The sequence below is a fragment of the Dermacentor andersoni genome, chromosome 6, assembly GCF_023375885.2.
Source record: "Dermacentor andersoni chromosome 6, qqDerAnde1_hic_scaffold, whole genome shotgun sequence".
Classification (NCBI taxonomy): domain Eukaryota; kingdom Metazoa; phylum Arthropoda; class Arachnida; order Ixodida; family Ixodidae; genus Dermacentor; species Dermacentor andersoni.
Genome location: NC_092819.1, coordinates 137920636 through 138045191, shown reverse-complemented (window position 1 = coordinate 138045191; position 124556 = coordinate 137920636). Strand labels below are relative to the sequence as shown.

Here is a 124556-nt window from a genome sequence, read left to right as displayed (position 1 = left end):
ATCGGTACTTCGCCAGAACACGTCCGACGCTGAGAAGGAGGCGTATTTTCCACCGTAAAAGCACTAACGGAAACATGCCATCAGGCGCTCGGGGAGACGGCACACGCAAAGGGACGAGCCATCTCTCATTCCAAGCTCTAACCCGGCGTAGATTACCTCCAAAATAAAGCGCGCCACCGTCGTACTCCTCAGGCGCACGGACAGCCAAGTGCAGTCGCTACAAACTAGGAGAAAAAGCGAGCTGAACTATATTACGTTGTGTTGAATACCTCTGAATACCTGAATACCTGAACTGAGTACCTCGTGCATCGAATACCTAGATGCACGAGATATTCAGTTGGCAAAATTTATCAGGAACTAATGCGAGGCGAGGAGGCAGTGAGGGAAGTTTCAAACAAGCCATGCGGATTGGAAAACGACGCAAAAAGTTATACAAGGAACGGGAAAATGGCATACATAACAGCGCGTTGTGGACTGACACAGCTATTTCGTTACAATTGTAGTCCTCGTGCTCAGAAATTTTTATATATTGTGTGAATTGTACATATAGTATGTCTTATTGTGTCAAATGACCTTTCGTCATGAAAATATTTTTTTATTGTATCCATGTGCATTAAAACTTGCCGAAGGCGTTACATGGTTGTTTTTTCATTGATGTGTATTGGTGCAACAAAACAACGGCATCTCCGTCACGGCTTTAACTGCATCCGCTTGTCGGATCGGTCATTCAAGAGACGCCAGTCTATTGGTGGTGCGAGGGGGCTCAGGCTGTGACCGTAAAGATTAAATTAACCTCCAGATTAAATTCGTTTAACCATAGGGGAACAATAGGGTAATCGTAGAAACATCCAGCGAGACGTCCTTCACGCGTAGTAGAGTTTCTGTGTCATCACGGCTAAAGTTCACAGAGGGAAACTACTTTTACATTACCTTGCCTATCACTACCCCGAGTCGCATTCAGATATGTCACACTGCAGCAAAAGTTATTCCGCGAGATTCGTTGAGCTTAGATTTAGTTTAATATAGTTTAGAAGACTGTCGAAGACATCATGTGAAACAAATTGTGGTACGACCGACCTTCATTGCTTGTTTCAGCCAACGTGCTGATAACAAGCTCTAAGGAAATTCACAGTACATCCTCGATATGTGGCCTCCGGCAAAACTAATCTATATAAGCATTATGACAGCCATTTCAAAGAATGGCAGTGTCGAACTCACCGCCACCTACCTGGAATGCTTGTTCTCGTCTCGTCCCTTGAGAAATCTCTCTCCTTTCCAGAGCTGTTGATGGTCGCTGACGTGTTGCCCGACCTTTTTGATGGTCTTGGTGCACATCCTTGGAGAGGGAAGAGAAAGCCCATGAATCGTGTTTGACGCTTTCCGAACTCCTTGACAATCAACTATACTTATTACGTAGCAAACTGATCTTCACTAAACAGAAAAGCAGAAATATAGCACATTTTCTTGTGGATGCAGTTTCGGTATAGCTGCAGGTTGACGATACATTAGCTTGCCTGAACATATCACGTTGAATATTCCTTGCAGTGTCCACACTGAGCACTGCAATGGAAAGACCACGTACTGATCTTCCTTTCTTTTTTTTTCGGTCTGATGTGTCAAAAGATTCACAATTCCCACATCTGAATACCTCTAACACGATATTGTGACGTCAAATGCAGCATTTCATTTACCCGTAGGCCCCTTTTATACAAAAAGAAGGATTTTTCGACGCGTCAGCTCTACACTAACCTAAACCAGTCATTGAATTTGCGTTGCTTTAGGGACATCAAACAATGTTCACTTGTTCGTAAGTGCGAACAAGGCAAGTGAGAACACGGCAGCATGGCGACGAAAAATGTCTACCATTCCCTCGCGGTACAACGCACAATGCAATAAATAGCAAATTATTTTGTCTGTGAACATGTTGGACTTTTTAAATGCTGATACAAAAATACGTAATAAAACACTTTCCTATGACTTACTTGCACAGGTAATGAACTGGGTGGAACGATATATAAATGAAAGAAGGCACGGACGGGTCGACCACGTGACTTTATCACCACCCATGAGGTAACGTCCCAGTTACGATAACCCAGGAGTCAGTCTTGACGAGCCAATTAAGTTAGTGGCGTGCCGAGGGTTTAATTTCATGTCAGGATACATCAGCTCACTCACATCAGGGCGTCGCCACAGCTCACGGTCATCCCGAACACTGACAAACTCGCGCCTTGCTGCATGGCAACGTTGTATTGCAATACTCAGTGACAGCAGAGCTCACTCATGTACCGCAACATCGAGGAAATCTACGCACCAGTCAGTTGCTAGGTGCTCACGACAAACGTACCTTTCTCGGCTGGCTCCTGACCCCCTTGGGACCTGGAGTCTTCGGTACCCAACTGTAGGCTTTGGGCAGCGTCGCTATTCGCTTGGAGTAGGCGCCCACTTTCCACAATGGGGCTCTCTCGAAGCCTGCAGGTCAACAGTAAATGATGCACTTTCACGAAATTCCTGGAAACCAAGATGAAAAAAATTGTTTGCACCGCGTTCAATTCAAGCGTGAAGCACCCGCCCCGGTATCCCATTTGCTATGGCGTGTCGCTTCTTGGCTCTGGGTGGAGGCTAGAGTCTCGGCCGCAACGATCGCATTTCGATGAGAGCAAAATGCACAAAAAAAAGCGCTCGTGTGTCGTACGTTCGATGCACGCTAAAAAATTCCAGGTGTTTCACATATTCTCAAGCCCCCCACTCCCACCCCCTCTCCACTACGGCCTGCCTCATAATCTTATCGTGATTTTGGCATATAAAACCTCAGAATTTACCTGAGCTTTAATCCTGAAGCAAGTTTTTTGAACATCTTTGTTAGAATTCCGGACACTTCCAGACACCGCCATCCTCCGTAACAACCGCCTTCTCTGTGATGCACAGAGCGGTGTCCTTGCCTTCTACACTATGGCGCCTCTGATCTTCCGTAATCCATGTAAAGACACTATACCACTTTCTACGGAGTCTGCCCTGCAAGCAAAATCAAGCGCACATTCCAAGTACCCAATCTGCGCTCCATCGCTTTAGCTACGGCGTCCACCTGCCATCTGCGGATTTCCGCCGGGCTTTGAGATGAAAACACTGGGGTTTCCTTTTCTCCTCATTTTGCCTTTCTTTCTCGAGGTTGAGACCTGTGGATTGGATGGCGACCTAACGACGGGAACATGGCTGCATGGCGACGACAAATGGGCGGACAGAGACGAAAAGAAACCAATTTCGAGCTTTTATGCTTCCGTCAGCCATCGAAGTAAAATAAAATGGATTGTTTCTAAATGATGCCGAGCATTGGACAGGGTGCTTGGCGGCATCGACAGTACAGCCACCACAGGCACCGGCTGAACCTATGGCTCAGGCCAAATCTAAGTTATACGGGCGGAGTGCATATATATTTGTACAGACAGTATATCCCTGTTTTGCGAGCGGTACTTGCCTTGGTGCTTACTTAAAAAACACTACTTTCATCCGAGTCCGTAGCACCTAAGGTGCACTTATCTTACTAGGTGAACTAATTTTACTTGTCAACACTAAGGCGTTGAAACACCTTAAACCATGCGCCTATTTAGAGAAAAGTTCAATACCTCCTGCCCTTCCACAAATTTCGTACCCGAGAGAGCACTACTATGCATATACAGGTATATTAGTCGCAGTCTCTTGTTTTGATGTGACCAACAGTATCAGACAACCAATGTCGCACAACAAAGGTCACCGCATCATCAGGCGGTTCGGTGCAGACATACGAGCGACCATGAAGTTTGTCAATGTACACTGCACAACTTGGAATCGAGCATGGTATAACATTCAACTAGCCGAAATTGTGCAATGTACATTCACAAACATCATGGTCACTCGTACATCTGCGCCGAACAGCCTCATGATGCGGCGACATTTGTTGTCCGACACAAGTATCTGAATATCTATAGCGAGTTAGGCCCAGAACAGCATTCATTTGGGCTAGATGGTGCTGTTTGAATAAGGAAAAAACAGCGCCAACTCTCGTGATCATCTTAATTGGCGCTGTTCCTTCATAATTCGAGTTAGGTCGCGGGAGCGTTTTGTCCTGTTGACGGTCGCTGAATATTTCAAACAAAAATGACTTTGTATGAGCTTGGTTGGTCAAGACCACATCTGTTTACGAGGCAAGACAAATTTTGGCCAACTGTGGCTATTGGACCTGCACATTAAATCAAAGCGTTTGACCGTTTTGAATTTCGCCCGCCATCCCAAAATGTGGGCACCGCGGACGGCACCGAATTCGCGACATCGACGTCAACAGCGTAATGCCAAGGCCACTGGGAACCGCGGCAGGCGATGTGCGTTGAAGCACGAATAGACGGGGCAGATGTTTTTATATAAAGTTTTGAAGGAAGCAGGGCGGCTACCATGAAACCAGCACTGCTACTTTCAGTGCGTTGAATTCACGACAGACCATGTGCTAATGTAATCTGGAACAGCAATTCATGGTGCACCCCCCCCCCCCCCAACCATTCGAGAACCGCACAGGATGCTTACGCCACCCTCCCATAATGCAAAGAAAAAAAATTCGCATTACTGTGCCAGATATCTGCACACAAACTGTCAGAAGCTGACATTATCCGCTTTAATTGTGCTGCTGACCGGTGCCAATAAACACGGGCTGTGCAAATGCAAATAGAGACCAGGACAAGACGCGACGGCTTTCTACAGCGCATACCTGCACATATGTTCATTGCTTAACGGCGCAGTCACTCAGCAAATTGTGAAGCATAACAAATTCGTCTAACGAGAATCATTGGCCGTCACGAACACCACGCTCGCTATACGCTACACCCGGCGATTCCAAGCAACGGAAGCAGGTCAGTAAGAATGTCAATGTCAAACTCACTGTTACTTGACAGCCTTTGTCGCTGGCAATAGACGCCGTCTGTAGCGACCTCCCGAGGAGTTGGTGTACCCTCGCTGTTCACTCAGATCTTGCCCTATGACTTCAACGGCCTTCATTCAATAAAATAAAACGCGACGTGTAAGAAAGGGTCGAGATAAAAAGAAAATTATTAACAATGCGACAGCTGTTCACTGAGCAAAGCAATTGTAAATAACGAATGGGTATGAATTTACGGCAGTAAGTTCAGTAAGACAGCAGCTTCTCGACACATTAGTTAAGGACACAAAACTGAGCAAGCCCGCGTTCTGTTCTTTTTAAGAAACCGTCATCGTCAATGCTCCGTACTACCGGAAGCAAAGAGGAATGCAATGGCTCATAGCCCCGTAAGGTTCATGGCTACTTTGCGTCGGTAAGTTGCGATGACGCTACTGCTGTGGTCGTTGCCAGTCATTTCAATGTGGATGTGTCAGGAAAGAAAGAAGGATGGCTTACGTCGCAGACATATCGCTTGCGATGCCACACCGATCCGGCCCAAATGACCACCCAGTGGAGTACGTACATCGAGCTGTCATTTGGTATCGTTGCGTGGAGGCTGTTTACCTCACTTACATGCACGATGCTTGGGCCCGGACCGGTTCACGTGTGCTTGACTCGTTGCTTATCGTGGCCAAAACATTCTTGGTGCGGTATGTTTGTCTGGTCAGTGCCTTTATTAAGTGTGTGATCCAGAATTTTTTCACTGCAGTTCCCAGTGTAAGCAAGAACTTTTTTTACCGAACCACTCCTTCCTATTGTATGCAACTGAGAAAAGCGGCTGAAGAACGGAAGAAGACTGCAATATAAACAGCTCTCATAGCATTATTTTTCCAATTGGCATAAGCTACGTCAGCCTTGCTTGGGTTCTTCGAGAATCTTGGCGTTTTTTCCGGTGAAAAAGTTGCGATCCACGAGTTTATTACGTCTTTAGAACTGAGGTTAAACAGTTCCTCAGTTTAACCTCATTATTACGTCTGTATTTGCGGCATGCTTCAAATTTAAATTAATATTAAAGCTCTTGCGCTCCGCTATAGACGACGTAGTTGAACATTTTAACAGGGATAGGTAAACTAGAATCCAGAGCCGTACTGTCGAAACCGAAATCAAAGCAGAGCTAAACCAGACGTCCCAAATCATGGAAGCCAAAATTGGCGGTCTGACCAGCCGCTCGGGACGCTGGCGGCAGTGGAGTATCCAGGCCGCAGTGCTCTATGGGAGGGTCCTCTCTTTACCAATATGCGTCTCTATGCTACAAGCACTTGCCAAAGCGAAGCGATCTACCTATATGTTCTTTGGAATCTCGCATACAACATACAGAACAGCATACGTTTCAATAAACAAAAAGCTCAAAAATAAAGCATCCGAAGCACATAATTCATGACAAGGCGCTCCTGATAGCAGTGCTAAGCACGTAGCGCTCCCAGCAAACGTATCCCGGTAAAGATTACTGTCGCGCAAGCTGCCACGGTGACGGCAGCTTGACTATAGCAAACAAAGGAGGCAGTGACGTAACTAGGCATTCGCACATAAAAGAACCCGCCTAGAAGCTGCTTTGTTTTGTGACAGTGCTATGCGAAGGCACGTGTAGGAAGGACTCCTGAAGAGCAGCATGCATACGGGACATGGCGAATTTCTCTCTTCTCTCTGATCCACTTCTTTTAGGTCTACGAAGCAGCGGCGCAAGCGAATTCGCAGGCCGTTGAAACTTCTTACGCTAATAATTAGGTAAAGTGCAGGTGAATGTCGTGACGTGAATAATTTCAAGCTACGTCGCAATGGGTACTCAGTTTTAGTTGTTTACAGCTTCGCTGTCCAACCACCTTCACAAAGTGTATTTTACTGTTGGTGTCCCCGCCTCCTGTAGCGCTGGTGCATTCGCCAGATATTAGCGTCGCCGCATTTACGACGCCATGCGCGTGTTTGTTCGAAACGTGCACAACAAATGTTAGAGGTTGCTTAGGGGCCCTCAAAACACTGCTTACGTGTGTGTGACGCGAGACGATGACCGCGACGACTTAGTATGACGGCGATGGCATGGCGACAAATTTTTTTTCCTGGCTGATTATCTTTACAGCCTGCTTTGTTACCACTTGAGCGGTGCAGTCTAACACAGCACTTTAACGCGCTACATCAGCCTCGAGAAAAGAACGGTAGAAACTGACATATTCTTGCTTTGATAAGCAACTGAAGAACGGCGGCTAAATTGACCCTCATTCGCGCATTTAATTCCTCAAATAGCGTTATGCGATGAGCTCTAGACGTCTGCACGAAAGGCTAGGTCATGTCGGCACACGTATGCGTGCGATCGTGGCCTAATGAACTAAAGACAAAGCGAATCGTGGCCTAGTTGGCCGACGTAGTTCGACTTATTTATTGCATTACGATGTGGACGCTCTCTTTTTATTGAAGACGTCCAGAACAATGAAAGAAACTCGGCTATGACGATGTGCCTCGGAATGGCCAAAGAATGCTTCGCAGGAAAATTAAACCTGCGGCGGCAAGACAAGCGACCGAAGAGAACTGGAGGTACTGGCGACGAGCCAACGAGATCAGACGCGGCCGAGCCATCGATCAAGGCAGCCAACCAGGCACCACTGAGCAGCAACGTGACCGGCACCCGAGATTCGGCCGTGAGTGCGATGACTGCGGGGCGCGTATGGGGTACCTGGCACAACGGTCAGGTACTCCCGATCCACGACCTGGCATACGAGCCTTGCTGAATCAGCGCAGACCAAACTCAATGTGAACACAGTATCGACCAGCGCTATGCGGTTATCGTAGAGTAAGCTTGACCGAGACTTTTCATTCGCCATCCATTTGACAGATACACTTTTAAAGCAATAGACACTTTTTCTCTTCTGCGTACGTTCCCGGTTTTGTAAGTCGCTAGCTCTTTATGGAAGAGGAGTCAACTTGGGCCATAGGTATTGGGCTGCGTGTTGTCTTCGCAAACAGACAACATGGGCCACTGTGTATGTGGCCGATAGACCAGATACCCCGGCCATCCCCCCGTAATGGATGTGCCTAGGTCACATATTAGCTTATGTGACCTAGGCTTAAATATTGCTGCATTATCTTCGTCGTCGCGAAATCCTCCACGGACGCTCTCAAGGAACTACAACATTCTAGATGTTCACGTCGACGGCGTCACCTCTTGGTTTCCTACCACGACATCTTCGACCTCAGCAATCGCCTATTGGGCCAATAACTATATGATTATTGGTGATGCCAGTCCTATTCATCGCCGATCATATCGAGTTTCTGCTTCAGAGCGTAAAGTTATTAAAGATGAACTGAACAAAATGCTTGCCAAAGGTATTGCTAAACCTTCGTGAAGCCCTTGGGCCTCGCACGTGGTGCTTGTTAAAAAGAAAGATGGCACATGGCGTTTCTGCGTAGATTATCGTCATCTAAAACGCATTACCAAGAAAGAGGTCTACCCCATCCCTAGCATGGGCGACGCCCTCGATTGTCACCACGGTGCAAACTACCTTTCATGAATAGACCTGCGGTCTGCTTATTGGCAGATTTCTGTGGATGAAAAAGACCAAGAGAAGACCGCGTTCGTCACGTTGGCCTGTCAGAAAAACTCCTGCCTCGGTACACAGGCCCATATCGAGTGCTGCGGCCCATGACTCTAGTTACCTACGCAATCGCCCCAGTCAGTACCAATGCCTCACCTGCCCCAATTCCACTGACGTTGTGCATGTCGCACGCCTCAAGCCATATTACTCTCCTGTTATCACCAATATATAGACGCCCCAGGATGGTGCCTCTGCCGCTGTGGGTAATTATGCATGCATATTACGTGTTTCTTGTGGCCCATGCACGCGGACGCCCCGACGAAGACGATGAACGCTCTCTGGCTCTCGAGCTGTCGGCTAAACTGGCCAGTGCTGCAGTTAGCCCTTGTAAATATACCTTGTAAATAGTCTGCAGTCTCGATCCTTCGTTCGCGTAAGGTGATAGTGCCCCAATCGCAACAGACACTTCCACAGATAGCCACTGCAACGAAATTACAGCCAGAATACTATGGATTATGGATAGTTGCGGCGGCTACGGTGATTCAACTAGAGTGATCTGATTGAAACAAGACAGTGTGTCGTGGTGTCATTTTGCATTGCTCTCGGCAGAGAAATCGGCCCTTCGTACGTCTGATGACGTGCCCGTAATATCTCCCGATTCACGGATAGTATGGGGGCATGCAGCAGGTCACACAATAAAGCTATCGCCGCTGACATTGACGATAATTTCCGATGGCTTCTGCCACATTCTTTTTTTTTTCTTACATTTAAACTAACACAACACACAAGCGTGTTTGACATGACGCTAGAATTTGGAAATTTTTCCTCCATTAGTTTATTTGGTAGCTCTGAAAAGCCACTCTGCACCACATAACGCCGCGAGCGCCTTCTCAAATTTGGTATCATGGTGGCGCTTTATTGCCAATACCGAAATTTGCTCCACTGTCCAGCCCCGGTGCATACTTTTCGGAAACGAAACACTGTTCACTATAATATCCTCCTGCTTAAGATATGTTGCTTCAGCGCAGTCATTATTACGAAGTGCTAAAGAAAACGTTGATCGAAATAGAAAATATTACTTAGAGTAGGTGAGGGGGGCCTTTCCCAGCGGTGTTCTCACTCGGTTGATGCCATATACGGATGACCAGGCGATCAATTTCTATCGCATTGTAGTGCGTTAGAATTCTCAGGGCACCTCACGCACTTTACGGAGGCTACGTACGTACGTACATACTTACGTACTTACGTATGTAGGTATGTATGTACGCATGTTTGTATACATGCATGTATGTATGCCTGCATGTATGCACGTATGCGTGCATGTATGTATGCCTGCACGTATGCACGCATGCCTGCATGTATGCATGCATGTATGTATACCTGCATGTATACATGCATGTATGCACGCATGTATGCATGCACGTATGCACGCATGCATGTGTGTATGCATGCACGCACGTATGCATGCACGTACGTATGCATGCGCGTACGTATGTATGCACGTATGCACGTATGTATGCACGTATGCACGTACGTATGCACGTACGTATGTATGTATGTATGTATGTATGTATGTATGTATGTATGTATGCATGTATGCATGTATGCATGTATGCATGTATGTATGTATGTATGTATGTATAACCGTTTTCCCGACTACATGGGTCACTGGGTAGACCTCGGTCGAATGGGTATATAAACAGAGTATCGTAATGTCGTGACTGTGCCTCTGCCTATCCACACACTCAGGGCAAGCACCTTGCCATGCCTTTCTGTGGTGCGTCATGGGCGTCTCCCCTCTTTCGGACTATATGTTTAATATATGTACGTCTATCCAGCGTCGAATACGAATCGAATACGAACAATGCAGGCGTCGCGCATTCTGACGCCAACCATTTTCTTTTTCGAAAGCGTATAAATATATTTTTTATATGACTTACTGCCGCGGCAAGTAAACTGAAGCGTTGAGTTTTATGTCTTGATACCATTAGCTAATTCACCCGACGACGTCACCAGAGCTCGAGGAGCCCGAAGTTTGCCAAACTAGGGCCTTCCTTCATAGCACCAGCAGAGCTTCATTGAGCCCGCACAGGCCGGGTTCAATGCGAATTGTGTTTAGAAAAACACTACGCAGTTACTTTCGAGCAAGGTTAATTACAACAAATATTGCTCAGTCACGTTTCACGCTTCAATGAGAACTGGAGCTGCCGGCGTGTGATATGCCCACAAATGCGAGGACCACCACAGTGAAACTTCTACCGGTTAGGATGTTATGTGTTAGCACTTTGCAGGCCCGTCACGTCACGGTGAGCTGAGCATAACACCGTCATATTGCAAAAACGTACAAGTCAAACTTACGTCTCCTGGAGGACTTGTGTCCTGTCCCGTTCGGTATTTATACTTTGGCGGATCCTCGGTGCAACTCCAGAACGGGAGCTGTTCGCATCCGTCTTGGCCCGGCCGGGCTCTTATCTTAGTTCTCTTATCACGTTGTCGTCATTGTCGCTGTTCTGCAGTCCTGGCAACTGTTAGCGTTGTACCGAAAGAAGTGATCAGAGTTGTTGGTATAAGTAATGACGCTGGAGCGAGTGCTTGGACTAGTAGATTTGTATTCGCCAGAGCAAGTCAAAAGAAGTCAAGACAAGTCCTCTTGTCGAAACGTTGCTACCAACGACTTTACTTATTCGACCAAAGGTCGACTGATTATTCATCTTCCTGTGAATTTTTCACATTCTGCTGGCAAAAATGTGTCCGTAAAACAAACCAATTTACGTTATCATTTAGTATGAGCCTATTCGTTCCTATACCCCGTGCCACAGCCTTCTATATACAAATTAAGACAGTGATTATCTGCAATGCACCACGAAACACAGCCTAACGTTGCGCTCTTTGGTCCATTCCACATACAAGATAGATTGGGGGCGCGAAGGCACTGGAATCAGGCCATAGGTTTGAGTCTGAATTGACTCGAGCAAATCTGTGCAGAGCGTGATGTGACCTCTATATAATCAATCAAGATGAACAAGAGCACGACGCACGCCTTCCCTGATCATGCCTTAGTAGATAAATCATGTTCAGTTGTTAATCAAATAATTATTTTAGTAAATCTTAAGGATGCTCATCCACGCTTTGTCGCATCCATCAGGTTTTATCTGTTTCCAAGAGTGATTTCTAAAAAGCCCAAAGAAGGAGGGCCAGTTAAGGCAACCAGCTGTAACGTTAGAGGACTGAGGGCCAAAATATACACGTGCAAATTTGTAAAGCCGGTTGAGCTACCTTTACGTATATTAGTGGGCATGTATATGCTCGCTTTTAAAGTGTCTGTTCTTGGTGAGCCTCTATGCAAGGAGAAGTCGAAATGAGAATAAGGGAGTGCCTTTAGTACTGAAAGCTTGGAGCTATATCTTGATCGTTATCTATGGGAAGTGGAGTCATATTGAATGATTAGTTGCTGAGCGCGAAATGCATCAGTATGATTTTTGCACAGGGGAGCGCCGAAGCGCTGCACAAAAGGGAGGCGTGGACAGCAAGGACGCCCTATCCTGCGTCCTTTCAACCCACGTCTCCCTTTTCCGCACCGCTTAATTCTGCGCTCCTATTTGCAAAAAGCATGTCAAACCGACTAGCCCAACAGCTTACTATTCTAAAGCATAAGTACACTTGCTTTGCGTTATGCACGGAGCAAATTTTTTATCTCTCGTTCATAAAAAAAATATATTTGACACAATTTCTTAGTGACAGTCTGAGAAAACTAAGCTCATTCAGAAATCATCGTCTGTAGATATCAGTGCTGCCTGGTCAACAAGCTTCTCGACAGATATCAATACCCGCAGAACTACCCGATCGCTGTCCCCGTGGCATTTTTCGTGATTGCAACGATCAGACAGTGGGCGTGCGCGAACTGATCTCGTACAAACACACAGCATCGGTTCCGAAATAATCTTAAATTACAGCGAACATTCCTTTAACATTGTAGTCTCTATGCTCCAGCTAAGTGCCGAAAATGCGAATAAAATTCTATAGAATAGTTGAGATCATAATGCACTTTCAAAGAGGTGATCGGGCATTTTGCAATGCTGAAAACGGCCGTAACGTCTTCGGGCAACGAAATCTTAAATTTGATTGTCCCATTACTACATCGAACCACTTTTAAATAAGTGCTGCTGTAAGAAAAGCAACTCGAAAGGCACATTTTAATTAGCTATATCACCTTGCCCATTTCCTTTCGAACATTTCCACATGCATTCTCTTAAAGAACCTGTAGTTTCGCAAATTTTAAAACGACATTTAAAGAATCCCGTCGCACCCAGTGAGTCAGGCAGTGCAAACACTACACTACCAAATCTGACAATGTCAAAGCCATGGCTACCTACCACGTGACCGTCCCCTCGGTTCTACGGCATGGGGGCTACTTTCACCATTGTTCGGCGGCTTCCACAACGCAATGGCTGCTCGCTCGCGTGTTGCCCGAGGTTTCCGACCACCTTCGTCCCAACGATGCGAGAGGATGCGAAAGTAGAAAGGAAAGAACAGTGAAATGTACTTGACGGGTCTTGCAGAGTCATTTAATAAACAGGTTTATTATGTCAATGTTCAACCAGTTCCATGCAATAATTACCAGAGGGAACTGTGGCTCCAGTGTCTACGGGAACTGCAAGCGGGTAGGTTCAGCCAGTCTAGGACTGATGGTATGGTACGGGACTGATACGTGGGTTTGCGTAAATGTCGTCCTTCTGGATTCAAATGGCCTCGTGACATTTTCAACAAGGCACTGCATTACAAATACCGAACTAGTTGTATTAAAACTGCGGGACTGCAGTATTTGAACACAGAACCTCTAGCACATATGCGGGATATTGAAACCCTCATGCCACGCACGCATGCATCGATAAACGACGTAGAACACTTCTGAACTTCGCGCGGGCAAGCCAGCGCTTTGAAACATTGGCCACGTCGACGGGCTGAACCACTGCAAGTACTAGCATAATATGCGTGTTCGCAGACAGAGTGTTCTGTATTTAGAAATACATATGTTGCTTCGAAATTGAGGACAATAACGTGACTTCATGCGCAAAAAAACAAAGCCTCGAGAACATCTGAATCCACAAGCACGAAGATCCGTTCAAATCCATGTACTACCCATCCCAATGGTGGCTGAAGGATCGCCAGCGACAGAGTTCCCTCTAGAAATTATTCTAAGAAACACAATGGTTCAGCTAAACGGCAATTTCCTAACAAGCAAACTGTTTCAACGCTGAAATAAGCTATAACATCCGCATTCAATATTCCCTGGAAAACACGCCGTACATTCCGTGTTTCTTTTATTATTTCTTACACCTATACAAATAGATGAGAACCAAAGATGTTACAATTCCCACGCACTATAGAATGCTTCCGCTTAAGTGCACCACAATATTTTCCTGTTAGTGATTAAAATTAACTTAAAAGTAAATAATATGTATGGGAGGCCACAACACGGCTGAAAGTCAGGGGAACCAACTTTAGGCAAATATATGTATGTGCTGCATGCGAGATAGGGGAGGGGAGATTGTTTCACATAGCAGTGAAAGGCCTGATGACCGCAGCTTAACTGTGTAGTGCATGGTTGATGCCTGAAAATTGTCCAGCAGTGTGGGCAAGGCGAAGAAGATACCTACCACGTGACCGTCCCCTCGGTTCTACGGCATGGGCGCCACTTTCACCATTGTTCGGCGGCTTCCACAACGCAACGGCTGCTCGCTCGCGTGTTGCCCGAGGTTTCCGACCACCTTCGTCCCAACGATACGAGAGGATGCGAAAGTAGAGAGGGAAAAACAGTGAAATGCACTTGACGGGTCTTGTAGAGTCATTCGTAATAAACAGGTTTATTATGTCATGGTTTATTAAACAGGTTTATCATGAAGACAGAAATTGCCCTCCGGCCCCTGAGCATTGTGATGGCGCGCTTCTTTCTCTTCTATTCTCGACAAATAGCAAGAAAAAACAGTGCACGGAGCTGATACCTGTGCTTGCATAAGCTGCTTTGCGAACGCTCTTCGAGATCAGTACCAACGCATAAAGCGACGAATTTCGCTGTGCCTACAATGTTGCCGGAGCAAATCCTGCTACCTCACGTATACTAGGCACGCCGTTAAACCTGACCAATCAGTTCGCCAGACTACAGTGTGCCTTATCTGCATGCCCACTGTTTTCAAAGAGCTCAAAGAGTTCAAAGAGCACTGCGTGTCGGTCGTTCCTTCATGCGTCCGTGTCCCTATTGCCTGCTACCCTTCATTGCAATTCAATATGGCTGGCCAATGGTACCACTATGGCCACCCTAGTAAACCCAATAACCCGCCACAGCCGCATGGACAACTATTTTCTGCTACCGCTGACGTCAGGCGAAGCCAACATCTGCAGCAAAGTGTCGTTAATTTCAAAGGCAACCCCGCACAACTTACGGCTCCCAGCAGTCGCCTCCTCCTGCTCCCGGTCGCGTCGCTTGTTTTCGGTGACCCAGTGTCACTTAAGACGCGGCACCGCTGCTCGCTTCTGTCTTGCCAGTCTTTCCCCGACTCTGCCTGAAGATCAAAACAGAGCAAAAAAGAAGTGACGAATTACGCGGGCATGTGGGTAATTGTAACAAAGAAACGTAGTTTTCTTCCAACGCGCGGCAGACTCCATTCCAAGAAAGTCAGGATGGCTTATTGCGTGTATCAGTAATGCCTCGTAATTACAGTGCAATTTATTAATAATGTCATCTAAGTTAAGAAATGACCGTTTTTTTTTTCTTGCTTTCATAACATGCTGACTTCAGCAATGTCTTCGTACGTAGCCACACTCAGTTTATTGAACTGAAATGTAGTAATAAAAAATGGAATGGTCAGTTTACCCAAACCCACTCTAACGTCTTAAGTAGTCAAATGTCTAGCGTATAACCGGTCTGCAGGAAATCAGTGATACTGAAATACGCGTGAAACAAAGTACTAGCAGAATATCTAAACGACATCTCAAAGCGTTTATGAGCTGCTTTGTTACATGTTATTACTGGGAATGTTCGAGAACCTTTCGTGGACCTACAGGATCGCTCTGAAACGAAACTGGTTATGTATTTTTCGTATTAGCTTGAAGACATTCACATGCTGATTGGCTATTACGAGGCATTGCAGCGCGCAATGTGCAAAGTGCTGTCAGTCAACTCCATAAACCCTAGCAGAGTGCCGGTGTCGGCCAGTTGGCGATTCATGATTTTGGGAAGCTACCGCGAGCAAAAGACGACACTTGAAGAAAGGGAAAGGCTTCATGTTGCCCCTTTCTTCAAGTCTCGTGCTTTGCTTGCGGTAACTTCCCAAAATGCATGAACCGCGATGGCTGACACTGACCGTAACGATGAAATTTCCCTATACAATGAATTCGATTAGCTTAAACATGCTCCCATTTTATACCAATTTATTGAAGTGAAAACTTTCACTGTCGGACGCTATTGCTCGTCGTTTGCGGAGGTTTAAAACGGCAAACTACTTTTACAGTTACTTTATTACTAACCCGAGTCATCCAGGTATGTCACATTGCAGCAAAAGTTATTCCGCGACATTCGTTTAGTTTAGTCTGGTTGTCTAGCTACATCGCGGCGCGCTGTTCGTCTGTTTCCTGGGCGACTCGTTTCCTCTTCATCTCGTTCCGATGTCGATTCTAGGCCTCCTGCTGCTTATCAGAATTGTAGCCGTCCATACTGCCGCCTCAAGTGTGGTTGCGGCGCACGCGAGCAATGTGACGAGGAACACGGTGTGACGTCATGTGCCTTCTCGGAGCACGGCCACGGCGAAATCGCAAGTTCGCGGCCAGTAAAGCTTTCTCTTTAAAACAAATTAGCCCGTACAGACGCCTTGTGAGCAAGATGTCCCTAAACTGCATGGAACGCTCTCTATATGTCGGGCCCGACAATGCAAAGTTCTAGAGGAAGGACACCAACGATGACAAGGGCTAACTAATTGCTAGCAATTTTTTACCTGACAATGGTGTAAGTCTTGGGCGTCATTCTGTGTAGAACAGGTACTCGCTGCTCGCTCCAGTGTTGCCCGATCGTCTCAACGGCCTTTGAACTAAAGAGTGAAACCTAAAAACAAGAAACCGTCAAGATCACAACTTTCAAATTCTTGAAGACTGTCGAACACATGTGAAACAACTTGTAGAAGGATCGACTTGCACTGATTGTTTAAGCCAACGTGTTAAGATCTGGAGTTGAAGCTCTAACATGTTATCCGGAGAACCACCGAACAACTTGCATATGTTGCGCCTAGCGAAACTAGTGCAAGTTCCACCTAGCGAAACTACTCTATTAAAGCATTGCATGACAGCCATTTCCAAAAGTGGCTCTGCCGAGCTCACTGCATGTCACCTACCTAGAATGCTTGTTCTCGCCTCCGGCAATGAGAAATCCCTCTTGCTTCTACAGTCATTGCTGATCGCTCCCGTGTTGCCTGATCGTTTTGATGGCCTTGGTGCACATGCTTGGAGAGGGAAGAGAAAAACCATGAAACTTGCTTGACGCTTTCGAAACTCCTTGACAATCTGCTATATTTATTACGTAGCAAACTGATATCCACTAAACAATGAGGAGCAACTAGAGGAACCTTATTTTTGGGGATGTCCGTTGGGTAAAGCTGCATGCTCACGATACATTAGTTTGCTTAAACATAGCCCTTCGTAGAATGTCCAGATTGAACATTTTATGCAGCCGACAACGTTCTCGTATTTTTTTCTTCTTCGATTTATACAGATTTCAATGGATCTTCGATCCAACTTCTCAGTGCTTCTCACAGGGTCATGTGACGTCAAATTCAGCATTCCGATAACCCATCGACCGTTTTCACGGGAAATAAATAGTGTGAAGCAAATTTTTTTTTCCTTCTGAGCGATTCTCCCACTATCCAGCGCTCAAAACGGTGCTGCTTTCGCAAGGTACTTCAAACGAAATCATCAAATGCTCATCGGTGGCTGTCTCACTGTCGCGTGAGAGGCAAACAAATCGCTCGCTAACACGCGTCTGCCGAGGTACCGACTAGCATTGTAGGAAATCAAAGGCTTCCGCGTTTCACTGGCTTGAATTGTAAATTCCGATATGGTGAGTGACGATCAAAAACACATGCCCAACACACGAAGCTGCAAAGCCCGTAACTTAAGGCATGCGCAGTGCTTTATCACGGGCATGCGGTGCATCTACTTAAAGCGGCGCGTTCCATTCATCGTCGTGATGATGATAAACGAACAGGAGTGCTGCATGCAGGAGGAGGCGTGACGGCTTTTTGTATCGAATCTCCTCCTCACCTCTCGACGACACAGATGCCTAGATAATCGTGGACCAAAAGTGGAAGTAGCTTAGCTCGGCTATGCCAGGATATACTATACGTAGTGAAAGCTGGCATGGCTACCCTTGGTTAATCTTGATTGCAAGTCCAGGTTAGTCTGGTTGTCTAGCTACGTTGCGACGTTTAGCCAGTCGTTCGGCGCGCTGTTCGCCTGTTTCCTGGGCGACTCGTTTCCTCTTCATCTCGTTCCGATGTCGATTCTAGGCCTCCTGCTGCTCATCAGAATTGTAGCTGTCCATACTGCCGCCTCGACTGTGGTTGCGGCGCACGCGAGCTCGCCTTTTCAATCTTCCGACATGTTATCAGGCATGCGACGCAGCTGGCGAAGCGAGCGGAGGCGAACGCAACGACGAGGAACGCAATGTGACGAGGAACACGGTGTGACGTCATGTGCCTTCTCGGAGCACGGCCACGGCGAAATCACAAGTTCGCGGCCAGTAAAGCTTTCACTTTAAAACAAATTGGTCCGTACAGACGCCTTGTGAGCAAGATGTCCCTAAACTGGGTGGAACGCTCTCCATATGTCGGGTCCGACAATGCAAAGTTCTAGAGGAAAGACACCAACGATGACAAGGGCTAGCTCATTGCTAGCAATTTTTTACCTGACAATGGCGTAAGTCTTGGGCGCCGTGCTGAGTAGAACAGGTACTCGCTGCTCGCTTCAGTATTGCCCGATCGTCTCAACGGCCTCTGAACTAAAGAGTGAAACCAGAAAACAAGAAACCGTCAAGGTCACAATATTTACAACCAACGCTGCGAGAGTTCACTGAACGCAACAATGGGAAATAGAAAAAAAAATGGATATGACTACTACGCCAGCAGGCACGACTACAGGTTCCCGACGCGTTAGTTTGTTCGTGAAAACTTAGGCGTCCAGACGCGGACACAAGAAACGGGAGGCGAACAACACAGGACTCTATGCGGTCCATCTCCTTCGTCTTGCGTTTGTCTGCACGTCAAACTTCAAACTTCGAAGCTTTCAAGCCTAAATGTTTGCAGAGAAGCTGTTTATGGTTAATCTTCCGTGAAATTTTCATGTGCGCGAGCAAATATCGGTTCTCAAAAGTGCAGCGAAATCGCTTCATTCTATGCAAATCACTTCATTCTACCTGCATATGCATCCTCAGTAAATTAGTTATCAGTATGCACCATATTCAGGATTACTCGCCTCTCAGGTGGCTAATAAATCGTCCTCAAACATTTACCGCTATGAAACCGGCGTCGGCCATGCCTACACTCCCAACGCCCTATGTTTGCCGTCGTTCTTTGCTCGCACTCACCTCGTTTCCTTCCAATCACCCGCGGAGGCGGCACCATGCGTGTATATGTAAAGAAAAACAACTACAAGCTGCCGTTCTCCATTTTGAATGTTTCTTCTTTTGTTGTCATGGCGAGCCCGCCTATCGTGCGCACTCCCAAGGAGCCGCGTGCTTACGAAGAGCGACGACAACAAAGACGAGAACGTGATCGGCGGCGGTGTGCGTGTGTGCGTGTGTGCATGTGTGCGTGTGTGTGTGCGTGTTGTTTGGGATGACCGCCGTCACCGCTCAACAGAAATAAAATTTGCTCATACCTTTCATCCAAATTCTGTGTCACATCTATGTCGAGTGCCAAACAGCTTCCTTGGTAGGCCACCTTCGCAGCAGTGCAATGTGCGTGCTTTTCTTTTTCGATAGCAATTATATGGACCCTCCATGCATATTTCAGCCATCGCCGTCGGCGTCGCCGTGAGGTTCCGCATGAGTGAAAGCGTGTGAGGGTGAGCCGGCGAACGCGGTTGATTCTCGCGTGTGCGAGCGAGGAACGCGGCCCGGAGGCGTGCCTTCAGTAGCACCCGAGGCAGGGCGGTGAGGCGAGCGAGGTGGCGCGTTCTGCTCCGGCGGCTGCTACGGTGCCTCGATGTCCTCCTCGCCCGCCACTCTGTACAGAGTGAAGGCAACCGCGGCGTCTACTACGGCGTTGGCCACGCGAATCGCGGACGCCGCAGTAGACGCTTTGGCGCACGCGGTAGGCACGTGTTGCCGGCGCTCGTGTGTCTTGAAAGCGATCTGCGACGTGGCGAAGGTATGCGCCCACGGGAGCCTCATCTTCAAAGCCATTTTCGATATTTGCAGTGTGCGTAGTGCCCGTAGCTTCGTATGCGCCGTGCTTACTCCAGAATTTTGACAGCGATTTTCCGCGCTCATCGAGCGAGATATGCTCATGTTTACCTGTGCGTGCGTGACACTGTGCTGGTTAATTCAGTTAAAACACGTTGACGGGCAAGTTGATTTGAATCCATGTTAGAATGTGCAAACGCGACTGAGAACCAGGACGTAGAAAGAAGCAGACGTACAGACAGGCGGTCTCTATGTGACAGTTTTTTCTAAGTCCTCGTCGAGTCATGCTTATGCATTCTAACATTGTTAATTTAGTTAGAAGTTGATACGGCTGATAAAACTACCATCCGTACTTCGTTCAGCTATCTACTAATTTACTATCGCAATCGGTGCTTGGCCTCTCGGGCGGAAATGCGAATTTTTTTTCTAAGATCATCTTATACAAACTAACCCGCCTTTCTGTATGCACATACAGATAGATTTTCACTAGCGGCAAAAACGCACGTGGCATGCCGCGGGTAGCAGGAAGCGTGCGGCAAAAAAGAGGCAAGCGGCAACTTTTTCCCGACGAGAAGCGAATGGGTCTTGGAGATATCTCTCGCGCCAGGCCGCTTGCCGCCGGCTGTATTGCGGCTGATCTCAGCTACAATACAGCCGGCGACAAGTGGCCTGCCGCGAGAAGTATCTGCAACAACCGCAATACAGCCCATAGCTAACTACTTGCTTGCCGCAGCAGCAGAGACGCCCACAAGCGTGGCCGTGCCAATGCTGGTGCGTTCTGCCGCCTGCGGCATGTTGCGAACGATTTTATCGCGACAGCGTTAAGGAGCTCATGTCGCAGAAAAGCCGGTGTCGTTGGCGTCGGTGGCCTTGGCCGTGGGCAAAAATCCCGGAAGGCAATTAATAAATAAAAACAACTTGCAAGATGGGCCGGGTGGGAATCGAACCATGGTCTCCGGAGCGCAAGACGGAGACGCTACGACTCAGCCACGAGTTCGATGGTCCAAAGCGGGACAAAAGCGCCTCGAGTGAATGTGGTGTTGCCTTAGAAACGAGCCGTAGAAAGTTATACTGCGGTGTATATCGGTAATTACGAGCATGTAAATTACAGAAGTCGCAGTTAAACGAGTAGCGAAGTACGTTTCCGCTACATTTCTTCTGCGCTTGGCGCAGACGCAGAGCCATCTTGCGGCAAACAAAGAAGACCTCCTCCTCGCAATGTACGGCGCTGCCCCGACACGTGGCGCGTCAACTCGCCCGCTTCTCCCCTTCGTCTCGTTTGAGCGCATTGGAGCCGTGCGGGGACCGGTGCGAGGATGCCCCCAATACCCTTGCGTTCAACAAGTTTTCTCTCTCTCCCCTTCCAACTTCCAGCGTGCGTCACTCGAACCCTCGCGTTTAGGCGACGCGGCTCCTCTTTCCGCTCACAGCGCGATTCCTAGGTGCAGTGTCCGATGCGGGACGCCTCTGACGTGATCGCTGCGCCGTAGCGCGTCTGGTAGGAAAACGTCCCCTGCGATGTGTGTCGTGCTGCTGGCGAGGAGTCATGCGTCTGCGTGGTGCTCCCTAGTGATATAGAGGTCGATCCCATCGAGGCGTCAGCATGCCGTCCTCCTATTTTTTGCCGCTAGTGTATACCTTAACACTCGCTGTGGAACCGTTCTGTGCTGTTGAATGCGATATACACTTTTTTTAAACTTCGCTCAGTTTGCTGCAGGCCTCTCACGGTGCTCCCAATCTTTGAAGCCAGTTTTCCATTGAACATTCTCGATAAGGAAACACTATGACAGCCATTTCCAAAAATGGCAGCGTCGAGCTCACTGCCACCCACCTGAAAAGCTGGTTCTCGTTTCCTGCCATGACACATCTCTCCGGCTTCCAGAGACTTTGCTGATCGCTTCCGTGTTGCCCGGCTTTTATGACGGCCTTGGTGCACATGCTTCGATAGGGATGAGAAAAAGCACTAAACCTATTTGGCGCTTTCGAAACTCCTTGAATAACGAAGTGATAGATATTCACTATACATTAAGGGATAAGTAGAGTAATTCTTTTCCTGGGGGCTGTTGGTAAAGTAAAGCCGCATGTTCACGATACATGAGTTTGCTTGAACATTGCCCGTCGTACAATGTCCACACTGAACACTGCATACAACAAACCACGTGATCTTTTTTTTTCTTCAGGCTACACAGATTTCAAAGAATTCTCAATCCAAAATCGCAGTGCTTCTTACGCGGTCATGTGACGTCCACTACAGCATTCCTCTCATCAATGGGCCCTTTCCGAGCGAAAATACTGTGAAGTAGCATTTTCTTTTGCCCTTCTGCGCGATTTTACAAGTATCGACTAATTCTCCAGCCCTCAAACCTGGGCTGCCTTTGTAAGGTGCTTCAAACCAGATCATTGAACGTCTGTGGCTGCCGAGCTCTTTTGTCCTGACAAATCGCGCCTATAGCCGACGAGCACTGTGGGAAACCAGAGGCTTGCGATGTTTGACTGGCTAGATTCGTAAATTCTGACATGGGAGTGACGAGCAAGAACACGTGAGCAGGACACGAAGCTGCGAAACGGTACTTTAACTGCGCCTGCGCGGTCGTTTATCGCGGGCCTGGTTAGACGGCGCAGCATTTACCTAAAGCAACGCGTTCCACTGATCGTCGTGATAATAAAGAACAAGGGCGTTATAACGTAAAGCTATTCCAAACTTTGCTATTCCAATTCTGCAATCAGCCCTCCGCGATTAATCAATAATCAAAACTTTTGGCGCCCCTGCCACTTCGCCTGTCACGCGACATCACGAAAACCGCGATAGCTTTCCATCAGATATGACGTCTACATACTGATTATGCATGATTGAATCAAACGAAATAAAAATAGTTATTTCTCGTTGGACACCTTTTCGCCATTAGCCCACGGCTATTCAAATGTTTTCAGGCTGTACCCACTTAACCTGCCTGTCACGCGACGTCACAAAACCACCAAAACTCACCGCGTCAAAGTGACGTGTACGCGTTAAAGATGCATTAATATGCCGAACAAAACAATTCTTTTTTTCTGAATAGCCGCAGGCTGCCCCGTTCCGAAAGATATAAAAGATGGCTGCCGCCGATCGTTCAGGCACTGGCTACTCGCACAGGTGAGAAACTGGTTTATTTGCGCATAATAAAACATTTTGCTAAAACGATTTCGAGCACTTTCGGCACGTTTACGACCTCGCTCTGCCAACTCCATGCTGAGGATCCGTTTCAGCGGAGTTTTTAACCTTCCGTTGCACGGCGCCGCGATTTTCGACCAGCCACAGCAAGCTAATTAAGGGAAAGCGGACCGGTCGTAGACGCCGGCACCACCCTCTTCATCTGGTTATCTATATTCAGTGCGCTGGCTCGGCTCTAACGATACCCTCTTCACTTGAGCGTGCTCATCGCCTCCTGGCAGCCAATTACAAACGAAAAACGGCTCTATTTGGGCAATGTTATTCGTTTTCAAAGCAAAGTGACCTCCTATAAACTAAGAGGGCGTTTGACTGGACTGTTGAGCCAACGCTGCGGGTCACCGCCCGATGCTTGCGTCGGCGGCTACGCAAATTTCAAGTCAAGAGATTGGAATAAAACACATTGGAATAGTCTTGCGTTATACGGCCGCAAGGAGTGTTGCACGCAGCGACAAGGAAGACACGACGTCTTTTCGTACCGAATCTCATCCGTTTCTCCTATCGACGGCGCACGTGCCCAGAGAATCATGCAACAAAACAAATTAGACCGAATAGCCGCTTTGTCACCAAGATGTCACTAGACTGCGACACTACCAAGTCTACAAGACGCACGCCTCCAAGCATGACAATGGCAAACTTACTGCAAACTTTTCTTTACCTGGCATTGGCGTCAGCCTGGTGCGCCGTTCTGCGCTGATTTTCTGCGTTGAAGTTTTGTGCTGCTCGCTCCGGTATTGCCCGATCGTCTCAACGACCTTTGAACCAAGGAGTGAAACGCCAGAAAGCAAAAGACGGTCAAGGTCACAATATTTACAACTAACGCGACGACTTCTTATTGAATGCAACTGTTGTAAAGAAAAAAAATGGATTGGACTACTACGCCAGTAGGTACGACTACACGCTGCCGCCGCATAGGTTTGTTAGAGGAAAGGAACGCGTCCACACACGGACACAAGAAGAGGGAGACTGACAACACAGGGCGCTTATGTTGTCCCGTCGCCTTTGCCAGCTCAACCAGCTCAACCAACCAGCTCAACTTTCCCTCTGCACATAAAGATACGTTCACACCAGCGGCCACAACGCACGAGTCATGCAGCAGGTGGTAGAAAGCGTGCGGCGAAAGAGGCAAGCGGCAAATTGTTCCTGGCGAGAAGCGAATGGGTTTTACAGATATCTTTCGCGCCAGGCCGCTTGCCGCTGGTCGGGGAGACCAATGAGGAGCGGCCGATTCATTCGCGTGGGAAAATGCTGCAAGGAAATGGACCTATCCCAGCATCGCTGCTCCCAGCCGCAGTCAATACAGCCGATAGCGAACCACTTGCTTGCCGCAGCGGCAGAGACGCCCACAAGTGTGGCCATCCCATTGACGGTGTGCTCCCCTAGCCTGCGGCATGTTACGCGCGATTTTGCCGCTAGTATGGACCTTAAGGCTCGCTGTGCACCCAACCTTTGAGGCCAGTTCTCCCCTAGCTTAAACAAGAATATTCGCTTCAATTCCCCAGATTTCTTTATAAAATGCTGTTCAGTTTGCGAGTATAGCTTTCGAAAAGTGGTGTTATGAATATATGCCGCAATTTTCGTGTTTAATTGATTTCTACGCTCGACATTAAATTATAAATAAAAATTTTACCCTATTAACTCAAGCTGGAATGAAGTCGAGTAGGCTTCCAAATTTTGGTATCCTTGTAGAAATTCCACAAAGCTATTGGTGCGTCAGATCCCCTTGCGTTTGGGCCGGCCTTTATTAATTATACAAGGTAATAATTTTCGAAATATTTCAGATTTTTTTTTTCAAAAGCGGCTGTGGCAGATTCTTTTCTAGCACGAGAAATCAAAACAGATATTCAACTAATCATAAGAATTCACTTAATTACCTTACGGCTCGTATTGGAATATGACCAGCCGTGGTAAGCTTAGTGGCAGTGGTGTTGGGCTGCTAAGCACGAGGTCGCGAGATCGAATCCCGGCCACGGCGGCCGCATTTCAATGAGGGCGAAATTCGAAAACACACGTGTACTTAGATTTCGGTGCACGTTAAAGAACCCCAAGTGGTTCAAATTTCTGAGTCCCCCACTACGGCCTGCATCATAATCAGATCGTGGTTCTGGCACATAAAACCGCATAATTTTCTTTAAATATTGCAATATACGGATCGTATCCGGTGAGCTTGCAAGATGTATCAACTTGAAATGAATTTCAAGGTTGCCACCAGTTTGGGGAAGTTATATCCCAATACGTGGAACGGAATACATGAGTGTCCCAGTTACGTTCATGCTTCAGTGCATTAAAGAGCGTTTTGTAAGTGGAACAACAGTGCATATGACGCAAGTTTGATGGCTCATATCTCCAAACAGGTACCATAATGGAAATCTCAATTCTCGAAATATTGAAATTCTTAAAGTGTAATATGTGTCGGTGAGTATTTCAAAAGATAATTCATTTTTGTTAATTAGTTGAATATGTGTCTCCATTTATCGTTCAAGTGATGTCCGCCTCTTTTAGTACTATAGCTCCAGGACTAGAATTATGCTATCTGCAACGGGCGATTTCTCAAAAGAAATTCTACAGAAATTAAAAAACGATCACCCTGTATGTTGACCATCACCACTTGTTGAAATTCTCGCTTTCCAGGCCCTCGGGCGCTATTCAAGATGGCCCCAGTTTCTCGTTCGTCTTGAGTTTGTTCGACGGGCAGTCAGTGAACAAAGAAAGCACGAAAAACGCGAAAGCAGCGAACAACAAAGTGTCGACATAAAACCGCGTATGTGAACGTGAGCGCCCCCTGCACACGCCACTTCGTTTCAAACACAGACGACTGGGCAGTGTGACGCGGCAGCACTGTTCATTTTTATCAACTCAATATCACAATAGCGATATGCCGTCACTTTCTATCTTCACCCTGTGCGCGTCACAAGCGTGTGTCCTCTTTACTATCTGTCTATATCCACCATTCCCTCGCGGTGATAAACAAAAATTATCTTTAAGCACATCTTCCGCATTTCGAGATCCTGAGAAATTACCACACGTGAGCATTAGAACTACCTCAGAAGCGTTAAAAGCGAAGCTCTTCCTTGAGAACGTTGCCAGGTTTCCGTGACCGTGGGTGCTGCGTGGCAGTTCCCTAGCCGAATGTGCCAACCAATCACAGCGGAGGACGCGCGCAGAATCGCTACTGAGTACTTTGCACCCCCCCCGGCTGGCACTCACCTCCACACGCGAAGTAATGAGCTCCGGAGGGAAGCTCATTACAAGCGAGATCAGGACGCCAAAGAAGCATGTGCTTGCTGCGGTAAAGCTAAGGAAACGATGAAGCATGTTTATTGGAATGTGAACATATCTGTCATGCGTGGTCGATTTAGGCACCTCTGGCCTCTTTGAATCCCTTGGGTTCAGCGAGAGCAGGAGAAGTAAACATGACCGCAATAGAAATTTGTATGAGGCGATTGGATGATTGGTGGAAGAAAAGTAGGTTCGCAATAGCAGCTCAGAAACTTTGGTTATGGAATTCATGACAATCTTTTTTCCTTTTTTTTTCTTAACATAGCTAGGACATTAGGTAATACGATAACAAAAACTGACGCAACCTACCACCCCGTTTCAAAGGGGACGCTCATAGCTTTCATCCATCCAACCCACGGTGGCTACAATTTGGTGGCGGACGGACGTTTTTCCAGGGCTCCCTGGCACCGACGAGAGAGAGAATAAACATTAATGAAAACTGGTCCCTCAGTTTTCCTTCGGGGTGAGAACGGGGGAGAACGGGATCAACCCCTGTCCCATACCATCCTCCTTCGATGATGATGACAGTGGTGGTGCTTCAGGTGACGGCTCGAAGTAATTAGACTCGGGCGGCATCACCGGCTTGCCAGACGGCCCAAAGCGAGGAAGTGTATGTGTGCGCGCCTGCGTGTTTGTGCGTGTGTGCGTGTACTTGTGCATTAGGCGAAATAAGAGCAGGACCTTCGTGGCACAACCCATGGCCACGTTTGAAAGGGGACGCTCGTAGCATCTATCAATCCATCCGATGCGTCGGTGGATGCGGCGGCCATGCGGGGGATAGAAAAAAGAAAGACCGGAAAGCTTGCCTTCGCACATCCGTGGAAATTGAGGCGGCATTGCATTAGCCTCTCCGCAATGTCTATGCGGGCATTCAATAAACACAAACTCATGTCTAGACATTTTCTGCATTCACACAAAGCTTCGCTATATATAGATTTCAACACCTTGCATCTGCTCCATTTTTCTAACATAACTTGCACACATAATGCACTGGGTAGAACGATAAAGAAAGGATAGAAGGCGCCAACGGTTTGACCACGTGACTGCTCTTTAGCCACCCATAAGGTAACGTCCAAGTTATGATCCCCCAAGAGTGAATTAGCCAATGGAATTGGAGGCCTGCCGAGGGTTTCATTTCATGTCTGGATACCAACAGCTCATTCATATATGACGGCGTCGCCAGAGATCACGGTGATCCCGAACCACGACAAACTCGGGCCTCCTTGCATGGCACCCCTGTTATGCAATAGGCTGTGACAGCAGTGCTCACTAATGAAGCCGCAACGTCGAGGAAATCTACGCGCCTAGTCAGTTCCTAGGCGCTCACGACAAAGGTACCATTCTCAGCAGGCTCGTCATCTCCATTGGGCCATGGAGTCTTCGGTACCCGACTGTAGGCTTTGGGCAGCGTCGCTGTTCGCTTAGGCTAGCGGGTGGAAGTAGCCGTCCGGCGACGAGAATAACGACCGGCCAACGGGCGCTGGAAGCCCGGCACTCTGAAAAAGTAAATAGTGCACATTTACGACACCCACTGAAACCAACCTAAACAAAAAATTTGTTTACAGAACGCTCAATTCAAGCACGAAGCACCAGCCTTGGTACCCTAATGGCTATGGCGTTGCGACGCTGGCCTCGAGGTGGCGGTTTAAATCTCGGCCGCATTTCGATGGGAGCAAAATGCAAACAAATAAACGCTCGTGTAATGTGCATTCCATGCATGTTAAAGAACATCACGTGGTTATCATAACCCGAAGCCACACCCTTAACGGCATGCCTCAGAATCTGATCGTGGTTTTCGCATGCGAAACCCAAGCATTTCAGTTTTTCTACGCTGAAACACGAAGCAACTTTCTGAACCGCTTCGTTAGAATTCCAGACACCATCACCCATTTAGTTATATAGTGACTGATAAGTACTAGTCGACCATAAACGAAGCCACAAAATTTTTTGAAATGGTGCAGCAATAGCAAATATACAGACGTTTGATGAACGAGTGCGCGGCAACCGCTGTTTCTCGCTCTCCTTCGGTGTGCTTCAAGTTCGCGCCCCCTCCCCCCTTTCCACATACGTTCGTCAACTTTACGCAGCTCAGCGAAAGCTACGGGCTGCGTCTGCACAGCAGGAGAAAGTCTGCTCCATGGACTGCTCGTAATGCCTCTCCGTGTGGAGCTAGCTGAATAGAAGCTTCATAAAAGGTTCACTGGCGCACCAATGGGCGAGCCACCTTTCATTCTCGGAACACAGTCGGCACCAGCCACGTTGGCTTTGTGGTTTTGGCGCCATGGTATTGGCGCTCTCCTTCCTCGACGACCGATGAATCGACAAATTTTACCCTCGGTGATGTCACGCCTAGCTCTCTGCTCACATCGCGACGTGCGGAGGTCAAGGGAGAAACACGGGATTGCTTTTTCAATCGACGGCGTTCCGATGTTTGGAGTTTGCGCATGCGCCAGACATTTGGGTTGTGCTGTTCGCGCGTTTGTTTGAAATGCCTAAAGAAATGTCGCAGTTGGTCCCGAAAGGCAATGTAGCGATTGCAACAGCAACCTATTGTGCTGTTATACAAATCAAAGATAGCAGTTTCATCGGCCTCATAAATTTATAAGCATTCGCTTGCCGACTAAATTAAGAAGCATGGTAACCCGTGCGCACGAACAAACGAACGCATCTCACTCGATGACCACGGAAACTCACTGTCAAAACGCTGTAGTGAGGAAGCACAGCAGTTGCAGCAAGCGAATTGATTGTCGTGTTACCTTTCGCTTCAACGCGAACTAAGCGGCGACAACATAGCGCACACGAAGCTCTCAGCAATCGTCGGACTTTTTCCCCCATCGCTGATCGCTTTTCAGATAGCTTTTAAGATCGCTTTCAACGCACAGCACCCACTACGTCGTGTCTCGTAATCTGATCGTCATTTTGCCATGTAAAGCCGTAGAAACCTGGGGCGCGATCGGAGATCTTTGTTCGATACGCGTTCAGTTCGGTTGCTGCAACGTCACAAAGTGGCAGTATGCAACATTTCTGAGAACGGGGCGGAGAGAGCCGCCAATCGGCAAGCGGTGAACTCCCCGGAAGTTTACTTCCCTCGGTTGTCGTCTGCTTGCAGACAACACCGCAACATCGATACCGCAACGTCGAGGAAATCTACGCGCCAGTCAGTTAGTTCCTAGGCGCTCACGACAAACGTACTATTCTCAGCAGGCTCGTCATCTCCATTGGGCTATGGAGTCTTCGGTACCCGACTGTAGGCTTTGGGCGGCGTCGCTGTTCGCTTAGGCTAGCGGGTGGAAGTAGCCGTCCGGCGACGAGAAGAACGACCGGCCAACGGGCGCTGGAAGCCTGGCACTCTGAAAAAGTAAATAGTGCACATTTACGACACCCACTGAAACCAACCTGAACAAAAATTTTACGTACGTGTGGCTACTCCAATTCATAGCTATTAGTTTTTCTGCGTCCTTCCTAGGTGGGGTCGCGCGCAGCGAGAAGTAAAAAGAAAAAAGAAGCGACGGGAACAGTGGCGCACTTTTCAAGAGGCAGCAACAACATTCCAGTGGCTCGCTGGCACCAATGATGGGGCCCATTTCACTGTACAACCAACACACTGTTTCGAGAAACGAAAGCGACGCCGGAATTCGCTTTCGTCCATTTCTTCAAACACGCTTTGCACCGCCACCCGCTCTCTCCTTCCTCCTCCTTGAGCAACGCCAGCGCAACAACCTACGTTCCCAACGCAAGCGCCATTTTTCTCGAATTAAACTATGGATTGGATCCGAACGTGCTATTCAGCTGCCGAACCTGCCATTTTTATCCAATCCAATCCATCAGACGCGCCACGCGAAGCCGGTCTCGTAACGAGCGATGATCACTTCAAACTTCCCAACTCCCGTCGCGTTCGGCGCCTAGCAGACGACGTGCTCGGTGGCAAGATGATTGACAGGAGCGTGTCGTCATTTTGACGTCACCAAAAACGTGGCCGCGCCCCGCGGCTGGCGACGTCGGCGCGGAGTAGGCCAATCGCGCGCACCGGTAACCGAACGAACGCGCCGAACAATGATCTTCGATCGCACCCCTGAAGCGACTTTCTTGATCCCTTTTGTTCGGATTCGAGGCACTTACAGATCCTCTCGGGGACAACCGCCTTCTTTGTGACCCACAGAGCGATGCCGTTGCCTTCTACACTATGTCGCATCTTATCTTGCATAACGCACGTAAAGACAGTATGGCATCGTCTGCAGAACCTGCCTAGCAAGCACATGGTAAGTACCGAACCCGCTCTACAACCCTTTAGGGACCGCATCCGACTGCCGTCTGCGTATAGCCGCCAGCCTTTGTGATGGGTTCTTCCAGCTTTCTTTATCTCCCTCTTCAATCCTTTCTTTCTTGAGGGTGAAACCTGTGGATGGGATGGCGGCCTGACGGCGTGAATTTGTAAATTTGTCGTTCATTAGTTGGTTGATATGAAAAGTCATTCTGCGCCAGAGAATGTCGCGAGCCCCTTTTCGAGCTTAGGTGTGATGAACTCTTTTGCCAACGAACAATCTTTTTTGCACGGTTCTGAACCATGAAGACAGTCAGTTTTTGGTACACTCATGTTTAGTGTGATCTGTCGCAAGATGGAGACTGCATAATGCATGATAATAATCATGGTGCTGTCACACAAATAACAAACTCCAATATAACAATAATAAAATAATAAGGAATCTATCTAGGCGTAAATAAAGATGTAGCGGAACCCTGCCGAAATCAGTTTCAAGTAGACAAGAGAAAATGAATTCTCCATTGAAAGGTGGTATTGCTGAAACTAAAGCTAGAAAGGGTCGAACCAATGAAAGGCCACAAGGTGCGTGCTAACAATAGCCAGGCGGCGGCTCTCAAGTCTTGAACCAAATAAAACGGTCTATACCTCTCGTGCTCTAAAGGCAAACAGTGGCAGACATGCATACCGTATGTATGTATGTATGTATGTATGTATGTATGTATGTATGTGCGTATGTATGCGTGTATGCATGTGCGTATGTATGTATGCATGTATGTATGCATGCATGAATTAAAAAAAATTAAGTTATGGGGTTTTACGTGCCAAAACTACTTTCTGATTATGAGGCACGCCGTAGTGGGGGACTCCGGAAATTTCGACCACCTGGGGTTCTTTAACGTGCACCTAAATCTAAGTACACGGGTGTTTTCGCATTTCGCCCCCATCGAAATGCGGCCGCCGTGGCCGGGATTCGATCCCGCGACCTCGTGCTCAGCAGCCTAACACCATAGCCACTGAGCAACCACGGCGGGTGTAGGCATGCATGCATGCATGTATGTATGTATGTATGTATGTATGTATGTATGTATGTATGTATTCATGTGCGTATGTATGCATATATGCATGTGCGTATGTAGAACTATTTCCCGCAGCCCACGCCTCCATCGCCAAGAGAGCGTTTGCTGCCCTTCTCGACATTTTTTTGTCGAAACACAACTGAGAGCGCGGCTATAAGCCCCGCATTGCTTCTTCTTTTTCAACCCTCTTGTCTTTTTTTTTTTCCGCTCTCTTTCATTCTCTCTCTAATCTTTTTCTCCCCACTTTCCTACCCTGTGCAGTGCTGTTGAGGTGTCCTCCTTTGAGAGACAGTTACGGCACTGCACTTCTCTCTTCCCTTCACCTAACAATCACTACACATGTGCGTATGTATGCATGCATGCATGAACGTATGTATGCAAGTATGTATGCATGCTTGCATGTAGCTTGCATGTAGCTTGCATGTAGCATGCATGTAGTATGCATGTAGCATACATGTATGTATGTATGTATGTATGTATGTATGTATGTATGTATGTATGTATGTATGTATGTATGTATGTATGCATGTATGTATGTATGTATTCTTGTTTCTGTCGAACAATCATCTCTCCTACCTGGGTCAGTGGGTAGACGGCGGTCGAATGGTTAGCGCACAGGGCTGCTGTGCTGAGGCAACAGTGTTCGAAATAAACCATCGGATCAACTTGGGTCACGAGTATGTGGCGATGTGTACATACAATTATTCACGTCCCTCGCTGCTGAAAAAAGTGACAGTCCTCAGATTGGATTGTTTCTTAGTACACGACAACCTGTCGCTATTGGAGGGTAAACCTAATTAATCGACCAATGTGCCAATCATTGCACTACATGTATTGCCATTAGCGTCATTTTTGGAGAGTTCCAAGAAGGCATACTAAATTGGGTGGCACATTACGCCGTTCTGTGGCATGAAAAACTTAAGAGCTGGGTGACGAAGTCACACTGTCATGTAAATTACTTCAGGAAAGTGTCACCGTGACTGGATGCAATTCCCTTTTTGCAAATGAGTGTTCGTCGTTTGCGCGCGTTAAAAAACAGCAAGCCCCGTGGGTTTCGGAAGCAAGAATACATATTGTGTTGAGGGGAGCTTGAAAATGCTGTATGTGATTTTTCAAGCTGTCATACATCGAGTCAAAACACGCTTACAATGATTTGACGTTCAACTAAGTTGGGCTGTTTGGATGCAAAACACACAGTACTGTGATTGCACGACGAATGCCCCGACTAGCAACAGAATGCCTTGTTTTGCACTCGGCATAATTCCTTCTCTCGTTGCCGAACACTCGCTTTACGTCATCGCTTTGTGTTACATGCGTCTTAATTGCGATAGAAATTATATGGAACCTCCAGGCGTATTTTTCCCGTCGTGGTCGGCGTCATGTCCCGCATAAAGTCCAGGGACGATAACACCGACGCCACGAGCCGTATGTGTATACGTGCAAGCGAAGGTGTGCGAAGGTGAGCCGAGGACGGTGGCTCAAAATTGCGCTCAAAAGGGAGGAAAGCGGCGAGGAAGCACGCCGTCTTCCGTCGCGCACAAGGCGCCGGGGGGAGGGGAGGGAGAGGGGGCTTCTACTTTGACGGCGGCTGCGCATGGCACGGCCGCCCGGGCCCAATCTTGAATGCGATATGCGGTGAGTACAGAGTCTAGGTGCACCGAGGGCTAATAGCTTCGCGTGCGCTCGGTTCTCGCCCCTTGGTTCGCGTTGAAGCGAAAGGTAGCACGAAGGTCACTTCACTCGGCGCTGCTGCCGCGTTTTACTCCAGTGTAGTGTGCGCAGTTATGGAGTAGGATGTGTTCGTGGTTGCTTGTGCGCGCGTGGCACCATGCTTGTAAATTTATTACGCGAATGTTTCCAAGTTCATGCGGCTGATAAAGCTACTATCCTTACTCCTTATAGCTGTCCATTAATTTGCTATCACAATCGATACTCCGTTATTCGGCAGAAACAACGACTTTTTAGGCTTTAGTTCATGCGCAGCAGGATCACTGGATCCTCCATGTGTTGTGCCACTATGCGTCATGCCATCAACGACAGCAAGGATTTAATTCCGTACATGTTCCTTTGTTATCACTTTCACCTCAACAATATTTTCTCGAGGGCGAATTAAACCTTTCATTTGTCACTCGGCGCTTGTGTCATCCTCTTGCTGGTTCGCGCCTTTGGAACTGTTTCAGTACGGACTCCGCAGCGTGATAGCGGCATGAAATGCGAAAATTCGCAGCCGGACGGTGCAAGTATACATTCACCACCTTCACGTGAAGGCTTGCAGCGAACTTGCCCGCGGACTGTCAGAAGTAATATCGCTGTGGTGCAAGCTGGTTATAGCAGGACAAGAAAGTAGGCACTCTTTCGGGTAAGCTTCCTTGCATGGCATGGGCATGGCATGGGCATGGCATGGTTTCCGGAATCTATTTCGTCCCACAATGCATATAAGCACGATGTAGTACTTCTCCAGTACTTATGGCTTCTTAAAAATTAACCGCCTGTACAATTTTTCGCAGTAGTAGCTCACGCAAACAAATATGTTCAAGGACAGCATCTGCGTTTGTCCTATACTGCAAAACACTGGCTAGCTCTTGCCTGTAACTCCAAAGAACTTGCCAATCAAACTGATGACCATAGTGGGCAAGCAAAGATATTTTCTTCAGTCGAATTTTGTTTCACCGAATGTTATAATGGTGCATTCCTGCTCCTGCGTGTTTCTTAGCTGATGTTTCAAGAATATCACCAAAGCTCCCTAGAACATGTTAACTGTTGTAAATGTAAAACGCTTGAAAGCAAGATGTAAAACCCTTGAAAGCAAGTTATTTTGAACAATGCTATAAAATCTACAACCCTATCAGCCCTTCGAAGTATCATACTCAAGGTGTCCTGAAATATCCCGGGAATGTTCTTTGCAGGACCTCCCGCGGAAGCTAAGAGCATAAGCAGCTAGACTTCACTAGGGCAATTCTTGCACCGTTAGAAGACATTACAATGTCCTGAAATTTACATAGTAAGGATCACATCAGATGTTATGGTATTTCAGCAGTAATCTGGCGTAAACGTGTCGTATAAGCGGCATTATTCTCACGACAGTATTATCTCATCTCTGTCTGGAAGAGTCTTGACAAACAAATATGGCTTTTTGAGACGTTCACGGATTCACCTTTCAGTATCCCGATGTGCGTTTACATTATGCTATTTAAAGCAATACTTAGACAGGCTGTAACTCGACCTATGCTCATACAAGTAACTCATCACTGTGTGCAAGTCCCTTCGCACGCATTATTTCGCGGCGCTTTGTACTGCCGGTGTTCGCTTTCACTTTGCCCTGACCCCGCCGATCAGCCGTCGCTGGGTTCTCCCACAAATCGCGAAATGCGAATAACATTTCTAGTCATTATTTGTCATACAAGACGCAGTTTCTCGTGGAATATGTAGACAAGAAATGGTGCTTTCTATCTGCCAAGCATGCTTCTCTATGCGAGCGATCTCCATTACCACCTTAGAATCAGTTCATTTGCTATCATGCATTCGTTCGAACTGTAAGCGTCGTAATGAAAAGAAGAAACGTCCAATCTGCGGTTAACTCGGAGATGTGCCAACTCGCTTCTGAATCGGTCGTATAGGCGCCTATGACATCAGCATTAAGTGCACTCCGCCGCGAATTTCAAAAGTTGGAAATACTAACGCTACAAAAGAAGGCTCAGCGCATGGCTGAAAGTCTTGAATGGGGAAAATCTCTGGACATGATCACTTTACATTTGTGCATAGGGTGACCATTCATAGTGGACGCCATATTATGGACAGAAGTTACGCGTTATCTCAATTCGCTAATCTCGAGCAGCACAGTATAATATATATATATATATATATATATATCGAAGTAGTTAATTAGTTTATTAGGGATGTAGCTTGAGCAAACTACCGGATTTTCACGAAACAAAACGCTTTGAGGCTGCGCACCGTAAAATCCTGACTCAAAATTGCATGCATTACACAAATCACGTCATTTTTTTAGTCTTTCCACGTTTCACGATAGCCACATTCTCCCAAATAGAAATGAACCCGCTGCACCCTGCGGCCACAGTCTATCAGGCACCCCAATATATTCCTTCCACTAATATATTTCTAGGTGAAATGCTTTCGTGTCGTACCACTGCGTTTTATATTTGCTGCATTCAAAATTATATCCTTTCGCTGCCTAACTAAGACCAGTGTTGCTATTATGCGCGTCACCCAAATGTTTTAGACATAACCCATATACTTGCCATGCAGTTTTAGAAGTGTTCATGGTTCGTTTTATTGGAAGTCAGTAACTGAGAGTATTAATACTAATGTCATTCTATTTAAACGTCGAAATGATTTTAGCCGAAGTAGAATCGATGCTCCATGACATGAAGTTTCTGATAATTTTTTTTTTCCAACAAGCCCGCCACTCTTTTGGCAATAACAAAATATTTTGGGTAATATAACTCTTTGCCCATTTCTTTTTCTTGATTTCAACTAAGATGTCATTTACCCGCGTTTGGGTGAGGGAACAAACGCGGGTAAATGACATCTTAGTTGAAATCAAGAAAAAGAAATGGGCATGGGCCGGACATGTAATGAGGAGGGAAGATAACCGATGGTCATTAACGGTTACGGACTGGATTCCAAGGGAAGGGAAGCGTAGTAGGGGGCGGCAGAAAGTTAGGTGGGCGGATGACATTAAGACGTTTGCAGGGACAACATGGCCACAATTAGTACATGACCGGGGTAGTTGGAGAAGTATGGGAGAGGCCTTTGCCCTGCAGTGGGCGTAACTAGGCCGATGATGATGAACTCTTTTTACAGTTCTGCTTCAGGTTTATCTAATGATTACCGATGTAGTGCATAAAAATTATCTTCCTAGCTGAGCTATAGGTTTTGAAATAGCGGCGGAAAATATAGCAAAATTTATATTTTTAGATAACTGCATGGAAATTTAGAAACAGCTTCATTACACGCTTACAAATGCAGAAAACTTCACACAAAAAAAATCTTCACACAAAACAAGCAAGGCAGCGAACGCACTTCAGAAAACGCAAATTCTAACAAAAAACTGAAAATATAGGCTCTTTTTTCGAAATGTTTGCTTCCGCTCTTTACTTAAGTAATTTAGACAATGCTTGAACACATTATGTACTCTGATGGAATATTTTGTTCCTAACATATTGCAAAACATTCCTGGCAAGAATCACAGGAAATTGCATATACTGTCGAGACAGTTGAATGGAAGTAAAAACACAGCTTGCTTGAACGCTTACACTTGCAGAAAATGATGCCGCAATCCGCGATAAAAATAAGCTTCAAGAGCATTAACGTGTGAGCCCACAACATTGGTACGAGCCAGAAGCATGTAGCTTGTGCAAGTGCATCATCTGTGCATATTTCCCACGCTTGATATTCGCGGCGTACCCGGACATTAGCGCCAAATTCCCCTCTGGTGCTGTGAGCAGAAAACTACGCAACCTAATGAATTGTAATTAAGTGTTGCGCCACATGGACGGACATTGACACGAGCAGGAAAGAAAGAAACGGCGCTCTTCCTATGTCCTAGCTCTGTGCCCTCCGTTGTTTTCGCGCTGAATAAGCATGCGGTACTCCTCATCGCAACATGGATGAGCGACAAGCTTACAACGCCATCCGAGTCTACACAACAGCAGGCCATAGCCACCTGTAACGTTTAGTTTTTGGCAGCATGTGACGCCAGGGAAAGCGCAGCACCGCCTCATAAGTCTCGTTAATGTCAATGATGGACACGAACGACTTACGGCCCTCGGCGGGTTGCACCTTTCTGCTCCCGGTCGTGTCGCCAGTCTTCGGCATCCTGATGTCGCGTCCTACGGCATCGCTGCTTGCTTCTGTCTTGCCTCGGCCTTGCCTGAAGATAAGATTGAGCGAGGCCTCTAATATTCATTTTATTTATCTATGCGGTATAATAGTGCACGCAATAGTCCAAGCAGAAGGCGACGCAAAAAATGCATGTTAACAAATCACGAAGTATTAACGCAAGTGCGTTAAGGGCTCCGTGTTGCTGAATATCCGGCGTCGGTGTCCCGCGTCCAGCGTCAACCATCTTTACGCAAAAATTCATTCCGGAGAAGGCACACTCTATCCGGCACTAAAGTTGCCCGTGTTTCACTGAAGTAGCTCATACCTTGTCTTCCGTTCTTTACAAAGTTGTTCCTCGGAATTTTGAGAATGGTGGCCCACAAACAAATATCATGAAACAAAACATCGACAGTGCATGCCGTTTATGTTGTCAGACTGAAATATCACGAGCGCGAAAGAATAGCAGAAGATCGGTCCACGCAAGAGGCCGCGTTTATACCAGAAAGCTCGCCTTCGAGAATAGATTTCGCCGTCAGCGTTTCCCGGTAAACATTATAGTTACGTAAGCTGCAGTTGTCTGGAAGCACGAGATGCAATCGGCGACATCTGAATTCTATCGCGCTCCACTCTTAAAGGAGAAGCTTAAGCGTCCTCCAAATTTTTACGTACGAAGGGTGAAGTTGATGGTAATCGATTACACTCTGCAATCGTACGTTGAAATAATGAATATTTATATTAGTTCTTGCGAATGCAGGCTTTACGGGATGACTCCGTGACGTCAGGCTTTACCAGTGTGTTTCTCCAAGTAGTCGTGAGATTTTATTCCCAGTTTACCAAATTAGAGAGAAGCTAAGAAATTCAAACCAGCTGTTTTTCTCCTTCGAGCAAGTGGTTCAAGTTGGGCCAATTGTAACGTCGCCGAAGCTGAGTCAAGACGTTTGAAACGTCTGTAAACGTAGCGTGCATGGGCGCATGCGCGTGCGCGTTAGGCGAGAGTTTTTCCGCGTTTGCTCGAGTCCCAAAAGGGGTTTGCTTGGACCCAAAATGGTCCCAAAACAGCAGTGTCATATTCCAGAGAGGGTCAGACAAAAGTTTTGCATGTCATCAATCTTAGGGAGAGGGAATACTCGCCTAACTTACGTTTCGAAAGCCCCAGTGTCTTTTTTCTGGCTGTAGAGGATATGTTATTCAAACGAATAGGCCAGTTAGGACCAAAGGCTAATGTCAGTCCTAAATATTTACATCCTGAACCTCTTCAAGGGGCTTGTTTTTTAAATGGTAGGCAAAGGGAACCTTGCTGCGCTTATTAGTGATGCACGCCTGCGCAGTTTGTTTTGAAGGTTAATTACCTTTCCCATTTAGCACACCATTCTGCCAATTTATTTAATGTGTCATTTAAGGTGATCTCGACAGAGAAAGAATTGATGTGGGTAAATACGATGCATTCATCTGCGAATAACCTTGAAGATACAGACGACTCCGCCCCGTCCACGGTGTCAATATAAATATTAAACAAAAGTGGTCCCAAAAGAGGTCGCTGCGGAACGCCTGTGCGTACATTTAAAAACCGCGAACAGGATCCGTAAACGAAAAGGTATTGATTACGGTTCGATTCCCAGTTAATAATATTCGAGGGCAAAACAATTTCTTTCATTTTTAATCTCAACTTGGAATGCACAACCCTATCAAATGCCTTCCAGAAATCTAGCAGTATGACAAATCTGACATATAACATAACAAAATTTTCAAATAATGTTACAATGACGAATGACATTTGTCCCTTTAAAAGTCGCATATCACGATGGCCATTTCATGGCGCAGCGCTGTAGACTCCAGTGAGAGAGAACAAGGGTTGTAAGGTGGTACTTTGTGTGTATTCCGGTCAGACCGCGTAATCACGGACTATTAAGCGTCAATTAATTTTACAGACAGACACGTTTCCGCATATTTAAACGAATGCTTGTTAATTCATCTTCATTTGTGATTATTAGTGCAGGTCCTGTAATTGAAATCGCTGCTTAACATTGTTCTAGTCAAATGAGGAAGTATCGGACGCGTTTTTATTTATTCCTATGTACGTGCAATAAATATTTCTATTTGCTTATGTTTATCGGTGTAAAATGTGATAAGTGGAATACCTCTAGGATAATTGCAATTCTCTTGACCATGCGCATTATAAATTGTGAAGCACGAAGCACCAGCTGCACATTGTCACTATAGAATTGCTAAGTATAAGCTCATCCCGAGCAGCAGGTGCTGCTTGAGAAATAAAAGATTGCAGTGTGTTACTAACATTGTGTCAAACCATGTATTGTGCGCATTTCTGTCAATGTGTGCGTGCGTGTGCTTCTGCATTAGGCGAAAGAAGAAGAGGACCTTCGTGGCGCAACCCACGGCCCCGTTTGAAAGGGGACGCACATAGCATCTATCAATCCATCCGATGCGGCAACGGCGGCGGCGGCCGTGCGGGGGATAGAAATAAAAAAGACCAGAAAGCTCGCCTTCGCACATCCGTGGAACCGGAGGCGGCACTGCATTAGCCTCTCCACAATGCCTGAATGTCTCTGTGCGGGCATTGTCGAAAAAGAAAACATGAGCTTGTGTTTCGACATAAAATGTCGAAACACAAACTCGTGTTTCGACATTTTATGCATTCACACAAAGCTTATATAACTTGCTTGCACACGTAGTGCATGGGTGAAACGATAAACAAATGATAGAACGCACCGACGGTTCGACCACGTGACTTTTTTATGGCCACCCATGACGTAACGTCCAAGTTACGATAACCCAAGAGTGAATCTATATTACTCAATGAAATTGTAGGCTTGCCGAGAGTTCAGTTTCGTGTCTGGATACAGCAGCTCGTGTGAGAAAGTCGCCACAGCTGACGGTGATCCCGAACTTTGACAAACTGGGGCTTGCTGCATAGCACCCCTGTTATGCAATACGCAGTGACAGCAGCGCTCGCTCATGTACCGCAACATCGAGGAAATCTACGCGCCAGTCCCTAGGTGATCACGACAAACTTACCATTCCCAACGAGCTGTTAACTCCCTTGGGCCCTGGGGTCTTCGGTATTCTACTGTAGGCTTTGGGCGGCGTCGCTGTTCGCTTAGGGCTAGGCGCCCACTTTCCACGACGAGGTTCTCTGGAAGCCTACCACTCTAAAACAGTAAAAAGAGCGCTTAAGAAACTGACGGAAACCAACCTGAACAAAAAATTGTTTGTAGAACGTTCAATTCAAGCATAAAGCACCCGCCATGGTACCCTGGTGGCTATGGCGTTGCGACGCTGGGCCCGGGATCGCGGTTTAAATCTCGGCAGCATTTACATGGAAGCAAAATGCAAAAAAAAGACGCTCCTCTATAGTGCATTCGATGCATGTTAATGAATATTACGTGTTCATCATAATCCGCAGCGCACCACTACGGTGTGCCTCATTATCGTTTCGTGGTTCTGGCACATCTGTTTTTCTAAGCTAAAACGCGAAGCAACTATCCGAAGCACTTTGTCATAATTCCAGACATTTCCGGACACCACCATGCTCTCAGGAACAACATTAAAGCCTGCCAAATCCTTCTGAGCTCGAAATCTAGATAAGTAGCGGCTGATATGTACTACCCTATCATCAACATAAAGCCGCAAGAACTTTTTGGAAATGTGCAGCAATAGCAAAGGTACAGCCATTTGATGAATAAGTGCGCAACGACCGCTCTTTCTCGCTCTCCTTCGCTAACCTTCCAACTCGCGCTCGCTCCCCCTTTCCAACATACTCACCAACTCTACCCATGCTCAGCGACAGCTACGGGCCGCGTCAGCACACCAGGAGACCGCTCCTAACGGCCCTCCTCGTGCAGCTGGCTGGATGGAAGTTTCATAAAAGATTCAGTGGCGCAACAATGGGCGAGCCACCTTCCATTCTCGGAACACACAGCCGGCTCAAGCCATGTAGGCTCTATGGTACTGGCGCTGTCCTTTCCTGACGACCGACCAATCGACAATTTTTACTAGTGATGTCATCTCGAGCTTCCTCTTGACATCGCGAAGCGCGGAGGTGACACCGTAAAGATCAGGGGAGAAGCACGGCATTAATTTTTTTCAATCGATGGCGTTCCGGCATTTCGTGCTGGCGCATTCGCCAGACATTGGGGTCTCGCTGTTCCCTACGCGATGCGCGTAATTGTTAGAAATGTGTTAAAAAAGAAAAGTTGCAGTTACTCTCGAAAGGCAATGCATCGATTGCGATAGCAAATTATTCTGCTGCTATACAAAGCAAGCGTAGCAGTTTCATCGGCCGTATAGATTTGTGAACATTCGCTTGCCGACTAAATTAAGGAACATGGTGTCATTCGCGCACAAGCAAACATGAATGCATCTCACTCGATGACAGTGGACACTCGCTCTCGAAACGCTGGAGTGAGGAAGCACAGCAGCAGCAGCGAGCGAATCGATTTTCATGCGGCCTTTCGCTTCAACGCGAGCTAAGCGGCTAGAACACAGCGCTCAAGTAGCTATCAGCACTCGTTGCACTCTTTCCAGCATCGCAGATCGCTTTCCAGATCGCTTTTAAAATAGCTTTCAACCTGATGCACCCACTACGGCGTGCCTCATAATCTGATCATTGTTTTGCCACGTCAGATCCTAGAATTCATTTCGGTTGAAAATTGAAGCAACCTTTTTATCCTCTGTACGGACTCCAGGTACTTCCAGACACCACCATCCTCTTAGGAACAAATGTCTTTTTTAAACGAGAAGAATGAAGGTTAACCGAGTGACCCCATTTTTATTAGTCATATCATAAGAAGCCTACAAACACTGCCACCAAGGACAACATAGGGGAAATTGCTTCTGCTTTATAAATGAAATAAAGAAACGATCGTCTCTAATCTTCTGTAATCTATGTAAAGACGATATACCACTATCTGTAAAGCCTGCCTAGCAAGCAAAATCAAACGCACATGTACCCAACCTGTTCTCGAACCTTTTAGCTACCGCGTTCGGCTGCCTTCTGCATATTGCCGCCAGCCTTTGTGTTAACAGACATTAGGGTTGGTCAAAGTCCTTCTCCCTATTTTTTTCCTTCCTTTCTTGAGGGTGAGACATGTGGATCGGATGGAGGCCTGACGACGGCAAATTAGAAATTTTTCATTGATTAATTTATTTGTGGTAGTTCTGAAGTCCCTCTGCGCCAGATAATGCCGCGAGCACCTTTACGAGCTCAGTGTTGTATTAATTGGTCTTACGAATTCTTTTTGCCAATGAACTAAAATAAAGAACTAAAATAAAGTTAGGTAGTGTCAGTTAACAATAGAGCCTGGCTGCGGCTCAAAGGTCTCGAACCACATAAAATGGTCTAAACCTCTGTCGAGCTCCCAAGCCAAGCAGTGGCAGACATGCATATCGGATATCTGCAATACGAGCATAGTTAATGCCTGAGTAGTTTACACAGCGCTGAGTTAAAACGCGCTAAGGACGACATAAGCCAACACCCTCTACAAGAAACAAGTGGATTCTGCAACGTCTCCGGAATCATTGCGTCAGTAAATTCCAAAAGATGTAGGACCACAGTGCGCATGCGCATGCCACGACGGCAGTGGCGTTTCTTACCGGTATTCTCACTCGATTGACGCCCTATGTAGATGATCAGGCGATCTATTGCTATTGCATTTTAATGCGCTAGCATTCTTAGGGTACTTCACGCATTTTACGGGGTATGTATGGATCTATCTATCTATCTATCTATCTATCTATCTATCTATCTATCTATCTATCTATCTATCTATCTATCTATCTATCTATCTATCTATCTATGTGTATGCACGCATGCATGCATGCATAAATGTATGTATGTATGTATGTATGTATGTATGTATGTAAATTAAAAATAAATAAATTATGGGGTTTTACGTGCCAAAACCACTTTCTGATTATGAGGCACGCCGTAGTGGAGGACTCCGAAAATTTCGACCACCTGGGGTTCTTTAACGTGCACCTAAATCTAAGTACACGGGTGTTTTCGCATTTCGCCCCTATCGAAATGCGGCCGCCGTGGCCGAGATTTGATCCCGCAACCTCGTGCTCAGCAGCGTAACACACCATAGCCACTGAGCAACCACGGCGGGTTATGTATGTATGTATGTATGTATGTATGTATTTATGTATGTATGTATGTATGTATGTATGTATGTATGTATGTATGTATGTATGTATGTATGTATGTGCCTACGTAAGTACGTTAGTACGTATGTATGTACGCACGCCTGTTTGTTTGTTTGTTTGTTTGTTTGTTTGTATCTATGTAAATACCTCGAAAGGAATCTAAGGAAATACTCGCGCAGCCCAAGCCCAACCGTAAAGTAGGTAAGGCTTGTTTGTGCTGCGATTAAGAAGGCAGTTGAATCTACTGTTGGTTGCTCTGCGAGCCATAACAAACGCTCTGCGTAGTTTATCGAATCACTCTCCCTTCCGGAAAAGCTTACACTGGGCAGACGGGCTACTGCATCAATGAGCGCCTGCGCCAGCATAAGAATGCCTCAAAAGGAAGGCCGACCTATCATTCAGCGCATTGCGGATCACGTAGGTGCAAACCTTTTTTCGCAAGAACTGTCATAATCATCAAACACAAAGACATAAGGGCTCATGAACTTGCTGAATCCTTACATATAGGAAGGATGCGCGATCGTTCTGTATCTGAGGCATCTGAAACGCACTTGCTGAGTAACTATTTCCACGTGTTTTATCCTTTCCGGCGCAAGCAAGTAGGTGGTTTATTCGTGTTTTTTCAAGCGTTTTGTTCAATAAATTCCAGTTGTCAGCGATTGTCCTGTGTCCTACCTCTGCGTCTTCCGTTGTTTTCGTGCTGAGTAGTAAGTATGCGTTACACATCATCGCAGTATGGATGACCGAAAAGGTTGCAACGTCTTTCTATTCTACACAACAGCCGGCCATACCCAGCTCTCACACTTAGCTTTTTGCTAACATGTGACATCAGGCGAAGTGCAGCACCGGCTGCGAAGTCTCGTTAATGTCAAAGGTGGCCACGAACGACTTACGGCCGTCGGCGGGCTGCATCTTCCTGCTCCCCGCCGTTCTGCTCCCAGTCTTCGGTAACCTGATGTCGCGTCCTACGGCATCGCTGCTTGCTTCTGTCTTGCCTCGGCCTTGCCTGAAGGTAAAATTGAGCAAGGCCTCTAATATTCACTTTATTTATCTATGTGGTACAATAGTCCAAGCAGGAAACGGTGCAAAAGAAAAAAAGAAAACATGCATATTAACCCATCTCAAAGTATTAAGGCGATAGCGTTGGGGCGTCTACGACACGTTTTTACGTTGACCATCTCTTCAGGAAAATTCATTCCGAACCAAGAGTATCACTAAAATTGCTCATACGTTCTTTCCAACGTTGTTCCTCGGAATTTTTAGAATGGCAGCCAGACTGGGCTGTCGTGAAACAGATGTCCTGAAACAAAACACCGACAGCGCATGCTCTATATGTCAATATCAAAGGCGCGAAACAATACCGGAAGATCGGCCCACGCGAAAGACCGCGTTTAAACCAGAAATCTCGCCTTCGTGCATAGATTTCGCCGCCAGCGCTTCCCGGCAAACTATACGGTTACATAAGCTGCATTTGCCTGGAAACGCGAGATGCAGTCAGGGATCTTTGAGTGCTATTGCGTTCCAGTCATAAAGCGAAGCTCAAGCGTCCTCCAAATTTTTACGGAGCAAGGGTGAAGCTGATGGTAATGAATTACACTGTAAAACTAGCCCGCCTGTAATTTCAAGATTACAGACGGGATAGTTCTTGCGTTACAGAAGTCAGTTCTTGTGAATACAGGCTTGACGGGATGACTGTGACGTGAGGCTCGACCAGTGAGCAGTAAGGTTTTATTCCCAGTTTATTAAAATAAAGAGACGCTAAGGGATTCAAACGTACTGTTTTCTCCATTAAGCAACTGGAGGAAGTTCGGTCAATTATGACGTTGCCGAAGGCGAATCAAGACGTTTGATATGTTTGCAATCGTAACGGACGCATAATATATGATCTTTAATTTTTTTATGTTTTTCAGCGTTCGCCTGAATAAAAGGGTCCCAAACAACATTGCCGTATTCCAGACAGGGTCTGATAAAAGTTTTGTGTATCATCAGTCTTAGGGAGGGGGACGATTTGCCCAACTTGTGTTTCAAAAGCCCCAGTGTTTTTTTTTTTTCCGGGCTGTAGACCATATGTTATTGATATGGGTTGATCAGATAAGACCAGAAGCTAATAGACAGTTTGAAAATAACGTTTGCAACCAAACGTAAACGCATTACGTACGTAAAGAAACAGCGTTGTCATCATTGCGCATGCTCCGAACGTTATTGGGTTTCTGTTGTTTATGTGCGCCGCCATAACGTACGTTATTCGGCAAGTTTAACGCTCGTAATGTTTACGTAAGCTAAGAAATAGCGTTATCGAACATGGCAGCACCCACGGCTCCCGCTTCAGCGTCAATTCTCATGGCTACGCTCTCGCTGTCTTTGACCGCCAGTAACTATTGAAACTCACCTGAAACGTTACTTATGGGTGCACAGCGTGGTCAATTTCTGAGATCGTTCGGCGATTCCGGCGTCCGTATGCCTAAACGAGACGCGTCCGCATAGCAACAACAGGCTGGTTGGTAATGGATTGCCTTGACTTGGATACGTTCGGCACGAGGCACCAGACGGCGGCATGTATTTAGCGCCTTCCTTTCTCTTGCGTTTTCGCACGTTAAACTAAATGTCTTGGAGGGACGCGCACCGTAACGGCCCGGAAAGTTGCTTGTGTTTAACGTACATAAGGCAAAAAATGCTATTTTAGAACTGTCTAATGTCAGTCCTAAACATTTGAGTTCCTGAACCTCTTCAAGGGGCTTGTTTTCTTACATAGTAGGCAAAGGGAAGTTTGTTGTGTTTATTAGTGATGCACGTGTGCGTAGTTTTCTGAAGGCCAATTACCGTTTCCCATTCAGCACACCATTCTGCCAATTTATTTAAAAGTCGTTCATGGTGATTCAGTCAGAGACAATAGACGTGCGTAAATACGATGCAGTCATCTGCGACTAGCTTTAAAGATACAGACGACTCCAGGCCCCGTCCACAATGTCATTAATATAAATATTAAACAGGAGCGGCCCCAAAACAGACCTCTGCTGAAGGCCTGAGCCTACATCTAAAAACCGCGTCAGGATCCGTCAACGCAAACGTACTGATTAGGGTTGGATAGATATGCCTTAACCCAGTTGAAAATATGCGAGGGCAAACTAATCTTTCATTTTTAATATTAACTTTGAATGCACAACCCTATCAAGTGCCTTGGAGGTTCAGTAGCACGAAGAAAAAGTTTTACAATTACGAATGTTATTTATCCCTTTAAAAGACACGTATCACGGTGGCCTCTTGATAAACGTAACAAGGTTGCTTAATTTCGGGGCGCTGCAGACTAGTGCAATAGAATAAGGGTTGTAAGGTGGTCTTTTGTGCATATTTTGGTCAGTCCACGTAATTACGGACTATAAAGTATCAATTGTACAGGCATACAAGTTTCCGCATCTCCATAACAGGAACATGATCACCTGTTCTAGGCACACGCACAAGTTTATTGACTGCCAGGCCTTACGAGAAAAAAAGCTATCCTTTCGCAAATGTTAAAGAAACCCGGTCGATCGGACATCCTCGTATAAAGCAGATTAGTGACTTCAGCAATGTCGTCGTGTGTAGAGCTATACACAACAGTTTGGACTGAAATTGAGTAACATGAAAATATATCCCTAAATTTACCCGAAGCATAACAACCGCTGTATTTGGGTGTGCGTGTGCGTGTGTGTGCGTGGGCGTGTGTACGCGCGCGCGCGCTACCATTGCACAGAACAGGTTAGATCAAGTCGCGTATACACACAGTGTAAACTATGCACACCATGAGTGAAGCGCTTAACAGCCAGTGAATGCGTACAACAAAGCATGTACCAAGAACACGGGTAAAACACATGTCTTAAGCTACACGTGTGTACAGAAAACGCATGCGTAAAATATTCGCACGATAAATTTATAATCTATGAGCCATTTGATCTTGATTAAAAAATACTCGTGCATTTCAGTAACCTGCATATTCATCCGAAAGCAAAAGTGATTATTACTTTGCCTCGTATACTGAGTTCACCGAATGGCAAACTGCTTGCGCAAGGTCCGTTGTAATGCCACTCGGGGGTAGTTTTTCAAATTCACTTTGTTAAAGTGAACATTTAATGTAGGACGCACTGTACACTTCTTGATGTCTTCTATTTGAATTCCTATTCGTTCGATTCCCACTAACTCGAAGTAGACTTCCTGTGACCATTTAGTAAACGGTTCCGATTTCCAAAGACCCTTAATATCACATTTCATTGTTGAGTTATTTTCCATGAACATCTTCAGTCGATGAACGGCAGAAACGCGAGCACCAACAACCGTCTTCTTCCACGTCTTTTGCAGGCTTCCGTATCTTTTACTACAATCACCTCCCCCTCTCCCCCTCCCCCCCCCCCCCCCTCCCGGCGAAGAAGGAGCCCACATGGCGACCTAAGGAAACAGCGATGCTGAGGGGTCGTAGCGCGGTTTCAGCCGTTCGACCGCGAGACGTAGTGTCCTAATTATCAAAGTGTCAGTGAGGCACTTGTAGGCAGGGCCAAGGTACATCTAACTGCGGTATTTTCAGCGACGTACTAATTGTGTATTAAATTCTTCCGACTGATAAACAAACCACGCCAAATATGAAAAATACCACGTGACTGCGCTCCCACCTGCATCATAATACAAAGCCCTTGAACAGGCTCCCTCTGAGTTGGGACGAAATAAAGGAAACAAGTGACACGTCACGCAAAGTACGTCAGTGCAAAGGTATAAAGGTACATTTTGTTTCGTTCCAGTTGCCATGTCTTTCTCTAATGTGCAGAAAGAAAACATGAGCCTTGCTTTGGGAGTTTCAAATGGCAACAACAGGGAGGATGTAAATATATGTCAGTCATGGAAGTGTGGTGGCAGACCTAACGTGTCGACTATAATCAGAAATTATGAAAACGTGAGACAAACCGGCAGCTTCCAGAAACAGCGGAGGAGGACTATGTTTGAGCCCTAGTCCGCGTACGGATGTTCTAGCATTTATGGCCTCAAACCCTCATGCTATACCGTGCGGGACGTGATCGCCGAGGTACCAGTTTGCAAGTGATTGCACATTCTTGCCTTTGCTTCGAGTTGACAAATTCGACTTCGCCCTGCTATCTGCTAGCCTTAGCTCAGATGGTAGAGCGGCTGCCCCGTATAGGCGGTAGTCTCGGGTTCAAGTCCCGGATCAGGACGAATTCTTCAACTACGAGGCTTTTATTTCGAGGAACCCATATGGGTTTCCTTCGTAGCAGCTGCTAGGAATGGGTGGATGTCTGATTTTCCCTTTAATTATTACTTCTCTCCACCTTGCGGGTTTCCGCAGAACTATTACGTCGAACTATTACGTCAAGTTTGGAGTTTTCTAAATGACTCGGCTTTTCACCCGTACCACCTTAACCTGAGCCAATGCTCGAAAGATAGGAACCTGCAGATTCGTCTAGATTTCTCGAATTGGGTCCCCACAGAAGCCGACGAGTCACCGGACTTTCTCAGCAACATCATTTGCACAGGTGAAGCCAATTATTGCAAAAACGTCCATGTTATTTTACATAATGCACACTACTGGAGCGACTCCAATCAACACTGGGTAAAGCGCGCCGGGCACCACCGGTACCAGTGGTCGCTAAATGTGTGGTTCGAAATTTACGCGGCATCATTTACGCCGGTTACATCGTCTTCGATCACACGCTGACTGGATAGCGTTACGTGGACGAAATCCTTGATTGAGTGGCGGATGAGTTTCTCAGCGAAGTCCCGCTGTCCCGTCTTGCACTTTTGAGGCATCAGCAAGATGGAGCACCAGCCACAGCAGCAGGCGAGCAGGAGGAGGAGGAGGAGGAGGAGGAGGAACTTTATTATTGCAGAAACCGTTGCGCGGTTTATTCCTGGGTGGTTCCCTCTGACAGGGCTCCACTGGCGATCGCGGCTCGCCGGGCCTGGTCGAGGGTCGCCAGTTGGCTTCCCAGGTCCAGTTCGGAGAGTCTCGCCTCCCAAGACCACGTAGTGAGTGTGTGTGTTGTGACTCGTGGCGAAATTGCGTCGCCCGGACGGTCGATGCATTCGTGTGTTATGTGCGCGAGTGTCGCTATGTGGTTGCTACACCAGGGACATGTTCGGGGCGTATAACTGTCTGGGAAGATTGCGTGTAGACGAGACAAGTGGGTATGTGTTAGTTTGCAGGCGGCGCCAGTCCCTTGCCTGGAGCTTATTGAGAGCTTTGTGTGGCGGAGCGTATTGCGTTCTTCCGAGCCGTTGGTCCTGTAGTATTTGTTGACCTGTCGTTAATAACTCGTGGGTCACTCGTCGGTCTGTCGGGGGCTGAAGAACGGTGTGGTCTGCCGCTCGGCTAGTGAGACCTCGAGGTGCGCAGTCCGCCTCTTCGTTGCCCAGCAGGCCTTCGTGCCCGGGACACCAGACGATACCGTGGGTCCATTCTAGTGTGCGACCCAGGATTCGAATGGCTTGTATAGACAGTGTTCCATTCATATGTAAACGACACGCCGCTTGTGAGTCCGTAAGGACGCGGGCGGACCTTCCCTTGCTCTCGGCGTAGCGAAGTGCGAGAGTGATCGCTGATGCTTCTGCTGCTGCGCTGCATGTGGCGCGGATGGAGGCAGAGGCTACCAGGTTCCCCTGATTGACGACGGCGAGTGTGTATTTGGGCCCGCAACGTGCCGACGAGGGATACGGGCTAGCGTCCGTGTAGTATGTATCTGGGTCTCTCAAACAGCGTTTGTGCAACATGCGGGCACGCGCTGCTCTTCTTTCTTGATTGTGGGTGGGGTGCATGTTCTTGCGGATAGGGTCTACTACAATGTTTTTCTCTAATGTGGTTAGGCAAGAGTTGTGTTTCTTCTTTGCAGTATTGAGGTGTCAGCGGGTACCCTAGCCGTTGAAGAAGGTGTCTTCCCTGTTGAGTCTTGTTGAGGCGCTCCCTCTGCGCTATGAGCGTGGCACTTGCTAGCTCCTCAAAGGTGTTGTATACGCCTAGCGCTAGTAATTTCTTTGTGCTTGTGCTTGACGGTAGCTGTAAGGCCGTTTTGTACGCCGTTCTTATAAGAGTGTCCATGCGCTCTGTCTCGCTTTTGCGCTTCACTTGATACGGTAGTGCGTACGTGACACGGCTGATGACGAGGGCTTGTACCAGTCTTAAGGTTTCGTCCTTTGTGAAACCATCTTTGCTGCGCGCTACTCTGGCGATGAGTGATGCGGTGCTTCTTATAACGTGATTTAATTTCTCTGAGGCTAGCTTTATGCCGTTGTTTTCCTGGACCTGCATACCTAGTATGCGTGCGGTCGGGACGCGCTTTATAGGTTGCCCGGAAATCTCGAGATGTATTGGCGGGGCTCGATGTTCCTTAGTTTGCTTAGGCCGGATTTGAAGGTACTCCGACTTGTGTGGGGCACACCTCATTCCTGCTGTGGTTAGGTATGACTCGATGTATCCGATAGCTGTGAGTAATGTGTTTTCTCTGTCGCCGTATGAACCCTTGGTTGCCCATAGAGTGATATCGTCGGCATAGAAGGCACATCCAAGTTTTGGATGTTTTCCAGTTGTAAAGCAAGTTTTCTAAACTGGCTGGATGCGATTTTTCGTGCGCAATAAGAGTGGAAGGCACGGGCTTGTGAATTGGCCGGCATGTCACCTGACCTCTATCCACTCGATTTCTTTCTTCGGGGTTATGTGAAATATTTGGTTGACATGATGGAGACGATGAAGTCAGATGAGCTCAAGGCAAAGATAACGGATGTCTGCCGTAGAATTCCAGCGTCGGCCATCAAGAAAGCCAATGAAGATGTGATGAGGCGGATTCACTACTGCGTAGCTGCAGACGGACACGTATTCGAACACGTCCTCTAGACAGCAGCTGGTGTTCGACGGCGCTTACAAATTCAGATAAGGGCACACTGAAATCTGATAGTATTATAATACCGAGACCGATCAAGTTGTCCAGCGCTGTTTATTCCAAAAAAGGCAACGCCCCCAACTCACGCGCGAAGAAGTAGAACAACAGGGAAGATGATGATGGCTATGTACAAATGAAAACGACGAAGTACGTTAATAGTGCTTACACTAACTTCCCCCCGTCATGGAAGCGGCCAGCCTGGCCGCAGATTAGAGATTATCTAAACTGGGAGTGAAGGGCTTCACCCGCGAGACGAACAATTTCGGCATTCCGGCGGCGCCGGTCAGTGACGGAGTGTACTGGGCGGACGAGATAATTCACTGAAGATGTTTGCTGCACAACGGTGTATGGGCCAATTTAGCGTTGAAGGAACTTCTCACAGAGGCCTGGAGTGTGGAGGAGTCCAAAGCAGGACTTGGTCTCCAGGGTGAAAACGTAGGTCACAGCGTTCGGCGTCGCAGTGACGTTTGCGCTCAGCTTGGGTAGCTTCTGTGCTTTGCCGGGCGATTTCACGGCAATGTGCAGCTCGGGCAGCAAAATCTTCCGGAAGCGGCGCGTTAGGCGAAGAAGGTGCGAAAAATAGTTCTCTGTCGAATATAGTGGAAGGAGATTGTCCATACACATGGAAGAAGGGGCTGTAGCCGGTATTCCGTTGAACAGCAGTATTAGATGCGAATGTCACAAAAGGAAGAATTTTATCCCAGTTAGTGTGGTCAGGACGGATGTACATGGAAACCACGTCAGACAGCGTACGGTGGAAGCGCTCCATAAGGCCATTGGTTTGCGGATGATAGGTAGAAGTAGATTTGGGGACGTTATCAGCAGCCCGGAGAACTTCCTCGAGAACTTTGGGAAACGAACGCCTTGCCACGGTCACTGAGGAGAACGCGAGGAGCCCCGTGGCGCAAGACGATGGAGCGCAAGAAAAAGTCGGCGACCTCAGAAACGGTGCCGGATCGCCGAGGGGCAGTCTCGGCATATCTTGTTAAATGGTCGACCGAAGTGACAATCCAACGGTGACCAGAGGGCGTCAACGGCAAGGGACCATATAAATCAATGCCAACAAATTCAAAAGGTGCGTCCGGGCAAGGGAGAGGTTGTAGTAAACCGGCAGGAGGAGATGTCGAGCGTTTGCGGTGCTGACATGACGCACAAGAGGCAATGTATTTGGCCACCGTTGTGGATAGGCCAGGCCAGAAGCAGCGGGTCTTTATGCGGTCGTAAGTCTTGTGGAAGCCTAAGTGGCCAGCCGATACATCGTCGTGTAGTGCCTCTAATACCCGCAAGCGAAGGCAGCGAGTTAGAACTGGGACCCACCGGTGACCTGTTGGGTGGTAAACGTAGCGGTGTAGCACGCCATCTTGAAGGCGGAATTGTCGAAGTTGGCGTCGCAAGCGGCTGTTGGGTGGTACGGCGAACCCACTAAGGCGATCCATGAGAGCTCGACAGTAGGAGTCGGCCCGCTGAAGCGAGACGAAATCAGAGCGTGATGAAAGCGTAACTTGGTCCAGGGGCGTTATCGAGAATTGGTGTGAGGCAGGCGTAGCATCGGAACGACGTGGTTGGGAATACGACGGCGCGTTACCGGGAGAGAGTGAGAGTGGGCAGCGAGACAATGCGTCTGCAGCATGATGACTTTTTCCAGACTTGTACGTTCTTGTAAAGTCATATTCCTGCAAGCGGAGTATCCAGCGTCCTAAGCATCCTGACATGTTTTTCATTGATGACAGCCAACACAGAGCATGATGGTCGGTGACGATGGTGAAGTGGCGGCCGTAAAGGTATGGGCGAAATTTCTGAATCGACCAAACGATAGCCAGGCACTCTTGCTCTGTAATGGTGTAGTTCCGCTCAGCTGGAGAAAGTGTTCGGCTGGCATATGCTATGACTTGCTCTTTAGATGCTGTAATACGTTGCAGAAGTACTGCGCCAATACCTTGTGCGCTTGCGTCAGCATGGAGTATGGTGGGGGCACGATTATCGAAGTGGCGAAGCACTGGTCTGGAAGTAAGATGCCGCTTAAGACCTTGAAAAGCCGACTCGCAGTCGCTAGTCCACGTGAAAGAGGCACCGGTAACCAGTAGCTTGTGTAGAGGAGCTGCTATTGCTGCGAAGTTGCGTATAAATCTACGAAAATATGACGCCAAGCAGAGGAAACTACGTAGATCTTTCTGTTGCTGTTTCTGAAGAACGGCACTAATCTTTTCGGGGTCAGGCTGGATGCCATCTTTTGAGACAACGTGACCCAATACTTTTATTGTTTTGCTTGCAAATTTGCAATTTTTTGTATTGATCTGGAGACCAGCATTCGCAAGGCACTTGAGAACTTCGTCTAATCGATGAAGATGTTGGCTGAAGTCAGACGAAAAGATGACAATATCGTCCAGATAACAGAGGCATGTCTTCCATTTTAGACCACGAAGTACGTTGTCTATAATGCGCTCAAATGTGACAGGAGCATTACAAAGGCCAAAAGGCATCACGTTAAATTCATAAAGGCCATCCGGTGTAGCGAATGCGGTCTTTTCTTTGTCAGTCTCGTTCATCGGAATTTTCCAATATCCTGATCGAAGATCAAGGCTGGAGAAATACTCCGCCCTTTGTAGTGTGTCCAAAGCGTCGTCAATTCGAGGTATTGGATATACGTCCTTGCCTGCGATCTTATTGAGCGCTCGATAATCCACGCAAAAGCGAACTGAGCCATCTTTTTTCTTTACCAGGACCACGGGAGACGCCCATGGGCTAGATGAAGGTCGTATTATCTTCCGCGCAAGCATGTCAGCAACCTGTTGTTCAATGACCTTTCGTTCGGACGGCGATACACGATAGGGGCGTCGTCGTATTATAGCGGAAGCATCGGTTTCGATGCGGTGTGTAGCCGCAGGAGTTTGGCTCAACACAGGGGAACAGCTATCGAAGCAGGCTTTGTGTTTTGCCAAGACCACCATTAAGGCTTCGGACTGCGCGGCTGTTAGGTCAGAACCAAGAACGGCTGGAGGAAGGAAAGAATCATCCAAACCTGAGGTTGGTGCTGGCGATGAAGAAGGGCAAAGCGTGACTAGAGAGATAGGTTGAGTGTGGGCGAGGGTTGCCACAGTCATCCCTTTGGGCAGCATCACAGGATCTGGGGTCGTGTTGCAAGCAGACAGAAGGGCGCGGCCGCGTGAAAACCGGACGAGACAGGTGGCAATGAGAATTCCGCGAGAAGTACAGCGGGAAGAAGGGGCGACCAGGGCGTCTCCGTCGGCGATCTGACTGGATGTTACGGCTACAACGTCTTTGTGACCAGGACGCAGGACGTAGTCTGCAGCGATGGCCAAGTTCACGCATGAAAGTGAAGAGTCCGCAACAGGTTCAAGCTCTGTATCCGTGATGTGGACAACTTCCTCTCTACATGAAATGACGGCTGAAGCAGAATGTAGGAAGTCCCAACCCAGTATAAGTTCATGGATACACGTTGGAAGGATGATAAACTCGATGTGGTGGCGTATGCCGTCGATGAGAACACGAGCAGTACACTGTCCGTCAGGGTGAATGAATGCATTATTGCATTCACCACGCACCACGCAAAACAGGTCCAAGATAAGGCGTTTTTACTTTACGGAGCCGGGAACACAGATCACTCCGAAGAACAGAAACGGCGGCACCGGTATCGATGAGAGCCGACGCGGGAACACCTTCGACAGTCACAGCATGTTGGCCGGGCGAACAGGAGGAATTTTTGAAGACCGATAAGAAACAGTTTCCCCTCCAAAAACTGCAACAGTTAGTTTTCCGAGTGCTGGTCGACAAAATAGGAAGTGGGGCGAAGCGGTGATGTAGAGCGCCGGTAAGGGGATGGAGAATGACGTCTGGCCGAACGGGAACTAAGAGGCAGATTGGGAGCAGCTGGTGGAGACGGAGAATGCTGTTGCGGGAACGAGTACGGTCCGGGATAGTAGTCGTCTGATCGGCGAGTGTGGTCTCTTTCGTGCTCAGCATAGCCTCGCCTTTCATCCTGCTGGCGCCGGCGGCAGAAGCGAGATATATGGCCGCGTATACCACAGTAAAAACAAACCAGACGAGGTGGACGCCACTGAGGGTACGATGGCGCAGCAAGTGTTCTGGTTCCCATCGAAGCCCACAGGTCATAGGAAACGCCAGTAGGCACGGAAGTCACGGTAGGGGTGGGTAGCGAAACAACATCCGCGTAGGTAGGTGTGGAGCGCGCTACCGGAGCAAGATGCGTCGTGGCGGCCAGACGAGGAAGCGAAGATTTGCCGCAGCTTCGAGGTAAACGTGAACCAATCCGCGATGTCGGATTCGTGGTTGAAATACCACGTCTTTGCAACACCATTCAAGTAGAAGGCGACGTGCCTCAGTTTCTGGGTGTCGTTCCACTTGTTGCAAGAACTCACGCGGTCGTAGTGGTCGATCCAATCGTCTACGTCATCACCGCGGAGTCCCGCAAAGACAGGGGGATCGCGCTGAGGGCTCGTCACAGTCCAAGCGGGCGCCGCAGGCGGGGTTGTCTGTGTGGTAGGGTTAGAGGCGCCGGAAGGGCCGGGGTTGGAAGTGTCCATTGTTGTAGGGGTAGCTGGGTGCAGGCGGCGACCGGAACGGAGCTCCAGGGAGGACGGGAACGCGAGAGGACGTCGGGATCTTGACGTACCTCCACCACTTCATAATACCGAGACCGATCAAGTTGTCCAGCACTGTTTATTCCGAAAAAGGCAACGCCCCCAGCTCACGCGCGAAGAAGTAGAAGAACAGGGAAGATGATGATGGCTATGTACAAATGAAAACGACGAAGTACGTTGATAGTGCTTACAGTATTTTTTTTTTTTTTTTTGTAGACGTGACGATAGCAGATTCGGCTCATTTAGAAGTTGTACATTTACTTTCTTGAACGCATCGGTTTTGCATTTTCGCTACACATGAGTCGCTTCAAGGTCTGTGCATTTGCTTTTATTTTTTACCACGAGCTTGCTTTTGCAGCAGGTACGCACTCTCATGAAAAATAAAACAGTCATTTTAGTTTGGCTTTGGTCTGAAGCAAGTTTCTGGCACAAAATAGAGCTGCGCGCGCACTCTTTCGCTGCGGTGCGAGCAGAGCCAGGATTTTGAAACGTTCTCTTCGTGTTTTGTGCGTAGTTAGAACGGCGCTTCAGCCGCGTTATCAAGGGGCTCTCGTTATTGATGTGGCCAGTCGGCCTTGACAGACGGATAATAAGTGACGTAGACAGGAAGGAATAGCGGCGAAGCCGTGAAACCTGCAGCCAATGTTCCTTCCGTACCATTATCAATGGGGATGCGCTGTCTCTTCGGGCTTGCGACAGGCAATGCAGTTGCTTTCAATGAGCTTATTTGAGATTACGATACAGGTGGGAGCGCAGTCACGTGGTATTTTTCATATTTCGTGAGGTTTGTTTGCCAGTCGGAAAGAATTCCGCGCAATTAGTACTTCGCTGGAAACGCAGAGTTTAGATGTCATCTGGAGGGGCCTGGGGGTGCCTACAAATGCCTCATTTACACTTTGATAACTAGGACAGTACTTATCGAGTTAGATGATTACGATTATCTGAATAAATTACTGTAACGAAAGAATTACTGGCGGCTACTCCACTGTACTGCAAAAAATATGCACTAAGTTTTCGTCGAGTAACGCAATGGCTCTTCTTTTAAAACTTGGTGCATGATAGTTGGAACACCCCGTGTACTTCACTCAACCGAAATCGGATTGCTCGAAATCGGAATCAATGGCAATCATGCGCAGCAGCGCTTTACTCGGACCCACAGAAAAAAATATGAGAGAGAGAGCCTGCAATTTCTCCGCAAAGGCAAAGCAGTATTAGTGATAGCGAAGTGTATGACAATTACACGAAGGAAACAGAAGGGTTTGGGTGCGAGCTAGCTGGTACGGATCATTCATATTTAAAACAGTGCCAAAAACACGGACAAGGGAGGACACAGGACGAGCGCTGACTCCAACAACACCTTTATTGGTGCCTGCGCAACTATATACAATTATGCCTGTTATTATTTGCGCCTGTTGCAAATTGTATATAGTTGCGCAGGCTCCAATAAAGGTGTTGGCAGTCAGCGCTCGTCCTGTGTCCTCCCTTGTCCGTGTTTTTGGCACTGTTTTAAATATGAATGACACGAAGGAAAATTACACCCTCGAGAGACGCCAGATTCTTGGTGGTGCGAGAGGACTCGGGCTGAGAAATTGAACTGTGTCCTACTATGAGGTCTTGTAGATGAGTTCGTAAATGAATCCAGTTTAACTCTCAACATAATAAAAATTGAAAGAAAATCCCTAAAAGAAAAGTACTACTGGCAGTGCCGTGCGAGCGCGGCTCCTACACGTACGGAGTACGGCTTTCCCGCAAGCATTATTACCCAAAATGGCATGCGTTGGCATAACTCTGGCTCCCGTAAGGGAGCCCATACAGTAACTATGGAGTCGTGGATCCGGACGCATCAGGGCATTAGGGAAGGATAGCGTCCATGAAGGAGGAAGGCCCAGAGCCGTAAAGAAGGAATAACGGGGGGAATATTGTGCTACTGGCGCTGTTGTAAGCGTAGGTCGGCAGTATCTAATCGGACTTGGTACGGTCGGCGGAGACGTACATGGCGATCGTGTCACCAAGTCTACGATTAAATTGCTCAGTCATTCCCTTGACATGGGGATACGTTGGTAGTTTATACGTTGGTAGTGAAATGGGGGCAATGCTGCATTCAAGTGGAACGGCTTCTGCGTATTCGGAGAGAAAGCAACGTCCGCGATGGCTGAGCAGCTCACGAGCCGCACCGTGCCAAAGAATGAAGTTATGAAGGATGAACAAGGCTACTCCACGTGATGTGGCAGACGGAGGCGCTGAATGTTTTGTCATATATCGAGTGAGGCAGTCCACAACAACTATAACCAAGCGGTTGCCACTGGAGTGTTCGGAAGGGGTCCGTGCGAATAGATTCCGGTGCGGTCGAAAGGCCGGGAGGGACAGGGCAGGGGTTGAAGTGGCCCAGTGGTCGCTAAGGAGCACTCTTGGGGCGTTGTCACTCGAAACACGAGAGGCCGTACTGTCGGACGAAGCGGTACATTCACGCTAGTAGTACCGGAACCGCAGGTGTGCGTAGGTCTTTAATAATCCAGCATGGACACATTGTGCGTCCGCACGAGAGGAGGCACAGATGTCTAAACGTAAAGGCGGGGAATTACCAGCAACCATTTATGGCCATTGCGGCGGTACAGAAGCCCATCGCAGAGGGAAAAATGATGTGCAGTGCGTCGTAGCATGCGGTTGGTGGTACGTGGCGACGGTTCAGACAGAAACTGAGAGGGAGGCTATCCAAAGACCCTGGCGTTGCTCGAATTGCATGTTCGCATATGTAAGGAACGAAGAATCATAGCTGTGCACAGACGCTGCTCCAGACTAATGGGAAAATGGAGAAGCGGGAAAGGGCATCTGCATCTGCATGCTTACGGCCGGAGCTGTAGAGGACACGAATATCATGGTCTTTGAGACGTAGTGCCCAACAAGCCAGGCGAGCAGATGGATCTTTGAGGGAAGACAGCTGGCGCAAGGCATGGTGACCAGTCACAATGTCGAATGGTCGATCATGCACATGAGGCCGAAATTTTGGGATCGCCCAAACAACGGCTAGACATTCTTTCTCCGTACCTGTAACTGAATAGTTTTCTTCCGAATTGGTGAGGGTGCAGCTGGCGTAAGAATCAACGTACTCTTCGAAGCCAGACTTGCATTTGGCAAGAAAAGCGCGGAGGCCGACATCACTCGCGTCCGCGTGGATTTCAGTATAGGAGCGTCCCAGTCAAGATGGTGCAGAACAGCAGGGGATGTTAGGAGATGGCGTAAAGTGGCAAATGCGTCGTCAAAAACGGGAGCCCAAGCCGAAACTTGTTGGTTGTCGGCGACAATCTGTGTCAAAGGGCCGATGACGGACGTAATGTTGCGGGCGAATCGGCGAAAATACGAACGAAGGCCGACAGAACTGCTGAGTTCTTTCCTTGTAGTCGGCCTGGGAAACACGGCGACGGCTCGAAGCTTTGCAGGGTCGGGAAGAACGCCATCGTTGCAAACAGCACGTTCTAAGATGGTGGACGGGCGTGCAGGAAAATGGCACTTATTAAAATGAGCTGGGCAGTAAGGCAAGTGAGGACTCTTGCGAAGCGCGTGAGATGAAAATCGAAGTACCTCGAAGACTGACTACGACAAAGGCTCGTATGTCATTTGAGGCCTCGAAGTATGTTGTCCAGGAGGCCGTTCAAAAGTGGCAGGCACGTTGCAAAGGCCGAATGGCATCACGTTAAAATCGTATAACCCATCGGGAATGATCAATGCCATCTTTGGGCGGTCAGCTTCAACAGATACTTGCCAGTACCCCGACACAGGAAAAGAAAACTATGTAGACGGAAAGAGCGCAAACTATCAACTGCATTTGTTCGTTTCGAAGCTGCATATACAGGCTATGTTCACCCTTGACAAAACAGCAAGGAGGGGCAGGGGGGAAATGGCAAATCAAGCCTTCCTCACCAGGCCTGCCAATCAGGCCTGCAAAAGCTGCGCAGAAAATAGTTTTCCACATTATATAAGGTAACAGAAGTGTCACTTACGCAGTCATCACCCTTTTACTTGCTGCGAAAAGCTTCTAAGAGCTCACGGGCTATCTTATTCTTGCTTCTGCCTAGAATCCTAATGTTGTTGAACAGTGGTTTACGTCTTTCCGTGCTATGGAATCAGCGGGCAAGTGTGCTCCTTCTCTTTTCCAAATTGACAACGCATGTTCCCCTGCGCGTTCATTCACGCAGCACCCTGTTTGGCCCACAAATACTCGGCCACATTTGAGCCCGTGGCACATTTCACGAAAGTTGCCGTATGCTTCATACCGCAATCGCTTCATCGGGCTCCTCCTCTAATCCTCGGGCGCAACCCAGCGAAGTTAATTGGAGCATAAAAAAAACCACAGGGCCGCCATGCCTCTTTGCCACTTTTGTTTTTATGTTGTGGGCGACTTAGTGTATATATGGCACAACCGTGGTTTTCTTTCTGAGCAAGAAGCACACAGTGCTGCTGCCACATTTTTCTTTTTTTTTACCTTCTTAAGAAGATTCTCGGTCACTGTTGTGATTACCTAGCAGGTAAAGCCAGCTGAAAAGCACCCTGTTAATTTGATTACGGAAGCTGCCGTGCATTGCATGCGGGCATGGTTTTGTAAAAAGAGATTCCAGGCACGATTTTGCAATGGCATTCCTAACTATCTTCGAATGCGCAGAATCACAAGGTGGAAGCTCTTTTTGTGATCGTGGTGCGTAATTCCAGCAGATATGATGCAAGCCGAACTGCAATTTAAGATCTAAAAACTGCAACGAACCGTTCATCGGAAGTTCTTGGGTAAAATTCGAACCCTTCCCATATTATCTGCAAAGGGTTAAAATACTGCTCACTGAATCCGTGCAGGTCAAGGTGCTTTGTTTGGATACAACAAACGTATGAGAAGTTGTCAACATAACTAAAAGCCTCGAGTACCCCCTGATTCACGATTCAGGGAACGGTTATCACACAGGATCGGGGCGAGAGGAACCAGTTGCCAGAGGAACTCCGTTATTTGATCGGCAAGAACGTGGAAGGCCTGCAGCTGACGTTGGTGCGAGAAAATGCAGTCTGCAGTCTGCAGAAATGCAGTCTGCATTCAGTCTGCAGAAAGTCTGCATTTCTGCATTTCTGCAGACTAGATCTTCTGCACGCTCAGAATAGTTCGATACAAACGCGCTTGGCGTCTCCATTCAGAGCGCAAGACCTCGACGACACGTATTCCGTGGCCGACGGACGGCAGGAGTCCACCGAAGAACACGCCGACTTCTTGAGGTAGTCGCTTTATCCGGAGACAGAAATAAATCTCCCGAGCACGACATACTGAGACGGCGATGCTTGAAACGCTACTGCGCGACGAGAAAGGCATTATAGGATTTTACGTGCCAAGACCACGATTTGATTATGAGCCACACCGTAGTGGGAGGACTCCGGAATAATGTGGATCACGCAGTTTTTTTTTTAACTAAGCGCACGAGTGTTTGCGCATTTTGCCCCCCATCGAAGTGCGGCCGCCGTGGCCGGGATGGTACATTTGGGTGCGTTCCTGGTTCATATTTGAAAAGGCGGCAGCGCAAAAAAAAGACACAGACGAAACGAGAAGGACGAGCGCTGGTGACAAGGACAACCATCTCAGAGACACATCCGTGTCTTTTCTTGCATTGCCGCCTCTTAAAATATGTACCAACAACCCGCCTAATTCGCCGCACTGGTTCATAATGTCAGCTCCATGGTTACGAAACCATAGATGAGCCAAATTACTCAAGTAGAAGACGACATTGTCCAATTTGGCAGCGTCATCAGATTTGTTGCTTGCACTCACTCACTCACCCAGTCATCCACATTGTGGTCTTCGGTGCCTTTGCCAGGGTCTCGCTAGCTTGGAACGCCGGAACAGATGACAGCCGGAGGTAGGATCTTGCGGTGCCACGTCGTCAGGTATAGCTGAGGCTGGAAATAGGGTATGGGTACGGAGTTCCGAGGTGAACAGGGAAACCAGCACATCCACCAAATTTAACTATTTCGTTACCGCGAGAAAATGGTTGTTTTTCATAGGTCTCGAAAAAAAAATTATTTACCCCTACAAATAATATTCCAGCACACATTGCAGCATAGCACATGTTCACAATGAAATGCTCTTCCTAAAAACACACGTTGCCAAACAAAAAAACTATTAGGTAAAACAAAAATTCTAGAAAGCGCCATTTTGGCTGCACATTGATAAAAACAAGAAAAAACATAATACAAGAACGTTAATATCAAAGGCAATTGAGAATATACATTCTTGTCTTCCGTAAACAGCTATCACGTTGTTATGAAACAAAAAAAATGCAATGGGGGAGGTGGTATTATGTAAAAGTCCACCTAGGGGACTGTCCATTTCGGCCGTTGCTGATAGGATGCGGCTGTACGAGCGAGGAGGAGACGAGCAGCCCTATCCAATCAGCAACGGCCGAAATGGACTCTCCACTAGGTGGACTTGTCTCATACCAACGTGACAGCTGTTTACGGAAGACAAGAATCAGATAGGGCAGCACTATTATATCGGTAAAACAGGCGGTTTACGACACACGACATTGCCTTAACAGACTGCGCTCTGCGTGAATAAATCCACCAGCTTTTCTTTTTCCTTTCCGTAGTCTATGCTATTATGATCGAATCATATGTCGCATTGCAACTCAGCCGCGTGAGCTGAGAGGCAAACATTTGTATTCCGCCTACGGGCACTTTTCGCGTGACGAAGAATCCTGTATTGTTGCTTCCTTTTTACATTATTTTACCCCCAAACTGCCGACTAACCTTAACCGCTCGTTGATGCTGCGCCACATCGAGATAATAGTTTATTGGTACCATAAGAAAACTTAAAACTAGCATACCACCTGTTCCGACCAAAAGAGGTCGATAGCGAGAAAACAGAAGGTAGGCACGGGGACCAAGAGCAGCTTACGGCACCGGGCAGGCTTGTCCTTCCCCTTAGGCCGTGTGCAGCCAGTCTTAAGTGCTCTTCTGCGGCTTCACACCCACCGCGGTTCGCTTCCGTCTCGCCCCGACCGCGTCGACCTTCCCCGACGGTCCTCGCCCTGGCGACGCTGCCTCGGCAACAGTCGCTGTTCGCTCCCGTCATGCCCCTGTGGCACCCATCCACTCCGACTGGTTTTCAAGCAAAGTGCAAACAAAGCGAAAAGCGCTCGATTACTTTTCACTAAACATTTCCGAGTCATAGTCTGCTATTTACGACACAGTTGTTTATTTAACGCAGCGACGAGGAAAACTACCTGCGAAGCGAGTTGAATGCACAACATTGCAGCTTCCTCAATTCGCTGCGTACTTGAAGGGTCACTATCAAAAAACATTTCAAGTATTCTTTGAAAGCTCTATTATCGTCGATTTCGCGACGAAAGGTTAATTACTATACACGAAATATCATGTCAACTTTAATTTTTGCGAATTTCGCGGCGTCATGACAAGAACCACTGGCGGCGTCGCCATCAGTCATTGTTGGGGTTCTTTCTAGCTAGCCAGGTCATTTGTGACTAAGAGTGCGTGGATAAGGGTGATCCACTAATAAAGCTAGCGGTATTTTTTTTTCTTTTACGGTCCAAATTTGAACACTAAAGAGAAATTACGAACAGTTTTTCACACTGTCAGCTTTCAGTCGGCTCCTCAGCGATGAAAGCCGATCAGTAACAAATGGCGGCTGATTCGTGACGCATAACGCGGCAAGTGGGCGTCGTTAGGCAGTCGAGGACACTGAGCATCGTGCTAAGCAAGTAAATCATGTATACTACAAACGAGCAAATGTGCATTGTAATGTACTTCCAACCTACGCGCCTTCGCTTCTTAAGCCTAGCACTTCTATCACTTTTATTTTTATTTTCTTAGTTAGTTATTATTTGTTCTGATGGCGCAGGGGCTGTGGCCTGAGCAAACTAGGGCAAAAGAAACAAAGATGGTTAGCAATGCTGTACAATGTGTAAGAAAAGAAACTGAGGAGTCAGCGAAAAAAAAAATGAGGTAATCGCACTGAATGAAGGTGCGGGCGAGAGTTCGGAACAAGGAATCTCTCTAGCGAGCATCACGTGATATAGGCATGTAGGAAGGAAATACTATTTCGTCAGCGTCAAGGTGGGGCGAATAGGCGTGGTTTCTTCCGGCGGGCGAAATCGGCATCGGCGGGCAAAAGAGCATCGCACGCGTAATGCCAAGACATCGGATCGTTCCCCGCCTGCGGCAAGTCGTTTTCTCGTCCACTTTCATTGTTATTATTTGTTTATTTCAATTAGTAAGTACAAGTAATTTCCCCTGTGTTTTCCTTGGTGTACTCGTTTGTTGGCTTCTCATGATATGATTAATAAAAATCGGGCCCCTCGGTTAACCCCCTTTCTTTGCGACCTCTTTAGTGATACAGTGGCATGACGCAGAATCCCTAGGCTGTGCAAGCTGACTTTCAAAGCACCAATACAGCTAGGCAAGCGAATGGAGGCAGCGCTGAACTGTTGCTAATAGTGAGGAGAACGTGCATTTCAATCAATATGTTGCAAACCATCTCGACTGGTATTTCGAAATTCTCATGGGTCTTTAGGCATTCGCTCTATGGTGACGTAGTTTTTTTTATGTATGCCTAGCAAGAGTTTGCACAGAACCACTGTGGAGCGGCCCTCCTTAATTTAAGACATCTTCGTGGTACCTACGGTATTATGCGACATTTCCTTGTAGGTATGGGAACGTATCTGAGAATCGAGTGTTGCAAAGCGCAGGACCCCGCCATAATTATGCTGCGCATGTTTAGCTGACTTTTCTGCTTTAAAGAAAATGTTCGTGAGCACTACAATCAGAGCACTGTTCGGCACAGGCGTGTGTCGACTGGTTTGACGCTTCAGCCGCAGACATACCCTTCGTAAAGGCTCGAACTCTGCTCAATATGTCAATATTCCGCTTCAAACACGCGTCTGCTTCGCCGTACGGACCGATTATTTATGCTATGCATACATAACGTGGAGGTACCATATATATATGTTGTTGCCCCAGCGTTATGAGCAAAAGGTACTCATGCGTTTCTTAGAAAAAACATTTGCGCTAATAATATAAATTGCATTGTATTGTATTGTATTGTATTGTATTGTATTGTATTGTATTGCATTGTATTGCATTGCATTGCATTGCATTGCATTGCATTGCATTGCATTGCATTGCATTGTATTGTATTGTATTGTATTGCATTGCATTGCATTGCATTGCATTGCATTGCATTGCATTGGGTTTTATGGCGCATAAGCAACTCAGGCTATCGTGCGCCAAACACATGGTATAATTTATTTCAAAAATTGGGTATCCTCAGCGAAGGTCCTTGTCCGGACAAGGATTCTGAGGAGCCCAACAAATCAAATGAAGACCTCAGCCTTCTCAGGACTGAGAAAATGGATGAGGTGCATCATAAGATGCGTGAAAAAACTGGGTAAGAATTTTTAGAATTAGTAGTTCTGTGATATATTTCGTTTAGGATCCCTGCGTCTTTCAAAAAACTAAAAACAGACGAAGTTCCTACAAGTGGTTTATCTCCTAAAAGTAGACTGGGATGGAAGGGAATGCGTTCATTGTAAAATACAATAAAATACTTTTTCCTTAGCCGTTCGACTTGTGTGCACGAGAATAAAATGTGATTTACAGTGAGTTAATTTCCACATTTCTCACATAAGGGTTTGTCTTGTTTTGTCAGTAGAAAGTTATGTGTTAGGTGTGTGTGTCCGATGCGCAGGCGGCATCTCCATGATCTCCATTCTCCTAGAATAGTATTATAAATCCTAGAATAACATAAATCGCTTGTCTGAGGACTCCTACTCAGAAGACGTGCCTTGAGCGACGACCGGCTCACATTTTCAACTTGCAACATACTGCCTAAAATGATGGGGAACGTGGTCGTTGAACCTGATTTAATAACAGATCGAATTCTCACAATTTTTTTTTTGCACTGGCGCTAATATAGCTACCCCCCCCCCCCAAAAAAAAAATGCCTTAGACTCCTGGGCACCGATGCCAATATTTAAAATCGTTGTCAAGAAGGTCAGAAGAAGGACAGAAGTTATTTGACCTTCAGGGTGGAGTGCCTCGTGCGGTGCCAGTTATTGTGAAGCAAACTTGGATCCGTGTCCATATCGTTCAATGACTTGTTACCCTGGGAAAGTCCTACGTAAATCTATGAGAGTCGCAAGCGATGCCCTTTTTAAGAAAATTTGCACCCTTTGGGTATTGTGTTGCACGGCAACAATTATCGTCATCTTCCTTGCGCAAAACGTTTCAGTGAAGCGACAGCCAGGCTTCGACAGTGAATCTGTGACGGACAATAAGTACGTAAGACGCTATCGCGTCAGGTGAAGCCCTGCCCGTAAGTAGAATACAGTGCCAGGATCTCCCGCGTCAAACTTACGTACGTCCCTCGCCCTCAGTCCATGAGCGGTACTCTGCGCCATCCCGTTGCCCAAGGAAGCGACGCTGTTCGCTCCGGTCTTGTCGCCCCCATCCTCCCGGACTTAGCAACCAAGCGTGAAAAGCAAAACCGACACTAGCAATTCATAATTCTTTTAGTTAGGACACAGTCGTTCATCAAATATAGCGACGCGATAGACCACTAAAGGGAGCTGTTAATTTCGTGAGCTTGCCGGTTCCCTAATTGCCTACATAACTCCTGTCACAACATTTCTGAATTCTAGAAGTTACGGCACTAGAGATGCCCCGTTGTAAATCGCCGCCGCAGTTTAGTCATAGTAACCGTAGCGTGCCCTTGTAGCAGTTCTCTATACTAACAGACTCAGCATACAAAGATGAAGCGTACAACGAGGCATAACAAAATCAAACCTAGAAATGCATAAAGTCGAAATTTAGTACGCGACCGACATGTTTTCCCAAGAGTGTCGGAGAAGTTCCACGAAAGTCTGCTGTGGCTAAGGTACTCCAACAGCGGACGGGCGACTAGACGCAGTGTTCAAGACAGGATACTGCTACAAGACAGGATTCCTTACTGCGACGCGCCCCTCGTTTGTGATACGTCTACCGGAAGTCCTCGTCCTTACGTGCCTCGCCCACACCCCGGGCCGTCATTGATACCCTCCATCCGTTGGATCGCTGGCATTCGCGCAACACTCGTTATTTCTCGTTATGTACCGCCCAGTGTCAGCGTAGACGTTCGTCGCTCGTCACGCGCACGCCTCAACCACCAACAGCCTAAAGTGCATCGCCACACTGCGACCCCTCTAGGCACATTCCCGTCTCCGGACGCCCGCTTCGGCCATCTGCACGTCGATATTGTTGGCCCCCTTCCGCCCTTCGGGAAGCTTCGCTACCTGTTAACCTGCATTGACAGGTTCACCAGGTCGCCTGAAGCGATGCCACTCCTGAACATAACGACGCAGTCGACAGCTCGAGCGCTTATCACAATCTAGATTAGCCGCTACGGTGTCCCTTCCACCATTACGACTGACCATGGTCGTCAGTTCGATTCAACACTGCTCGCCCATCTATCTCGGCTACCTCTTACCACCCGATATCCAATGAGAACACCGAACGTTTTCACCGCCAACTGAAGGCTTCACTCATGGCTTCTCATGGATCGAGCGCCTTCCTTTCGTTATGCTTAGCACCCGCACCGCTCTTCGCAGTGACTCTTCCACCAGCGCCGCCGAGCTTGGCACGTTTGGCACCACTCTACGAGTCCCTGGCGAATTCTACGACGACTCGCCCACCGTACCTGCTGACGTTTCCGACTACGTCTACCATCTTCCGCGTATGCGTACTGTTGTTCCTTTCCCTCCCAACCCCGACAACGACGTTCCTCCCAGCGTGTATACGTCAACGCTGACCTTGGGAACTGCACGCACGTCTTTGCGCGCCACGACGCTGTGGCCTCCCTTACGGCCCCCGTATGTTTGTCCGTTCAACGTACTCAAGCGCGACTAAAAATTTTCTGTTGCTCATCAACGGCCGGGAAGATACGGTCTTCGTCGACGGTTTGAAGTCTGCCTACTTGGACAGACACTTTAGCCACTTCTGCTGTCACATTCGTTGCCGACCAGGCCAGTCCTACTTGCCGCGGGCGTTTCGCACCACCGCCATCCGTGCTTCACCATTCGTTCAGCTCATCTTCCTGGCTACAAGGGGGGCCCTGTAGCGCACTACTTCGTGCCACAATTGTCGGGTCACAAATGACTACACGCCCAGCACGCTGGCGGTGCGCGAACAGTGGAATCGGTGGAAGAGCCTGATTGAGCGGACTCGGCTAAAATATAATTTGTGAACACCAGGCACTGGCGTCTGTCTGGTTTGTCTTCAGCCACAAAAGCCCTATGACAGCCATTTCTAAAAGCGGCAATGTTGAGCTCAATGCTACCTACCTGAATAGCTTGTTCTCCTCTCCTGCCATGGCACATCTCTCTCGCTTCCAGAGCCGTTGCTGATCGCTCCCGTGTTGCCCGACCTTTATGACGGCCTTGGTGCACATGCTTCGGTGGGGATGAGAAAAAGCACAAAACGTGTTTAACGCTTTAGAGACTTATTGGCAAATCAACCATTTTTAATGCGTAACAAAGAAAATGAGAGATATTCACAGAACAACAAGGGATAAATACACCAAATTTATTTAGGGACGTAGGTTCAGTAAAGCTACAGGTACACACACACTGCACGTCGTGAACTGTTCACTGCCTTTCGGTACAGATTTCAAACGATCCACATTTCGACATTTTAATGCTTCTGGCGCGGTCATGTGACGTCAAATGCAGCACAAGGTCGTTCCGAATAGGTCGCGAAGCTTCGGGCAAAAAGCGGTTCAGAAGAGATTACCACCCACATGACGAGTAAAGAAAATACAAGTTTATATTATTATCAATAAATACATTTTTCAGCGCCCATAGACGCCGTTGACGCCGTTATCACTTGCAATGCAATGCAGCTCTTGAAGAGTGCAGAAAGGCGCCCTCGTAAAGTTCACCTGTTACAATACGCGCCCCCTCGCACGTTGTGCTGCTTTGCTTGTCGATGTTCGTCTTAATTTGGTGACGCAGGTAGCTTCATCGTTTCTTAACCAAGTCCAGTGAAAAGTAGTGAGTTACGACCGCCAGATAATTTGGTTTTCGTGCGACTGCGCTGGCCGACGGGCTTTGGCGTCCGACGATGGGACCAGCACTGTGCACCTACACACGTGACGGCTTTGGTTATCGCACCTGGTACGTTTTACTTGTAAGCTGCGCAGTTGCCTATATATGTGTCGAACACAACAAGTTAGCCCACACAGACGCTTTGTGAGCAAGATGTCGCTATACTGCGTCGAACACTTTCGTTATGTCGATTCTTACAATGCTAACTCCTTGGGACAAGGCACCAAGGATGGCAATGGCAAACGCACTGCCAACGTTCTCACCTCACAAGGGCGACAATTTCCGGCGTCGTACGTCCTGTGTATAACAGGTACTCGCAGTTCGCTCCCGCTTTGCCGGTCGCTTCGACGATCTTTGCGCAAAAGAGTAAAACGCCGGAGGCAAGAAATCGTCAAGGTCACAATATTTACAGGCAGCGCGATGACTGTTCACTGAACACAACAATGGGAAAGAACAAATCGATAGATCTACTACGCCAGTACATATACGACTACGGGTTCCCAACACATGTTTGCCTGGAAATAAGACGAACTGTGGAGTCTGTTCGTTCGTATCGGGCTGCATTGCTTCTAACTACACGAATATTTAAGGAATTGCTTTCCGCACATCAGAAAGAGGCCCCTGCGACCATGCCATGCTGGACCCCAGAATCTATTCGCATAGTAGCTAGAATACGAAAGTGACGGTTGATGTTTTTGCTCTTCGGCTGTTTCGTAACCTTTGTTCTGTAGCAATACAATACCGTTAACGCTGTCACCACGCCATTGTCACCTTTGCAAAGCGGTTATTGCTACGAAAGAAAGTATAACTGGTGCAGAATTCACTAAGCGAACTTACGAACAAATTTAGGCTGAAGAAAAATCTTACAAAAGAAGCATATTCACAAAGCTAAACCTACTCGTAAGATCAGCAAGCTTGCAGTGAGCGCCGCTGCAAGGACGAGCGCTGTAGTCGAAAAAATACGTACATGTAAAGGTAGCGAAGGTACGAACTTTGGGCATAAGTCATTTCACAAATCCTAAATAGTCACCGCAAATGAAAAGAAGAAATTCCTAGGACAGTGGTGTAGCATTTTTACGAACGTAATTATGTCTAACTGCGCCGCTCGAGCCCACTCTGATAAGCGTTGGAACGCGCTGTTGCGGGTGATTGGGCAGAGGCCAGAAGTCATAGTCGAGGACAGCGCGTGCTCATATCCTCATATCTCAAGTTGCACGGAGCCGTTCACTGCATAAGCGCGTTGGGCGTGCGCTGCTGTCGAAGGTAACGACAACAATGCTGTGCGGTGTTAGATACGGGACCGTTTCCTGAGCCTACTTCGAGTTCCCCAGACCACATCGAATCGCACCACAGCTAATTAAGGAGCGCAGAAACACGGATGCCACATTCCTGAGGCACGACACGTGCAAACAAGTTGGCGGACCCCACTTCGTGTGCAGCCGGTGGAGCTATTCACTGCTTGACTCTTCTCGAAAGTGAAGTGAGAGCCTGGCACTATGGCGGGTAAAGTGGGTCCCGAAGCAAGACGGCTGTAATGCGCCGTGAAAACCTGGCGGCGTCGCCGCCCAATCCATCAATTGTGACGGCGCATTGCAAGTCAGCAAGGCAAGACCGCAGGGAGAAGAAAGCCCTCGGACAAACACACGAGCAGCGACTCTCTTCGCCGGGTGTGACTCCATCGCACGGGCGCCTACCATTGGCCGAAAATGGCGTCACCTGAGCGGGCTCTCCCATTGGCCGAATGTGACGTGTCTTCGAGACACCGAAGGGCTTAAAAGACGCAGACCGGGAGCAGCAAGAGAGCATTCCTAGAGCATTCCTAGAGCATTCCTTGATTCATCTCTTTCGAGCTTCTTGCGACGGGCCGCAGCGTCCGAGTTGCTGCCGGCCCGTAATGACTCTAAGACTGTTAATTGACTCTATGTAATTAATGTAAATAAAACCTCCCAAGTTTTTCATCTCAAAGTCCTCCTCAACTCTTACAGCGGCGAACTTACGAACTGAACGGGGCAGAGGCCCGTTGATCCTTGATCCCCTTGATCCATAGAAAACGAATCGCACTTCGTTCCTCGTGTGAAGCACAACGACCATCTTCAACAACTGACAGCAGCACCGTGCCGCGATGTTACCGGCAAATAAGGCCGGGCCGGTCCAAGAAAGGTGCACCGCTAGGAATGGATATGTTGACTTGCATCTACAGCCGTAATATGGCTTTAAAGAATAGGCGTGGAGACTGATTCCCCTTCGTAGCAAATATATATTTATTTTCAGTGCAAACAGAACTAAAAGGGAAATAACTCACGGCGTTTACACTCTAAAAACTAAGGGAGTGCCGGGCACTCTCTTTGAGGGAGTAGCTGCTTGTCCCATATTTCACTCTCTTTTCGAGAGTAGATCGACCCTCTTTGAGAGAGAGTAGGTCCACTCCTCCTGACAGAGTTTTGTTACTCCACCGCAAGGGATTGCTAGTACTCTTCCGCAGAGTGATAATACTCTTCCCACAGGGAGTGCTAGTACTCTTCCGCAGAGTGCTAATACTCTCCCCACAGGGTTAATAGTACACCGCCAGACCGAGTACTTCTACTCCCCCAAACAGAGTGCTTGTACTCCTTCAGAACAGAGTGCTAGTACTCTTCCCAATGCCCTCTTAGCCAAGTCCTGGTCACGCATGCAGGCAGGAAATCAGATCAAATTAGGGCCGCTGATATACTGTTCCCTAGGCGGCTCCTCAGAGTCACAGGCCCGATTCCAAGCGGCCTTCAGAATAGGCGTGAGCAAAGTTATGCAGGATTTTAAAGTCATTTTTTCCTGGCTATTTGCTGCCTACCGTGAGGCGTGACTGCTCTGAAGCGGCCTATGCGTATGCGTCACGAACGCCACTGAGGAGAAAAAAAAGCGAATTAACACTTAATCTGCAAATATCTTCGCAAATTTCACAATCAGGAGTCACACAATCTAATTAGAATACAATTGCCAAGGGAATCACATACTTATCAAGAATCACAACGCTCTATACATCATGTGGATTCGAACCCGCGTACACTCACATTTGTACAATTCAAAACACCCATCATAACCATTACACCACAGCGCCGCCACGCCCAGTCGTGTTCTTTTAGAGCTTATATATATACCAAACGTATTTGATGAATCGGCTGTGGTGGGTGGGGTTTCTCTGCAGTGTGCTGTGCTGTTGTGTACTGGAATACGTGTGCGTTTGCATCATTTCCATTCCTTGCTACGACTAACGAAGGAAGACAACGTAGACGACAACGTGAGAACTATTCACGGCTTGTCGTCACCGCAGGAAAATAACAAATGTGCCGTTCAGCTCATGATCGAGTGCTTCTCCAGTCCATGTTCTCCAAAATACGCGGATACAAAGTATTGCGCCAACCATCCACGTATGTGAATTTAATTCACGCGTATACTGGTGAGCAACTGCGACGCCAGTACCAGGCATTTCGACGTGCCTCACGCTGCAAAGTGCATTAGTTTAGAGTTTGGTTCAGTCCGCTGTGAGCTGTTGTCCTGCATTAGCAGCGGATCGTTAGCGTTTTGAAGCGCATGCATTCCAGCATTTGGAGACTGCTTATGCCGATAGCCGCGTCAAATGCATTGGCACGCATGTTTAAATGACTAATGTGTCCACTTGTTACGCGTGCACTGCTCGTATCCTGTGGCAGTGCTCGTTCTAAAAGCTTCGAAGACCATCTACACTCATGCGTGTGTTCAATTTATATATGCACAGGATGGACTTGCCGGCTAGTTGGTTGAGCATTTTAGAAGAAACAGCGCAACACAAGGACGACGCAAAAACATGCCACACCACGAAGCGCTGGTGTGGTTGATGCTTTTTTTCGTCCTTGTGTTTGCGGTGTTTCTTCTTCCACGATTCACGCACACCACAGGTACGCGAAAGTTTAGGAGCATAAGTGGTTAACTCTGTTTTCCCCGTTTTCTCTCAGTGTCAATGGCACAGTGCGTTGCCCGGAATTGTGCACGCTTACCCCCATATGCAGAAATGCATCATAAATTGAAGCCCATGCTTGACTTGATCTAAACGACGCAAGTCGTGAACGCACCAAAAGAAAGGCAGTGAGCGTCTTGGGGGACGTTCGCACCAGGCGTCGTTTATATCAAGTCAAGCATGAGCTTTGTATTAAGATACATTTCTAAATACGGGGGCTAGACATCTGCTTCTTCCAGAAAATGTCGAAGAAACGCCCGCCAAAACCAGGCACATTCGTAACTTAACTAGGCAATACGAAGCTCCATAGAAAAAAAGAAGAGTGGTATTAAAAGCTTTCAGTATTTTTCTTTACTCCAAAATAGTTGCGCTCTCGTGGCTTCACTGTACAGAGATAGTGCAGCGTTAGCTAGAAAGTATGAATTTCCTAACTCCATGCCAAAATAAGCTTGTAAAATTTAGGTGCTAGAATCCAGGGTTTGTAGCGATCCTTGAAAATCCTTTATTTCTAAAATGCCATTTTCAAGGCGTTGAAAACCCTTGAATTTTTAGAAGTACTGCAAAGTCCTGTACACTTGGCTAGACTTAGCAGACATTGCCAAGCGCTTTTTTTTCCCTTCTGTGACACTCTTTCGCATGTCACAGAAAATTGTCTCTGGAGGTAATAGAAGGAAAGCGACATCCTTAAAGTTGAAATTACAAAGGAGCTGCAGATACCAGTTTTATGCACATGGAACCGGCGACAAATGTGCTTGGAGGAGCAGAAGCAGGAAGCTCAACAGTTGAGGCATTCGAAGAGAAGCCGTGAAGAGTAAATTGAGAGCGACAGACACAATAAAAAGAAATTAGAAATGACTATTGCTTATTTGATGGTGAAAAAAGCTGAGGCAACAGATGACATCACGTACACTGTCAAACCAAACCAAACAGTATTCAAAAACTGCAAATGTTGCAGGTCCAAGTAGTTAATTGTGCTATTGCAGAAAAAATTTGAGCGCTTTCTTGAAATGCTTCCTTGTGTGCGTTTAGTGGTGGGCGGTGAAAGGCAAATTAGCAGTCTTTCAAATGTTTGAAATCACTGAAATGCGATTTGTTTTGTTTTCTTTTGTTTGCATTAAAGTTAACCGTGTTCTTGAACAAGTTATTGCCTGTCCAAACTACTACACACATAGCACGAGGTCCTTGAAGTTACTGTGTCGGGGCCTCGAAAGTCCTTGAAAACCATTGAATTTTTTTCTTCAATATTGCTACAAACCCAGTAGAACAACTGTCATGGAGTAAAAACCTTGGCTGAACAGGGGCTTATACGCAGAGCACAGGAAGACTAGAAATGCAGTAGTAGGCATGGAGGGCCCTGAAAAAAATGTGCCACATCCGCTCGTCTGCCTTATGTTTCTGCACCGACTGTCGCATTTTTAGTAGAAGTGCACTTTCTGTTCTACTCCAATAAACGCAACATTACGAACTCCATTGTGGGGCAGTCCTTCAGCCAGTGCAGAACTTTTTCTGTACATCCGAGTCAGCTCTGTCATTTTTCCAGCATTGTAGTACAAGATTTGTTAAACTGGTTTAGCAGAATATGAGCAGTATACTCTTTAATTAGCTGTTTATTTGTATGCACAAGTTCAGGTCCTCAGTTTGGTTGCATGACAAATTGCCATACCTCAATAGATACAAGAAACAATTTTATTACAGTTTAATAAAATCCAAACAGTAATAATCACAACAATATAATGACATACATTTCTTTTGGTACGTATACAGCACATGTCTTGGCAGTGTATAAATTCAACTATACACCGCAAGTACTGTGTCCTGACCACTATTATTCACATGTGTAAAACCATCACAGCAATTCAACAAATATCACAGTAATTAGTGACATACACTTTGTAACTGCTTTACATGAGCATAATGTATACAAATGGTCCCTGTGTACCTACACATGACTAGTGCCACCCGAGTACTATTACTCACAGGTGTAAAACCAACAAAGCAGTTCTTTAAAAAATATCACAGCGCTTAGTGACGTACATGCTGTAACTCCCTTGTAGAAACTTAATACAAACACGTGAGGACACAGAAAGCTAGCAGTGGGCACACATGGGAATACCACCGCCTCAATACTAATTCACAAGTGTAAAACCAACCAAGCAGTTCTTTAAAGAATATCACAATGCTTGGTGACATACATTTTCTAACTAGCTTATATAAGCTTTATACAAACATGAGAACATACACAAAGCTAGCGGTGCACCCGCATAGAAGTGCGGCCATCTGAACACGATTATTTGCAAGTGTAAGCTCAACAGAACAGTTTGTTATAGTGACGCACATTTTGTAACTGCCTTATACAAGCTTAGTGCAAGCACAAGAATGCAGAAAAATATAAATTTAAAACTTGCTCTATGCATACACAAACAGATCAACACAAATGGTAAACACCGCTTGGAAGACAAATGTGACTGTGGCAAAGCGCAGTGCTGTGCCGGTTGAAATTGCCACCCACAAAAGTATTGAGCAATGCTTAAACCACAGGCAATAAAGTGCTGAAAGACTGCGTCTCTAACGTAACTATTTTAATTCAAATTTCCTGAATATAGGGCTCGCTTGCAGATAAGGCATCTGATCCAACTGACCCGATTTTACACCTGCTACATGCATACAATGCCCTCAGATATAACTGGTAATAATAATTATAAAAGGCATTTAAGAACTTGATAGTATGATGAAGATGCATGACTAGAAAAGTTCTGTCCCCCTCGTACTTGTTAAAAAGGTGTAAGTACGACACATGTTCTTTTTTTCCTCAATTTTTGCATTAATGGACAGCCGGGAACCTCGAACTGACACACAAAAAAAAAAGATACTGCTATGTTAATAGTGTTATGAATAATTTTTTGTGAAAGCTTTTTTACAGACAAGTTGCAGTCTCGTTTCTGGAGGTTGAGCTGTATCTTGCAAAATAACTTGAAAAGTGGTCACATGGGAGCATGATATCATAATGTTAGTTTCAGTTGACTCTCTTGCCCTACAAGTCGCTGCTCACTGTGGCCAGTGATGCAACAGCAGTGTCTGTGTGATTTTCATCACACTTCTGTCCTATGCCATTCTTACCAGAGTTGGCGGCACATAGATACCCAAATTTCGATAGTGTTGCTTTCTCAGGTGGTTGCTTTTGATTTGCTCAATATCAGTTGGCACTTCAGCTGCATCAAACTTCTTTTTTACCTCTTCAACAACAACATCAACAACAATCTTATGACACCTGTGTTGTCCTTCTAGTTGCCTACAAAGACCAGTCAATCTAGCAACAACACTGACAGTCTCTACTATCTTGTAATGAGGGAGAGGTGTGTCCCACCATGTGTTCCACATTGTTGTCACTATGTGGGCTGGCTGGGGAGGCAACAACTGTAATATGTTTGCATTTGCATATATTAAAGTGATGCTTGTACTGTGTTATAACACCTAACTTAGTCTTGCACTTGCTGCACAATAACACTGGCTCACAGTCGTGGTGAAAAGCTTTTGTATGTTGAGCAAATGAGTTGTATCCACTACAAAAAAAGTCAGTGATAGCACACATGTTGCTCTACCAGGCCTGGTGTGGTTCCTTCTGACACTGCTGCTGATGCTGACGCACTGCTGCTTGCCTCGTACACTGTTGCAGCTGCAGTAGACATGGCAGTCTCTGTATCTATTGCTGCCGTGTCATCTGTCATGGTAACTTCCAAGTGGTATCGGGCTCACTTCTGCAACAGAGATGTTGTTTGCCCCTTGAGGGCTCTCATGATCAGGGCCAATAATTTCGTAGGCATTGTCTCCTGCATCAAAGAACCAATAAGAACAGCATGAATTAATAAACATAGCTCTAAAAAGTACGGACATCAAGACTTAATCACAAGCTTTGCACATAAGTGACCGGGCTTAATGAATAATACTTGCAGGAGGAGTTACACAATTGTTTGTGTATATTACAGTAAAGCCTCATCAGAAGATATTCAAGAGGCACGGGAAACATGTCTCTCGAAACCAAAAATTTTGAGACACTGAGGAGCCAGACTAGATCACTTTATTATGCATCATCACTAAAGTATGTTTTGATATATCTGAAGGAATAAATGCTCAGGGTGGCTTAAAGGGCCCCTAAACCACTTCTCGACATTTTTTGAACATTTCAAGTAAACACGCGTATCGAAATCAGAATGCCGTCACGATCGACGAAGCCAAATGCCAGAGTGCGTAGCACTGCCGGAGCACCACAATATGAAGAAAATGACCCCGTGCGCCTCTATGGACCTATCCTGCACCCCCCAGTTTGTCCTGACGTCACCAGGCTGTCTCTGATGATGTCACCAGTTTCCGGTGCTGTCGATTGGTCGAACGAAAGTGTACGACTGCCGGCAAGGCCTGCAAGCAAATACACACACTCCTTCTTCCTCGTCGTGTTGCGCGCGATGCCATTGTGGGCAGCCAATGGGGGCAAAGAACAGAAACGCCAACAGAAGGGTCTCCCTATGAGGCTCTTCAACACGAGTCACCATACAGTTCCGTTGTATTAGCGCCACCCCTCGCAGGACGACGGGCCAGCGCAACAGCAACAGAGCTCGTTGGTGTTGGCCTGTCCCGTAACATTTGGAGGTGTACTAGGCAAGGAAAAGACGATACTGTCCATATGGCGTGTACCAGATGAAAGAGTAAAATGAGTGGGGACTACTTTTCGATAATCAAACACACGTAGCTCCACTATTACTGCACCGTTTCGAAAAATTCTCGTGGCTACCTGTTCATTGCCTTATTGTGTAGAACTGCAACACCGCAACTAAATTTCAACCTCGGTGGTTTAGGGGCCCTTTAAAGAAGACATTCACAGCTTTTTAGTGACTGTAGATTGTGTTAGCTTCCTTCCCAACTTCTGGAATTTAAACACTTCACTTTGCAAGCCTTGTTGCTGGCAGTACCTTTGAGGTGCTCTTAGACGCTCGTCAGCTTCAACTGCCGACACTTTCTGCCCTGCACTGTCCTCGTTTCCCTCCTTTTCTGGTTCATGCTAAAAGAGACATGCGCGATTGACTTGTGTAAGGATTGCGTGATCTTTACGCCCTTCGGAGCACACAAGGTGCACAAAGTGAATGTGTCTGGGTTGTGTCCCTTCGAAGTAGTGAATACTTAAAAAGTCATCCTTAGTAACAAAGGTGTCTCTTGTATACAGTATTGTTAACGTGGCAAACATCGGAAAACCAACCAAACCATTTTCAGATGTCTCTTACAACCAAGTGCATCTTGTAATGAGATTCTACTGTACTGAATATTTTTCAACTATGGATCATCTGCATGTACATATAGTCACAAAGACATGTTGTGTGGAATGGCGAATCGGGAAACAGTTCGTACTCTTACTTTTTGTCCCTAACATAAGCCGCTGATAACAATATTGCTACGGCACAATATGCGTAGCAATATGCAATATGCGCACAATATGCATCCATTGCAGTAGACGACACTTCATCCGATACTCCTCTACCATCGCAGTCGGCAAATTGTACCATCGCTGACTTACGGAAAATGATTGCCCCCGACTTGCCCTCCGAGCACGCTCGTGAACTCTACCGCGTTCTGTTTTCCTACCACGATATTTTTGACTTTAACGATCGTCCTTTAGCCCAAACTACAGCTGTCAAACATCGCATTAATACCGGCGATGCCCCTCCTATTCATCGCCGCCCGTATCGAGTGTCACCAGCTGAGCGTCAAGTTATTCACGCAGAAGTTCGCAAAATGCTTGCCAAGAACATTATTGAACCATCATATAGTCCATGGGCGTCACCTGTAGTACTGGTCAAAAAGAAGGATGGCTCATGGCGCTTTTGCGTGGATTATCGGCACCTTAACAGGGTTACCAAAAAGGACGTGTATCCCCTACCTCGGATTGATGACGCCCTTGACTGCCTCCACGGTGCTCGCTATTTCTCTTCTATTGACCTTCGCTCCGGCTACTGGCAGATTGCCGTGGACGATCTCGACCGCGAGAAGACTGCTTTTGTCACACCCGACGGTCTTTATCAATTCAAAGTGATGCCGTTTGGTCTATGTAACGCCCCTGCCACTTTTGAACGCATGATGGACTCCCTTCTTCACGGTTTCAAATGGTCCACGTGCCTGTGCTACTTGGACGACGTTATCGTATTCTCCCCAACGTACGCTACGCACCTCGAGCGCCTCTCAGCAGTCCTGGACGTTTTTCGGCGAGCCGGTCTGCAACTCAACGCATCGAAGTGCCAATTCGGCCGTCGCCAGATTACCGTCCTTGGACATCTCGTTGACGCGAACGGCGTGCAACCGGACCCAGGCAAGATCCATGCTGTTACGCACTTCCCTGTTCCGAAGTGTGTCAAGGATGTGCGCAGCTTCATCGGCCTTTGTTCGTACTTCCGCCGTTTCGTGAGAAATTTCGCCGCCATAGCACGACCACTAACCGACCTTTTGAAAAAAGACGCTCCTTTCCAGTGGGGCGATAACGAGGCCTCTGCATTCTCTCATCTAATCGACATTCTCACAACGCCTCCCGTTTTGGCCCATTTCGATCCTTCTGCGCCTACCGAAGTCCGTACTGATGCCAGCGGTCACGGAATTGGAGCAGTACTGGCACAACGCCAGCGTGGCCACGACCGTGTTATCGCTTACGCCAGCAGGCTCCTCTCACCCGCGGAGCGCAACTATTCCATCACTGAGCGTGAGTGTCTGGCCCTAGTTTGGGCGGTTGCGAAATTCCGCCCATACTTATATGGCCGATCCTTTTCCGTTGTCACAGACCATCACGCGCTTTGCTGGTTATGCTCACTGAAAGATCCTACAGGAAGACTTGGTCGCTGGGCCTTACGCCTCCAAGAATATTCGTATACTGTCACCTATAAATCTGGCCGACTGCACAAGGACGCTGACTGCCTGTCTCGCTACCCGGTCGACGAGCCTGACGACGCCGACAGTAGTAGCGCCAACGGCATTTTCTCTGTCTCTGCCTTCGGTAACATCGCCGATGAGCAGTACCGAGACCTATCGCTGCGAGCACTTATCGAGCGTCTGCGCTCTACACCTACCGACGCATCCGTTCGCCGATATGTCCTCCAGGGTGGCATTCTGTATCGAAGGAACTTCCTCCCTGACGGCTCTGACCTTCTTCTTGTCGTGCCAAAACAGCTACGACAGACTGTGCTCTTTGAGATGCATGACGCACCCACTTCAGGACATCTTGGGGTAACCCGCACGTACGACCGCGTCCGCCGCCGCTTCTATTGGCCTGGTCTCGCTCGCTCCGTTCGACGCTATGTTGCTGCCTGTGATCCCTGCCAGCGTCGGAAGACACCTCAGGTGCTACCTGCCGGTCATCTCCAGCCGATCACCGTCCCTGTGGAACCGTTCTTTCGTGTTGGATTAGACCTGCTCGGTCCCTTTCCCACGTCATCTTCTGGGAACAAATGGGTAGCCGTCGCGACTGATTACGCCACCCGATACGCTATCACTCGGGCTCTCCCTACCAGCTGCGCCACTGACGTCGCGGACTTTCTCTTGCGTGACATTATCTTGCTTCATGGCGCCCCGCGACAGCTGCTTACTGACCGTGGTCGAAACTTCCTCTCGAAAGTTATCGCTGACATTGTGCGTTCCTGCTCCATTCAACACAAACTGACTACTTCATACCATCCTCAAACCAATGGCCTGACAGAGCGGTTAAACCGTACTCTTACCGATATGCTGGCCAAGTACGTTTCCAAGGACCACCACGACTGGGACATTGCCCTTCCTTACGTAACATTTGCGTACAATTCTTCCCGGCACGACACCGCCGGATTTTCTCCCTTTTATCTACTGTACGGTCGCGAACCTACCTTGCCCCTAGACACGGCACTTCCTCCTGCTGCGGTCTCAACAAGCGAGTATGCGCGCGACGCCATCGCCCTCGCTGACCATGCACGCCAGCTTGCCCGTGCTCGACTGACGGCCTCACAGACCACTCAGCAGTGTCAGTACAACGCCCGCCATCGTGACGTACAGTTTTCACCTGGTGCGCTCGTGCTCCTGTGGTCGCCCTCTCGTCACGTCGGACTTTCAGAGAAGCTCCTTTCGCGATACACAGGGCCCTACCGCGTGCTGCGCCAGGTTACGCCTGTGACTTACGAAATTGCTCCTGTGGCCTCAACCTCGTCCTCTCCTGTGGCATCTAGTGATGTCGTACACGTCAGTAGGCTCAAGGCCTACTACACTGCTTCCGAGTCCGATCTTTAGTCGCTCCGGGACGGCGCTTTTGCAGCCGGGGGTAGTGCTACGGCACAATATGCGCGATCACGAAAGGCCAGCAGTGTGAAGACGACGACGACGATTAGAAGCTAGCGCGGGCTGTTGCCTCTTGGCCAAGCGCAGCGTATTTTCCTTGTAAATATATTTGTACATAGCTTTTCGTCTGCGTCTTCCTACGTAACAATATGATAAAAAAGCAGGCAATGAGGCTAGAATGGAACATAATCCTTCAGCTCTAAACAGTTTTTTGGGCCCACATCATTCCCTCATATGACATAAGGAAACAACTTGATTGCAGTAATGGCTGCATGTGATCTGAGTTGATTGAAACAAACTATACGTAAGGTTGTCCTGTATGTAATTTTATCCGAGTGCTTTTTAGATGTCCTGCTGGTGATCCTGGCTGCGCGATGCTTCTCATGCTTTTTGGCACGATTCCTTTTTTTCCACTCCACTTTTTTTTTCAGATTTTCTCCCCTTTCCGTTCCCCCTTGTGTAAAATAGCACACTTGAAGTATCAAATCTGTTGAACTAACGTGTGTATCAAACCTGTTAACATGTGTGCTTCTCTTTGGTCTGTGTTGTATTTTTGCACTGCACAATTCAATTCAAGATGAAAGATGGAACGTCCCTGCCTTTAGTTTAATTGTGTGTGTGTGTATATGTCTCTCTCATGTTTTGAAATATATGTACATTCAGGAGTGCCTGCATGCCCTTCTCTCCTGCTCCAGTGACGAAAAGGAGAGCCTGTTTATGTACCATAGTAAAAAATTCAAAGGTTTTTGCTGTGCCCATAACATCCCTTATCATATGGATCTGTCACAATACAGAGTAGCAGTGGTCCATAATACTAGCCCATCCCAACATAATTATAAATTAACACATACCGACATGCTGCGAAACAGCTGTTGCAAAGCCGCTGGTGAAGGCAATTTCCGCAGCACTGCAGTGGTACAGCAGAGTTCCACCTGTATAGTGACAAATCCATATGCGTGTTAGCAACTCACTAGTTGCTGATGGTTTCATAAGCTTTACACTACACAATAAAGTAATCTAGACAACTTTGTTGGAACAAATGCACATAATTAGGACACCACTTAAACACTAACACGATTATTTGCCCCCAATCTCTCACTCACTAAGGGATAATACTACTGAAACATCGGTGCAGAGCTCAGATTAACACAGCCCATAAAGGACAAGCGTTCTTTGAGGAAAACAGCTATAACAGCGGTTAGTTTTCTTGATCATTTTATGTGGTAGCTTTGATTTAAATGTCATGCAGTACTATAAGATACGAAGTGCCGCATTTCTAGCAGCAGAAGGCGTCATCAGGCTCATGGTACAACAGATTTTTGCACTGTTTGTCAGTGAGCCGACACATACAAAGAAAACCGAATTCACACATACATATACAGTGCCAAGTGCACTTCTCCTTCTGAAAACGCAGCCACCAGTTCCAATGTTGCTGAAAGGAAAGGTTATATAAAGTGCGAGACTGCATGGAACTGCCACTTATGACTGTAAATGTATGGTCTGCTGATTGCAGAGGTAGTCACATACTATTTCTAGTCTCTTTTAGAAGCATCACTAAAGAATAAATTAAAATCTATTCATAAGTCACGAATTTCATGCACCCACAGTTTGGCTAAATAACCTGTGAGAAAAAGACATGTTTACCTGGAATAGCAACCTTTTTTCCTGCTGCAAAACTTTCCTTCGAATTAATGAAATAACTTCACAGCGTCATAATGCGTTTCTCGCAACTACTTGCCGGCAGTGGCGAGTTAGTGTTTATATCCGACTCATTGGGCGACAATACTGCCAAACACAAATGCTTCACGAACACGAGAACACGTCCCTGGCAGAGAATAGCAACCATATATGCCTCTGTGAGACATGATCGCACCTTTGTGGTCAAAGTGTACGTTAGAACGACATCACCATCTCATTAAAAAAAAAAAGCCTCCGTACAAGGCAGCCACCAACTGCATAATGTGAAATTGCAACTGATGTCCACTTACTGGTGGCCTGTGTTTGAGTCACTTTTAGCAGTTGACTGGGTGCTGAGAAATGCACGTCCTGGGTTGTCCCTGCAAAACATACAGGGTTATGTCAAATGTTGAAAATATATATATGCCAGCATTTCATCAGTCGCAAAACAAACGAGTAAACTAATAAACAACTGTAATGTAAACAGAGTACACATCATAAGATAGGCTGTCAACTGTTAATGCATTACGCAAAAAATCTAATGCATAGGAAAGACTATATGTATACACACGAAGCTGACACACAATTTAATTCGCTCTAGGTGTTTCCGTGCAGTATATTCAAATTATTATGTCTCGTGGTTAAGCAAAATTAGTGTAAATTACGAACTAAATTATCTACCCTGGAAACTTTTCTTCAATATGCACCTGTGCGCGCTTCGAACGAGTAGCGTTGTAAAATTTACATACATGGCATTTAACATAGTTGCTGAACACGGATTTCCTTTGCCCTGTGTCGTGTACAGTGAGCTACATATATCTGCCCCCCCCCCCTTTTTTGTACTAGCCATACTGCGTGCCACTGCGCCTATACGCACGTCAATAAACCTCACGACACAGAAATAAAAAAAGCGCCAATCACCCATGCCTGCATGTTGTAGTGGGCCTAACCTAACCAAGCATGGGCTGTTGCTTTTTATAGTAAACACAGGCACCGTGCTCATTGAATCATGTCGCTAAGCAAATATGCAATTTCATTGTACCACTATTTTTTTATCACATGGATATATCTGTTGAGAGGCAAGACAAAAAGCAGTCACTTCTCAGAACTAATCAGCTTTCTTAAAACACATTTTTAACTTTTCAATGACACTTGCTGCTATGTGTTTGTCTCCAGAGAGCATACTTGATTTGACTTTCCAATCAGAGACATTACATAAATATACCATGTTAAGATGACTGCCTGGAGCACGTGAGAATTTTCATCTTCGTGTAACATACTGTATCTTGATTTTGTTGACATATGGTCAAATGGTACACCCAATATACCCACATACTAGTTTTCTTGTCCAAATAACATGCCAATGTATTTTGATTTTTTGGCATTGGCTCCTCTGCACTGCGTGAAGTCGCGCTGCACTGGCTCTTTCACATCCTCGTGTCCTTGCAGCTGCCTTCTTGCGTTATATAAAGCGGGTGCCTGAAAAATATCGTATGCAAAAGTCAACACAAGGGCATGGTGCAAAACAACATCAAGACAGTCAAGGCCATGGCAATAAAAAAATCTTAGCTCTTAGTCTTCCTAGTGAAATGCATGCAAAACATCCAAATCACTGCAACAGTCAACTGCTAAACTAACTTCAATTTTTAGATTTAAGCAAAAAAACAAATAAACCACAGTTCATCCTTGTTTTTCATGAATGTTAGAATACTCCTGCTAATGAATAGAATATTGGTCATTTTCAGACGTCATAGTTCTGTCATGAGTCTGGTGTATCGCAAACACCACTTGTGACACATCCTAAGCACGTGCACAGTGTGCCCCCCCCCCCCCCCCGCACCATCCCTGGTTGTGCCACTGCTGAAGCCATAATTTGAGGATTATAGCTGCAAACATGATGCTCAGTAGGGATGAAAATATTGTCCTTCAGCTCAATGGATATATGGATGTGCCTATAAAAAAGGGCAACAAGGCTTGTTATGGCAAGCTTACCCACATTTCAATACTAACAAGTTCACTGCGGCCTGCATCTAAGCTTACTAAAAGGCATGAACTTATTTTCATGCATGAGGTGCGCAGTGGAGTTCATTTTTGACAGACCCGACTACTGCTGCAGTTTGAAATCTAGCATTTTAGATTCTTGTAGGCATGTAAAAGTTGCAGTTAAACCGCAGTTATTAGTTTATTACACCAACCTATTGTTCTGCGTACGACAGAGTGGTAACACGGAATTAAAGCAACATTTTATTTTGATATTTTATTTCTCTACTAAAAATATTCAAGCGATAAACACATCTTGATCTGCCATGCTATAGCAAAATGCACACATTACGCTTGTAACCCCCAGAGGAAGGCTGATTTAGCTGTTCATATGACATAACTCTGACACGCCAACTCATATTAGCAAATGCACAGGCATGTCCAAAACAATAAGCGCATGCAAAGCGCCCCTGCAATTGTAATTCCACACAGCAGCCGTTATATTCGATGCCGATGGGTAACTAGCTGCTCGACAATTCACCGAGTTCGTAGACATAAGCATCCTTTCAGTTTGGCACAGTGCACGAAAACCGCAACAGGAGACAAAACCAGACCTATAATCACACCATTTCAACATGAGCAAAAACAGTTCAGTCTTAGGGATAAACACTGTGAGAGCGATTTAGTGCGCGACGGCGACGAGCGACGGCTTCGAGCGACAAAACGGGCCGTCGCTTGAACAGATGGCTCGGTTCTGGAAATCTAGAAATCGTCGCTCGTCGCCCAGAAGTGCTATGAGCGACTAGCCAATAGCGCGAAGCCGGAACTGGATGTACATACATCGCTCAAATACTACCGATTGTCGCGCGGAACGAGCAAATGATTCAATTTTTATACGTGCAAGGATAAGAACGTACTGCAAGACCTCCGGAAATATTTTATGCTACTTTTTATAGTAAAATACATCAACGTAAATTACTAAAGCACGCGTCACGCGTGACTGCAGCCCTCATGCCGGCAACACCGGGGAGGCGTCGCTCAAAATCGTCGCTCGCACGGAGTACGACTTGTAGGCGACGAGCGAACGCGACAGCCATCTCCGTCGCGTCGCTTGTAGCTGCCGCGCGCAAGATCGCTTATATGGGGTTTATACTTTTTTCAGCATAAAACATGGATTCCTCATGCGTTTTCAGTAAGTTCAAGATAACGCGCCCAACTGACCTCTTGCAGCATGCAGCTGAATGCCTGCGGCAAAGTTTCTAACTAGCACTGGTGCTGCACGTAACTTCAGTGGTCGCAGATTCCCCCTGCGCGAGACACCGTCAAGCGCGCGGTCTATTTATAAAAAAAAGCATGCTGCCAGCAAAATGACGCCTTCTGTTATGTGATTCCTTAGTTCAACAGCGTTCCGTACACAGTATACTGCCAAACTGAATAAATTCAAACACACAAAACGCACGCTAATCACGCTCCGCATAGGCTCGGAATCACAGGCTGGTGAGCGAACCATTTTAAGCGTCCTCTCGCCTGGCGTCTTATTGAACATACCATAGTTCAGGCAGCGTTTGCGATCTTTAAAGCTCTTACGGACAACGGCAAAGTGATAAAATCACATGCAGTTATCGCGACGACTGGCTTTTTCGATTGACATCGAGAGACACAGCGCGTGTGCCTAGGCCTTTGTCAATCGCGTCGGCTAAGCGCAGCGACGACTTCCTGGCGATAGCATGACATATACGGACAATGTACACCTAAGTTAGAATTCACTTACCGTGGAGGATTTGCTGTTATATCCATGGCATGACGAACGACTGTCGTGTTTTCGTGGCGACGCGAGATGGCTGACATACGATCTCCCTTGGCTGGCCTTTGCTGCTGCTGTGCTGCTCGGCGGAGGGATCACCTTTCGGTGCTGTGTTGTTCCGCGATCTTGAGCGCGCGCGCGCGCGGTGGAGCAACTCCGAATGAAAAAGTAGAGCGCTCGCTACGCGTTCCTTTGAACTGCGGCGGCCTGTTCTCTTAGAAGCAAAACGATGTGCTCTTTGCTCAGCGTGCATGAATGATACATTGCCATGTTAGGGGCCAGCCACCTACAGTTGAAGCAGAAGATTACGCTACGTTTTGTTTTCTATTGCCGCAAGAGTCTCTCTTTTCTATTGTCGCAAGAGTCTTTTCACTCTCTTTCTCTGAAGGGGAGAGTGAAAAGCACATTTCACTCTCTCCTTGGTGACAGAGTGAACAATGCATTTCACTCTCCTCGACATTTTGCGAGAGTAAAACGACGCTTTGAAGAGTGAACCGGCAGCTTCACTCCTGCGATACCCTTCCTAGTTTTTAGAGTGTACTCGACTTTTGTACAAAGTGCCATTAAAAAAATATTATCGAGAATGCTACATTTTTGGAACTTGTTCCTCTTATGTATGTATGTATGTATGTATGTATGTATTTATGTGTGCGTGTATGTATGTATGTATGTATTTATGTGTGCGTGTATGTATGTATGTATGTATTTATGTGTGCGTGTATGTATGTGTGCGTGTATGTATGTGTGTGTGTATGTATGTGTGTGTGTGTGTGTGTGTATGTATGTATGTATGTATGCATGTATGTATGTATGTATGTATGTATGTATGTATGTATGTATGTATGTATGTATGTATGTATGTATGTATGTATGTACGTACGTACGTACGTATGTATGTATGTATGTATGTATGTATGTACGTATGTATGTATGTATGTATGTGTCAAGATTACCTAGGTATCAAGATAAGAAAAATGTTAGTTTCTTGCAAAATGTATATACCCCACTCCCATCTCGTTCAAATTCACCCAATTTGTTCTATGAGGACTGTGGAGTAATATGAAAAGAACACGCTGCATAATTTTTTATTGCAAAAATGCTACAAACATCCGAATACTGTGCTTTGAGAGAGTGGTTCCCAGTGCAGAAATAAGCATTCCTCGCAAAAACTAATACAAGGACACGCCTCGTCCTCTTATGAGCACTGCTCAACGGCGGAAATGAGGTATTTGCGGTCGGTGGAAAATACTTTGGGAAACAAAAAAAAAGTCGCACTTTCCTCCTAAAGGCGAAGCATCGATTTGTGCGTGTGTACCGTAATGTAATACAAGTAAAACAAATGAAACAATGCACCAAGTGACATAGGACAGCTAGCGTATACTCAGGCCGATCGACGACATTCCGTCAGAGTGCGCGTTTTAGTTGTGGCCTTCTGAAATACCGCTTGCAGTCCCCAACACGGAACGCATGGATACAGGCATTGAATATCGGCGTATACCTCTAATGCTTTGATAGCGTACAGACAAAACTCACATGTTCAAGTTGTTCAGCTAAACGATGTAAAACAACAGAGCTACATGACACGACACGATTGCGACATACGAAACCAACTGACGAAAAAACAAATGTGAGAACTTTTTTCTGAGCAAGGAGCTGGATGTGCTAATATTTTTGTTTTCTTTAGTTGTCATTGCATTCCCAAGTCGCCTTCTAAAGTAAAAAGCCTTTTTGAGAATTCAGGGCCAGCACACGTAATAACAAATGTTAAACGCTTGAAGCGCTCGTCAGACAAAATTTCATCAAATCCTGACGCTGCGCATATTTGTGAAGGCCGCCGGACAGCACTAACGGAAGGCAAGCTCCGTGAACACGGGCCCCGGGACCAAATCCACAAAGCTTTTTCGCCCAACATTAGGATTGGTTGGACCACTATTCCCCTGTGAACAATTTAAGCGTAACAGCTTCCTCTGAACGCGGGCCCCTGGCTCTCAGGACGGAGGGACAGGACTGCCTCGCTACTGTACCAGAACATCATGGAATTCCACGAGCCAGACCGTTCCAAAACGATCACAACAAGCTTACCGTTCTCTGCAGGCTTGTCATTTCCCTTAATCGTGGAGCCGTGGTCTTCGGTACCCTCCTGTAGGCTTTGGACGGCATCACTGCTCGCTGAGGATAGGCGCTCACTTTCCGCGGCGAGACTCGAGCTGTAAGCCTGGAGATCAAAAGCAAGGAAAGCCAATTTTTCACAAACTTCGAGGAAGCTGAAGCGCCCGTCACGGGTAGCTTAGTTACTGCGGCGTTGCGCTGCCGAGAAAGCGCTCGCAGTTTTCGCTCAGAGCCACACTTAGGTGTTAGCGAAAAAGGCAAAAAAAAAAACAACGTTAGTGTGTCGTGCGTTGTGTGCACGTTAGACAACGCCAGATGGCCAAAATTAATCTGCGGTACCACACTACGGCAGGCTTCGTAATCTGGTCGTTCCTTATTGCATGTAAAACTCCCAAAATTGATTTCGACCTGAAACAAACCATTCTTCTGAACCGTTTTCTCAGAATTGCAGAAACTCGCAGATACCGCCACCCTCTCGTTAACAGCCGTCTTCTGTTTTCTGCGTCTCTCGTCTTCTATAGACTCTTTTCGCGAAGCAGTTTGCTCTAGAGGCACCAGATGGCGCTTTCGGCAGCTCAACGGTAGCATACAGGCTAGCAACGCAGGCAATCAAATTAATGCTTCAAGCATGGGCAGAGAATAATGGCATTTTGAGAGAGCTGCAGAATGGCTTCAGAATAGGTTGGCGTCTACATGATAACTTGTTTGTTCTTACTCAGTGTATTGAAATATCAAAAGCAGAAAGCAGACCGTTGTATGTGGCCTTTGTAGACGTTACAGGATCCTATGACAACGTAGACCGCAACATTTTGTGAGATATTCTGGAAGGGGAAGGCTTAGCTAACGATTGTCTACACCTTTTGAGAGAGCTTCACCTAAAAAAAATACCGTTTGCGTTGAATGGGAAGGTATGAGGAGCGAGGAGGAAGTTCACATCAACACGAGACTGAGGCAGGGGTGCGCTTTATCCCCGCTGCTGTTTATGATGTATATGGTGAGGATGGAGAGGGCGGTAGAAGGAAGTTATATGGGGTTTAAAAAACTCATACAAACAGGCGGGTACAGTAGTAGAGCAGCAACTCCCAGGTTTATTTTATGCGGACGACATTGTGTTGCTAGCTAACAAGCAAAGTGATTTGCCACGTCTGGCTATTATCTGTGGACAGGAAGGCAACAATTTAGGTTTGAAATTTAGTGTTAGAAAATCAGGTGTTATGGTATTCAATGAAAACAGTGAACAGACAGTGGAGATACAGGGCCACGAAATACCTCGGGTAACAGAATATAAATACCTTGGTATATGGATAAACGAAGGCAATGGATATATGGAAACACAGGAAAAAACCATAACAGTCAAGGGGAAGAGAAATGCAGCCATAATGAAGCACAGAGCGCTATGGGGATACAATGGCTACGAGGTCCTCCGAGGTATGTGGAAAGGGGTAATGGTTCCAGGACTTACTTTTGGAAATGCGGTTGTTTGCTTTAAATCAGGGGTACAATCAGGACTCGACGGGAACCAAAGGTCAGTGGGCGCTCACGGGAAGACTACAAAAGAAGCTGTGCAGGGTGATATGGGCTGGACTAGTTTTGAAGTGAGGGAAGCTCGCATTAAAATTGAGTATGAAGAACGGCTGAGGCATTTGGAAGAAAGTAAATGGGCTGGGAGAGTGTTCAGGTATCCGTACAGGAAAAAACATTGATTAACAGTGGAGGAAAAGAACTAAGAAGCTTACCAGCAAGTATGCGGTCTGTAGGGCGGGCAACACAGCAACAAAGATCAAGCGGAAAGTCAGAGGGGCGGAAATAGTCTCATGGGTGGCGGCAATGGAAAAGAAACCTGCCATAACTACTTAAGAGGAAAAAACGAAATCAGGAAAGAAACCATTTATGATAAGTCAAAGGGAAGCTCATTATTCCTCGAAGCGAGATCGGCATGCCTTAGAACACGCACCTATAAAGCGAGATATAAGAAGGAAGAAGAAGCAGGCGCTTGCTGCGGTAAAGCTAGGGAAACGATGAAGCATGTTTTATTAGAATGTGAAGACATCTGCCCAGCGGTCGATTTAGGCACCAGTGTCCTCCTTGAATCCCTTGGGTTCAGCAAGAGCAGTGGAAAAGAACATGTCCGCAATAGGGATCCATCCATCCGGTGATTTTCTCAACGCACGTTTGCCTCTGCGAAAGCGCACGAACACCAAATCACAACCGCTCCGGCCCTGACACCGTGCGATCACCTCTACTGTCGCAGTATGCTCCTTTCAGGCGTCAAAATGTGGAGCAATAGAGAGAAGACGTGTGCAGTATAGTTGTCTGCACAAATAATGACTGGCGTATTAAGTAACGCGACTTAATCTGTGTGATCAAGTGCACGTGCCGTTGCTACGTAAGGACCGCCTTTGTTGCTGGCAGCCCTTCGCGCCCGGCTTTCCTCGAGGGTTTGTATAATATCAGAAGGGAATAACTTTGCGTTACAGGGCCAGCGTTAACTAATTTAGACGATGCGTGGATAGCTTTTGTTTACGTATTTTACGTGTTCAAATTCACATTTATTCGTTACGCATCGCAGAGCCTTCGAGTGGTAGAAATTACATCAAATGCTCAGTCCATAATTTACCCACTACTTGCTGGCAGCGCACCAGGACCCTAGCTGCAAATTTCCTTTTAGTGCTGTGAGTAGGACATTCTCAGCGACATAACGAGTAGGTGTGGTGCATCGTGTGGTGGACATTGACCCGAAGAAAGGAAGGACGGAGAAGCGCTCGCTCCCTTTAGGCAACGCTGAGACAGCCACGTCGGGCTGTCTCAACACTAACCGAAGTAGGCGCAGTTAAAGCAAGCGCTGTGTTTGCGTCTCTTTCCATTTTGCATGTGCGCATGTCGCTTTGCACTTCAGCGCAATATGATTTCAGCGCAATATGGCGCAACAAGCGCACACCGTCACACTCGTCACACACAACGGTTCCCGCAGCCACCCGTTGCAATATCTTTTTTTTTTTTCGTAACCTGCGATTATAGGAGAAGCCAAGCGTCGGCAGCCATTATCGACAGTTTCAAAGGTGGTTACGCAGCACTTACGACTCTGGCCAGGTCAGTCTTTGTGCTCCTGGTCGCTCCTGTCTTCGGTGACCTCGTGTCGCTTCAGACGGCATCGCTGTTCGCTTTGGTCCCGCCCCATTCCGCCTGCACATCACAATTGAGTAACACGTTCTCTGTGAAAACCTGACGTGAGAATGAACAAGTTTACTGATCCATAAAGACTCAAATTACGATTCACTGTTACTTAAGAGGAAGCTTTAGTTTGAGCCCAACTCCGGCGCGGCCTATTCAAATACATGGAAAATGTAAAAACGCTTTTCTAAGATAACCCCTGGAGCGATTTTAATGAAATTTGTTGCATTTCAGAGATAAAGTTAACTTCTAGTGACTGTTTGAAGCGGATTTTCGTTTCAGGCCTGAATGTTATTGAAAGGATATTCAGAAACTCGAAAGCTCCAAGAACACAGAAGCACGACGTTTACGAATAAATAGCGCTCCTTCAATAACAGATATCGCGACTCTGTAAACAGCGTCCGCTAGATCATTCAAAGCGGAAAGAATTCAATATGTTAATTTATCTAATAATTGAATCTTTTATGTTGTGTACAAGGGTTCGGCGAAAGCTGTATTTCTATTTACAAATATTTTTTTTTTTAGATTCACGTCTAACTTATAAATTTTGTCCGCTTTAGATGGACTATCAGATGCAATTCACCGAACTGTGATAATATTTTTTATTGCTGAGTTACAGAGTTGTGAAGTTGATAGTTTCATTTTCTAGAAATTTGCGATTTTTGCCAATTTTTATTAAGAAATAGACAACTTAAATCAAAAATTCGAAACTAACATTCACCATTAAGTTTTATTTCTTTTAAATGTAACAAGCCTCGTCAAGTTTGGTGGAGTGCTTGCCGAGAAAAATTAATTCTCCTTTTACGTGTATATATATAGGAGGAACCGAGCTAAAGCTTCCTCTTAAGTTCATTGCGAGGCCCAGTGGAGTCCAGTGAACGATTGTTAGGTCAAGTGAGTCCTCGCAATTAGAGAGGGATTAAGTATCAATGTACTGTACAGTCAAGACATGGCTTATTATAAAAAGAAGAAAGCTTTTGATCACCTACGAAGAACACCGACACGTTAATTTTGACTGCATATAATTTTGAATATACTCAGTGGCTATGGTGTTGGACTGCTGAGCACGAGGTGGCGGGATCGCATCCCGGCCAGCGCGGCTGCATTTTGATGGGGGCGAAATGCGGAAGCACCCGTGTACTTAAATTTATTTGCATGCAGGTTGTCGAGAGTACCGGAGTCCTAGGACCACTACGGCATGCTTCATAATCAGAAAGTGGTTTTGACACGTAAAAACCCCGTTAAAAAATCAATGATTATATATATATATATATATATATATATATATATATATACCAAGCTGGTCTAGTTTACGGCTGTACTACACACAATGAACTGAAATATAACCACACCAAGTAGGTATAGAACGTTCAGTAATTTAACAGACGCTCAATGTTCGCGGTATTTTCCGCGCTACCACTGGGCAGTAGTGGAAAAATCGAATCGCGTTAACACTGAAAACCATGAGCACCGCCAGTAAAGGGCTCAACTGCATATTGAAAGCAGTGCACGGCAAAGCATGTGCAAAGCAAAACACGTGTACAGAACATGAACTGTACAACAATCAGATGAAGCCTGCCGGTTCGTCCTATTTAGAAAGTTCGCGTACATTACGGTAGCATTTATCATGCGAAAACGAACGTGTTTATATCTTGCTCGTGTTCTAAAAAAATTATGGAGTTTTAAGTGCCGAAACCACTTTCTGATTATGAAGCACGCCGTAGTGGAGGACTCCGGAAATTTCGACCACCTGGGGTTCTTTAACGTGCACCTAAATCTAAATACACGGGTGTTTTCGCATTTCGCCCCCACCGAAATGCAGCCGCCGCGGCCGGGATTCGATCCCGCGACCTCGTGCTCAGCAGCCTAACACCATAGCCACTGAGCAACCACGGCGGGTTGCTCGTGTTCTGAACTACAAGTTCTTTTTTAAAGGAATTGATTGTATATTGGGAGGATATGCAACGCCCCTGAGTAGTACTCCCGTGCAGCAACTTCATGAATGACCACCGCTTCACAAAGTCTGTAGAACGTAAGTGTACAAATCGAAACTTTTACCTCTTCGAGAGTTTTTCTAGCTTAAACCTGCTCTCACAACTTCTATGTAACGCCCATCGGGTATAGTATAGCGCGGCAATTTCGCCACATGAAATCGTCCTTCAAGTTACGTTCACTAAAATGAACATCAACGGCACTGTGCTACACTTCTTGCTGTCAATCATTTTAAATCGCATTCGTTTTATTTACAAGATTTGGGTTTTTTATTGACCTGTAAATTTATTATTGCGATAGCAATCACATGTACACTCCAGGCGCATTTCCGCCATCGTCCTCTCCTTCGGCGTTGGCGTCGCCGTGATGTTCTGTATGAAGCCCAAGTGCGAACGCCGTGGCCGCGCGCCGTATGCTGTAGGCACGAGTGAAAGCGCGTGACGGTGAGCCGAGGATGGTCGCTTGATCTCGCACGCGAAGGGAAGGCGTGGAGCAAGCACGCCGTCTTCCACCGCGCGCAAGGCATCGGGGGGTAAGGGAAGGGGGGGGGGGGGTGCGTTCAATTCTGACGGCGGCTGCATATGGCACGGCTGAGCGCGGCCGTACAGGCCTTATCTTGAAAGCGATCTGCGATGAGTATAGTCAGCCGCGTGGGCCCTGCCTTTAAAGCAGTCTGCGATGGAGACTGTGTGCTGACTGCCGATAGCTTCGTGTGCGATGCGTTCTCACCGCTTAGTTGACGTTGAAGTGAGGCGCAGTACGAACACCAATTCGCTCGCTGCTGCTGCCGCTATTCCTTCGACTGAGATGTGTTTATGTTTACCTGTGCCTGTTTAACACCACACTTCTAAATTTAGTTAATAAGCGAATGTTTACGAGTTCATACAGCCGACAAAACTTATCCTTACTTCGTATAGTTGTCTACTAATTTACCATCGCAATGGATGATTCGCCTTCCGGTCTAAACTGCTACTTTTTGTCATGCTGTTTTTATACCTTTTAACATTTAGATTTTAGTTAGGTTGATGAGTGACTTGCTTGTATATACCACTTTGTAGCAAGAGGCATTCCGATGAAGTTGCTTACAAACAAATTGAAAGATAAACGACTTGCACGGCTTCTTTAAGGGAGTCTTTTAAGCTACTCAGCTAAAGTTGTGACAAACCCCTGCCAGAAAAAGGGGCAGCTGGACTACCAAGTCATCCAAGTTGGCAGACACAGGGAAAGAGGCAAACAGCTGACGAAAAATGCGTGAAGTACGCTAAGAATGGTAATCCCATTTAAAATACGGGACGTTCTCGAAATGTAATGCCTTGCGAAGTGACGCAATGGAAGCGCTGCGGCGGCCATTGCTCAGAACGACACCATCAAGCTTAGACACCTACCTGCCAGCAGCTTCTTGGCATTTGTATGGCGCTTCCAGCGTCCCTGCTGCTCGCTCACGTGTTGCCCGACCTTCCCGACAGCCTTGGTTCACACGCTTGGGAAGCAAAAAGCAAAAACAGGGAAATGTGTTTGAAACCAACGCGATAACTGTTTACGAAACGCCACATTGAGATAGCAGCACTACAACTTTGGTAAAACTGCCCGTTCACTACACATTACTTTTTCTTCAGACACTGAAGACTGCATGCAGAAGGCCGCCTGCTCTTTCTTAAACCGAAGCTTTCTTTGCGAACCACCCTTCCCTCTCTCGCTGACCGTGTCTCGCGCCTACTGCTGCTGCTGATGGTGCATTTCTTCCGAATAGCTCACACTCTGTAGTGGGAAGGCGGCGCCATCTAAGGGCGATGGCTCACACTACTTCGGCCACAGTGGTGGGGGGTAGAGGGGGTAGCTGGCCTGCTCATGCGCATCATTGGCCACTGGTGCAAAGCCAGAGCGGGCGGTGACGCGGAGAGCCCCGATGAGATGGGAAAGAGGGCACCAGAGGAAATGGCCTCACATTGCGCATGCGTTGCCCCGCCTAGCAGCCGCGTGGACGGTCGCACCTGCGCCTCCGAGGGAAGGTCGGGAAACCCAAACAAATGGTGCAGAAAGGTGTGCTACTTCGGCGCCAAAACGCCGAATCGACCACCACGAACACATGTGATTAACCGTTATAATAGACGTGTGTTTCGTTTACAAGACATCGCATTTCCTCAATAAAATACCATAATAAAGCATTCGATTTCACTTTGCACTCGCATTCGATATGCACAAACACCTGTTTCAGCACTCCTTGCGTATATACGGAAAGCATTGCTGTATATAGATTTTAACAGGGCACGTTGGACCTGCGGCATTTTTTCGGTGCTCTATACAGATTGCAAAGCAATCAGGCTTCCCACATTGGAGTGCAGCCTACGTGGTCATGTGACGTGGAACAGCGTAATTGTTACACAGGGTGTCGCAGCTAACATTAACCAAGCTCTTAAAACGTCGCAGTTTCGCCCAAAAGGCGAAGCACCGATTTCGATAGCAAATTAGTAGATACCTATACGAAATACGGATAGCAGTATAAACCGCCGCATAAACTGGTAAACGTTTGCTTACAAACTAAATTAAAAAGCACGGTGTCACGCACGCAAGTAAACATGAACATGTAGCACACCATTACGAGCCACAATGGTCTGGTCACGAAACACGACGACGACACGACCGGCACGCAGAGTGTTCGCGAGCAGTTCAATCGGCGTAATCAGGCTTCCGCCTGATTGAGCGGGCTCAGCTAAACAACTGCAGCTTATGTAACCGTTTGTTTCGCACTTAATATGTCAGTCTCAGAAGCGCTAACATAAAGAATATGCACTGTCGGTGTTTGTTTTTTTTAGAGCGCAGCTCTTTGGACGCACGTCCCTGGGTTTCGTGGCGCCGTCGTCCCTCGCCGTAGCCAGCTCCGTAGCCGTCGCCAGCGCGCTGCTCTAGCTTTAGACAGTATTTATCGTAGTGTCATACCGATGTGTAGTCGTAGGCTTTGTAAAACAACTGCAACCGTAGCGAAAAAAAATTGCGTTGGGAGATTACCTAGGTTTCGCAGTTTCAGCAATCTCGCCAATATATCCACGAGCACTGACGCACACAAGGCGTTGACATAAATAGTACTATTGGCCGTGCATCTCCTCGGTCGCTGTCTCACCGCACGCCAACAATTATTCCAATAACATACTGCATCCGCGTTACCTGCTAACGTAAATAACACCCACTCCAGTGGCCTTCGTAATCTACGGTGCAGTTTCCGGACATTAAACCCCATAATTTGTTGTTTTTTTTTTGAAATCCTGCTTGGTATATTCACCCGGAGCTCTTAGAGATAGCAAACGTATAGTATAGTGTAGCAATGAGTACCACTAGTATACGAGGAATATTGTATTACTATAGTAGTTCGTATGGTACACAAATTAGCGTACCCTTACAACTAACATACCTCCTCTTCCGGGTAAAAGAGCGACAGCAACACAAGAAAAGTAGCCAGGAGCCACATAAAAATGTACATACATAAAAAAATAAAGATCTCTGCAAAGCTTACAGGGCCTGTTTTACAGGACGCAACGACAGCATTGCTCCGGTATCGAAACAATTCTGGGCGCGAATTAAGTTCCAAGGTGGCTACAATGAACTTACTGCACTGGGTAGGGTCGACCTTCCCCTAAGCGGTGGGCAGCCAGTCTTCGATATCCAGATGTGGGCCCGACGCCACCGCTGTTCGCTTCGGTCTCGCCCCCGACCGAGGTCTACATCCCCCGATGGCGATCGCCCTCGGGAAAAGTAGACGAGGGGAAGACGGTGGTCGCCGCGATCGCGCTGCTCCGGGGACCGTCGCTGCTCGCTCCCGTTCTGCCGCGACACCACGGTTCCTCCTCGACTCTGTCTGAAAAACATTTATTTAGATAGGTTTCGCATCAACACTAGGTGGGCTCCCCCTTACGGGAGCCCATTGGCGTCGGCCGCCGCCCGGGCCCGCTCGACCAAGGCCCGTTGGGCCGTCAGGTCAGAGCAGCCGAGCAGGGCTGCCTCCCAGTCCTCCCGGGAAGGGTTGGGTAGGGGGGTTAGATTTGGGGTTTTTTGACATGCCCATACCATGTGGAAAATGTCTGAGGACTTTTCCCCACAGTGCGGGCACTCCCCCGTGCAAGCGGGGTCAAAGTATTTTAAGGCTGCCGGGCACAGCAGAGTTTTGGTATAAAGGCGAAGGAGAATGCGCTGGCTTTGCCGCAAAACGTGCACAACAGCAAACGTATAACTACTCAGACTTGAACGTCACGGATTAGATATAATCAATCACTTGCAATCAGTCACCCTTCTCGCTAGTGTTGTAATTGATCGATGCTTTTTTGCGTGGCAACGCTAAGTGTCCTCGCCTTCTTTTCCTTAGGCTGAAAATGAAAAGCAAGGAGCACAGGCTTTTACGTTGGCGGATGCTACAATATGCTAAATGGCTAAGTTGTAAGGCGACAGGCAGTTCAAGGTGCCATGCTCCGCACTGTGGCAACACTGTGGCAACACTGACGTTCAGAAACTTGGACCAGTTGGTTGCAAAAAGCACGGGCCAGCGATTGCACGACAATTGCGCAGAACGCTAGCCGACGGCATCGACGCCAACTTCCTGTGCCCAGGTATCACCAGAAGCAGACCTCATAAATCTAAAATTTCCTAGATTTATGTATTCATGCTTAGTTCTTTCAGAAGTTGACAGTCTGCGCTTACAGCGCGAAAAAACAAGAGCGCTGAAAAACTCAGACACGCGTATCAGATGTACCTCAACTCACCTTATTATGCAAAGGTCATTGCGAATAACTTTCCATTGGCACTTAGTTGCTTACGTGCATGAAGTTGGGGTAGTAAATTCGTACCTTCAATTTTCCCGAGAAGTCGCGCATTATTATAAGTCGCGCATTATTATTTTGAAGTCACCTCTCAAAGTCGATATTGGTGGAAGTGATTGACTTGCCCTCGGCATTTGCCATATCTGCGGATGCATGCAGCACCCCTAGCGCTGTAGTCTACGTAAGAGATATTGACGAATCTTGTTCCAGGTCAGTCAATTGTGGGCTGAGGAGCACCTCTTAACTGCGTTGATTTAGGCTTTACAAAAACTTATCGGCGTTCAACACAAAAATCGCAGTCTACAACTTGCTCTCCAGCCCGCTGAAACCGTTCTTAGCTTGCGTCTGGAGATTGGTTTTCACTTAAGTTTCAGCAGATTACTTACTGTACCAACAATGTTAGACAAGATACAGTGTCAATATGGAACTCGTTCATCGGCTATTTTTGTTTTCTCACGCACCTGCTATTTACATCTGCGGTATAACCGAGGCCGCATCGTGTAACGATTTAATCTTTTCCTTTACAATATTCATTGCGCAAGTGGTTGATGCCGTCCCAGCCTACGACGATATGCACAATAGTAGGAATGGAAAAGTATAATCACGGTACAAAGGGCTAAGGTGTACAGATCCGTCGTTGGAAACTGCTCAGTGTTTTTAAAAAAATTCTTGGATGTTGCCACAAGGACGCCAGACCCCTAAATCGGCTCCAGCAAATTTATATCTAGGGATAACTCCCTAGAATTGGTACCACTGACCTGAGGGCTTATTTCGCAGGCGGCAAAATCACCCGTTTTGTTCCCAAACGCTCGCGTACGTCCTTGCTTTGTTGCAGAGTAGCAACCAATGATCTTGCATGTCTTGTATCCCCTGGGTCTCGTCGCGCCGCCGTATCCGACCATGGTACATTGTAAGCGCGGAGAGTATGCATTTTTGCGTCATGCCGCCTTTGCAACTGTCGACGACCACAAGGATTGCCTCTTCAGTGTATGTGTTCCTTCGTGCGTTCTCAATTTCGCTATATTCCGCCGAGTGCAAAAAGAAAACATCAGTTGTCAGTCGACATCTGTGTCGTTCTCCTCCTTGCTGGCGTCTTTTACGCTGTTTTCCCAATGAACTCCACGACGTGTTCCCAACTTGAAGGGTGAACATTGGTAACCGTGCGGCGCAAATAAACATTCATGGATGTCAATCGAAGTCTGTCAGCGCCAATGCGTTCACGGATTGCGAGCAGCACCGACCAGAACTCTATGTCAGTCTTTCGGTTCAGGTTGCCGGCATAACTGCCAGAACTTATTACGTCCAGCGACACGTATTTCCATAGTTAAGTACCTATTACTCATTCTCATTTCAGCTATGTTGTACCCTCCTAAGTAATTTTTGCTGTTTTCGGCGCAATAAAGTAAGTTCACGAACAGCATTTGCATTTGCCATATTTCAGAGTACAATAACGCGATACAAGAACGATCAAAAACTGAAGTCTCCATGCAAACTGATGCCATATTTACATATTAAAAGTTTCTCGCTAACCTAATTATGTTTCCTTCTAAACCTAACTTTTAATCTCTAACTCTAGCTTTTGTCTAACTTTTATTCTGATGATATCTCTTTTTTTTCCAGTTTGAACAAGATACCGAAAACACTACGAGGTCATCACCGTTCACACAGTCATGGCTTAGACACCAAATTTCGCTGAGGTGAGGCTATGTCTTTGACTACGAACTGGTTTTTGCGCTTGAAGACGCAGACTATACAATGGCGATACAAGACACACAAAGCGGTAATTACAGTTACGCATACTTACAACTTACAGCAATGCATAACCAACTCGCCCAAATGACCCCTTTGACATATCTTTCACATTGTAAACATTGTCGGCGGTTCGAAATATAGGATCTTGCAGCTATCTTAGTGCATCCTGTTTCGACTGTCTGCGGCTGAACGCTAGATGCAAAAAGTGCCTGATGGCTAGCAGAAATATTTTTGTTGTCACGTCAGGTGTTGATGCACTGAGTTAATAACTAATAATTAATAATAATTATTAAGTAAGATAAATCTCCAGGAAGCTTATAATACTCGTTTTAAAAGACGCAGCGGCATCAGTCATCCTGTACTAAAACTTTTCATCTTCGGTACTAGGCGCGAATATGAATTGTGACCAACTCGTCCAACAAGACGTAATAAAACATTGCAGAATTTTAGAAGCAAGTAAGTTGAACGGCGGCCAAGATAAACTTACTGCTCTTGGCAGGCTTGGCCTTCCCATAAGCCATGCACAGTGTCTTCGGTATCCTTATGTGGCTTCAGATACAACCGCTGTTCGTTTCCGTCTCGCGCGGGTCACGTTTATCGTCCGTGACGGCATTCACCCTCGCGGAAGGTAGAGTGTAGGCAATGGTCTCCACGATACCATTGCTTTGGTCACTGCCGCTGTTCGCTCCCGAGCTGCCCGGTCTCGCTTATCCACTTCCAACAGGCTTCTCTGCAAAGCGCGAAAAGCGGTTAAGGTATAAAAACAACGCGAGTGATGTTGCGCGCACCGGAGATTGCTGACGCTCAACTGGGCCGCTTGCCAGTGAAGCCATATACGCAGGGTGCTTCACGTAACTTGAACCAAGGATTTTAAGAAGAGTGGTTAGTCGCGTCTGAACGATATCAACGGCGTATCGCTTTCCGTCATGTGGCGCTCCTTAAGAGGTTTTCAATATTCTGCTTAAATAGTTAATTAAGATGAAATATGCAAAAAAAAAAATTTCACTATAGTGCCTGCCAGGTGCACTTCATTGCGTTGTACAGGGGATTCAGAAACGACTGATGCAATGTTTTGGCAACGTACATGCTGCGTGGCGATTTTCTTGCGGCATTTAAAGAAATTCCTCGAAATTTGAAATATAATCACGTCACTGCGCTTATGCGCTATCGTATTCCAGTGCTCTCAATCGCAGTTCCTGCGAAAGAACCGTGCGCGCGCACCGTGGCGAAGCGAGCGGCCGCGGCTTCACAGTGAGTCAGCATCTTTGGCGGTGGCACACCGAATCGAAGCGCCGTCGTTCCCGATAAGCGCTAGGCTCGACGCACGGTTGAGAGCGCCTTGTTCATTGTTTACTTCACTGCTTTCCCCTGACAGCGCATGGGTTCGTAGAGCAGCCGTGCGGCGTTTAAAAATATGCAGCAATATGAGCGAAGAAAGACAGCAGCGTTACTGAATGCAGGAGTGGGCGAGAGTTTGGAACAAGAGACAACGCTTGACATAGGTAGAGTCGACCTTAGTGGTATAGCGCTTCAGGAAAACTGCTGCTTGCCTTACTAGGTATATGCTGAAAGATATTTGCCGCTAAAAGGGCACGCACGTGTGAAGCTGGCTCCGTGGGAGGGACACGCGGTACATTTTTAGGAACTCTTTGCCACGATTTGGCGCTCCTCTTACCCTCCAACAATAACGAACGCCCTTATTGTAAAAAAAAAAAAATTATTGATAGCGGCAGCCAGAGGTTCGACAGCGAATCTGTCATAATCCATAAGTACGTACGACGTTATGCCGTCAGGCGAAGCCAGCCAGGCACTGGTAGCATATCGTGCCGGGACCTTCGAAAAACGGCCGTGTCAAACTTACCTGCGTCCTTCGCCACGAGCCAATGAGCCCTCGCCGGCGCCATTCCGTTGCCCCTAGCACGGTCGCTGTTCGCTCCTGTCCTGTCTCCCCGATCCTCCTGGAAGGGGTTCTGCTCAAAGCGTGCAAAGAAAGTAACCTATAATTAGTCTTACGTAAACAAAAACTAACGAATGATGATCTGCTTTGATGACAAAGACGTTCATGAAATGTGGTGATAGGAAAGACGAAAGAAGCGAGCGGTTAATTTTCATTAAATTCCAAGTTCTCCGATTCAATGCATAGTCCATTAGTCCACCTACAACATTTGTGAGAGTCATTCTAAAGCTACTACGTTATGGACATGGCGTTCATGGTTCAGGCTTATCACCCGTAGCGTGTCCTTGAAGCGGTTCAATGGGAGCACACTTTTAAAGAAACGCGTAGCGTACGTTCTCTGTCGCTCACAAACACGCATACGCATATTTGATAAGTGTTCAAAACAATGGCCCATCAACAGAACATCAACTGCAAACACATTTCGATGATAAGTCAAAAATAATTTCAGAACCTTTTCCCTACGGGTGTCTAAGTAGTTCCACGGCCAATGTAATGCAGGCGTCGATTGTCTGCAGTGGCCGAGGTTCTGCAACTGGATACGGACGCCCAGACAATTTACGTACTCACGCAGGAACTGCTGGATGGTGGTACCAGAGCAGAATGGCTGCTGAGACGTCTGCTTTAGACGTAGAACAGTAGGCAAAAGCTACGGCCTATCGTTCGACGGACTGCTGCTGTTTCCGCCTCTGCTGCCTTCCTCGAGCCGCCGCCTTGTCCCAGAATGGCGCCGCCTCAACGTTCCACGCTCGAGCCACGAGACTCTCTCGTGCGCCTCTTCTTCCACGTCTTTTCCCCGTGCCATTGCAATATCACGCGCGTGCCTTTGTCGCCATCGTCATCGTCTTCGTGTTGAAGCAGTGGCACGCGCATGGTAGCAGGAGCACGGTAGCACGAGCACATCGCGATAATTGCAGACACGGGGATCTTTTACTATGCGATTTTTACGCAACCTCCTCCGCGCCAATAGTAGTAGTAAATTCAAGGCTTACTCGCGACCCCGAAGAGTACAGAGACGGCGTAATCCGGCGCATACTCGTCATGACAAACAGTATTGCAATAGCAAATTATGAACATTCGAGGTGCGATTGCGCCATAGAGGTCGGCGCTCTCTCGCCGTTCTGCTATCCACGACGCATGCACGGCTTGCGCGTGGAGGATTAGGACTCCAGAAACGCGCGTTTGGCTCGGAGAGACGGCGCCAAGCTCACGCACCGTCACGGTGCTGGACAATGCTAAAAGGACCGTTCTAAGGAGCGTTCAACCTGCATTCAATATCGAATTCATTGCGTTCTTCTATATGTGTATTTTTTGAATCACTCCCTACAATGCATGGAGCCAGACACGCGCTCGCAGGGTCAAGAGCGTCGGCCTGGTCGACCGGGAGCAACGGATCGAGTTCCTGTGCTTTTGCCTTACTTTTAATGTGGATCACTAACATGTCTTTATTTGTATTAATCGTGCCTCTTATGTACGTGAAATTATGGTCGAGAAGGACATCGCTCAACTTGCCCTTCGTTCCTGTCGTCGCATCTTCCTGCCATGCGATTTGACATATTAGACGAGATTTTTCACAGTGGGTGATCCACGCAGTGTGCCCCATGCTTTGTTTTGTTTCCTTCGCACATCTCTGAAATGATCACTCCATCAGGGAACTCATCTACATAAGCTACAGCTTGTCTGTAGAATAAATTTCTCTGCAGTGTCAATGATAAAAGCGGTAAAGCATACTACAGTGCCTGTACTAAATTGGATGGTAAGATGTCGTGGTCAGCCATTTAATTCTGGCTAAAATTCCAATTAACCGATGCTCGTTTCCATCTAGCGGCATGTGGAGAGCTTTCGCCTTGCTTTATTTAGTTTTACTTCATAATACTTTACAACCTTACTAACTCCCATATCCAATAAGTTCACATGATATAGGGGCAAAAACAGTTGTTTTATATGGGATCCTATATCTTTAATATCGGGTCTTTGTTTCACAGCCCGTTTCAAATGTCTTTACGGGTCGAACAGAGGCGAGCCTTAGCCGATAAAGCTTGAAATGTTTGCAACAAATTGTGCACTTGTAGGCCCCCTGATGAGCCCTAGTTTAATTACACACAGTATGACATAGTGAGGTCTCTTAAGCGCGACCACTCTTCCTCGCGCGGACAAACGTACTGCCAAGCTACGCCTCTCTGTACGCCGCGCGCTAGCATAAATTTACCTTTGACTGCGTCACACCCGGCGCGACTATGGCCCCATCTCCTCACGCACAGATCCACGGTCGAGTAACTCTTAACGCGATAGCGTTAACAAGCCCGTGTCGCAGAAAATCCGGCGTCGGACGTCGTTTGGGCAAAAAGATTTTTGACAAACGCATACAACACGCGCTAAGAAACTCCTCCGTAGTGCCTCGGCTGAGTCACATATTCAAGGAGCAAAAGTCCCCACATTTCCTCTCTCGCACCCGCTCTTACCGCTGTACCTGCTAATGCGCCGACCGGCCGCGGCGCCGGCCATTTGCGCGCGCCGGCGCGACGGGTGTCTTGGTGGCCACGGAGCGCCGCGCCCGGTTCCTTACAAATACCTGCAGCTGGCACTCGCCTCCGTCGCATCGCGGCCCAAGCAAGAGGCCACCTTTCTAACACAAAGCCCGCCTTCGTGCATAGCGTTGGGCACCTGCGTTTCCCGGTAAACATTACGGTTACAAGCGCTACATTTGCGGGAAAGCGTGAAAAGCAGCCAGGGTTCTTTGAACGCTATCACGCTCCACTCTTAAAAGCGAAGCTTAAGCGCCCTCCATATTTTTTTTTCATTTAGACAGCGGTATCAAACTAAAGCACGTGGCATTTATTCACTCATTATAAAGGTTACATTACGATACAGCTACGTGGTGGGGGGGCATGGGCTACGGTCGAATGGTGCTATCATGCTCGCTCACTATTCCTAGTCCATAGTGTTCAAAGGTGGCACGTAGGCGGTAACCGTGCGTCTTGGTGCCCGATTCTGTTCACGTCATTTCTGGGCACTACCTGTAGAACACGGGGATGCCATACCGAGGAAGCGCGAAGAAATTTATTACTCCTAATGTGCGCAGGTTTCCCGCTGGTTAAATGTACCTGCTATAGCTGAGTGGGCTCTCTTAAATGTGATCACTCCAGCTCGGATCGACAAACGTTATGTCGAGCCATACTCTTATAGCTATCTGAACACTGAGCGAGTGGCTAAATTCAGCGCCGGTTGCGTCATGGGTGGCGCGCCAAGCGTGTCAACTATACGCGAGACCCATGCATCATCGTCTAATGGCTTGTTCCCCCTACACAACGATACCAAAGCTAGGCGCGTGGGTTGAAAGGTTCCAAGAATAGAAAAGATAATGTAATATAATGTAATAACAGGTTTTCGTTACGTGGAGTTTTAGCAAGCGACCGTTTGTGGCCGTTCTTAAAGAGTTTCGCGTCGAAAGTAGACATGAGACATATTCAAAAATTATCAATAAGTAAGATAAATCTCCAAGTTTACAATACCCATTTTAAAAGACGCACCGGCATCATCCTTCCTCAGCTAGAACATTGCAGAATTTTAGGACCGAGTAAGTTGAACAGTGCCCAAGATCGACTTACGGCTATCGGCAGGCTGGTCCTTCTCATTCGTGCGCAGTCCTTCGGTATCTTCGTGGAGCCTTCAGACAGAACCGCTGTTCGCTTCGCTCTCGCACGGACCGCGTCTACCACCCGCAACGGTATTCACCCTCGCGGAAGGTCGACGGAAGGCGGTACTCTCCACGATCTCATGCTTTTGGGTGATGCCGCTGTTCGCTCCCATCCTGCCCGGTCTCGCCGATCCACTGCAACTGGCTTCTCTGCAAAGCCCGAAAAGCGGTTGACTCTTTCAGGCGCTGTGTACACAATTGTGCGCACCAAAATAGCGATAGGATGACTCATATAACAGTCGTGCGACGTTAAAAACAATACAGGAACATGAGCGAGTAAAGAAGGTAGCGTTACTGAATGAAGGTGCGGGTGAGAGTATGGAACTAAATGCATCACGTGACATCGATAGAGTATCTTAGTGGTACAACGCTTCAGGAAAACTGCTTCTTCGATTAGTAGCTATTTGCCGAAAGACATATTTTCCGCAAAAAGGACACGCGTAACCAGGAAGACACATCGACGACCGTCAGCCGTGTTGTCGTCAGTCTTCCGCTTTGTGACAGTCCTCTTTGCGACAGATACGTTATTCAAGCAGTACAGTGGCATCGCCTGTGCCTGCCTTTAGAGTTAAACCAAAATATGTTTTATTTCCGCAATTATTTTTACAACACCAGCTTCTCAAATGTTCATCCCCGTTACGGACGTCCGTAGGGTGCGTTCAGGGTTGACTGGTCGAAAAAAAATCCAGCTTGGAAAATGAAGCAGCGTTGAAATGTTGCTAATGGTGAGCAAAACTTGCATGTGAATGAATATGTTTCAAAGCACCTTCACTGGCATTTCAAAATCCTCGTGGGTCTAAGGCACTCGCTATTGTGTAATATTTTTGACGTACCCCTAGCAAGAGCAAGAACTGCTGAAATTCTATGCAGTGCCCTAATTTAGGGAAACTTCACGGTATATTTTATTTCGGTAAGCATGCAAACGTACTTGGGAATAGTGTGCTGCAAAACACGTGAACATTTCTCTTGCATTTATCCTAGCTGCCGGCGTCCTAGCACGACGGTCCGTGAGCACTCTTTTCCACAGACACGTACGAAACGGCTTGACGCTTTGGCCGACAGCCCCATCGTAATGAAGGGTCGAAACGTCAATAATATGTCCAACACACGTGTCTATTTCAACCGTATTTCACCGCGCACATAATTCATGTATGTTACACATGTATTCAGGATGACCATCTTTAAATTTTACGGAATTTTTAAAGATGGCCGGTTGCAGATCACAATTCTAGTGCTCCACCTAGATTATTCAGAGAGGCGTACATTACTAGCACGATAAATCAAAAGATCTTTTCAAGTGTTTACCAAAAATCACTAATTGATCTCCTCGATTAATTACTTTATAGCACGTATTGCAATTTACGTATTGTAACCGGCTAGCTTGCAAGGCGTACTCAATTAGAATTCATTTCCAGAGCGACGCCAGTTTCGAAGTATCAGCCATGAAAGTCGCCGTAAAAATGCACTGTTATTGCACTTACACTTAACAAAATACTATATTTTTCCATTGAAATACAAAAGTAACTCGGAAGCCCATGCACTTCGTCCCACATTTTGTAAATAGCACCTCGAAACTGATGTCATCTTGCAAATTCAATTCCAAGTGGACACGTCCTGCAAGCTCTACGGCTACAATTCGTAAATTAAAATATGCGCCGTAAAGTAATTCATGCTAAATATGATTTGTGAATGTTTGCTAATTAGCTGGATAGGTGTTTCGAGTTCTCGTGCAAGTTGTGTCCGCTTATGCCAGCTGTCTATAAAATGCAGTTGCTGGAAGGCTGCAAGCTGAATGTTCATGCGCTTCAAGCAACAAATTTAATTAAACTGCTTAAAGGTGTCGAACCGGTTGTTGGATTCCTACTAATAGGACATGAATTGAGCGACGAGTGGCCTACGCTATCATCTCGCAAAGCACTGCCTGAAATGATGGGGGAAATAGTCATTGAAACTGATTTAATAAAACGCGTAATTCCTGCAATTGTTATGCCCCTCGGTCAATTGTGGCTTCAAAAAAAAAAAAGAAGACACCACAAACTCCAGTGCGCCGATTTAAAAAATTGAACTCGTCGTTGAAAGAGAGAGAAAGACAACCGACTATTGGCTACTCTTACTTGCACCTTCAAAGGTGAGAACCTAAAGTGTGGAGCCCAAATGACGCTAGTTGCATGTCAAACAAGCTTGATTCGCATCCAAATTGCTTCAGATGTTTCTGGCCGTAAGTGCCCTACGCAAACCTACTTGACACAAAAATCGAAGCTGCCTTAGTGAGAGGAACACGCAATAAATTTTTTTGGGGAGCACGTTGGTACGCCTTACCCTCCAATAATAATGAGCACCTATATTGCAGAACAAAATTGCGAATGTAGAGACAGCCAGGCTTTAACAGTGGCATACGACGCTATCCCGTCAGGTGATGCCAAGCACTGGTGGCGTATCGCGCCGGCATCTTCAAAAACGGCCGTGTCAAACTTACCTGGGTCCTTCGCAATGAGCCAATGAGCAGTCGTCGGCGCCATTCCATTGCGCCTAGCACTGTCGCTGTCCGCTCTCATCCTGCCAATCCCATCAACCTGGAATGGTTTCTGGCCAAAGCGTGAAAAAGAAAGTAATCTATAATGAGTCTTAAGTAATCAAAAACTAACGAATGATGATCTGCTATTACAAGAAAGTCGTTCATGAAATGTAGTGACAGGAAAGAAAACAAGCGAGGTGTTAATTTCCCATGAAAGTGCAGGTACTCCCGATTCACTTCGTAATTCGGCTACATCATTTGTGAGAGTCATTCTACAGTTACTACGCCATGAATACCATGCTGTACATGCCTTTCATGGTTTAGGCTTATTAACCGCAGCGTGTGCTTGAAGCGGTTCAATACAAACAGACTATATAGCAACATCTGCAACGTCTATAGCAATACGTGATACTCACGAAAGAACTGCAGGACCGTGGGTCAAGAGCAGAACAGCTGCTGTGAAGTCAGCTTTAGAAGTAGAACAGCAGGCAAAAGCTACGACCTATCGTTCGACAGAGTGCTGCTTCCGCCGCTGCTGCCTTCCTCGAGCGGCAGGCTCGTCCCAAATGGCGCCGCCTCAACGTTCCATGCTCGAGCCACGAGACTCTCGTGCGGCTCTTCCACGTCTTCTCTATCTTCCGTTGCAATATCAGGCACGTGCCTTTGTCGCAGTCGTCGTCGTCTTCGTGTCTTCGTTGCAGCCCTGGCACGCGCACCTCGCGATAATCGCACGCATGGGAATTTGTATTATGCGAATTTCGACGCTACCCCTTTCGTGGAGATAGTAACAGTAAATTCGAGGCTTACACGGCAAATTATGAACACTCGAGGTGCAATTGCGCCGTACCGATTGGCGCTGTCACGCCGTTCTGCCATCCACGACGCATGCACGGCTTGCGCGTGGAGGATTAGGACTCCAGAAACGCGTTCGGCTCCATGAGTCACGGCGCCAAGCTCAGGCTCCGTCACAGTCCGGTCAACCGGAGCCAAAGGAAGCGTGTTGGCCTCCACCGCTGGCACGCGGCTTGTGCGCGCACGCATTAGCATTTCTGCTGAACATCTCTGTCCATACCACACTGCGGCGAACGTCAAGATCAATTTGTGCGATCATTTCGTTCGACGCTCAACAATGTCACCGACTTTCGCTCCGGAAAGACGAATATCGTTGTTTACGATCCCCCGAGGAATACCACCTCCGTAAACAAACCATTAGGTAGCCCGCATTTCCATACTTTTAGTCCTGCAGCTCCAGTATTTTAAAGTCACGAACAGCTTGACGTATTTATCACAAGAATCAACCAAAGCAGAGTTTTAGGACGTTCAGGCGACACAGATGGCGGTTATTCTTGGAGGTAATGCTTATGCGTCGAGACGTTTAGACCATTTGACATGGCCAGACCTATGAAAATAAGTGCACGCGGCTAATGTGCCACATTGCATAAAATTGGTACTGTTTCTCCGACCTCGCGAGGTGTCTTTCATATGACATGTTGACCCAGCTCCTCGGAAAGCATGGCGCTGGCCTATAGATGTAAGACGTTCGAAGAGAGGAGCAATTAGTAATCTCTGGAAAAGCTACCCAGAAGAAACATTTCTTGCCGAAGGCCAGCTTGCTCTTCTTAGGAGAGACATACAGAGAGAAATACTTTAGTTCCCAGTGGCTTGATTTTGGTAGGCCCCTATATTCCTGTGTCCGTCTGTGGCTCTACTTAGGGGTTGTCCTAACGTGGAGTGGCAGTGTAAATAACTGAATTTATTATTTTCCTTCATTGCCGTACGCACACGGACACTGGCAGAATACAGCCGTTGAGTTCAAATGTAGGCTCATTAAATAAGCACAAACATGAAGCACACACGGAGAGAGGGCTACAAACTATAGCCTCATAGCCTTGAAGATTAATGCAACTTTGAGCGCATGTGCCTAATATGCCACAATGCATAGGGCCGGTGCAACGCGGTGAAGTATCCGTGGCCTTTAGAGCGGAAAGCAAACAATAGCCTCACAACGAATTAAAATTACTGCAATGAGTGGTACTTTCGTAGCTAACGCTAAGGAAAAACATCCTACTGACCTTTCGTGGTGCTGACTGTGGCCAAGGCTGTTGTCCCCTTAGATGATGGACCTGTACAGCAACAACAGCACACTGAACCCGGCAAATGGTACATAGGCAATGAAGCAACAAAATAAAGGGTAGGAAGGATCAAGGTAATGTTGCACTTCCTTAGATAGAAATTAACGCTAAGAACGATCTTTGTTCCCGCGCAACAAGTTGCACTAAGATTTTTATAGCTTAATTAATTTCATCACAGCACAGCAGTGCACTGCACATTTAGTTCGCGTAAAACGAACTTTCTTTGTTTCTAACTGTTAGCGTCATCACACAGTGGTTGTCTTTTCGCGTTCGCAATATTTTCAACCCACATATGCTTTAAAATGCTGTGCCTTTGACTCGGCGTTCGTCTGAATTATTGTGTCTTGTTTTACTTCACAACTTTTCTGCATAGTACATGAGCAGTCATGGAAGCCTGATACTTATTTTGCTCTTTGTATGTTTACGTGTGTCTGCCTGCGCCGAAAAATAATTTTTTGCATGCAAGCTTTTTTTAACAGTAAATAAGTTTGTTTTACCACGTTAGAGCACTGTAATTACATTGTCATTGGTAAAATAAATTTATCTAGTCAGCCGTTATACAAGGAGATCGTCTGTCTCGCTCGTGTTGGCTCTGGAAATATCTGCTAGCTTTTTTCTCACCATCGAAATTTAACTAGTCAGCCGTTATACAAGGAGAAGCGTAAGACTCGTAGCTCTATTAGCAGTATGAAAAAAAGTAAACGTAGACTAAGTAGAAAGCAGCTGTTGAGGGGGATGTCCTCCCTTTGAATCCTGCCATAGGACAATTTTTAATAAAGCCAGAGTACGTCTTAGCGACTTTACCGCTACTCTTTCCTATTTGGGTATACTTCAAAGGTCAACATCTTCCTGGTCTGACACCGGAGGCAGTGAAGAGCAGCGGCAAATCATTTTCATGTTTGAGTTCTGTTATTGTTGCGCAATTAATAGGTCCGAGAAAATTTTAGATCAAAGGCATGCGCTGTCGGCGTTTTGTTTTATGGACACTTGCGGGCTGCCATTCTCAATATTCTGACGAACAATTTTGCCAAAAATGTAAGACCTGGTATGAGCAACTGTGTCATACAACATTGCATGGCATAAAGGATATACATACCTAAATATGTACCGAACCGGTTCCTGGAAGGCTGTTCCTGGAAGGATTGCGGCTGTCCGCCTCCATCTTGCCAAGTCCGGGCTGATGCGCGTCGACTGGCTTTCCTGCAAAGCGTGAAAAGCGAAAAGCATATTCAGAAACATCATGACTATTAATTTGCTTCTTTTGTGATCAAATATGCAGAAGATAAAACAGTAAATAGTCATGCCGTTAGATGCATAGAAATTACTGGTCCGCCAGTGCGCTGCATATTATACTTCAGCTAAAGAGTTTGAAAAAATTGTTGTCATCAGTTAGTGCTGCCGAAACATCGAGATTACACGTTTATGGATTCGTACTACATATTAACGTGTTCCTTATTCTATATGCTTGCCTATTCGCATACAGAAATTTTCCTCAGCTCGTTTCTGACCCAATTCGGTCAGCAGTAAACTGGAGGGTCAGTACTAAATGCTGCCGTGAAGGCACAACTCGGCACTGTAGTCATTCTGACGTCATGGCAACTTTTAGCGTCGTGATAAACAAAGCTGTTAACAATGATCAAACACGGAAATATGCTGGCGCCAACCTTTTGACAAAGAAAATCGACTTCGTGAAGGCAAGCCGCGAGAAATGAAGCAAGGTCCCCTGTTCGAAACGTGGCTCTCGCGCCATTCGTCGTTCGAAAACTTATCGTTTCAAACCTCCATCTTCCTGTTAGGTTCTCTTTTTACCAAAAAGCAAAATATTATCCTTGTAAACCTAAAAATTGGGGTTTCTTGAAATGTCAGCTTCTCTGTCCCTAAATCCGGCGCTATACAGCCGCCTACGCGTTGAGCCCAATGAAAAACGTCATGTCCTACAGTGCATCGCAAAAGCGCAGCCTATTAACAGGCGGCTGCTGAGGTGAATCCGATTTAAAAGAACAAGATTGGCAGACAATAGGAGGTATTGATGCTTGGGCTGAATCTTGTGATGCTCAGAAAATTACGAGGGAATCTCTGAAGAGCATCACGTGACCTGTGTATATATAAACACGAGGCCGATCGGGAAGCCTTTTTCAGTCACATCTTAGAAGATGCGTCGAAATTCTTGGCGCAGTTATGTAATGATCGGCTATTTCTTTTTTACGGGGGCCCAAAGAAGCTCACACGTGTTTCGGAGCACACATCGAGTGTTGTGTGTTTGCAAGAGTAACCTACGCAAAGAGCCCGAATAACTAGGTGAATTGAGATAGGTGTGTGTAACGCTTGTACGGCCAATAGCAAGCCGATAGCAAAAACGGTAGTCGAGCCATTTATATGAATAAATCAACAAGTTGGCAAAGTAGCTCGAACGGCATTTAGAAGTAGTTGCGGCTTCCAGATGCTCGCTTTAGAAGGGCGGGTGCAGTGCGGAGTTTCCAGCTTTCCAGGAAGACGATCGGCAAAGCCAGCAAACTCAGACACGTACAACCCAGCCTACAACTCGGACACGTCACGCCGGCGACGCCTAGATCGCCGAAAGTATGCCACCTGTATAGTACGCTCCGGAGCGTTAAGCATTGCCCACAGCAGCGTGGCAATCGGCTGTTGCCACGCACCGCACACACGACTGTTTCGCGACGAACAATGGCTTTCTCGTTTCGCGAAGACTAAAACTCGAGACGCTCTCTTCAGTGCATCCGAACTGTAGGCCAGCAAGCTGCTGACCAGTCAAGCTAGCGCGCGATGCATTCTGCATAGAGTTTCATGCACTTACTGGAGGGAACTGTGGCGCTAGTGCCTAGTTGTAAGGCGATCATTTCTTGAACGTACTGCGTTACAGATAATTAGGTCGACATTGTCAAAGTTGTAAGTATACATCGCTTTGAAATTTAGGCCAATTTAGGGTCCGGTAAAGCGTAATAAGCGAAGCCACCCCATCCTCTTAAGCCCCAAGCGCGAAGATCAGCCCAATCCATATAGTGTACCCATCATTCCCATGGTGGCTGAACGCTCGCCACGCCAATTGTAGGAAACTCCATGGCACTCTAGTCCAACGGCTACGGCGTGCGATAGGACGGAGTTCAAGACTCGCCGAATGCCGCCGGTCACCATACAACAGCAGGTGACACCATACTAGAACGCCCAATGCACCCTGTGAGCGCGCATGCGTCCGTGCGTGCAGTGTTTCCCGTCATCTCCAGTCTCATACCTCTGGTCTGCGATTGATCAGGCATGGACCTGCCGCGGGTCAGCACTCTAAACACGCAGAGTGGGTACGTCGCAACATGTCCTCCGTTCCGAAAAGTGCAGGAAACTAACCACCATCTATAATTGCGACAACGTTTATGTGGACACTCCAGGCGCATTTCTGCTGGCACCGTCGGCGTCGCCGTGAGGTTCCGTATAAAGCACAAGGGCGTTAAAATCGTCCGTGCACGCAGTATGGTGTATGTGCGAGTAAAAAGCGTGCTAGGGTGAGTCGGCGATCGCGGCTCAATCTCGCGCAGCCAAGAGAGGAAAGCGGGAGGAAGCGCGCCATCTTCCCTTGGGCTAAAGCCTCCGGGGAGAGAGTGGGGAGGGGGCGCTATCGATTCCGGGCGGCCCAGGCGGCCGGGTGCCCCCGCCCATTCCGCTATATTGAAATCCCTCTGCGAGGGGGACAGAGGTCGCGGCGTACTATTTTTAAGGCTTAGTTCGCATCACGGTGTAAGAAGTATACAGTATATTCGTATACCGTGGTTCGCATAGATTGCCGACGTAGCACGAAGGTCAATTCGCTCGCTGCTGCTGCCGCACCTCCTCACTACTGCGCTTCGACAGTGAGTTTACGCGGTTGTCCAATGACATATGTTCATATTTGCTTGTGCGAGCGTGACACCATGCTTGCTAATTTAGTTAGTATGCCTATGTTTACAAGTTTATACTGCCGATAATACTTCTATCCGTTCTCCATATACCTGCCCACTAATTTGCTATCGCAATCGATGCTTCGCCTTCCCGGCGGAATTTTTTTTTTAAGGATATCTCGCCCGATAGTCAGGCATTGGAAAAGCTATGACGACTACTTCCGTAAATGGCAATGTCAAGGTCACTGATACCTACCTCGCAAACAGTCGCGAATTCATCTTATCTATAAATAACAGCGCACGAAAACCTATATTGCTATAACTGCACGATTATATTGTTCTTGTGCCTTCAACAATACGTTATAATGCGATTCTTAGGCTACATAACGCTCTCATTATGGGCTGTGCCTCAATCTGTTCCACTCCTCGATGTGAATCTGGGTTATTGCGCATGTGCCACTAGGTATGCGCCGCTCCTGAATAAACATATTTCACGCCAGCTTGGTTCACTGGTTATGTGTCACTGTTTATGTGCCGCCCTTCCGTGAAGATCTTATACGCTGATTTCTGACTTGCTGTGTGTAACTGGATATGACTACAGGAGAATTTTAGTGTTTTTATTTTGTCATCGAATTGCGGCACATACCCAGTTACACATACCCAGTGAACCAGGTGGACATGAAACAAGTTTGCTTTGAAGAGGCGCATACGTTGTGGCACATGTGGCGTGGGGCATACGCAATGGCCCAGGGCGGTATTAAAGAGCGGAACATACCCTGTTTCAAGTACGCAGCGACAAATTCACGTCAAAGAGGTTCACTGAAGTGTAGCACGTACATACCTACTTTCTCATACGCAGTGATCCAAGTTGGGCTGAACGGCGTTTCTTCACGAGCAGCACATGAGCGCGCACACATACCCAAAACTCAAACACATACCCAAAGTTGGCGGAAAACGATCTTAACTGATCAGCGGCATATACGTATTGTCAAACACCCGTGACTAAAGCTGACCTGACGATGCAATTTCGAACGAGGTTGCCTCATCAAAGCACCACGATTTTCTAACCATTAGACGATGATCCAGTGACCCAAGTTGGTGGGAAAATGGTTAGCTGACATTGAGACTTCCCCCGAAGAGTACTTAACTACCATAAACATGCTAATTGGATGCAAAATATCCGAAGTTCTCGATGCGTCGCGCCCTGCGAAGCCAAGGAATGAAAGCACTGTGGCGGCCATTGCCATGAACCGACACTTCCAACCTTACTGACACCTACCTCACAGCTGGTTATCTTGCTTGACAATGGCACTTGTATGGCGCTTCCAGGGCCACCGCTGCTCGCTCACGTTTTGCCCGACCTTCCCGACGACTGGGTACACGAGATTGGAGAACTAAGGTGCGAAAAACAGGGAAACGTATTACACGCTCCTTGATTTTTTGTTTACACTTACGGGATAGCTGTTTGCGGAACACAACAATGAAATATTAGTGCTATAATTTTGATAAACCTGCCTGTTCACGGCACATTACCTTGTCTTGACACACTCGACACTGCAAGCAATCTATACAGATTACAAAGGAATCACGCTTGCCACATCGGGATGCAGCCTACGCGGTCATGTGACGTCGGAGAGAGTAACTACTACTCCATGTAATTGTTATTATTACACTTTTCACGGAACAATAACATTCCTAGAATGTTGCATCGTTTTTAACGCTTGTGAAATAAAACCTAAACCCCTTCTTCCTGCTTTGTAAGCTAACACTAGTCTAATAATCAATTGAAGCGCAGTCGGCACATTCCAAATGCCAAAGGAACCGTTGTCACACCTGCCATCCTCCGGAGTTTACCTAAAGGTTCGGCCACTTCTGCGGTTTCACGGATGTTGCGGCAGGTATTACAAAATATAAATTCCGTTCGCAAAGACAGTTTCTCGCGTCCTCTCCAAACTTTTAATCGAAGTCTTTTCATGGTGAACGGACGCAAGAGGATTACTAGCTTCGAACAAGTTTACACAAACAAGTTCCTCAGCAGGCCCAATCGGCAACTACAAGGTCGCCTAAAAAGTTGGGTAGCCAATATAACCGCCGTGGAGTACGTGAAACGTCTTGGCCAGCTGCAGAGGGTGTATGAGCACCACGGTAAATGAATAACGTAACCAAATACACAAGGAACATTTATTCACGCATCAAAAAGCTTACATTCCTAACTTATGCTACAGCTAGTTGAGGTCATCGAAACTCTCAGGAGAACAGAGTTCAAAGGACGGTTATATGAGAGTTATGGCGCATACGGGTCTTTTTGTTTCACAGTCAATGTCGTTTCAGGAGTCCTTACGGGTAGAACGGAGGTGTGCCTTAGCCGATAAAGCGTGATATCTCTGCAACAAATTGCGCACTTGTAGGCCACCTGATGAGTCCTAGTTTGATTAATTACACACTGTATGACATAGTGAGGTCTCTTTAGCGCGACCACACTTCCTCGCATGGACAAACGTACTGCCAACCTGGGCGCCTCTGTACGCCGCGCGCTAGGCTAAATTTAGTTCTGATTGCGTAATACGCGTTGCGACTATGGCGCGATCTACTCACGCACAAATTCATGGTCGAGTAAGTTTTAACGTAATAGCGTTAACGAGCCCGTGTCGCAGAAAATCCGCCATCGGCGTACGGCATCGGATGTCGTTTTGGCAAAAAGATTTTCGAACACCCATACCCAGGCCCTCCATGTCACGCAATGATTTTACTGAACTAATTGAATTGACCAAGCTAAAATACGTGGAAAAAAATTGAAAACTACGATTTACGCACAACCTACACACATCATAGTTCTCGGATTGTAATTGGACTATACGAGAAAACACACGAGAAAGCCCTTCACACACACAGACCGGCCGCGGCGTCCACCATTCGTGCGCGCCGGCGCGATATGGAGCGGCGTGCCCAGTTCCTTGCAACACCTCCAGCTGGCGCTCGCCTCCGTCGCAATCGCATCGCGGCCCACAGAAGAGGCCGCATTTCTACCACAAAGCCCACCTTCGTACGCAGCGTTGACAACCAGCATCTCCCGATAAACATTACCGTTACATAGGCTGCCGGGAAGCGTGAGAAGCAGTCAGGGATCTTTGAATGCTGTCGAGCTCCACTCTTAAAGGCGAAGCGTCAGCGCTCTCCAAATATTTTTCATTTAAACAGCCATATCAAAGTAAACCACGTGGATTTATTCAAGCATTATAAAGCTTACCTTACAATACCTCTAGTGGGGGGCTGGGGCTGCGGTCTAATGTTGCTATCGTCACTATTCGTAGTCCATGGGCCCACCTTGTTCAATGGTGGTGGGCGCGAACCGTGTGTTTTGCTGCCCGATTCTGTTCACGTCGTTTCTGGACACTACCTGTAGAACGCGGGGATTGCATACCTAGGAAGCGTGAAGAAATTTAATACTCCTAATGAGCGCAGCTCTCCAGTTCGGGAAATGTACCTGCTATGGCTGAGTGTTCTCTCTCAAATGCGACCACTCCCGCTCGCATCGACAAACGTTCTGTCGAGCTATACTGCGATAGCTCTCTGAACGCTGAGCGAGTGGCTAAATTTAGCGCCGGTTGCTTCATGGGCGGCGTGTCAAGCGCGTCAACTGTGCGCGAGACCCATGCATGATCGTATAATAGCTTGTTCCCCCTACACAACGACACCAAAGCTAGGCGCGAGTGTTGCACGGCTGCAAGGATAGAAACGATAATGTAATAACATGTTTTTGTTCGATGCAGTTTTAGCAAGCGACCGTTTGTGGCCCATTTTAAAAGATGCACCGACCTCCTTCCTGTACTAGAACATTGCAGAATTTTAGGAGCAAGTAAGTTGAACGGTGCCAAACATAAACTTACTGCTATCGGCAGGCTTGACCTTCCCCTCACTCGTGCCCAGTCATTCTTCGGTATCTTCGGGTGCCTTAAGGCACAACTGCTGTTCGCTTGGGTCTCGCCCGGACTGCGTCTACCACCTGCAACGGTATTCACCCTCGCAGAAGGTAGACGGAAGGCGTAGCTCTCCACGATGCCGTTGTCTTGAGCACTTCCGCTGTTCGCTCCTTTCCTGCCCGGTCTCGCCGACCCACTGCAACTGGCTTCTCTGCAAAGAGCGAAAAGCGGTTAACTCTTTCAGGCACTGTGTACACAATTGTGCACACCAAGATAGTGATAGGATGACTCATAGAGCAGTCGTACGACGTTGAAAAAATACAGGAACATGAGCGAATAAAGAAGACAGCGTTACTCAATGAAGGTGCGGGCGAGAATATGGAACTAAGTGCATCGCGTGACATCGATAGAGTCGATCTTAGTGATACAGCGCTTCAGGAAAACTCCTTCTTGGCTTAGTAGGTATTAGCGGAAAGACATTTGCCGCAAACAGGACCGTCAGCCATGTCGTCAGTCTTCCGCTTTGTGACGGTCCTGTTTGCGGCAAATACGTTTTTCAAGCAGTGCAGTGACATCGCGTGTCCCTGTCTTTTGAGTTAAACTAAAGAATATAATAAATTCCTCAATTTCTAAAACGCCAGCTGCTCAAGTGTTCATCCCTGTTACGCGACGTGCGTAGGTGCGTTCAAGGGTTAACTGGCAAAAAAGAAATCCAGCTTGGCAAATGAGGCAGCGCTGAAATGTCGCTTATGCTGAGGGGAACTTGCATGTGAATCTATCTATTGGAAAGCACGTTCATTGGCATTTCGAAATCCTCGTGGATCTATAGGCACTCGCTATAGGGTGAGCTTATTTTTGACGCACGCCTAGCAAGAGTTTGCACGGAACTGCTGAAATCCTATGCGGCGCCTTAGTTTAAGAATGGTTCACGGTATCTGCGGTACTTCTGTACGTATGCAAAGGTACTTGGGAATGTGCGTCGCAGAACACGTGAACAAGGATTCTCCTGCATTCATCTAGCTGTCGGCGTCCTACGTTTCTTCAAAAAGATACGCGAGCACAGCGATCGGAGATAACTGTTTTCCACAGACACGTACGAAGCGGTTTGACTCTTTGGCCCACAGCCCCGCCGTAATGAAAGGTCGAAGCGTTAATAACTGTTCAATACGCGTGTCTATTGCACCGTATTTCGCCGCACGTGCAATTAACTTATGTTACACAAGTATTCAGGGTGGTCCTTCTGAAACCTTACGGAATTTTTAAAAACAGCCGGTTCAAATAAAAATTCTAGTCCTTCAGCTAGATTATTCAGAGAGGCGGACAATACTTGCACGAGAACTCAAAACATCGCTTCAAGTAATTACCAAAAATCACTAATTGATTTTCTAGATTAATTATTTTATGGAATGTATTGCGACTTACGAAATGTAGCCGGTTAGTTTGCAAGGCGTACTAAATTAGAATTAACTTCCAGAACGACGCCAGTTTGGAGGTATCAGCAATCAAAGTCGGCGTAAAAATGCACTGTTATTCCGCTTACTCTTAACAAAATACTTGCATTGAAACACAAAAGTAACTCGGACGCCCATGTACTTCGTCCCACACTATGGAAATAGCATCTTGAAACTGATATCACCCTCCAAATTCATTTCAAGTGGACACGTCCTTCAAGTTCAACGGTTACAATTCGTAAATTATAATATGTGGCCTAAAGTAACTAATTCTGAATATAATTAGGGAATGTTCGTTAATTAGTTGGATAGGTGTTTCGAGTTCTCGTGCAAGTAATGTCCGCATAAGCCATGCTTCAAATGCTTCAAACTGCTTCAAAATGTCGAACCGGTTGTCCCGACTGAGGACATGAATTAGGTGAGGACCAGCCTATGCTTTTATCTCGCAAAGCACTGCCTGAAATGATGGGGGAAATAGTCACTGAATCTGTTTTAATAAAACAGGTAATTCCTACGATTTTTATGCCCGTAGGTCTAATAAGGTTTCACACACAAAAAAAAAAAAAACACGGACTCCAGCGCACCAATTTAAATAAAATCTTAAGCTCGTTGTTGAGAGAGAGAGAAAGAGAACCGACTACTTCCTACATATATATGCGCCTTCAAAGGGGAGGCTTGGAAGTGCGCGGCGCAAATGATCCTATTTGCATATCAAACAAGCTTGATTCGCATCCAAATCGCTCCACATGTTTCGGGCAGGAAGAGCCCTATGCAAACCTACTTGCACAAAATGGAAGCTGCATTAGTGAGAGGAACACGCGATACATTTTTTGGGGAACACTTTGGCACGCCTTAGGGCTCCTCTTACCCTCCAACAATAATGAACTACCATATTGCGAAAAAATTTTGCGAATGTCGAGACAGCCAGGCTTTGACAGTGAATCTACATACGTACGACACTATCCCGTCAGGTGAATCCAAGCACCGGTAGCATACCGTGCCGGCCTCTTCCAAATCGGTCGTGTCACACTTACCTGCGTCGTTCGCCATGAGCCAATGAGACCTCGTTGACGCCATTCCGTTGCCCCGAGCACTGTCGCTGTCCGCTCCCGTCCTGCATATCCGATCACCATGGAATGGCTTCTGGTCGAAGCGTGCAAGGAAAGTAAGCTATAATTAGTCTAAAGTAAACAAAAACTAATGATGACCTGCTATTACGAGAAACTTGTTCATGAAATGTAGTGACAGGAAAGACAAAACAAGCGAGATATTAATTTTCCCATGAAACTGCAGGTACTCCCGATTCACTTCGTAATACAGCTACAACACTTGTGAGAGCCATTCTAAAGTTACTGCGCTATGACTACCACGCTGTGCATGCCTTTCATGGTTTAGGCTTATTAACCGCAGCGTGTGCTTGAAGCGATTATACACAAACAGACTTTTAAAGAAACGCGTAACGTACGCTCTATGTCTCACACAAAGATACATACGCATATTTGATAAGTATTCAAAAACATCTCCCTTCTAAGTATTCAAAAACAAGGCTCTTCCACAATATAGCAACTGCAAACACATTTGGATATTAAGTCAAAAATCATTCCCCAAACTGCTTTGCACCGATGCCTCAGTAGTTCCCCGGCCAGTGCAATGCAGGCGTCGATTGTCTGCTGTGGCTAAGCTGCTGCAACTGGAGGCTATAGCAACATCTGCAATGTCTATAGCAAGATGAGATACTCACGAAGGAACTGCAGGACCAAGAGCAGAGCGGCTGCTGTAAAGTCAGCTTCACAGACGTAGAACAGAAGGCAAAAGCGACGACCTATTGTTCGACAGACTGCTGCTTCCGCCTCTGCTGCCTTCTTCGTCCGCCGCCTCGTCCCACAATGGCGCCGCCTCAATGTTCCACGCTCGAGCCACGATACTCTCGTGCGCCTCTTCCGCGTCTTTTCCCTCTCCCGTTGCAATATCAGGCACGTGCCTTCGTCGCGGTCGTCGTCGTCTTCGGGACTTCGTTGCAGCGGTGGCACGCGCACGGTAGCGCGCTCACGTCGTCACAGCCACACACATGGGGAATTTGTACTACGTCATTTCGACGCTACCTCCTTCGCGGCGATAGTACTAGTAAATTCAAGGCTTACTCGGCAAAATTATGAACACGAAGTGCAATTGCACCGTACCTATTGGGGCTGTCGCGCCGTTCTGCTATCCACGACGCATGCACGGCTTGCGGGTGGAAGATTAGGACTACAGAAACGCGTTTGGCTGCAGGGGTGACGACGCAAGCTCAAGCCCCTTCACGGTCGGGTCAACCGGCCATGCCGGAGCCAAGGAAGCGTCTTGGCCTCCACTGCTCGCACGAGCCTTGTGCGCGCAATGCATCCGCGTTTATGCTGAACAGCCCTGTCCATACCACGCCGCGGTGAACGTCAAGATAAATTTGTGTGATTGTTTCTCTGGACGCTCAACAACGTCACTTATATTCGCTCGGGAAAGACGAATAGCGTTGTTTACAATCCCCCGAGGAAAACGGATCCTCCGTACAGCAACCATTATCTAGCCTGCATTTCCACACTTTCAATGCTGCGGTCCCACTACTTTAAAGTCACGAACGGCTTGACGTCTTCATAACACCAATCAACCAAGAGCAGAGTTTTATGAAGGGCAGGCGACACAGATGGCGGTTATTCTTGAAAATAATGCTTATAACTGCTTCAGAACGTTAGGCCATTTGCAATGGCACGACCTATCAAATTGAGTGCATGCGGCTAATGTTAGCTAACGCTAGGAAAAAACGTCCTACTGACCTTTCATGGTGCTCACTGTTGCCAAGGCTGTTGTCGCCTTAGACGATGGACCTGTACAACAACAACAGCTCACTGAACCCCGGAAGTGGTACATAGGCAATGAAGCAACAAAATAAAGGGCAGAAAGTATCAAGGTAATGTTGCAGTGTTGTTCTTTGCGAGCCAAGTCATGGGTACGGTACTCTTGATACTCGTATGCAAAGTTGCACTAAGATGTTTATAACTTTCGCAGGACAGGGTGTTAATTTCATCACAGCATTGCACTGCACATTTAGTTCGCGTAAAGCACGTCGCTAACTTTTTTTGTTTCTAACTGTTAGCGTCATCACACAGTGGTTGTTCTTTCGCGTTCGCAATATTTTTAACCAATATATGCTTTAAAATGCTGCGCCTTTGACTCGGCGTTCGTCTCATTTATTGTGTGTCTCGTTATACTTCGCAACTTTTATGCATAGTACTTGAGCAGTTATGGAAGCCTGGTACTAATTTTGCTCTTTGTATGTTTACGTGTCTGCGTGCGCCGAATAATAAGTTTTTGCATGCAAGCGTTTTTGAACAGTAAATAAGCTTGTTTTACCATGTTGAAACATTGTAATTACATTGTCATAGGTAAAAATAATTTAACTACTCAGCTGTTATACAAGAAGATCGTCTATTTGGCTCATATTGGCTCTGGAAAACTCTGCTAGTCTTTTTTTTCTCACCATCCTGTGCCTCATTGTACCGCATCAACTTCCCGTAAACTCGGCGGCATTTGATCTTGTACCAGTCGTCCTTGGTCGCATTTGCTGTCAAGCAATAAGTTCACGATTGGGTGTGGAACCTCCAAAAGAGTGCACCGTGGCTGTTCCCAAACCCGTGCCCCTTGCTAAGGAGAGGTTGGCTTTTTAGCATAGCCCAACCGGCAAGTGGCTAAGCATGTTTTACAGGCCCAATTTCCTCATCAGAATAAATTTATCCCCCCCCACCCCAGAAAATCAACACACTTCCTTAGAAATAAACGCTAAGAAGCATCTTTGCTCCCGCACAACAAGCAATATTGAGATTTCTTTCTGGGCGCGTTGGTGCATACTTGCTTTGAAAATTGTAACGGCGCTAACACATGCATCCACAAAGTAACAAGGGCGAGACAAGCATCCTTGTTACTTTGTGGATGCATGTGTTAGCGCTGTTACAATTTTCTAATCAACAAGCAATATAGTCGATGTGT

General features: G+C 47.0%; 1 protein-coding gene and 3 long non-coding RNA genes across 6 annotated transcripts; all 4 read right to left on the bottom strand.

Annotated features, from left to right (window-relative positions):
- Positions 1-14908: 14908 nt before the first annotated feature.
- On the bottom strand, positions 14909-37718 carry LOC126523586 (uncharacterized). Of its 2 annotated transcripts, none has more exons than XR_008610684.2 (7): positions 37517-37718; positions 29589-29746; positions 27735-27892; positions 23776-23872; positions 21741-21848; positions 18413-18505; positions 14909-15023 (listed from the first exon to the last, which is right to left on the bottom strand). It is a non-coding gene; the product is annotated as an uncharacterized lncRNA (long non-coding RNA). The 2 variants fall into 2 exon arrangements; XR_008610683.2 differs by lacking the exon at positions 14909-15023 and adding an exon at positions 16859-16952.
- Positions 37719-68632: 30914 nt separating this feature from the next.
- Positions 68633-89717, bottom strand: LOC129382751 (uncharacterized). Its single transcript, XR_008610805.1, has 3 exons — positions 89237-89717; positions 69653-69741; positions 68633-68735 (listed from the first exon to the last, which is right to left on the bottom strand). It is a non-coding gene; the product is annotated as an uncharacterized lncRNA (long non-coding RNA).
- LOC126523587 (uncharacterized) lies at positions 75028-85182 on the bottom strand. The gene is made up of 4 exons (XM_055066926.1): positions 84707-85182; positions 83682-83750; positions 82545-82625; positions 75028-77186 (listed from the first exon to the last, which is right to left on the bottom strand). The coding sequence occupies exons 1-4, from the start codon at positions 84753-84755 to the stop codon at positions 77074-77076; spliced, it is 312 nt and encodes a 103-aa protein (XP_054922901.1). The 5' UTR covers positions 84756-85182; the 3' UTR covers positions 75028-77073.
- Positions 89718-91826: 2109 nt separating the features above from the next.
- Positions 91827-121654, bottom strand: LOC126523582 (uncharacterized). Of its 2 annotated transcripts, XR_008610803.2 has the most exons (8): positions 111222-111457; positions 109111-109219; positions 106546-106784; positions 102845-102953; positions 101471-101713; positions 98030-98276; positions 95812-95906; positions 91827-92446 (listed from the first exon to the last, which is right to left on the bottom strand). It is a non-coding gene; the product is annotated as an uncharacterized lncRNA (long non-coding RNA). The 2 variants fall into 2 exon arrangements; XR_008610804.2 differs by lacking the exons at positions 109111-109219; positions 111222-111457 and adding an exon at positions 121574-121654.
- Positions 121655-124556: the final 2902 nt, after the last annotated feature.

What these genes read in the sequence shown, in the direction of transcription:
- LOC126523587 (XM_055066926.1), bottom strand. Translation starts at nt 84,755, where the DNA reads ATGCCAAAAAATCAAAATACATTGGCATGTTATTTGGACAAGAAAACT. An exon ending in TTATTTGGACAAGAAAACTA is followed by an intron (nt 83,751 to 84,706) that starts GTATGTGGGTAT and finishes TATGTTTTGCAG; the next exon opens with GGACAACCCAGGACGTGCAT. An exon ending in GACTCAAACACAGGCCACCA is followed by an intron (nt 82,626 to 83,681) that starts GTAAGTGGACAT and finishes GTCACTATACAG; the next exon opens with GTGGAACTCTGCTGTACCAC.